Source organism: Oncorhynchus gorbuscha, linkage group LG12 (assembly GCF_021184085.1).
Source record: "Oncorhynchus gorbuscha isolate QuinsamMale2020 ecotype Even-year linkage group LG12, OgorEven_v1.0, whole genome shotgun sequence".
NCBI lineage: Eukaryota > Metazoa > Chordata > Actinopteri > Salmoniformes > Salmonidae > Oncorhynchus > Oncorhynchus gorbuscha.
The window spans coordinates 26,603,288-26,747,466 of NC_060184.1; the positions used below are offsets into that span (position 1 = coordinate 26,603,288).

At 44.0% G+C, this 144,179-nt stretch overlaps 6 protein-coding genes, 1 non-coding gene and 1 pseudogene across 14 annotated transcripts in view; 4 read left to right on the forward strand and 4 right to left on the reverse strand.

Moving 5' to 3' along the window:
• Positions 1–1,340: 1,340 nt before the first annotated feature.
• LOC123991633 (UI-like) lies at positions 1,341–3,988 on the forward strand. The gene is made up of 2 exons (XM_046293271.1): positions 1,341–1,630; positions 2,052–3,988. The coding sequence occupies exon 2, from the start codon at positions 2,081–2,083 to the stop codon at positions 2,573–2,575; it is 495 nt and encodes a 164-aa protein (XP_046149227.1). The 5' UTR covers positions 1,341–1,630; positions 2,052–2,080; the 3' UTR covers positions 2,576–3,988.
• A 555-nt stretch (positions 3,989–4,543) lies between these two features.
• LOC123991634 (tripartite motif-containing protein 54-like) lies at positions 4,544–32,726 on the reverse strand. Of its 2 annotated transcripts, XM_046293272.1 has the most exons (9): positions 32,383–32,726; positions 31,284–31,459; positions 24,308–24,485; positions 12,404–12,499; positions 11,939–12,172; positions 7,469–7,491; positions 6,985–7,121; positions 6,757–6,795; positions 4,544–5,104 (listed from the first exon to the last, which is right to left on the reverse strand). In XM_046293272.1, exons 1-9 carry the CDS (start codon positions 32,551–32,553, stop codon positions 5,076–5,078), a joined length of 1,083 nt encoding a protein of 360 aa, XP_046149228.1. In that variant the 5' UTR covers positions 32,554–32,726; the 3' UTR covers positions 4,544–5,075. The 2 variants fall into 2 exon arrangements, 1 of the variants encoding a protein (XP_046149228.1); XR_006830828.1 differs by lacking the exon at positions 7,469–7,491.
• A 2,155-nt stretch (positions 32,727–34,881) lies between these two features.
• Positions 34,882–51,394, reverse strand: LOC123990790 (dnaJ homolog subfamily C member 5-like). Of its 5 annotated transcripts, none has more exons than XM_046291665.1 (7): positions 51,203–51,394; positions 44,260–44,411; positions 43,816–44,029; positions 42,798–42,954; positions 41,039–41,244; positions 39,017–39,056; positions 34,882–38,150 (listed from the first exon to the last, which is right to left on the reverse strand). In XM_046291665.1, exons 2-5 carry the CDS (start codon positions 44,397–44,399, stop codon positions 41,042–41,044), a joined length of 714 nt encoding a protein of 237 aa, XP_046147621.1. In that variant the 5' UTR covers positions 44,400–44,411; positions 51,203–51,394; the 3' UTR covers positions 34,882–38,150; positions 39,017–39,056; positions 41,039–41,041. The 5 variants fall into 5 exon arrangements, with proteins under 5 accessions (XP_046147621.1, XP_046147617.1, XP_046147618.1 ...); XM_046291661.1 differs by having other exon boundaries at positions 44,260–44,408; positions 51,203–51,386; XM_046291662.1 differs by lacking the exon at positions 39,017–39,056 and having other exon boundaries at positions 44,260–44,408; positions 51,203–51,386.
• Positions 51,395–51,688: 294 nt separating this feature from the next.
• Positions 51,689–77,240, reverse strand: LOC123990792 (CAD protein-like). 3 transcript variants are annotated; one of them, XM_046291666.1, is made up of 44 exons: positions 76,812–77,240; positions 75,782–75,921; positions 75,526–75,655; positions 75,252–75,394; positions 74,895–75,036; positions 74,497–74,668; positions 73,806–73,991; positions 73,566–73,675; positions 73,336–73,478; positions 73,075–73,206; positions 72,644–72,877; positions 72,257–72,478; positions 69,213–69,401; positions 68,953–69,077; positions 68,719–68,852; positions 68,457–68,569; positions 68,124–68,374; positions 67,531–67,777; positions 67,349–67,447; positions 66,896–67,120; positions 66,369–66,551; positions 65,971–66,189; positions 65,633–65,800; positions 65,089–65,271; positions 64,891–64,995; positions 64,487–64,732; positions 64,008–64,089; positions 63,672–63,838; positions 63,338–63,502; positions 63,108–63,239; positions 62,531–62,732; positions 62,199–62,389; positions 61,803–62,036; positions 61,541–61,679; positions 61,334–61,375; positions 58,380–58,436; positions 57,752–57,939; positions 57,487–57,561; positions 53,450–53,662; positions 53,131–53,256; positions 52,797–52,952; positions 52,549–52,650; positions 52,376–52,470; positions 51,689–52,243 (listed from the first exon to the last, which is right to left on the reverse strand). In XM_046291666.1, exons 1-44 carry the CDS (start codon positions 76,891–76,893, stop codon positions 52,144–52,146), a joined length of 6,789 nt encoding a protein of 2,262 aa, XP_046147622.1. In that variant the 5' UTR covers positions 76,894–77,240; the 3' UTR covers positions 51,689–52,143. The 3 variants fall into 3 exon arrangements, with proteins under 3 accessions (XP_046147622.1, XP_046147624.1, XP_046147625.1); XM_046291668.1 differs by lacking the exon at positions 61,334–61,375; XM_046291669.1 differs by lacking the exons at positions 58,380–58,436; positions 61,334–61,375.
• Positions 77,241–77,400: 160 nt separating this feature from the next.
• On the reverse strand, positions 77,401–79,649 carry si:dkey-221h15.4 (uncharacterized protein LOC563950 homolog). Its single transcript, XM_046291670.1, has 6 exons — positions 79,112–79,649; positions 78,772–78,906; positions 78,556–78,655; positions 78,265–78,409; positions 78,044–78,169; positions 77,401–77,824 (listed from the first exon to the last, which is right to left on the reverse strand). The coding sequence occupies exons 1-6, from the start codon at positions 79,475–79,477 to the stop codon at positions 77,656–77,658; spliced, it is 1,041 nt and encodes a 346-aa protein (XP_046147626.1). The 5' UTR covers positions 79,478–79,649; the 3' UTR covers positions 77,401–77,655.
• Positions 79,650–80,074: 425 nt separating this feature from the next.
• trnaa-ugc lies at positions 80,075–80,146 on the forward strand. Its single transcript has one exon. It is a non-coding gene; the product is annotated as a tRNA-Ala (tRNA).
• A 10,678-nt stretch (positions 80,147–90,824) lies between these two features.
• LOC123990351 lies at positions 90,825–116,287 on the forward strand (annotated as a pseudogene).
• Positions 116,288–124,891: 8,604 nt separating this feature from the next.
• Positions 124,892–144,179, forward strand: part of LOC123990794 (mitochondrial peptide methionine sulfoxide reductase-like) — a 116,055-nt gene continuing 96,767 nt past the window's right edge. The window contains exon 1 of the mRNA XM_046291671.1: positions 124,892–125,078. Within this exon, the coding sequence (XP_046147627.1) occupies positions 124,943–125,078 (136 nt within the window). The 5' untranslated portion in view covers positions 124,892–124,942. The remainder of the gene's footprint in view (positions 125,079–144,179) is intronic.

Below are 144,179 nucleotides of genomic sequence, written 5' to 3' on the forward strand. Positions count from 1 at the left end.
CCGCCTGGTACGGCAACTGCTCCGCCCTCAACCGTAAGGCTCTCCAGAGGGTAGTGAGGACTGCACAACGCATCACCGGGGGCAAACTACCTGCCCTCCAGGACACCTACACCACCCGTTGTTACAGGAAGGCCATAAAGATCATCAAGGACATCAACCACCCGAACCACTGCCTGTTCACCCCGCTATCATCCAGAAGGCGAGGTCAGTACAGGTGCATCAAAGCTGGGACCGAGAGACTGAAAAACAGCTTCTATCTCAAGGCCATCAGACTGTTAAACAGCCACCACTAACATTGAGTGGCTGCTGCCAACACACTGTCATTGACACTGACCCAACTCCAGCCATTTTAATAATGGGAATTGATGGGAAATGATGTAAATATATCACTAGCCACTTTAAACAATGCTACCTTATATAATGTTACTTACCCTACATTATTCATCTCATATGCATATGTATATACTGTACTCTACATCATCGACTGCATCCTTATGTAACACATGTATCACTAGCCACTTTAACTATGCCACTTTGTTTACTTTGTCTACACACTCATCTCATATGTATATACTGTACTCGATACCATCTACTGTATGCTGCTCTGTACCATCACTCATTCATATATCCTTATGTACATGTTCCTTATCCCCTTACACTGTGTATAAGACAGTAGTTTTGGAATTGTTAGTTAGATTACTTGTTGGTTATCACTGCATTGTCGGAACTAGAAGCACAAGCATTTCGCTACACTCGCATTTAACATCTGCTAACCATGTGTATGTGACAAATAAAATTTGATTTTGATTTGATTTGAACATTTTATTTCTAGAGTGTACCGGACCATACCGCCTTACTTTCACCCCTGTATTCAGTGAAGTATATACATCTTGCGGGTTTTATCAGCTAAATATGACATATTCCTCTATTTTATATTTTCTGTCGTTTTAATTAAGAATTCACTTGCATCGCGTGCATTACAAGCGGAAATCTTTTCAGCACCATGGACAGGTTTCTCTGCGCCCTCTGCACGTTTCCCCACTGTGCGCTTCTGCTCTGCCTCGCCAATATGTTAAACCATGCATAAAGGCATCACGAAAACAGCTCATCGTTTCTAGACTACTTTATTCAGAGACCAGATTCATAGTAGCATTGTGCAGATTTACACCTTAACGAATCACTTAGTTTTAACTTCCACAATTGTTTTGTTTTTAGTAAGTATTCTTTTTTTTGCTGTGTTCTGTCATTCCAGTTTCATTAGAGGCATAGCAACACCTTGTGAAACAATAACTGGTTTTCCTTTGTGGACTTAATTAGGACTAATGTGACAGGTTGGGGTAGGTAACTTAAGAGTTCAATATCAGACACTGTCATGCCTTTTCTATCCAGTAGACCTTGATCAGCAGCATCAGCTGTGAGCTGTCCTCCAAAACACTTGCCTTTACTTAAAAAGGAGTCGCCTCATTTACAAGCAGTTTATGCACTTGCACTGACGTCAATTGAGCTATCTTGGATGTATATAACAGGTCAGACAGAGGCGGTCTACTACAATCGCCATTTAGCGGGACTTTTCGTACCGGGTTCTCCAGTGACACTTTTCTAGACTTTCTCGGCACCAGGAGGCGATCAAGTAAGTGGTTCATTTCTCTTTCTTTTGTTGCACATTTTTACTTTGAGAGCTCTGGTGCTGAGTTGAGATGATCAAGGACACAAGAATTAGTTGGTCATTTTTGTATCACGAAAACAATGATTAGGTTCATGTATTTATTTACAAAGCTAAAGAAACCTGTGCATGCTTGTTTCAGTAACGATTGATGTATATTGTGTGCCAATTAACCTCGTCTATGATCTACTTTGTGTATTGCAAGTTTCAATAGGCTACAACAGCCTACTGTTGTTTATTACTGTTTAAGATTGCCTTTAAGCATTTAGTAAGAATGAGCCTATTTGTATTTGCGTTAGACACAATAGCCACATAAGGGCAATTTGATGTTTTAGCGTACTGAGTTTAGTGCTTGTTCCTAATATTTCTACACCTCTCTCCATAACAGGGCACCGTTTTGTTTGTCTGTCCAGCACTATGAAGCCTGCCCCCGTGGTCCTGCTCCTTGCCACTGTTCTCCTCACCTCTCACATCCCCCCCAGTGTTAGTCGACCACAGGACCTAGCCATGTTCAACGGCCACGGCTACAAAAGTCAGCTGGACGAGGTGTTCCAGAAGGCTGGCGACGCAGTTTCCTACCTTATCGGAGAAAATATACTGCGTTATTTGCAGAGAAATCCCCGGTTGCAAACAGGTTTCCCGCCACAGTTTCCCTTTGAGGTGAAGCCCCTAGGCTCGAGGGGTCTTGGTCAGCTGGCGCGCAGTTTTCCGCCCTTTGAGCAGCAGCGCGCGCCTGAGGAGGTTAACAGCCTGGAAGACTTCGTGGAATTGACCAAGAGAAACGACGATCCACCGATCTCCATCGACCTCACTTTCCACCTGCTGAGAAATATGATCGAAATGGCGCGGATCGAGAGCCAGAAGGAGCAAGCAGAGTTGAACCGCAAGTATCTAGATGAAGTTGGAAAGTGATACCAAGTGTAATCTACGAGGGAGAAAATATCTCACGTAAAAAAAAGCCCCTGGTACTCTCCCACGAAATAGTTTCGATGTTTCTTTGCATTTAACCTTTGGTTTCTCTGTCATTCCTCATGCTTCAACCTGTGCGTAAAAGGAACTTAACCACCTATCCAAAAAGTATTTCAAAATCAACGGGCTATAAAACGATTGACTACCAGTCTACCAAGACCACAGCTACAGTGTACTCATAGTGGACGACTGGAATACTATTCTTTGAGATATGGCATAGAGTGTGAATACTTCGCATTTCACAACTCTATTCTCACCTTTGAATGTCCGGAACATTGTAGTAGGCCTAAAACAATAATATTGTCAGAATCAAATCGGGTTATAAGTTGCCCTAATGTGGAATAAGTGCAACATGTTTATTAGTCAAAAGTAGGGAGCCAACTAAGATTTGATGTCAACAGTAGCATAAATGGTTACTACAAAGTTAATAACAATCACAGATAGCCTAATCATTGAAGTTTCCAGAAATAAATATAACAATGTTGACAATCTCTATAGCCCTATAACACATTACCAAAGAAAAATGATGCTGTGTAAATTGTTATTGGCGATCCTCTTACGATCTTTAATGGTCAGTTGTTTGATGGCAGGTAGCCGAGTGGTTAAGAGGTCACTGGTTTGAATCCCTGAGCCGACTAGGTGAACAATCTGTCGATGTGCCCGTGAGCAAGGCACTTAACCCGAATTGCTCCTGTAAGTCGCTCAGAATAAGAGTCTGCTAAATGACTAAAATGTAAAATGTTGATCATTGCTACATTTACATTATGCCACATATTTTGTTTATGGTTATTTTCAATTTGCCCTTGTTTTGTTAGCTCACTTGGCAGACAGCCATCCAGCCAGGAGAAGAAGCCTTTTCACATTAATCCAGGTATGGCAGCGTTTCCCAAACCCGGTCCTGGGGATCTAAAGGGGTGTGCATTTTAGTTTTTGCCCTGCACTACAAAGCTGATTCAGATGATCAAAGCTTGATGATGAGTTCATTATTTAAATCAGCTGTGTGGTGTTAGGGCAAAAACCAAAACGTGCAAGCCCTGGGAAAAGTTTGGGAAATGCTGAGGTATGGGGTCTGCCAGTGCCCAAGCTTTTTTGTGATACAACTAATATCCAATTTAATCTGGGACTAGGTGAACATATCCTATACTTTACACCCCCCCCCCCCCTTTATTATATGTTTGTCTGAGTGAACTGTCCTCTGTAGTACAGCATGCTTACCTTAAATAATAAAACAAGAAAATGCTTAATTTTATGTAGACTGCTTTGTCAAACCCTAATCATCTGGACATATCTTATGATCCCATGGTTTAGCAGTAAAGAAAAGCTTTTTTGCCATTTATATTTTGTAATAAAAAAGTTCTGAAAAAAATTATATTGACTCTGTCATAGTCTCTCACAGTAGTGAATGTAGTAAAGGAAACTATTCTGCTGACTTGTAAGACATTATAGTCATGCTGCTGAGGTTCCTCTTGCCCATTCAAATACAAAACCTGAGTAGTAAACTCTGGCTGAACACTCATTGCAAAACCTCTATGGCCTAACAGTCATTGCAGTCTTCACCTTTAACTCTCATTAAACAGTTACCTTTACAGCAGTTGCCTGTCTTCTTTGTAAATGCTTAACGTGGAAGCCTACATAATAGTGTAATGCTTGCTGTGAACTTGTAAGAGGCCGTCAAAATGGCCCCCGACATGGTGTTTCTACTATACGGCTCAGCTCTGTCAGACAGCTCTGTCAGACTGTCAGTATGGTGGAATTCTGCTGCCTTGTTCCTTGTTGTGTTAACACCATAAAGATACATTCAATTACTGATCCCTCTGGAATCAAAGTAGCAGCCGTAGCTCTGGGTCAGGGTTGGCAGTGCAAACATTTCCTCCGAAAAGGAGACGGAAGATATCACAATGAAATGTATGTTTATTTCTATAAAATGATGTAAACAGACTAAAAAGTGCATATACTATACCATCGGAGCATTCAGTTCTCCTCATAACCTTTTAGAAGTGCAGCTTACAGTTGATTCGGTCTCTATAATATTAGTCCTACTTTTTTCTTCAAGGCACTTGTGGAACTCTTGTCAAAGTAAAGTCTGTTGAAGAGGAAGTAGCAGGATAATCACAAGCACTAGATGGAGTGTTAGGTGAGGAAAAACAACAATATTCTTCCTACTTCACAACATGCACAATTCAAACCAACAGTGGGATACATTTCAGTGGATTATACTTAGCTTATCAAATGTACACACAATACACAGGCTTTTGTACATATATCTGATGTGGGTGGCGAGGGAGGCCTTCAACTGTGTGATGTTTGAGCTTTATTCTCTATTGTAGATCTGTAATTCACTCAATGTAAATACTGTGGACAGCAAAACCAGTTGACAGCCGAATGGTAAAGGCAAACATCAATACTCTGGATGGATGTGCGCAGGGGATTACCATAAACCCTCTTAAGTAGTCCTTTCTTGACTGGAAAAACCTTGATTAAAACAAAAGAGGAGATTGATTAATGTGAGTTGAGCATGACAATCTCATACCATCACCACTGTCTTCATTTCCTGTTGGACTGGGTTTATTTTTGAAGTCAAAATTAAACGGGGGCACCAAGTGGGAGAAGAGAGGACACTGTGTTTTGTCTCTTGACATGAATATACTATGACTCTCCTCATTACATAGTGGAGGGAGATTCTCTGCTTCCGGCTGTTAGAGATTCCGTGTAATTGTGTTAATGTCCTTCGGAAATGTTAAATTTGCTCCACAGTTTTAAGCAATGTCTACTATAGTTTCCCCTTAGATTCTATGAGTCAGAGATATGAAAACCCCACTCAGTTAACCCCTTCCAGTACTGTACATATCATGGACATTCTGTTCTGTATCATCCCTAAAATAGTGTGAAGAATTATTGCTGGAACAGATTGTTGCCAGAAAACTGTGTCAACCTCAGATCACTGGTGGCCGACACGGATCAATCTCCATTCATAGTCAGGGAACTCTTGCTGTGGTGAGCGTGCACACACACACACCCCATCAATTACTCCCAGCTCTGTCTCGCCTCTCGTGTGTGTCCCCTCCCTCTCCACCCGTTCCCGCAATCAGAGGTCGACAGCCCCGGGGGCAACGTTAGCTCATGTGAGCACCCAGGCTCAGGGCCATATATCCACAACAACCCCATCACAAGCAGGGGCAATAGTTATTTATAACTATTATAAGTAATGACACAGGTTACAGAAACATGGCTCAGATCAGTGTTTTCACTATTTTCTACATTGGAGAATAATAGTGAAGACATCAAAACTATTAAATAACACATATTGAATCATGTAGTAACCAACAAAGTGTTCAACAAATCTAAATATATTTTATATTTGAGATTCTTCAAAGTAGCCACCCTTTGCCTTGATGACAGCTTTGCACTCTCTTGGCATTCTCTCAACTAGCTTCATCAGGTAGTCACCTGGAATGCATTTCAATTAATAGGTGTACCTTGTTAAAAGTTAAATAGTGGAATTTATTTCCTTAATGCATTTGAGCCAGAGGGTAAGTTCATTAGAGCTACCAGCCTCAGAAATTGCAGCCCAAATAAATGCTTCACAGAGTTCAAGTAACAGACACATCTCAACATCAACTGTTCAGAGGAGACTGCGTGAATCAGGCCTTCATGGTCAAATTGCTATTAAAGAAACTACTACTAATGGACACCAAAAATAAGAAGAGACTTGCTTTGATGTTAAAGTGACGCTGTGAGACCGAAAGGTCCCCTGGCCCTAGGATCGTTACACTATTGGAGGTAGCAATGGAAATATGGAATTACTTTATCACTGAGAGGAGAAAGAATGCCTGGTCTCTCCATTTGAAATGAGTTGGCTGTGGGGTAAACAAGACAAGTGATCCATCCATATTCTAAATATTAAACACTTGATTTCAGCCTTTACAGATATGTTTAAGACTGATGTCAGAAGGAACAATATAACTATATTTAACAGCCTTTGTGTTTGAAGCCTAAATGTTGTAAATGTGTGTAAGGGAATAAAGCACGGGAGCAGCATAGCATGGTTTTTCTTTCTTTGACCCTTTTCAACTAGTATCGCCCATAGTCTACATTCCCTGTTGCCAGGAATGCTAATTCCTCACCCAGATCATAACCATCCTCCCCGTCCTTTTCCTGGAAACCTGCAACCACACAGAGAGCACCACATTAAGACAGACCAGCAAAAACAAGGGAAATAGCCTTGAAAGTGCAATTGAAAATAGTTTTGGGTTAATGTTCGGAGCTGAACATGCATCAGTGCCCTGAGGCTAGAGTCATGTATAGAGAAACATTATTGACTAAACTCTCCATATATGGTCATATTGTACTACCTGAGGCCCTAACTGTGTTGAAGTCAATGGTCCTCAGCATGTCTGCCACATTTGCTGTGTTGATGACAAAATGGGCCATGCTCTCGTAGCCCGGCTCTGGACATTCCATACTGGACACCTTGGCAGTGGTGCTGATCCTTAAAAGGACACAGTGGTGAGGTCACAGTTCAGAGACAAACAAATAAGAGGTGACAGACAGCAACGTCCTCTGTACCCCTGTGGCTGGTAGTGACGCAGGCTGGTTGGGTCTGCTCGATAACTCTACAGGTGGAGAGCTCCATTATAATGTATTAGCTATCAGCAGCCAGCAATCAGACATAACTTCAAATCACACGCATCTTCTATGCAGTTACTTTAGCTTTACAGTCAATGCAATTGGTGTGTTTGTGTTAGTGAATGTAATGCAATTTGTGACTTTCCAGCTAAACACCCCATATGAAGCAGAATGGAACACTAAACAGACGAAAACAAGAATTTGACTTACTGTTTAAATATATCCTTGATGCTCTGTGGAGAAAATAAACGATGGGTAGGCTATTACATTTAGTTTAATTTCCAGCACTTCATTTCAGAGGTCAATTAGTGCTATATCTAAACCAGAATGAGTTTAAAACATGCTCCTGCCACCATCCTAACACTCGCTGCTAGCGCTACCTGTAAACTGGTTGACTAAACCAACGGCTTGCAAGCATGAACAATGAGGGAGGTGAATAAAGAGACACTTCAGTTACGAGCTTTACTCAATCTGTAGCTCTTTATAAAGCCAGGGACCTGAGTGGAGGAGAGGAGTAGAGCCAGGGACCTGAGTGGAGAGGAGTAGACCAAGGGACCTGAGTGGAGGAGAGGAGTAGAGCAGGGGCCTGAGTGGAGGAGAGGAGTAGAGCAGGGGCCTGAGTGGAGGAGAGGAGTAGAGCAGGGACCTGAGTGGAGAGGAGTAGACCAAGGGACCTGAGTGGAGGAGAGGAGTAGAGCAGGGGCCTGAGTGGAGGAGAGGAGTAGAGCAGGGGCCTGAGTGGAGGAGAGGAGTAGAGCAGGGACCTGAGTGGAGAGGAGTAGACCAAGTGACCTGAGTGGAGGAGAGGAGTAGAGCAGGGGCCTGAGTGGAGGAGAGGAGTAGGTCAGGGGCCTGAGTGGAGGAGAGGAGTAGAGCAGGGACCTGAGTGGAGAGGAGTAGACCAAGGGACCTGAGTGGAGGAGAGGAGTAGAGCAGGGGCCTGAGTGGAGGAGAGGAGTAGAGCAGGGGCCTGAGTGGAGGAGAGGAGTAGAGCAGGGGCCTGAGTGGAGGAGAGGAGTAGAGCCAGGGACCTGAGTGGAGAGGAGTAGACCAAGGGACCTGAGTGGAGGAGAGAAGTAGAGCAGGGGCCTGAGTGGAGGAGAGAAGTAGAGCAGGGGCCTGAGTGGAGGAGAGGAGTAGAGCAGGGGCCTGAGTGGAGGAGAGGACTGCTGGATGGATGGGGACATGAATGGTACCATCTATCTCTCCCCTAGCTGGGGTTTTAACTACCATCTGTCTGCAGCAGGAGCACGTCATCCAACCTGGCTCTGTTCCAAGGACAGTATTGATGGCCAGGGGGCCAGAGGTCAAAGAATGAGGCAGGTGTCAGTAAACGACAGCAAAAAAACAACAATGTTATTAATTTGTTGTCAGCAGTACAGTTACAGTCACGAACGGTCTGGATAACATAAAAACCGCCAAACCAACTCTGCTAGGGCAAGTAAATTCATAAATTATTCTGCACTCTGGCACACTCAGACAGGAGTGTTCTGAAATCAGAGTAGATAGCCAGAATTAACCATGTCCATTGAGAACGCACAACAACTATACAGCTAAAAATGATGTGAACAACCAAGTCAAAAGAAGTTGGGTAGTTAGATAGCATATAGTTAATATTCTGCTTGGCAAGTTCGATGTATTATTAGTAACCAACTAACGTTAGATAACTAGCTAACACACCAGTAAATACTGCTGTGTAACGCAAAACTGTTCGTAAGGATAGCGTAGCTAACTAACTGTCAGCCAACATAACATGTAACGTAACTTATTTGAAAAGTCATTACTTTTTTAATTAGTTAAAACAATGAATTTGTATGCACTCTCGTCAGACTTCGCCTGCATATTTTCCGGCATTTTTTCAATTCTGAAAACGTTGTGAAGCGAGGCCCATTTTCTGAAGAATTGCTTTATGGACCCCTAAGAGCACAGAAATAGTGTCCACTGCGTGTATACAGTACCAGTCAAAAGTTTGGACACCTACTCGTTCCAAGGTTTTTCTTTCTTTTCTTTTTTATTTACTGTTTTCCACATTGTAGAATTATAGTGAAGACATCAAAACTATGATATAACACATGGAATCATGTAGTAACCAAAAAAGTGTTAAATAAATGAAAACATATTCTTCAAAGTAGCCACCCTTTGGCCTTGATGACAGCTTTGCACACTCTTGGCATTCTCTCAACCAGCTTCACGAGGTAGTCACCTGTAAGGCATTTCAATTAACAGGTGTGCCTTGTTAAAAGTTCATTTGTTGAATTTCTTTCCTTCTTAATATATTTGAGCCAATCAGTTGTGTTGTGACATGGTAGGGTTGTTATACAGAAGATAGCCCTATTTGGTAAAAGACAAAGTCCATATTATGGCAAGTACAGCTCAAATAAGCAAATAAAAACGACAGTCCATCATTACTTTAAGAAATTTAGGTCAGTCAATACAGAAAATTTAAAGAACTTTGAAAGTTTCTTCAAGTGCAGTCGCAAAAACCATCAAGCGCTATGATGAAACTGGCTCTCATGAGGACCGTCACAGGACAGGAAGATCCTGAGTTACCTCTGGTGCATAGGATAAGTTTATTAGAGTTACCAGCCTCAGAAATTGCAGCCCAAATAAATGCTTCACAGAGTTCAAGTAACAGACACATCTCAACATCAACTGTGCAGAGGAGACTGCGTGAATTAGGCCTTCATGGTCGAATTGCTGCAAAAAAACTACTACTAAAGGACACCAATAAGAAGAAGAGTCTTGCTTGGGCCAAGAAACACGAGCAATGGACATTAGACCGGTGGAAATCTGTCCTTTGGTCTGATGAGTCCAAATTTGAGATTTTTGGTTCCAACCGCCGTCTCTTTGTGAGACGCAGAGTAGGTGAACGGATGATCTCCGCATATGTGGTTCCCACTGTGAAGCACGGAGGACGAGGTGTGATGGTGTGGGAGTGCTTTGCTGGTGACACTTGTCTGTGATTTATTTAGAATTCAAGGCACGTTTAACCAGCATGGCTACCACAGCATTCTGCATCCCATCTGGTTTGCGCTTATTGGGACTATCATTTGTTTTTCAACAGAACAATGACCCAACACAACTCTAGGCTGTGTATGGGATATTTGATTAAGAAGGAGAGTGATGGAGTGCTGCATCAGATGACCTGGCCTCCACAATCACCCGACCTCAACCCAATTGAGATGGTTTGGGATGAATTGGACCGCAGAGTGAGGGAAAAGCAGCCAACAAGTGCTCATCAACTCCTTCAAGACTGTTTGGAAAAGTATTCCAGGTGAAGCTAGTTGAGAGAATGCAAAGCTGCCATCAAGGCAAAGAATGGCTATTTTGAAGAATCTCAAATATAATATATACAGTCGGGCAAAAAAGTATTTAGTCAGCCACCAATTGTGCAAGTTCTCTCACTTAAAAAGATGAGAGGCCTGTAATTTTCATCATAGGTACACTTAAACTATGACAGACAAAATTATATTTAAAAAATCCAGAAAATCACATTGTAGGATTTTTAATGAATTTATTTGCAAATTATGGTGGAAAATAATTATTTGGTCAATAACAAAAGTTTATCTCAATACTTTGTTATATACCCTTTGTTGGCAATGACAGAGGTCAAATGTTTTCTGTAAGTCTTCACAACAGCATGACATTGAACCCATCTTTTTGATTTGGCTACTTTGAAGAATATATTTTCATTTATGTAACACTTTTTTGGTTACCACATGATTCCATATGTGTTATTTCATAGTTTTGAGGACTTCACTATTATTCTACATTATTCTAGATAATATTAAAAATAAAGAAAAAACCTGGAATGAGTAGGTGTGTCCAAACTTTTGACTGGTACTGTACTTCGTACTTTGGTGAATTTATTACGACATCCAGTAGCTTTTAGCATACTAACTCTATCTATACTATGACCAATAAGCATACTACATTTACGTCACAAATAGTATGGTTAGTGCGGTTAGTATGTGTATTCGAACACAGCTAACATATTTTCCTTTTCCTTTCTGTAACATGATTCTAATCTGTGCAAGGTTGATGGTCACAAGACTTGTATGCTTGACCAGAATGTTATGGACAGTTCTCCTATCTGCTGATAGTGCTGGTGCCAGTCTAAAGGTGTCTGTTCCGAGGACACACTGGTTATTATTCTGTGAGACTGTGTGATTCACTGCTTTGTGTTATGTCTTTAGTTATGCGTTTCCAGAACATATGATTAGGATATGAGGGCCTGCTTAGAGAGGCTCGTGAGACATCTGCTCTGCTTTCGTGCAGGAGGTATCTCCCTGTTGCAACTTGTATTAAACCACATATATTTTGGATTTACTTTACCAATGACTGCTCTCCCTTTCACCTGGAAATTCCTCTTTACAGTGTGTGATCAGAGAACCACAGGACCAGAGTTCCCATAGACATTGATCACACAACTGATCCTATTACACTACTTTGTTGAGGATCCCCTGACTCATAGGCTACCTGTAGGGCTACTGATCCTAAGACAGTGAAACATTACCTACCTGCAGGAACAACTTTTCTGCTCAATAATTTACATCTAAAGTTACATCTGACCATTATTCTATTCCATTACATGACATACTGGTACATAGCCTAGGTCCAGTTACTGAGGCCAGACAGTGTACCTAGGTTCAGTGCTAGTGTTCCATCCATAGTGCTTACCTGTAAGAACACGGCCATCTGTGGTTCCTCCATGGACTGGATGGCTGTCTCCACCAGCTTGACGGCTCCCTCCAGGTGGTCTCCGTGGCGACGCATGAGGGAGCGGATGTAGTCCAGCTTGTCATCCTGCTGGCGGCTGATCATACCCACCAACTCCTTCTTCCTCTCCTCCAGGATGGCATACAGCCCGTCAAACTTATCACACAGACTCTGCTTCTGACGACGGCCATTCTCCTGCACACATACACCCATTAGTAACACCTAATAATAACTTGAATAAGCCCTTATACATTTTTTCAATATATATATATTTATTAATAGTTTATAAATAATGTATTAATACTTATTGATGCTAGTTATTACAATACAACAGGTTGTTCACAGTGATGTGTGTGGTGACTCCACAGTGAGCTTTGTGACTGTGAGGTGAGAGGTCTGAGTGGTTGTAGTGGGTAACATTCTCACCTGGATGGACCTGCAGGTCTCCTCCATCTGAGAGAGGAGGGCCTGGATACGGTCGTTCCCAGCCACCAAGATGGCGATGCCGTCACTCAGCTCAGTCTGCAGCCAATCAACATAACATGATGGGTTAAAATCTGTACTCACTTCACCAGTGGTCACCAACCCCTAATCCTGGAGGGCTATAGGATATGAAGGCTTTTGTTCCATCCCTCAGCTGACACTTTAGGTAGTAGTTCACACAATTGTGATGATAGATTGAAGATTTAAATATCGAAAGTGTTGTTTTTTTAACAATGCATAAAACATTAGCTGAAGCTGAAGTTGCTCGTTAACCTTCCTCGTCTGTATTTGTAATGAATGATTCATAGTGAGCGAGTGAGCAATGAATGCAAGGCACATTTGTCACCAAAGCCACCTGATGTTATAGTCCATTCAAACATACTTATTTTAGCTTATGAAAGTAGATACAGCAAATATGTAACGTGTATGTATCATGTTTGTGTGGGTGGCTTCCCCTTCAGTATTACTCAGGCACATTATCCATCCTTAACAAGTGACCTTCACTTTGATATTAGTCACCGTTCACTTGGATCCTGTAGCGGTAAGTTGCAGTCTTAGAAAGAAAAGGTGCTATCTAGAACCTAAAAGGGTTATTTGGCTGTCCCCATAGGAGAACCCTTTGAATAACAATACTCAACAAAACTATAAATACAACATGCAACATTTTCAACAGTTTTACCGAGTTGCAGTTCAAATAAGAAAATCAGTCAATTTAAATAAATTCATTAGGTCTTAATCTATGGATTTCACATGACTGGGCAGGGGCGCATCCATGGGTAGGCCTGGGAGGGCATAGGCCCACCCACTTGGGATCCAGGCCAATCTGAATTAGTTTTTCCCCACAAAAGGGCTTTATTACAGACAGAAATACTCCTCAGTTTCATCAACTGTCCAGATGGCTGGTCTCAGACAATCCTGCAGGTGAAGAAGCCGGATGTGGAGCTCCTGGGCTGGCGTGGTTAGACGTGGTCTGTGGTTGTGAGGCTGTTTGCACGTACTTCCAAATTCTCTTAAATAACGTTGGAGGCAGCTTATGGTAGATGAATTAACATTAAATTATCTGGAAACAGCTCTGGTGAACATTTCCGCCATCTGCATGCCAATTGTATGCTTCTTCAAAACTTGAGACATCAGTGGCATTGCGTTGTGTGATATAACTGCACATTTTGGAGTGGACTTTTACTGTCCCCAGTACAAGGTTCACCTGTGTAATGCTTATGCTGTTTAATCAGCTTCTTGACTTGCCACACCTGTCAGGTGGATGGATTATCTTGGCAAAGGAGAAATGCTCAGTAACAGGGATGTCAACAAATTTGTGCACAGAATGTGAGAGAAATAAGCTTTTTGTGTGTGCGGAACATTTTGTCGATCTTTTATTTCAGCTTATGAAACATGTGACCAACACTTTGCATGTTGCATTCATATACAGTATGTTTTTGGTTCTTTTTCAGTTCCATATACAGTGCATTCATACAGTCTCACAGAATAATAACCAGTGTGTCCTCGGAACAGACACCTTTAGACTGGCACCAACACTATCAGCAAATAGGAGAACTGTCCATAACATTTATACCTGGATCTCGCAGCTAGCTAGCTGCTATTCGTGTGACTATTGGCTTACATCGATTCCGGAGCAAACATCAATTATTCCAGAGCTAGCCAGCTGAAGTTCCATCAGTCACTCCTGGGCTACAATCACCTATCCCGACCCGTTTTACTGCCAACGCGGAGCCCCACCGGGCCTTCACAACTGGACTACTGACGTTATCTGCCTGAGGGAGTTATCCAGCTGGCTTCTCCGTCACGACATTACCTGAAACCCATCTGCGGTCCGCTAATCGTTAGCTGTCTTATCGGCTGCTATCTGAATAGACCACTATAACTATATCAATTATTTTTGCGAATTGGATTGATCCCCTACCCCACGGAACCCCACTAATCCTACCGACGGAAACACACGAGGTGGCTAAAAACAGACCTCCATCCTATGCTAGCTTGCTACCGATGGCCCGGCTAGCTGTCTGAATCGCCGTGACCCCAACCAACCTCACTACTCACTGGACCCTTATGATCACTCGACTAAGCATGCCTCTCCTTAATGTCAAAATGCCTGGTCCATTACTGTTCTGGTTAGTGATTATTGGCTTATTTCATTGTAGAGCCTCTAGTCCTGCTCACTATACCTTATCCAAACTAATAGTTCCACCACCCACACATGCGATGACATCTCCTGGTTTCAATGATGTTTCTAGAGACAATATCTCTCTCATCATCACTCAATACCTAGGTTTACCTCCACTGTATTCACATCCTACCATACCTTTGTCTGTACATTATACCTTGAAGCTATTTTATCGCCCCCAGAAACCTCCTTTTACTCTCTGTTCCAGACCTTCTAGACGACATTACATAACATTTACATTTAAGTCATTTAGCAGACGCTCTTATCCAGAGCGACTTACAAATTGGTGCATTCACCTTATGACATCCAGTGGAACAGTCACTTTACAATAGTGCATCTAAATCTTAAAGGGGGGGGGGGGGGTGAGAGGGAATACTTATCCTATCCTAGGTATTCCTTAAAGAGGTGGGGTTTCAGGTGTCTCCGGAAGGTGGTGATTGACTCCGCTGTCCTGGCGTCGTGAGGGAGTTTGTTCCACCATTGGGGGGGCCAGAGCAGCGAACAGTTTTGACTGGGCTGAGCGGGAGCTGTACTTCCTCAGTGGTAGGGAGGCGAGCAGGCCAGAGGTGGATGAACGCAGTGCCCTTGTTTGGGTGTAGGGCCTGATCAGAGCCTGGAGGTACTGAGGTGCCGTTCCCCTCACAGCTCCGTAGGCAAGCACCATGGCCTTGTAGCGGATGCGAGCTTCAACTGGAAGCCAGTGGAGAGAACGGAGGAGCGGGGTGACGTGAGAGAACTTGGGAAGGTTGAACACCAGACGGGCTGCGGCGTTCTGGATGAGTTGAAGGGGTTTAATGGCACAGGCAGGGAGCCCAGCCAACAGCGAGTTGCAGTAATCCAGACGGGAGATGACAAGTGCCTGGATTAGGACCTGCGCCGCTTCCTGTGTGAGGCAGGGTCGTACTCTGCGGATGTTGTAGAGCATGAACCTACAGGAACGGGCCACCGCCTTGATGTTGGTTGAGAACGACAGGGTGTTGTCCAGGATCACGCCAAGGTTCTTAGCGCTCTGGGAGGAGGACACAATGGAGTTGTCAACCGTGATGGCGAGATCATGGAACGGGCAGTCCTTCCCTGGGAGGAAGAGCAGCTCCGTCTTGCCGAGGTTCAGCTTGAGGTGGTGATCCGTCATCCACACTGATATGTCTGCCAGACATGCAGAGATGCGATTCGCCACCTGGTCATCAGAAGGGGGAAAGGAGAAGATTAGTTGTGTGTCGTCTGCATAGCAATGATAGGAGAGACCATGTGAGGTTATGACAGAGCCAAGTGACTTGGTGTATAGCGAGAATAGGAGAGGGCCTAGAACAGAGCCCTGGGGGACACCAGTGGTGAGAGCGCGTGGTGAGGAGACAGATTCTCGCCACGCCACCTGGTAGGAGCGACCTGTCAGGTAGGACGCAATCCAAGCGTGGGCCGCGCCGGAGATGCCCAACTCGGAGAGGGTGGAGAGGAGGATCTGATGGTTCACAGTATCGAAGGCAGCCGATAGATCTAGAAGGATGAGAGCAGAGGAGAGAGAGTTAGCTTTAGCAGTGCGGAGCGCCTCCGTGATACAGAGGAGAGCAGTCTCAGTTGAATGACTAGTCTTGAAATCTGACTGATTTGGATCAAGAAGGTTATTCAGAGAGAGATAGCGGGAGAGCTGGCCAAGGACGGCACGTTCAAGAGTTTTGGAGAGAAAAGAAAGAAGGGATACTGGTCTGTAATTGTTGACATCGGAGGGATCGAGTGTAGGTTTTTTCAGAAGGGGTGCAACTCTCGCTCTCTTGAAGACGGAAGGGACGTAGCCAGCGGTCAGGGATGAGTTGATGAGCGAGGTGAGGTAAGGGAGAAGGTCTCCGGAAATGGTCTGGAGAAGAGAGGAGGGGATAGGGTCAAGCGGGCATGTTGTTGGGCGGCCGGCCGTCACAAGACGCGAGATTTCATCTGGAGAGAGAGGGAGAAAGAGGTCAGAGCACAGGGTAGGGCAGTGTGAGCAGAACCAGCGGTGTCGTTTGACTTAGCAAACGAGGATCGGATGTCGTCGACCTTCTTTTCAAAATGGTTGACGAAGTCGTCTGCAGAGAGGGAGGAGGGGGGGAGGAGGATTCAGGAGGGAGGAGAAGGTGGCAAAGAGCTTCCTAGGGTTAGAGGCAGATGCTTGGAATTTAGCGTGGTAGAAAGTGGCTTTAGCAGCAGAGACAGAGGAGGAAAATGTAGAGAGGAGGGAGTGAAAGGATGCCAGGTCCGCAGGGAGGCGAGTTTTCCTCCATTTCCGCTCGGCTGCCCGGAGCCCTGTTCTGTGAGCTCGCAATGAGTCATCGAGCCACGGAGCGGGAGGGGAGGACCGAGCCGGCCTGGAGGATAGGGGACATAGAGAGTCAAAGGATGCAGAGAGGGAGGAGAGGAGGGTTGAGGAGGCAGAATCAGGAAATAGGTTGGAGAAGGTTTGAGCGGAGGGAAGAGATGATAGGATGGAAGAGGAGAGAGTAGCGGGGGAGAGAGAGCGAAGGTTGGGACGGCGCGATACCATCCGAGTAGGGGCAGTGTGGGAGGTGTTGGATGAGAGCGAGAGGGAAAAGGATACAAGGTGGTGGTCGGAGACTTGGAGGGGAGTTGCAATGAGGCTAGTGGAAGAACAGCATCTAGTAAAGATGAGGTCGAGCGTATTGCCTGCCTTGTGAGTAGGGGGGGAAGGTGAGAGGGTGAGGTCAAAAGAGGAGAGGAGTGGAAAGAAGGAGGCAGAGAGGAATGAGTCAAAGGTAGACGTGGGGAGGTTAAAGTCGCCCAGAACTGTGAGAGGTGAGCCGTCCTCAGGAAAGGAGCTTATCAAGGCATCAAGCTCATTGATGAACTCTCCGAGGGAACCTGGAGGGCGATAAATGATAAGGATGTTAAGCTTGAAAGGGCTGGTAACTGTGACAGCATGGAATTCAAAGGAGGCGATAGACAGATGGGTAAGGGGAGAAAGAGAGAATGACCACTTGGGAGAGATGAGGATCCCGGTGCCACCACCCCGCTGACCAGAAGCTCTCGGGGTGTGCGAGAACACGTGGGCGGACGAAGAGAGAGCAGTAGGAGTAGCAGTGTTGTCTGTGGTGATCTATGTTTCTGTTAGTGCCAAGAAGTTGAGGGACTGGAGGGAGGCATAGGCTGAGATGAACTCTGCCTTGTTGACCGCAGATCGGCAGTTCCAGAGGCTACCGGAGACCTGGAACTCCACGTGGGTTGTGCGCGCTGGGACCACCAGATTAGGGTGGCCGCGGCCACGCGGTGTGGAGCGTTTGTATGGTCTGTGCAGAGAGGAGAGAACAGGGATAAACAGACACATAGTTGACAGGCTACAGAAGAGGCTACGCTAATGCAAAGGAGATTGGAATGACAAGTGGACTACACGTCTCGAATGTTCAGAAAGTTAAGCTACGTAGCAAGAATCTTATTGACTAAAATGATTAAAATGATACAGTACTGCTGAAGTAGGCTAGCTGGCAGTGGGTGCGTTGTTGACACTACACTAATCAAGTCGTTCCGTTGAGTGTAATAGCTTCTGCAGTGCTGCTATTCGGGGGCTAGCTGGCTAGCTAGTAGTGTTGTTTACGTTACGTTGCGTTAAAATAACGACAATAGCTGGCTAGCTAACCTAGAAAATCACTCTAGACTACACAATTATCTTTGATACAAAGACGGCTATGTAGCTAGCTATGTAGCTAGCTACGATCAAACAAATCAAACCGTTGTACTGTAATGAAATTAAATGAAAATGTGATACTACCTGTGAATGCGACCGGGTTGTGAGTCTATTCGGTAGACGTTGGCTAGCTGTCGGCTAGCTGTTGGCTAGCTGTCGGCTAGCTAGCAGAGTCTCCTACGTTCAGGACGACAAATAGCTGGCTAGCTAACCTCGGTAAATTAAGATAATCACTCTAAGACTACACACTCTAAACCTAAACAACACAATTATCTTGGAACGAAGATACGAAGACAGCAAAGACAGCTATGTAGCTAGCTAACACTACACTAATCAAGTCGTTCAGTTGAGTGTAATAGTTTCTCCAGTGCAGCTAATCAGTGGACGTTAGCTAGCTGGCTAGTGAAGACTACGTTAGGACGGCGAAATACGATAATTACGCAATTATCTTTGATACAAAGACGGCTATGTAGCTAGCTGAGAAGAAATTGCTAAGATTAGACAAATCAAACCGTTGTGCTATAATGAAATATAATGAAATGTAATGAAAAAGTTATACTACCTGCGGGAGCGAAGTGCCGATGGATGCGACCACTCGCTCCAAACCGGAAGCACTGGAAGCACGACCAATTCTCATTGCTTTTAGCCGTACCCTTATCCTACTCCTCCTCTTTTCCTCTGGTGATGTAGAGGTGAATCCAGGCCCTGCAGTGCCTAGCTCCACTCCTATTCCCCAGGGGCTCTCTTTTGATGACTTCTGTAACCGTAATAGCCTTGGTTTCATGCATGTTAACATTAGAAGCCTCCTCCCTAAGTTTGTTTTATTCACTGCTTTAGCACACTCTGCCAACCTGGATGTTCTAGCTGTGTCTGAATCCTGGCTTAGGAAGACCACCAAAGATTCTGAAATTTTCATCCTAAACTACAACATTTTCAGACAAGATAGAACTGCCAAAGGGGGTGATGTTGCAATCTACTGCAAAGGTAGCCTGCAGAGTTCTGTCCTACTATCCAGGTCTGTACCCAAACAATTTGAACTTCTACTTTTAAAAATCCACCTCTCTAAAAACAACTCTCTCACCGTTGCCGCCTGCTATAGACCACCCTCTGCCCCCAGCTGTGCTCTGGACACCATATGTGAACTGATTGCCCCCCATCTATCTTCAGAGCTCGTTCTGCTAGGCGACCTAAACTGGAACATGCTTAATACCCCAGCCATCCTACAATCTAAGCTTGATACCCTCAATCTCACACAAATTTTCAATGAACCTACCAGGTACCTCCCCAAAGCCGTAAACACGGGCATCCTCATAGATATCATCCTAACCAACTTGACCTCTAAATACACCTCTGCTGTCTGCAACCAAGGTCTCAGCGATCACTGCCTCATTGCCTGCATCCTAATGGGTCAGAGGTCAAACGACCTCCACTCATCACTGTCAAACGCTCCCTGAAACACTTCAGCGAGCAGGCCTTTCTAATCGACCTGGCCGGGGTATCCTGGAAGAATATTGATCTCATCCCGTCAGTAGAGGATGCCTGGTTATTTTTTTAAAATGCCTTCCTAACCATCTTAAATAAGCATGCCCCATTCAAGAAATTTAGAACCAGGAACAGATATAGCCCTTGGTTCTCCCCAGACCTGACTGCCCTTAACCAACACAAAAACATCATACGTCGTTCTGCATTAGCATCGAACAGCCCCCGTGATATGCAGCTTTTCAGGGAAGCTAGAAACCATTATACACAGGCAGTTAGAAAAGCCAAGGCTAGCTTTTTCAAGCAGAAATTTGATTCCTGCAACACTAACTCAAAAAGGTTCTGGGACACTGTAAAGCCCATGGAGAATAAGAACACCTCCTCCCAGCTGCCCACTGCACTGAAGATAGGAAACACTGTCACCACTGTTAAATCCACTATAATTGAGAATTTCAATAAGCATTTTTCTACGGCTGGCCATGTTTTCCACCTGGCTACCCCTACCCCGGTCAACAGAACTGCACCCCCCACAGCAACTCTCCCAAATCCAGTCAGCTGATGTTCTGAAAGAGCTGCAAAATCTGGACCCCTACAAATCAGCCGGGCTAGAGAATCTGGACCCTTTCTTTCTAAAATTATCTGCCAAAATTGTTGCCACCCCTATTACTAGCCTGTTCAACCTCTCTTTCATGTCATCTGAGATTCCCAGAGATTGGAAAGCAGCTGCGGTCATCCCCCTCTTCAAAGGGGGGAACACTCTTGACCCAAACTGCTACAGACCTATATCTATCCTACCCTCCCTTTCTAAGGTCTTCGAAAGCCAAGTCAACAAACAGATTACCGACCATTTCGAATCTCACCATACCCTCTCTGCTAAACGATATCTTAACCGCCATCGACAAGAAACATTACTGTGCAGCCGTATTCATTGATCTGTCCAAGGCTTTCGACTCTGTCAATCACCACATCCTCATCGGCAGACTCGACAGCCTTGGTTTCTCAAATGATTGCCTCGCCTGGTTCACCAACTACTTCTCTGATAGAGTTCAGTGCGTCAAATCGGAGGGTCTGCTGTCCGGACCTCTGGCAGTCTCTATAGGGGTGCCACAGGGTTCAATTATTGGACAGACTCTCTTCTCTGTATACATCAATGATGTCGCTCTTGCTGCTGGTGAGTCTCTGATCCACGCAGATGACACCATTCTGTATACTTCTGGCCCTTCTTTGGCCACTGTGTTAACAACCCTCCAGGCAAGCTTCAATGCCATACAACTCTCCTTCCGTGGCCTTCAATTGCTCTTAAATACAAGTAAAACTAAATGCATGCTCTTCAACCAATCGCTACCTGCACCTGCCCGCCTGTCCAACATCACTACTCTGGACGGCTCTGACTTAGAATACGTGGACAACTACAAATACCTAGGTGTCTGGTTAGACTGTAAACTCTCCTTCCAGATCCTCATCAAACATCTCCAATCCAAAGTTAAATCTAGAATTGTCTTCCTATTTCGCAATAAAGCATCCTTCACTCATGCTGCCAAACATACCCTTGTAAAACTGACCATCCTACCAATCCTCAACTTCGGCGATGTCATTTACAAAATAGCCTCCAATAACCTACTCAACAAATTGGATGCAGTCTATCACCGTGCCATCCGTTTTGTCACCAAAGCCCCATATACTACCCACCATTGCGACCTGTACGCTCTCGTTGGCTGGCCCTAGCTTCATACTCATAGCCAAACCCACTGGCTCCATGTCATCTACAAAACCCTGTTAGGTAAAGTCCCCCCTTATCTCAGCTCGCTGGTCACCATAGCATCACCCACCTGTAGCACGCGCTCCAGCAGGTATATCTCTCTGGTCACCCCCAAAACCAATTATTTCTTTGGCCGCCTCTCCTTCCAGTTCTCTGCTGCCAACGACTGGAACAAACTACAAAAATCTCTGAAACTGGAAACACTTATCTCCCTCGCTAGCTTTAAGCACCAGCTGTCAGAGCAGCTCACAGATTACTGCACCTGTACATAGCCCACCTATAATTTAGCTCAAACAACTACCTCTTTCCCTACTGTATTTATTTTGCTCCTTTGCACCCCATTATTTTTATTTCTACTTTGCACATTCTTCCACTGCAAATCTACCATTCCAGTGTTTTACTTACTATATTGTATTTACTTTGCCACCATGGCCTTTTTTTTTGCCTTTACCTCCCTTATCTCACCTCATTTGCTCACATCGCATATAGACTTGTTTCTATTGTATTATTGACTGTATGTTTTTTTTACTCCATGTGAAACTCTGTGTCGTTGTATGTGTCGAACTGCTTTGCTTTATCTTGGCAAGGTCGCAATTGTAAATGAGAACTTGTTTTCAACTTGCCTACCTGGTTAAATAAAGGTGAAATAAAAAAAATAAATACAAAATTAGAAAGTATTCAGATCCCTCGACTTTTTCACATTTTGTTATGTTACAGCCTTATTCTAAAATCGATTAAATAAAACAAATCTGCATCAATGTACACACAATATCCCCTAATGACAAAGCGAAAACAGGTTTTTAAAAATAAAAAACATAAAAACCTTATCTATACATAAGTATTCAGACCCTTTGCTATGAGACTCGAAATTGAGCTCAGGTGCATCCTGTTTCCATTGATGATCTTTGAGATGTTTTTACAACTTGATTGGAATCCACCTGTGGTAAATTCAATTGATTGGACATGATTTGGAAAGGCACATAGCTGTCTATATAAGGTCCTACAGTTGACAGTGCATGTCAGAGCAAAAACCTAGCCATGAGGTCGAAGGAATTGTCCGTAGAGCTCCGAGACAGGATTGTGTCGAGGCACAGATCTGGGGAAGGGTACCAAAAAATGTCTGCAGTATTGAAGGTCCCCAAGAACACAGTGGCCTCCATCATTCTTAAATGGAAGAAGTTTGGAACCACCAAGACTCTTCCTAGAGCTGGCCGCCTGGCCAAACTGAGCAATCGGGGGAGACGGGCCTTGGTCAGGGAGGTCCCCGAGATCCCAATGGTCACTCTGACAGAGCTCCAGAGTACCTCTGTGGAGATGGAAGAACCTTCAAAAAGGACAACCATCTATGCAGCACTCCACTAATCAGGTCTTTATGGTAGAGTGGCCAGACGGAAGCCACTACACAGTAAAAGGAACATGAAAGCCCGCTTGGAGTTTGCCAAAAGGCATCTAAATGACTCGCAGACTATGAGAAACAAGATTCTCTGGTCTGATAAAACAGAGATTGAACTATTTGGCCTGAATGCCAAGTGTCACGTCTGTAGGAAACCGACCACTACAGTGAAGCATGGTGGTAGCAGCATTATGCTATGGGGATGTTTTTCAGTGGCAGGGACTGGGAGACTGGGACTGGGACTGGGAGTCTAGTCAGAATTGAAAGATAAACGGAGCAAAGTATAGAGAGATCCTTGATCCAGGTTCACCTTCCAACAGGACAGCAATCCTAAACAAACAGCCAAGACAACGCAGGAGTGGCTTCGGGACAAGTCTCTGAATGTCCTTGAGGGGCCCAGCCAGAGCCTGGACTTGAACCCGATCGAACATCTCTGGACAGACCTGAAAATAGCTGTGCAGAGACAGAGCCAACCTGACAGAGCTTGACAGGATCTGCAGAGAAGAATGGGAGAAGAAGACTCGAGGTGCCACAGGTGCTTCAACAAAGTACTGAGTAAATGGTCTGAATACTTTTGTATATGTGATATTTAAGTTTTTTATTTTTAATAATTTTGCAAGAATGTTTAGAAACCTGTTTTTGATTTGTCATTATGGGGTATTGTGTGTAGATCGATGAGGGGAAAAAACTATTAATCCATTTTAGAATAAGACTGTAACGTAAGAAGATGTGGAAAAAGTCAAGGGGTCTGAATACTTTCCGAATGCACTGTGTACACAATCTTAGTTGTCGTCGTGCCAGCAGGTTGACAGGGTCATGTGTGTGTGTGTGTTTTTGTGTGTGCGGTGAGATGAAACCCTGCAGTGTAGCCACAACTCAACACATCTGTCTGCTGTCAATACACTTAGCACTCAAAGACAAACCACACACACACACACACACACACACACACACACACACACACACACACACACACACACACACACACACACACACACACACACACACACACACACACACACACACTCACTCACTCACTCACTCACTCACTCACTCACTCACTCACTCACTCACTCACTCACTCACTCACTCACTCACTCACTCACTCACTCACTCACTCTTTAGATAAGGCAGATCACATTTACACACTGGCTCTACACTTTAAATAACATTCAAATCTCTCTCTGGGGGACATAATGAATACAGACAGTGACTATACGTAAGGTGTTATATTGGATAATTACTTTTCAGTATAAGGATGATATAACAGACAGACACAGACTACCAGAAAGGAAGACAGACAATAGAGATATTGAGTGACATCACAATCAGACCCTTGGTCTTGACTCATGGTACTCCATTACCTTCTGTCTCTTGTAGACATTCTGCAGGGGGGCCACCTCACAGTCCTTGTGCTGGCCAAACACTTTACACATTGAGCAGGTGGGCGTCTCACAGCTCAGGCAGTAGATGTTGATCTTCTCCTCGTCATGCTCCTCACACATCAGCTGCTGCTGCTCCACCTTGGTGGGGTTCAGGGGCCTGCAGGGACACAGAAGTAAAGGGACAGCCTCTTAGAAACACACACACAAGCACACACCAATGTGCATATGCACACACACTTTATTTGGCTCTTCTGTCAATGGAACAGGAAATGGGAGCAGCTCTCAAGGCTTCAGATAACCCAGAAGGCATTGGGGGAATTGTACTACTATTGACCATTCATATTTTCTCTAGAGGAATAGCTGACACATAGATATAGAACAATTTACACATTTGCTAAAAGGCATCGAGGAATATCATGTTGAGGGAAACTAGAAAGATTGATCATATAGCTCAAATCGGTGTTAGAGAACCAAAAACACTTCCCTTGATGTAACAATATAATCTTTCATCTTTATTGTGTCAAGACAAGACCTGAACAAGCTGTGATATTGCTGCTACAGGTTTCTAAATGATATCAACACTGGAAAAGACTGCCACCCAGTGGCCTTCTATATAAAATGAGAATGATAAAAGTTCCTGGCCTTACGTTCAACCATAGCCTTACATTCAAACCTGGCCTTACGTTCAATCCTGGCCTTACATTCAACCCTGGCCTTACGTTCAATCCTGGCCTTACGTTCAATCCTGGCCTTACGTTCAATCCTGGCCTTACGTTCAACCCTGGCCTTACGTTCAACCATAGCCTTACATTCAACCCTGGCCTTACGTTCAACCCTGACCTTACGTTCAATCCTGGTCTTACGTTCAACCCTGGCTTAACTCTTACCCTAACCCCTCTAAATAGGGCTCCCCCACCTTCAAATTCCCAATTTAACCTGTGCACCACATGATATAGTGAAAAATATCAGATATTCACTAGGATAACCCAGTGCCACCGACACGGCCTGTTACCAGGGGCTGTGGGTTCTCCTTCTCCGTGGCCAATGTGATTAAGGTATTTAAGCGTGTTAATCCTCGCAAGGCTGCCGGCCCAGACGGCATCCCTAGCCACATCCTCAGAGCATGCGCAGACCAGCTGGCTGGTTTGTTTACGGACATATTAAATCTCTCCCTATCCCAGTCTGCTGTCCCCACATGCTTCAAGATGGCCACCATTGTTCCTGTACCCAAGAAAGGTAACTGAACTAAATGACTATCGCCCCGTAGCACTCACTTCTGTCATCATGAAGTGCTAGGAGAGACTAGTCAAGGATCATATCACCTCTACCTTACCTGTTACTCTAGACCCACTTCAATTTGCTTACCGCCCCAATAGATCCATAGACAATGCAATCGCCATCACACTGCCCTATCCCATCTAGACAATACATATGTAAGACTGCTGTTCATTGACTATAGCTCAGCATTCAACACCATAGAACCCTCCAAGCACATCATTAAGCTCGAGGCCCTGGGACTGAACCCCGCCCTGTGTAACTGGGTCCTGGACTTCCTAATGGGCCACCCCGAGGTGGTGAAGGTAGGAAACAACACCTCGCTGATCCTCAACACTGGGGCCCCACAAGGGTGCGTGCTCAGTCCCCTCCTGCACTCCCTGTTCACCCATGACTGTGTGGCCAAGCACGCCTCTAACTCAATCATCAAGTTTGCAGATGACACAACAGTAGTAGGCATGATTACCAACAATGACGAGACAGGCTACAGGGAGGAGGTGAGGGCTCTGGGAGTGTGGTGCCAGAAAAATAATCTCTACTCAACGTTAACAAAGCAAAGGAGATGATTGTGGACTTCAGGAAACGGCAGAGGGAGCACGCCTCTATCTACATCGACGGGACCACAGTGGAGAAGGTGGAAAGCTTCAAGTTCCTTGGTGTACACATCACTGAAAAACTGAAATGGTCCATTAACACAGACAGTGTGGTGAAGAAGGCGCAACAGCGTCTCTTCAACTTCAGGAGGCTGAAGAAATTTGGCTTGTCACCTAAAACCCTCATAAACTTCTACATATGCACAATCGAGAGCATGCTGTCGGGCTGTATCACCACTTGGTATGGCAACTGCACCACCCACAACCCCAGGGCCTTCCAGAGGGTGATACGATCTGCCCAACGCATCACCAGGGGCAAACTACCTGACCTCCAGGACACCTACAGCACCCGATGTCACAGGAAGGCCAAAAAGATCATCAAGGACAACAACCAACTGGGCCACTGCCTGTTCACTCCGCTATTATCCAAAAGGTGTGGTCAGTATTGATGCATCAAATCTCGGACAGAGAGACTGAAAAACAGCTTCTATCTCAAGTCCATCATACTGTTAAATAGCCATCAATAGCACATAGAGGCTGCTGCCTATATACATAGACTTGAAATCACTGGTCACTTCAATAAATGGAATACTAGTCCCTTTAATAATGTCTACATATCTTGCATTACCCATCTCATATGTATATACTGTATCCTATAGTCTTCTACTGTATCTTATTACAGTGGGGCAAAAAAGTATGTAGTCAGCCACCAATTGTGTAAGTTCTCCCACTTAAAAAGATGAGAGGCCTGTAATTTTCATCATAGTGTCACGCCTTGGTCATAGTATTTTGTGTTTTCGTTATATATTTGGTCAGGCCAGGGTGTGACATGGGTTTATTTTGTTGTGTTTCGTATTGGGGTTTTTGTAGGCATTGGGATTGCGGCTGAGTAGGGGGTAGCATAGGTTTGGCTGCCTGAGGCGGTTCTCAATCAGAGTCAGGTGATTCTCGTTGTCTCTGATTGGGAACCATATTTAGGTAGCCGGGGTTTCACTGTGTATTTCGTGGGTGATTGTTCCTGTCTCTGTGTAGTTGTTCACCAGACAGGCTGAATAGGTTCACGTTCCGTTTGTTGTTTTTTGTATATTTATAAGTTATTTCATGTATCGCGATTCTTCATTAAAGAACATGAGTAACCACCACGCTGCATTTTGGTCCACTTCTCCTTCAACAGACGAACGCCGTTACACATAGGTACACTTCAACTATGACAGACAAAATTAGAAGAAAAAAAATCCAGAAAAATCACATTGTAGGATTTTTTTATGAATTTATTTCCAAATTATGCTGGAAAATAAGTATTTGGTCAATAACAAAACTTTATCTCAATACTTTGTTGTATACCCTTTGTTGGCAATGACAGACGTCAAACGTTTTCTGTAAGTCTTCACAAGTTTTTCACACACTGTTACTGGTATTTTGGCCCATTCCTCCATGCAGATCTCCTCTAGAGCAGTGATGTTTTGGGGCTGTTGCTGGGCAACACGGACTTTCAACTCCCTCCAAAGATTTTCTATGGGGTTGAGATCTGGAGACTGGCTAGGCCACTTCAGGACCTTGAAATACACACAATACACACAAATCTACGCAGCCACTCCTTCGTTGCCCGGGCGGTGTGTTTGGGATCATTGTCATGCTGAAAGACCCAGCCACGTTTCATCTTCAATGCCCTTGATGATGGAAGGAGGTTTTCACTCAAAATCTCACGATACATGGCCCCATTTATTCTTTCCTTTACACGGATCAGTCGTCCTGGTCCCTTTGCAGAAAAACAGCCCCAATGCATGATGTTTCCACCCCCATGCTTCACAGTAGGTATGGTGTTCTTTGGATGCAACTCAGCATTATTTTTCCTCCAAACACGACGAGTTGAGTTTTTACCAAAAAGTTATATTTTGGTTTCATCTGACCATATGACATTCTCCCAATCTTCTTCTGGATCATCCAAATGCTCTCTAGCAAACTTCAGACGGGCCTGGACATGTACTTGCTTAGGCAGGGGGACACGTCTGGCACTGCAGGATTTGAGTCCCTGGCGGCGTAATGTGTTACTGATGGTAGGCTTTGTTACTTTGGTCCCAGCTCTCTGCAGGTCATTCACTAGGTCCCCCCGTGTGGTTCTGGGATTTTTGCTCACCGTTCTTGTGATCATTTTGACCCCACAGGGTGAGATCTTGCGTGGAGCCCCAGACCGAGGGAGATTGTCAGTGGCTTGTATGTCTTCCATTTCCTAATAATTGCACCCACAGTTGATTTCTTCAAACCAAGCTGCTTACCTATTGCAGATTCAGTCTTCCCAGCCTGGTGCAGGTCTACAATTTTGTTTCTGGTGTCCTTTGACAGCTCTTTGGTCTTGGCCATAGTGGAGTTTGGAGTGTGACTGTTTGAGGTTATGGACAGGTGTCTTTTATACTGATAACAAGTTCAAACAGGTGCCCTTAATACAGGTAACGAGTGGAGGACAGAGGTGCCTCTTAAAGAAGAAGTTACAGGTCTGTGAGAGCCAGAAATCTTGCTTGTTTGTAGGTGACCAAATACTTATTTTCCACCATAATTTGCAAATAAATTAATTAAAATTCCTACAATGTGATTTTCTGGATTTTCTTTCTCATTTTGTCTGTCATAGTTGAAGTGTACCTATGATGAAAATTACAGGCCTCTCTCATCTTTTTAAGTGGGAGAACTTGCACAATTGGTGGCTGACTAAATACTTTTTTGCCTCACTGTATATGCCTCTCTGACATTGCTCGTCCATATATTTTTAAATTATTAATTACATTCCTTTACTAGATTTGTGTGTATTGGGTATATGTTGTGTAATTGTTAGATATTACTTGTTAGATACAGTTGAAGTCGGAAGTTTACATACACCTTAGCCAAACACATTTAAACTCAGTTCTTCACAATTCCTGACATTCAATCCTAGTAAAAATTCCCTGTCTTAGGTCAGTTAGGATCACCACGTTTCTTTTAAGAATGTGAAATGTCAGAATAATAGTGAGAGAATGATTTATTTAAGCTTTTATTTCTTTCATCACATTCCCAGTGGGTCAGAAGTTTACATACACTCAATTAGTATTTGGTAGCATTGCCCTTAAATTGTTTAACTCGGGTCAAACGTTTCAGGTAGCCTTCCACAAGCTTCCCACAATAAGTTTGGTAATTTTGGCCCATTCCTCCTGACAGAGCTAGGGAAACAGAGTCAGGTTTGTAGGCCTCCCTGCTCGCACACATTTTTTCAGTTCTGCCCACAAATGTTCTATAGAATTGAGATCAGGGCTTTGTGTTGACCACTCCAATTCCTTGATTTTGTCCTTAAGCCATTTTGCCACAACTTTGGAAGTATGCTTGGGGTCGTTGTCCATTTGGAAGACCCATTTGCTGTAACTTCCTGACTGATGTCTTGAGATGTTGCTTCAATATATCCACATAATTTTCCTACATCATGTTGCCATCTATTTTGTGAAGTGCACAAGTCCCTCCTGCAGCAAAGAACCCCCACAACATGATGCTGCCACCCCAATGCTTCACGGTTGGGATGGTGTTCTTCGGCTTGCAAGCGTCCCCCTTTTTCCTCCAAACATAACGATGGTCATTATGGCCAACATTTCTATTTTTGTTTCATCAGACCAGAGGACATTTCTCCAAAAAGTACGATCTTTGTCCTCATGTGCAGTTGGAAACTGTAGTCTTACATTTTTATGGCAGTTTTGGAGCAGTGGCTTCTTCCTTGCTGAGGGGCCTTTCAGGTTATGTCGATACAGGACTTGTTTTACTGTGGATAAAGATACTTTTGTATCTGTTTCCTCCAGCATCTTCACAAGGTCCTTTGCTGTTGTTCTGGAATTGATTTGCATTTTTCACACAAAAGTATGTTTTTCTCTAGGAGACAGAACGCATCTCCTTCCTGAGTGGTATGACGGCTGAGTGGTCCCATGGTGTTTATACTTGCGTACTATTGTTTGTACAGATGAACGTGGTACTTTCAGTCGTTTGGAAATTGCTCCCAAGGATGAACCAGACTTGTGGTGGTCTACAGATTTTTTCTGAGGTCTTGGCTGATTTTTTAAAATTTTGCCATGATGTCAAGCAAAGAGGCACTGAGTTTGAAGGTAGGCCTTGAAATACATCCACAGGTATACCTCCAATTGACGTCAACTTGCCTATCAGAAGCTTGTAAAGCCAGGACATCATTTTCTGGAATTTTCCAAGCTGTTTAAAGGCACAGTCAATTTAGTGTATGTACACTTCTGACCCACTGGAATTGTGATACAGTGGATTATAAGCGAAATAATCTGTCTGTAAACAATTGTTGGAAAAATTACTTGTGTCATGCACAAAGTAGATGTCGCAACCGACTTGCCAAAACTATAGCTTGTTAACAAGAAATGTGTGGAGTGATTGAAAACGAGTTTTAATGACTCCAACCTAAGTGTATGTAAACTTCCGACTTCCAACTGTATTACTGCACTGTCGGAGCTAGAAGGACAAGCGTTTCACTACACCCGCAATAACATCTGCTAAAAACGTGTATGTGACCAATAAAATGTGATTTGATTTGATCTATGGTACTCACAACCAACCCCCAGATACACACGTCTGTATCTGTGTCAATGCCACAAGAGAATGGTTCTCCTGTTTACCGCTCCATCGAGGCAGGGATAAAGTGTGCTCGTTACAGCAACAATATGGAGGACACCGCCAGAGACTGATGTTTCTATATTCCTGGTTTGTTAACATGACGCAGCTGATGAACACACACAGATGCGCTAGTGACACCATTAGAGTAAAATCAGATGCCTCTGTCTTTGCACCACTGACTGCCTAGGGCCTGTTGCATGAGAGGTGAAACTGGAAGCAATATTTCATGGCTGAGTTCACATAGGGTTGTAGCAGTACTACACCCCTTGGCTTTTGTTGACATGCCATGTCCTTATGTCAACAGAGGTCAGCACCGCAGAAGTGTGTGTTCAATGGCAAAACTGTATGGATAACGTTGACATTTGGTGAGCATTCTGGTTCTAGTGGATGCTTACAGAAGCCAGTCACGTACCCCTCACAGACCCAGACACACACACACCACTGACCTGCTGGACTCTTCTTGTTTGTAGATGTCTATGATGTTCTCTACTAGCAGGTTCCTCTGTAGGCCATACACACCATGGCGGTCCAACACTGCCTCATGACGACATGATGGGCAGCGGAAACGACCCCTTGTGGACATGGACTTGGACCCCCGAGACTGCCACAGGGGGTTGGCAGCCTGGGAGGGGAGGGGGGGGGGAGGGATGAGGAGGAGAGGGGGTAGTGGAGTCAAATGGTAGAGCATCACTCTCACTGGGGGTGTTGAAGGGTTAAGGGAGGATATGGACAACAGCTGTTTGACACAAACATGTTGTCTACTCAAGAGGAAATCAAAATATGATACTGCACTGTGCAGTGCTTAAGACTGGGTACAGACCTAAACACTGAGTTACTACATACCTCTTAAAGGTCCTAAAGGTGACAAGATATCAAGAAGACTAACCTTGTTAGATACTTTAACCAGGATGGACCCAAAACAAATGTTCAAGTCAGTCAGTGTGAGGGACCTTTCACACAGAAACTAAAGTTGATCTACAGAGCCACTGATCCATCCACCCACCACTAAATATTGAGCCTCCACAGTCAAAACTTTATGATAAAGACCTCAACATAAAGGGAAGAAGGCTTGACACTATAGACTGCTATGAATATTGAGGAAGGCTAAATGGTTCACACCAACTTCCATAAATACATCTAATGTATCCTGTCATGCTCTGTGATAAGTAGACCATTGGAATACTGTTTCCACTCTCTACTAATGGCCTGGGCCTGAAAGGCAGACCATGTTACATCCTCTCCTAAAGGACTGAGGCAGCTGTTGGAGTCTCCCATATCTGAAAGGCTCCTCCAGATCAAACAGTGACCTGAGGGTTTCAACAGGACCAAAGATATATGCAGGGGTCCCCAATTACTTTCAGCAGCAGGCCAATTCTTTTCTTGAGAGGATGGTCGGAAGGCTGGCCCAATGATCTTAACTGCTAGCTACCTGCCACCCCATAAAACATGTACTCCTCTCAGCACCTGTAAAAACTTGAATCATGGCTCCAAAATCACAGATCAATGCTGGACCACTAACTGACCATACATGGCCTCCCCTCTTACCTGGAAGACGTCATTGGCACACTTCCTGCAGAGGTTGTGCTGGCAGGGCAGTATGACCACAGGCTTGGTGAACATCTCCAGGCAGATGGGGCAGATGAGCTGCTTCTCCAAGTTATCCATGGTGTTAGACTCCCCGAGTTGCCCAGGTTTGTAGCCCAGTGCAAAGTTCATCCCAAACACTGGTCTGAAACTGACACTGTGAAGGTCTCTGAAGGTCTGACGCTCTATGAAGCCTTCAAGAATAAAGGACTGGGAACCTTCCTGTGTCTCTCTTCTCGATCTTTCTGTCCCTCTATCACTCTATCCCTCGATCTCTCTGCCTGTCTCTCCTCCAGCGTAAAGACCCTCCCTGCCATGGAAATATATTTAGCCATTGTTTGTTATGGGTCAGGTTACTATCCAAATTGCATGCCACTCTGGACCATGGGATTCCTAACCCCAGACCCACAGCACAAACCAGGGGTGTGTTGGGAGAGAGATTCCTCTGTCCATTTTTATGTCTGCAGTAAACTGATTGGAGGACAGACAGGCAGGCCCGTGCAGGCACAAACACACACACTGTAATATTCAGTAGGGTGGGGGTGTATTAGAGGCCCCTGAGTCACTGGGCATGAGAGGGATAGCTGGTGCCGATGACGAGGCACTAAAAATGTAACATAACGTCAGTAACACAACACCAATCTAATCCCTGCTTAACGCAGGCAAGTCCGGAGGCGGTCACTCACTGCTATTGGCATCACAACAAACACGACTCCACTCCACACTACATGATGTTGTGCTACTAGTAAATTAGTCAAAACCATTACTTGAGCAATGGGCAACAACTATAAGGCATCCTACCGGTATGTTATTATCAATAGATACCCTAGGGAATAGCAGGCCCATGTGAATTATGGTCATCTGAAAATGTCCTACTTCAACCTGCTCAATGTGCATTATATGAAAAAGTATTATCAGTGATGGATATTCAAAAGATCTGAAGCTGGAATTGGAGCCCAGAAGAAAAGGGCTCAGCTGAGTAACCAATCAACCCAGAAATACTTTCTCTGACCCCCACCTTCTGACCAGTGGCCCATGACCCTCAATCCTCCACTTCCTGGTTACTTTTTTTACCACTTTTTCTCCCCAATTGGTAATTACAGTCTTGTCCCATCTCCGCAACCCCAGTATGGACTCGGGAGAGAGCCATGTGTCCTCAGAAACAGGACCCTGCCAAGCCGCACTGCTTTTTGACACACTGCTCGCTTAACCCGGAGCCAGCTGCACCAATGTGTCGGAGGAAACACTGTACACCTGGCGACCGCTGTTTGCTTGCAGTCACCCGGCCCGCCACAAGGAGTCACTAGAGTATGATGGGACAAGGACATCCCGGCCAGCCAAACCCTCCACTAACCCGGACGATGCTGGGCCAATTGTGCGCCAACTCATCGAATCCAGGTCTGTAGTGATGCCTCAAGCACTGAGATGCAGTGCCTTAGACCACTGCACCACTCAGGAGGCCCCAACTTCCTGGTTACTTAACAATTGAGGTCAATGCTGAGGTAAGGCTAAGCCATAGAGATAGAGGACTCATCTTTGTATCTGTGCCATTATTGTGTCTGTGACAGTATGCGCAGCTCCATTGAGGCTACACCCCATAGGAATCCCCACCCAGTTGACTTTGACTACTTTAAAATGGCAGAAGCATGATGGAAGCCCTCAACAGCGCTGCCCCATGCTAAAACGACCTTTTGACTGCTAGAGGCCTCTATCATTCTCTAGGCTATTCACTCATAGGAATCCCCACCCAGTTGACTACTTTAAAATGCTGGAAGCCCTCAATGAGGGGGGCGGCAGGGTAGCCTAGTGGTTAGAGCGTTGGGCTAGTAACAGAGCTGGCAAGGTACAAATCTGTCGTTCTGCCCCTGAACAGGCAGTTAACCCACTGTTCCTAGGCCGTCATTGAAAATAAGAATTTGTTCTTAACTGACTTGCCTAGTTAAATAAAGGTCAAATATATATTTTTTTTCAATGACAACGCTAAAACAGGTTATATCCATAATGAGTCCACTATCCATCTCTATGGGTCGAGCTGCTAATAAGCTTAAGGGGACTTTTATAGGACATGGAGGCTTTGTGCAGAGTAATCCAAACACACCATACCGTACCCATTCGCAGCCAAATCTCCATTCATACTTTACTCCACCTCTTGGTTGCATTTCTTTTACTGGAGTAGCCTACAGGCAGCCACCCGCTTACAATGTAGCTAGTGTCTACTGTGGCTAATGGCTACAATTGAGCTATTCCTGATAAAGACAGTTTGGTACTTTTTCTCATGGCAGCAGATCTTATCTTCACCAACGAGTGGTGTTCTTTTGCCAGAGAGAACAGAGAAAGAATAGCGTTCTTCTGTGAACAGATATACTTTGTTTGTTCATGGAGAACTGAGAGCCATTCCTTTGATATCACACAAACTATTCTCAGTGTTGTGAATTCAGAGTACACAATAAATCACAAACATTGTACAAAACCCCCTTTTAATTGTTTCAATTTCATTATATATAAATACACATTTACAGATAGTTTTGTCCATGAAAGACATCATGGTGAATAATTAATGACATAATGAAAGAATTGACAAAATTACAATCAATCATATTATTAGTGGCCGAGTCCCCATAGTCCCATGTTCTATAGGGGAGTGATGACATGGGGACAGCCCTGGCCTTACACTCAAAGCAGATATACACTTACTGTCTTGCCTGCCTGTTACTGTAGACCAGAGCTATGGTGGAGTAGCCAGTTAAGACATTGCCTAGTTCCTCTGTCAACCAGCTGAGACAGCCTAGCTTCTCTGTCAACCAGCTGTGACAGCCTAGCTACTCTGTCAACCAGTTGAGACAGCCTAGCTCCTCTGTCAACCAGCTGAGACAGCCTAGCTCCTCTGTCAACCCGCTGACACAGCCTAGCTCCTCTGTCAACCAGTTGAGACAGCCTAGCTCCTCTGTCAACCCGCTGACACAGCCTAGCTCCTCTGTCAACCAGCTGAGACAGCCTAGCTCCTCTGTCAACCCGCTGACACAGCCTAGCTCCTCTGTCAACCCACTGAGACAGCCTAGCTTCTCTGTCAACCAGTTGAGACAGCCTAGCTCCTCTGTCTCCAGTTGAGACAGCCTAGCTCCTCTGTCAACCCGCTGAGACAGCCTAGCTCCTCTGTCAACCAGCTGAGACAGCCTAGCTCCTCTGTCAACCAGTTAAAACATAGCCTAGTTCCTCTGTCAACCAGTTGCTGCTTGGTAAGGACCACGTTGGCTAGCCTAGGGTTCGCTCTTCCCAACTGTCTGTCAACATGTTTTATTAAAACAGCTCTTTCGGTTTAACATAAAAAAATAAATAAAGGACAATGTACATCATTTAAATGGGGTTGATTCTTAAAACATTTCCCATTCATAGGGATTCTCAAATAATGTTATTTGCATGTGACAAGTGGTTGTGATTATTATTATTTACAGCAGATAAGGATCACCAGAATAAATATATTCCTCCTCTCTGAGCCCTGGGGCCAGATACTGTACTGTTATGTTTATTATGGTTTGTGAAAACACAACCAACAGTCTGACATTTCAGATGGGTTTTAGCTGTTAACTTATTGATATGAAGAGGTGAGAAAAGGTGCAATAGTTGCAGTAACAAAATGATGCTGCTGATAGATCATTTCTATGTAAACACTCAGGAGAGAGCTACAAAAGATCAAATGGCTGCTTGACATCATTTGACATCATTATTTTAGTTTAGCTTATCTTCAGGGTGGTTCTTCAGCCAAAACACAAGGTGGTTAAAGGCCATATACTAGCCCCTCTTCAGGAAACACAGAACACCCTTTTCAAATTACAAACCACAAAAGAAAAAACTGGGAGCGGGATGAATGACTGACTGACCTCAGCACTACATGAACAAACCAATAACGATGTTGTACAATGCTACACACACACACACACACACACACACACACACACACACACACACACACACACACACACACACACACACACACACACACACACACACACACACACACACACACACACACACACACACACACACACACACACACACACACACACACACCTGGGACTGACTGACTCTCAATGACAATATGACATTCATTCACTTCACCGTTTTCACTATTCTGATTACACAACATTGAGAAACCTCTGACTGCACCCCAGGGTTATAAAGAGAGCTGTACTTAAGTACAGATAAACTGCTGGTTGGGCGATCTTTACAGATCCTAACCCTGCTATGGGACATTGTATCATCTCATCACTGAGACTAGTAGTTGTGCCTCTTCAGCCCATAAAACAATAAACATGGCAATCAGTCCACCAAAACCCCATGGAAAACAGCCTGTTGTGTTACTTCTCAAATATTCGGTGATGGGATATCTCTGTAGGCAGTACAATGAACAAAGCAGTCATCTAGGATGTGGCATAGCATGGTCTTTAGTGGCTAGGTCAAACAGACCCCTACAGTACATACCCACTCCCCTGTATCTCCATTATACATCAGACTATGAGGAGAATGCAAAGCAAAACCACCATTTGAGATGGGAAACGTTTGATAAGTCGTTTGGTTGCAGTTAGCTAGCTGTAGTCAGTTCCACCCAATACATACAGAGTGCATTGTACTGACTGTGGGTTTCAGTAAGCACTTGGCTGGACCCATGTTAGCCAACAGTCCATTGGAAATGATCATTTACCCACTTCACAGGTTTCAGAAGTGCATAATAGACCCAAATACATACATGCACCTCAATTAAACAATCCTCTCAGGTTGGCTCTAGTGGCATGAGGAGAAACGTCTCTTTGGGAGCTGACTGTTGAACACATGGAGTGAGTGGCATCTAGTTTGGCTTTGGTCGAACTAACATAATTATGACAGTTAGCAATGAAATTAAGCAATCAACACATTTTTCTTGTTTTATCCACCCGACATTTTCACTGTTCTTGAATCTCTACTCTATCCAGCCCCACTCTTGGGTCTCTTTCAGGTGGCGGTGGAGGGGAGATCCCTGGTTGTGTGGCATACTACTGTAGGTGCACCTGTAGCTGGAGGTATCACTGGCAGTGGTGGGGTGGTGGCTGTAGTACAGGGGTGTGGATGTATGGGGTATGTATTTGCCAGTGCTGTACAATAGGGGCATGCAGTTAAAATGAAGCACATGCAATCTGTTTGGGAGCCTTTACTCCCTCTGATCCATGCTTTAGTCTCAAGGGAGGTGGAATGCTTGGCTCAGGCCATTTAAAACGCCAACTGAACTTAACAAGAGAGTCTCCAATCCCACAGCGTTCTAACAGAGACAAGAAAGAGAAAGGGGGGATAGATGAGGGAGGATAGAAACGGAGGGATGAAATGGAGAGATAGAGTGTTCCAATCCTCAGTTTGGTGGATAGACAGATACATATCATGTCAGAAGGAGTCCTGGTCTCTTGGCAGCCTGCCGCTCATGTCCATTAAGTTAGATCTGTACCACAGTATGGGGGGTTGACTAGCTGGCTGGTTGACTGGCACTAGTGACGGTTGGCCTGGCTGGCTGCTGGGGGCTCCAGTGTGGGGCCACAGGGGCCTGGCCGTGCCCACCGTAGGGGAGTGCTCCAGCGGGTAGATGGGGCTGGGAGGGAAGGGTCACTGCTGGGGCTTGGAGGTGGGCTGGCTGGCTGCAGGCTGGGAGGTCTCTGAAACCTCGATGGCGATGGAATGTGGCTGGATCACAATAGGGTCACGAGGACCTGCAGGATGACATTGAACTGTGTCAGACTCACTGGGGAAAATAATAACCCTCAATAGAGAAAAGTTAGCCAAGTGTCCCATGCCATAATGAGTAGGTAAAGGACTAGGCTACATATAGGCTATGTGCTCTATGAATGAATTTAGCTTCTGCATTCTCTATGGTTTGTATGATACTGAAGGTCAAATTCTGAAGTCAAATGAACTAACAGGCATGTACAGACAGGTAACGGCATGTACAGACAGGTAACGGCATGTACAGACAGGTAACATTTCACACATCAATGGCAATGACTTTGTAAACATATCAGGGTTCTGTAGATATAGACTAATGATGACCTGATGCCAATGAGGAAGACAATGCGGAAACATCCCAATAGGAACATCAGTCCAGATTGAGGTTCATGAACACAGCACAAGCTGAGGCTACAAGGGCTAAGTCTGACTGCCAGGTACACACAGGGTATTTACAAGCTGGAAGCATGACAGTCTACACAACATCTCTGTAAACCCTGTTGACAGGAAGCTTCCAACTCTCATCTAGCTTTGTTGCAATAAATCCTGTTATCAAAAAAATCCAGCAAGTAATAGCCTGTTGTCTCAACTAGAAGCAATTCACATGGGAAGGTATTATTAGCAGGAGGCATGACCTAAAATTGGGCCCTTGTTTAACTGTTCTGAGGTGTAACCGGTCCTGAAATATTGAAAGCTCCACGAGGGTCATGTTCAGTAGGTGGAAAACGTTTTGAAACAAGGACGTGCTACCTGAGCGTGTTCCAGTAAGGATACAGATTTTTGTTTTCCGTCGCAAAACGTTTTGCTACGGTGTGCCCTACTGAACATGACCAAGTGTGTACCATGAACCTACCTGCCCTCCCCTGGCGATGCTCATCCACACTGTCACTTTCCTTATAGAGGACATCATCCATATGCAGCATAGAGGGAGAGCACAGAGCACTGCTTAGAAAGCACTTGTACTATTAGTTAGGCTACTACCCCTACTATATCAGATTACAATATAATGATAGTAATAATATAGGACTATCTCAACATCATTATATAGCCATAGTCTCTTGAAGCTTCCAGCTATTACTTTGGTAATTCTAAAGAGAGAATCATAGACTGACATGTCAACAGGCATCATGGTGTTGAACAAACAGAGCACCAACAGAGAGGATGGCGCTGAGGAAGTAGGTGTGAGGAGAGATGACAAACACATATGGCCGGATGTGACAGGACAGCAGTGGCTCGTCTTAGGGGTATTGGTCTCTAGATCAGTGACAGATCTCAAATTAATCGATTTTAAATGCAGGCTGTAAACACATGAAATGTGGATTAAGTCAAGGGGTATAAGTACTTTCTAAAGGTAATGTACCTCCACAAAAGGCCCCAGGGGGATCAAAGGGTTGTGTTAGCATGACAAACGGACTGTGGTTTTAGCACATATCCACAGGCTAGATTTTCAACTAACCAGCCTGACATTATATTGATGTTTTTAATATGAATAGACGGCTACTGTTTATTGAAGGCATCTAATGTCTTGTGGGTTGAGTGAGTACTTGGCTGCTGTGGGGCCCTGTTTTGTCTTGTGAAGTTAACTTGTTACATCCAATGCCTAAAGCCGGTAGTACACAACACAATTCGGGCACCGATTTAGCTTTTCCAGATGTGATTGGAGACAAAATCCTCAATGTTGCCTACTCGGGGCACTCGGCTGTCACAGACGCTCGTTTAATGTGAGCGGATCAGAGACGCAATCTGAGGGCTACCGATCTTGTCTTGGAGCAGCCCCAGACATCTCAATTTTTCCAAACATGTTGGATTTTATTGGCACAAAATCTGCAATGTTTTTGTAGTGTGCAACGACAAGTTTTGAGACCGGTGATCAGCAAAAGCCAATGAGCGCTCGCCAAAGAAACCAGTGAGATGATGACATTGTTTCGCGTCACCCAGAAGTTGTAGACTCTTTCGAGCAGGAGCCATGACTACTAGGATGCGTTTGTACTTGCCTTAAACCAAAGCGTCAACTCGTTTCAGCTCTGAAGTTCACAAGCAATAGAAATGTCAACTCTGTTTGTCATGCGTCAATGTCTAACAGAAAACGTTTGAGACTGCTTTGAGCCAGAGCTCGTTCTGGCTACGTTAACAATCTAATCACATCATTGTTTTCGCGAGACTACGTGGTGGTATGGAGAATCCTCACGACCAAGTGAAGACTCTTGTAGTGTGTGACCCCCTTGTCTGTACCAGATGGTTTATTCTGCGCACCACTATGTTGGCAAGACAAGAAACTACAGGAAAGACGTTGGTTTAACATGCGAGGCTCAGCGATGTTTGGATTTTGAAAGTCGTAGTGCACACCCGGCATAAGCGTCTCTGTGGTCTTACTGGTAAAGTAATGGGATACTGGGCATATATTAGGCCATAAACCATGCCTAATTAACAAAGAGATTACATCCACTTTATCACCAAGGCAGAAAATAGTTACTACAGATACATTCACGATGGACCAAACACAGACAAAATACTTAGTGATCAATTAACTGAAATGATTGTTATCGAGTTGCTCCATCCATAGCAAAATTAGGTCCACTACATTATAAATACACACAAGGCAAGCTCATACATGCAGCCATGCTCAAAACATTCTGAAGCAACAGCCATGACATCATGCAACTCAACACTGACAGGCAAACAGAATGGATGGTTAATGAGTCAGTCAAACAAACAGCTGAACATAGTACAAAGGCACCGTGTGTCACTATGAGCAAACACAGTCTGGTGAAACGGGTTGGTCTGGGGCGTGGCAACGTGCACAGGAAGCGGGACGGATGGACACGATGCAGCTGGGTTGAGTACAGCAAGTACATCAGGGAGACGGGGGGCTTACGAGTCATTTAGACTCCGGCAACGTTTCGCCTGGGTTCTCAGCAGCCACTGGCCTGGTCAGGTTGTCAACCACTGGATTGGCAGGGTCTAGGCTGTTGGCAGGGTCTAGGCAGTTGGCAGGGCCTAGGCTGATGCTCTCAGCCACAGGACTCGTTACAGCTATAGGTACCGCTACAGGTATGGGCTGCACAATGATTACCGTGTCACCTGGTGGATGAAAACACAAACGTACAGAAACACCTTTCTGTCAGAATGAGATAAACCAGGCCTACTCATTGGGCCAGAGTATACTGATATGTTATCCCCACACCCATACTGCCCTGAGGCTGTTAGCTTGTCATGTTTGGTTTGGTTTTCAGTTACTGTAAATGAAGCGCAGTTCCTGTTTTTGTGTGATACGGTGAGATTATTCATATCATCTAGGTATTCGCCTGAACATGTTGTGATTATCTCTGAAACCAATAGCATCGTCATTTTGCTTATAAAGCCTTATAGTGAAAGTTCAAATGGTGTGATAGTCACGAACCCTAGCCCAAGTGACTATGGGGTCACCATGGTCACTGATCACTCATCAGAACAAAAAACAAGACAATTAGGAGTATAGTCCTTGGGACTGTTTTCTATTGAGTGATCTGCTGTGTGAAGAGGCAACATGAGTGAAGGAGCTGAGAGTCCTGTCCTCAGACCAACCAGTTAAGGACACAACACAAGAGGCCGAGGCAGAGAGCATCCTCTGAGATCTGACAGGATTACATGCATCTTCCTCATCTCGCCTCTGTCCCAGCCCCTGTCCCTGTTCTGGGGACCACTGATGGGAGAGGATAAAACAAAGAGCTTCTTGTTGGGCTTGAAATGTTGGAAGAAAAGAAAAACTTGGCATCTCTACCTGTTAATGTCGACATGTTATTGCACACTGTTCTGACACTACATCCATAGCTTTTACACATCCAAAAATTCCAAACATTATATTATATTACCCATTCTGGTAAAGGAGCATTGTGATACAAGGCACATTTCTGCACTAGCAGATAATAAATTATCATCATCTAATTTACTAAGACTGAGGAGAGTGATAATTATCATTTCAAATTTCAACATGGTAGAAAAAATATTTAAATGTCAGAGCTAGGGCTATAACTGGATAATGTCCTCATGACATGAACCAGCAGTCTCTCAGTCAGAGTATGAGTAGCTATAAATACTTGCACATCAAGGTAATCTAAGGGCTAGCCTGCAGCCTCTACCTCCTGTGCAGGACCAGGTGCTGTAGACCCAGAGTCCTGCCTAGCTAGAGTAGACACTGGTGCCCCCCCCCATTCCCTCATCCCTTCCTCCCCGTTTGGCTGCTCTAGCCCCATCTGTGCTCTGCTGTTTCCCTGCCTCTCCTCCCTCTTCTTTCTCCCTCTGAAAGGAAGTGACAGCGTTAAGTCAGGCTGAAAAACCGACATCTGCGAGGCGGCCTGTCGCTGAGGTAGTGTGTAGGGACGCCAGGACCCAGGAGAAGGGCCAACACAGAAGGATTGGGGGGCACACTGTATTTATCCTGTTACCCTCCTCATGAGCTCTATCCCACCTATAGTAGTCTATTCTATACAATAGAAAAATGGCTATGTGCACTAGCATACTTAGTTTATTACCCAATGCCAAACAGTCCCCAGCCTACCTACTAGCACCCAAAACATTCTACCGCATACTACCTGCCACCAACCCAAAATACCCCCCCCCCATTTAAAAACTCCCCCCTCCCAGCGTGGGCTCACCTCTGTCCGTCTCAGCTTTGATCTGGGCTTCCAGGTCCTCTGGGTCCACGTACTGGTAGTGATCATCCTCCTCCGGCGGCTTGCACTTCCCACAGCAGAAACAGCAGCAGCAACAGCAGCAGCAGCAGGAGAAGACGGTGCAGCACACGGCCATGGTCTGCAGCACAAGGGCATAACACAAACACACAGCATTATCAGTATGGAGCTTCTCCCGATCACATATACCCAGCCGGGACAGTCACCCGCTGTCTTCCCTGCTCGCAGGAGAACTTATGTCTAGCCTCAGATCTACAGGGTGATCCAGTGAGAGAAGGGGGATATTAGCAGCAGAGACAGAGACAGAGACAGTGAAATACATGTGGATGCTCTCAATAATCCTACTGTACCAAGCATTTCTAGGGTATACATAAGTGGAGTGGTTTTGTTTCTCCCTGAAATGTTCCTTTGCTTTGTAGTTTTTTTGTAGGTAAAAGCAGAGTGAGGTTTGTGAGACAGTCGGTAGATTTTCACTGCATCTAGACCTCTCTACTTACTCTACTCAGCATCAATGACCACACATCTGAGTGACTGAACACAAAACACAATTCTAAATAAAGACTGCTTTGCACCTGGAGCCATCTGTCTGACTGAAACAGAAAGACACAGTACACTGACAGGTTCAGAGGGAGGTAACTATGAGACTTGTCAAAGCAATTATACACAAATACTTAAATACTGTCAATGTACTCCCAACAGGGATTTACAGTAGGCTGTCTAATGCATGGAGAAGACAGTACTAGACAGTGAATTCTATCCATAACAATGTCTAATAAAATCCCAGCACCTCTTAGTGTGATGAGTGATGTGGCTGTGAAAGAAGTCCAGTCAGTATGTCATCACTGAGACAGTCAGCTGGGAGAGTGGGGCTACTCACCCCCACTGTCAGAGGTTACAGCACTACTGACTACACCTAACCTAACCTAATTACCCTGTACGACTAAAGGTGGTTTGGAGGGTTATGAGGTACACTCCCTCTCACCTTAAACCACCACTTGGACATGAGGAAGTAGTATTTAACGCTCTCCTCTCCAAACTGCTCGGACACATAGAGGCCCATGGAGCCGTACTCGTCGTAGATCCTCCTCTTGCCGTCATCGTTCAGGATGGAGTTGGCGTTGTTGATCTCTTTAAACTTATCTGCAGCCTCCGGGTTGTCTGGGTTCTTGTCTGGGTGGTACTTCAACGCTAGTTTCCTGTAAATAGATGGATGGATGGATGGATGAATAAATTAATCTCAGTCCACACCACCACATACACATTTCACAAAACTCTAAATCCTATAAGGAGCTTATACCTCATTAAAAGTAATTGTTCTTTGTCTGATGGACCAACTCCTGAATAAAGCTGATCATTAACTTGCTCCGGGGAAATGGAGAAACAGGCTTACAGGTTATGTGGCTATAACGACCAGACAGGCTGTTACCTGTAGGCTCTCTTGACGTCCTCAGCGGAAGCTCCTTTCTCCAGGCCGAGCACCTTGTACAAGCTTTCCCCTGTGGTGGACATCTTCCTCTGGGGGCCTGGACGGTTTGGCTCAGTTGCGCCTGTGCCTGTCGTGGCCATGGCTGAAGTCTGCTAAGATATAGTCACACAGGAGGTTAGCACTTGACACATGAAGTGTGGAACTGAGTAGGCTGTCACTGTAGCAATAGAGACATACACCCTGCAGTATTTACCTGACCTGTTCTTAAATCTTGACATTATTTGTCCAAGTAGTAACTACATGTGTGTGTGTGTACTGTCTGTAGCCATAATCATCACAGACATGGTAGACAGACACAGATGTTGTCACATTGCTTTGCCTAGAACACCATAGGGAACTGGAACAGCTCTGCCTAGAATATCCCATCTCATAAACCCAATGTCAATACAAGGATACGAATAAATAAAAAGTATGAACCAGCAAAACACAAGGATACAGCATTCAGCACTGGCTGGGTTTATGTTTAAACCATTTCTGCACACATATGTAAGAACTGGGCCTACACACAACCCTTACAGATCCCTTTAAACCACAATACACTTAGCGCAGATGAATTTGGGATTAAGCTCCAAGACTGCGTGTAGTGAAGTGCAGTAGCATCACAACTCTGGAACCTACATCTAAAATCCCTGTGATTAAAACAAAGCAGAAGGCCAGCAGTGAGACTCCAACGCTCCACACAGCCCCACATTCTGCTGAACAGGACAATAGCCCTGCTGTGACACACACACACCACATCACACTCAGCCACGCACACTGTGACTAGTAATGCCCTGGGCAGGCCTGAGCTAAAGGCGATTACATTTTGCTGATCTTGCACAGATTACTCATACAAGTCAACACAGGGCAATCCTAGACTGGTCCTGGAGAGATGGGCCTGAACAGCCAGCACTGCACAGAAACAGGCTTAGGAGGCTTGGCTGGGGAAGAACCTGTAGTCTACAGGTTGTTGCAAGGGGGAACAGTAAATGGTGGCAAAAGGCTACAAGCAGTAGCAGACTAGCAGTAAACTACACTACCTGCCCATTTCCCTTTGATTCCCTTCAGGCTGGTGTTGTCCCAATACTGAGAAGGTGGTCTCTGTAATTACCTTAGTCTTACATTGGACCTGGTCAGCCTCCAAGTCAAGGATTTCTATCTGCTTAACAACCACCAAACCTTACTCACACACTTCCAAAGCTTGGACAAGCAGAAACATTTAGCCAGCGAAGCTTGTGTTCGACCATTAATTACCTCTGCTATCGGCCATTCACACAAACTGTTCACACCCCTCTTATTGGTGGAGAGAGTTTCGCAGGTTTAAAGGTCATTTTCTTGCAATTCTATACATTTTGCCAAGTCTAATGTGTATTCATGTGATATTAGAGTGACAATATGGATGGGTTAAAAAATTTTTTTTTTTAAATGGACTAGTAGATCTGGACATTTCTGACAAGTTATAAATAGTTCTCTTAGGTATACAATGGCTAACATGACAAGAGGAACTGATGATGCACTTCCCAATTTAGAAATTGCACCTTGTGCCTTCTACTACTACAACTTTCAAGAGTAAGTTTAAAGCTGGACTGAGTTCCTTTAAAAAAAAATAATAATAATAAGGGCCCCACAGTTTGGGAACCAATGTCCTAAGGGAGAAAAACTGAAGGCACCTTTTCAATAACATACAGATCCCTTGATTCCTGGAAGAGATGTGACATGAGGTGTGTTTATGATTATGCTTTGGTTATGGTCATTACACTGTTTCTGGGTTATAAAATGTAGGCAAGCAAGTAAGGCCAAGTGGTTTTTCCCTCTGTGTTCCACACTGGCACATGTCAAACGTTGTGACACTGAGTAAAATGTGTTCATCCAGGTAGGTTTGGGTGGTATCGAGATTTCCATATGGTCTTCTCTCGTACCGGGAATTACTGTATTACCGACATAGCACACAAGGGGGCACTAAAAATGCATAAAAAGCCCATTGGGCCTCTATTTTATTAATTTTTTATTTTACCTTTATTTAACCAGTCAAGTCAGTTAAGAACAAATTCTTATTTTCAATGACGGCCTAGGAACAGTGGGTTAACTGCCTGTTCAGGGGCAGAACGACAGATGTGTACCTTGTCAGCTCGGGGGTTTGAACTTGCAACCTTGCGGTTACTAGTCCAAAGCTCTAACCACTAGGCTACCCTATTACCAGAATGCTAACAGAATTAGAAAAAACGAATAGTGAAATCAGACATCGTTAGCTGAAAGCTAAAGAGAAAAAATGAATTGCAAAGACAAGCAAATCAAGCATCGCTAGTAACTGGAATGGAAGGAAGAGCAGCATGTGTACACAGAGCAGATAGGAGAAGAAAGGAGAAAGAAAAAAACACTAGTAGGAAGCATAGGGAAAAATAGCAGTTGTACAGATAACTCATCCAGAGCTCGTGGCCTTCTGGCAGAAAGCCATTATATGATGGCAAACATTTACTAGTGAATTGCATACGAGTGTAACTTCATCACCTTGCGCGCCGCAAAACAGAGACTCGTCAATAGATCTAGAACGCTATGGACTCACCTCACACGCTTTCTCCTGTTGTGCTGTTTACAAACACGTGGCTGGCTCAACTGTTCTGGAGAACTATGGTAAGTATCATACTTTTAAATAATGTGACAGGTGAAATAAAGAACGCAATCTGCTTGATCTCCTAAGGTATTGCACAAGTTGACTGCAGGTAATAACTTAAAAGTAGCTACAAATATTTAAATTATGTGAAAAACTTCAAATAAATAGTTTCGACAGTATTGAAAAACCATCCTGTGGCTTTTCCAAATAAAACGGTCTTCGGTAAACCGCAAGAGGCTTCTGTGGGTTAGCGAGAGTAGACATGGCCCAGCGCCTGTCAAAGCCACCATTTGACACTCCGGAAAAGACGGCAGCTCGGGAGCACTTCTAGCTTGGGTGTGAAACTGTCTGGTCACAGGCTCTGACAAGCACTACCTAATAGGCTAGTCCATCACACAGGCTCTGACAAGCTTTACCTAGTCGGCTAGTCCCTGGCCTGGCTACACCATCTCTTCTCTTACCTAGCTGAGACTGAGCCAAGGGAACCCCTGGCTAAGATGATACACAGGCAAGTCCGGGTGTGTGAGTTGGTCTTCATACTCAACATGTCATCAGGGTTCATGATCCCTGACAGGTCACTGCTGATGTGGAACTTTCTCACACTAATATGCAAAAATGCCTAAATAAAGCACAAAGACTGGATTAATGGAAGAAGAGTGATTTATCTAGGCTTAACTATTTAATTGACCCTACTTGCTAAATATATCAACAAGTCAGAGATGGAAAGATCAAACAAATTTGAAGAACAGCCACTGTGATCATGTGACAGCCAAATTATCTTAATGTGAAAGAGAAAACACAGAGAGGCAGCAGCACTCAAGCAGCCTACTGTCAGTGCTGGGCTTAGTCAAGGGTATTTTGCATTCTTTTGCAATCCTCTTGTTTCTCACAGAAGGCAATTTCTTTGTTGCCTTGTCAAGTGACTCAAGAGCCGAATGTTGTTCTTACCGAACTTTCATAAACATCCCAGGGATGAGAGCTGCTTCAGGACATTTAGAAACAACTACTTCCGTACCTTGTCAATGGAAAATGATCATATCCGATTTTATTTGGCACCATAAACTTTAACAACAGCAACCTCTGATTTAAGGTTGAAACCTGGGATATATAAAATACAAGTCTCTAGGCATAAAACATTGCTACAATGTTAAACATGCTTCAGTGGGGGGTAAGGACAACTCAATGACCAAGACAAGTAGTAGGACAGACTAGCATTTCAACATCTAACCTGCACCTCTGCTCATAACCAGAGTATAAACTAGGCCAAACCGACCCAAAAACTGGAACTGGGCTTGACTAACTTTTTTTTGCCACTTGTCCTTTGGACTTGTAAAACAGATATTTTTTCACTTGTCCCCAAAAAATGATATCATTGTATGGTGCAAGTAACCACTTATTTTACTATATTGAAAAATACAAAAATGTAGGCTACACTCTTCCTATTGGCTTCTTTGCATATTCAAACCGGTATTAAAATACAACACTGCCTCTTTAAGGCTCTCCTGGAGGATGGTTGGCCACCCTTTCAACATTACAACTAAATAAGTTTGTAAATTTGTATGTCTACCATTCAAAACAGACTCCGGGACGACAGATCCAAAATTCATACAACCACCGCACATAAACACATTCAAAAAAGCAATGAGGCTGATGCAACAGATCAGAACGTATATCATAAAATGTTGATAAAGTTGTATTTCTTCATATTATATGTTCAACAATACGCACACGGTTCTAAGCTATTATCGAACGTTCCAAATTCTATTAGGGGAAACATCACTCAAAAGCGCACAGCAATCGCGAGCGGTTTAACGTGATAGAGCAGCCCCAAAGGGCGGCAGATGGCGATATTGAGTTAATCTTACCGTCCAAACGCATTGTATGCAGCTGGCAATGGCAATACACTCATATCCCCGGCGGAACGGTTCATCCCTAAAACATTCTCCATTCCGGCTGCAAATGCTTTGATTTCCTCAAATGTATTCAATGCGTGAAGGTGTGATAAAAACCAGGAAAATATGCATACTTTCCTTACGTAACAATGATGTTTGCAGCAGTCGGTAGCAGTCCACTGAATGCGGGGTACAATATCAGGAAGTAGCATTCCTTGGCATTAGACACTAGCATGGTGGTAAAAAATGGTGTTTCAAAAGAAAATGTGATTATTTTTCCTGTATTTTTCCCCGCGTTCTTGCCATTAAATAAAGTTGAGGAAATCAAAACCTTTGCAGTCTGAAATGAGAATGTTTCAGGCACAAACCAGTCCACGGGGGATACAAGTGTATTGAAGGTTGCATACAGTACAATGTGTTTGGACGGTAAAATGAACTCTCAATATCGCCATCTGACGACCTTTGGGCTTGTGACGGAGTTGAAAATATACATTTGAAATTAAGAATGCGAAATCTAAAGATGCATCAACTAGCATGAGTTACTGATAGACTAGGATCATGTATTTGGATGCTGGAAAATAAAAGTTGATTTAAAAACCAACAGAACATGAGAAATGTGCTGGTTTCAATGGCATATTAAGTGTTTATAAAATAATTCCCTCAACATTTCTATGGACGTATTTGGCTAGGCTACTTTGAAACAAGGTCTCAAACAAATCTCATGTTTAGAAAATAACCCAAAAATTATAGGTTTTAAACTGCTGACCGCCTCTGCTCAAATTCAAAGTGGGTGATGTGCGGTGCATTTACTGGCATTTCGCCTCTATATGTCATTAAAAGTCTCATTAAAGTTGGCCTACATTTTCTGGCGCTTCATGTCAGCATTGGTTTGGACATGAGGATGTAGCCAATATGCATAGGCTATCACCTACACCAGGATTTCCCAAACTCTGTCCTGCCCCCCCCCCCTCTTTTGTATTTATGTACATAAAGAAATAGACTAATATTATTCCAATGTTGTCCTCTGATCGGTGTAATTGTTTGATATTGTAATGTGTGATTGTTTAGGTGTCACTTGTCCATTTGAACAATTTTAATCTATAGTCTTGTCGGATGGACAAAAGGACCAGCTTTAATGTCGAGCCCTGTGGGGATTTGTGTAATTGCTGGCTGCTACAAATACTTGATGCAAAATTGACATAATCCATGACTAATCTGTAAAATACCACACCAGGATTTTGCTACGACACCTCACATTTGACCTCACAACAGCTGGGCCAAAAGGGATTGGAAGACTTGACATCATGGCGGTAAAATATCTACATTAACCATCACCAACCTATACTAGGTATGTTGACCAAAGGCAAAACAGGAACCGTTTGAGCCATCTATTCTGTGACAGGAGATTGAAGAAACACACCGTATACATTATGCAATAGCTAGCTCACACGAGATGAAACCCGATAGCTGTAGCTACAGATTAGCGATTGCGATAGAAACAATTATGATTGCATGGATTATTTTTTCTTATATAGTAAGGAACGTAGAGTTTTTATAGTTTGTTGGGTGTCTTGTAACAACTGCTGTGTCCTTGGACAATATAACGTTATAAAGACATTCAATGGTCCTTGCACAACCATAATCCCTTGCTAATCTCCACATGGATAATTACTTTCCATTTTACATCGTCTTTTCCCCATGCAAGAAGAATCTAACATTGGCTAACTAGCTACATATGCAGTGCTAGGTAGAAAGCTACTGTAACGTTAACTAGTAACGAAATTGCAATTATCTTTGCACCTAGCTCTGTGGCGTTTGCTCGAGCTATGCAGATGCTAGTTAGCTAAAATAACCCAGGCACTGGCCAAAATGTTTTACTAACGAAACTAGTTGTCAATCAATGTTGTCAATAACATTTGGGGAGCCGCAATTGTACCGTTAGCTGGCTATTAGCCAACTATTTAAAAAATATGAACGCTTATAAGGTTTTTGGTTAGTAATGAGAAGCTGGTGGATATCAACTGATACTTCAAAATGTGTTTCAACTGCAAAAGTCGACGGGCTGCTCAGTTGACCGTCACGACCGCTAATTTAGCCAAATAACGTTAGCGACGCTGATGTCAGAATTCGTTAACCATGCATGTTCACTCTAATCATGTTCCCTGAAACAAGCGTGCGTCCAAAAAATTTATTTAACCAACCCAATATCAATCTGCAACCGCATGCCAGAGTAGTTTGTAACGTTACAGCCTAACGCAACGTCTGTGGGACTATGAACTGTCCTCGCGACCAGACCCCACACTTGCTCGCTGGCTCAGTAGCTAGCCAAAACCGACTGGTGTAGCTTGAAAAAAATAAGCTCTCGTGGCGCAGGTTAGGGCGACTTTACGACGTATCTTACCTTGTGCAAATTTGAAGAGGTATATTTCGCTGTGGCATAGAGGCATCCACTTTGTATGTCAAGATTGCCAGACAATGTGTCAATGTATCCGCCCCTCCTAAAAATGCTAGCTACTACCGTTTCAGTACCATTAGCCCCAGTGGACAAGGGACGTCTGATTGCTTCTGAGACGAGGGCTTCAACCAATGAACAGCGTCTTCATATCCTTACACAAATTTGGCGCGTGTGAAATTCACGTTAAAAAAAAAAAATATATATATACATCTTTTTTTCTACCTACTGTAATTCTGTGTTATATGAAAACTATACAATTGTAACCAACTATGATTGAGCCAGGTTTGTTGGTCGGTCTAGTGTTGGACCACCACTATTGTGCTGCCATCTAGTGTTTGAAGACAACTGGGTAGAAGCCCTAGGCAGAACCACATCCACATGAGAATAGCTTTATTTTCAGAGGTTCATGGAATAAACTCATGTACAAAACCCTTGAAAGTTGACATTTTATTATATTATTTATAAAGCACAATCAGCATAACAATTAGCATAAAAAGGATGTTCTGCAATGGTTCCACCTTCTGATGAGCAGTCTGTATTCCTTTTCCCCATACAATAAAACCAGATGACTCGTCAACAGTGACACAGAAATAAACTATTCTATAAACTACATATTGATATTGGTTCTATGAAACATGTTTCTCAAATTGTACTCAGAATGATGACAATACATGTAACAGTCAAAACTAATTGTTGTTAACTGACAATACAAATTCAATCTGGGAGGCAAAAAAAAAAACCATGGCAAAAAAACAGGGTTCAAGAGTACACACCAAACGTGACTGTATAGACTGTTGGAGCAATTAGATTATTATCGATTTCTCAAATGGTCCCGGTTGGTTTTGTGGTCCTAACAGTGGCGTGTCCACTCTACACACACACACCCCTCATCTACCCATCACTGTGGCCAGGAGGGCCATGCGGATGTACATGCCGTTCTCAGCCTGCCGGAAGTAGGCAGCACGAGGATCTGTGTCCACTTCCGCACTGCAAGAGAGAGAGAAAGTAAACATGACGCTAAATCATCCCACTTAATTCATTAACTAGAATTTGCAAACATTAGTGAATCAAAGGAGAAATAATGAAGAGCTGCATTGTAATCTCAGGGAACATCCGTACCTGATCTCATTGACTCTCGGTAGAGGATGCATCACCACCATCTTCCTCTTGGCTCCAGTCATGATGTGTGGGGTAAGGATGAACTGACCGAAGCACTGGATGAAAACACATGTCCTTTAGCACTGATCAAACACTAAGGCCAGCCTCACAGGTTAGTGAAACCCCATCCTTACCGCTTTGTACTCTTCCTCTGAGGAAAACCTCTCCTTCTGGATCCTGGTAATGTAGAGCACGTCAGTGTCAGGCAGTGCCTCCTCGATGCTCTCAAACTCTTCCTGCACAGCCACAAGGACACAGTTTAGTGCTTTATGTAGTGCATACCGTGCGAAAAGGACACCTACATACTAGAAGTCCGTGCCATTGACATTTTTGATTCAGAGACATCGGTTCTTCCCCAAAATGGCCCCTGTGATCCACCCACCTGCTTGATGCCTTTGGAGGCCACAAAGTCGATGATCTCGGAGGGCATGTGCAGGTTCTTTGGGGCAACGTAGCGCAGAGTGATCCTGTACTGGGTGAGCAGCCTGGCCAAGGAATGCACAGTGCGTCCGTGCTTCAGGTCTCCTACCATGGTGATCTACAGAGACAGAGACCAGTCGGGACATTGGCTATGTTAACTTACCAGGCAGGGGTGCTGTCACCAAGGAGCAGCTTATTAGAAATGAAAATACCCAGTCAGGTTCCAGATCTTAGTTCCGTTTCATATAAAAACACTGTCAGAACATAAAAAGCAGAGGTTTGAGGGCTCTTCTCACCGTCATGCCGTTGACCGTTCCCAGCTCCTCTCTGATGGTAAACACATCCAGCAGGGCCTGAGTGGGGTGCTCCCCGACCCCGTCCCCAGCGTTGATCACTGGCTTCCGGCAATGCCTCGCTGCAGACTACAGTTGGAGATAAACATGTCAGATACAGAAAGTGCAGCTTCTCACTCAATAACTGATACAAGAGATATGCTCAGTGTTTAGGTGGTACCACTGTGGTTTTAAAGTGTTTTCTCAGAACATCTTGCCTAATGAACATGACAGGGCAAGTTTAAGTGAAGTTGTAAAATGGCGAACAGACACCGCTGCTCACCTCTACAGCCCCTGGCGTGGGGTGTCGGAGCACCAGGACGTCAGCATAGCAGCTCATGGTCTGGACTGAGTCGGCCAGAGATTCACCCTTCTGCGACGAGGAGGTGGCCTCGCAGAAATGGACCACAGAGCCGCCCAGACGCTGCATGGCCGCCGCAAATGAGCTGCTGGTGCGCGTGCTGACCTCGTAGAACATGGACGCCATCACCTTACCCTGAGAGAGTAACACACACAGGGGTCTAAGACAAATAACAGACGCGTGTACAACATTTCTCTGAGCTCAGTATTCAGGCATTTCAGGGCACACAGAGCATTTTCATATTCTTACAACAGAGATTTACTGACCCAAGTGGAAAAACTAGTTCTATGTGATCTTTAGGCATAGACACAAACAGGTGGCAGGTGTTGCTTGTATTGTTGTCTGGATTTAATGATGTCAAGTACCATGTGATGTCATTTCGAATGGGACTGGTAGATTTATTTTTAAACAGCACACCTGCTCCTATGCGTTTCATCTGAAGGACAATGGCTCATCGCACTCCAAGGGCGAGAGAACCAAGAGAGAAATCAGAACTTAGTTTATGCTTCCTGTTGAGGTCCTGCTGATGATTCAAACCCTGGGTGACAAATGGGCTTTATGGAACGGCCCAACTGGCTACTCTGAAATGAGTTTCTCTCCTGCAATTTCTACTGTGACAAATCACAGCTCTTCTGAGTATTACTAGGAATGTACACATTTCCCTTTCAAGACGATTCAACAGCCATCTAGATACATGGTCTCCGATACGTTTTAGTGTGAAACGAGTTGGAGCGATTCGGATTGTGACAGTGAAACCTAAAACATTCCTTACCCCAGAATACTTCACCTGGTGATTATCCGAGAGAATAAAGAAAAAAGGAGCACCGTTGCTGCATGAATCCAATACATTTATTGACGGGACAAGCAAGCAAACAGGCTTACGTTTTTTGGGATGAATTGCCTTCAAGGCTCTGATTTTCAAGTCCCTCAGTCGAGCACCCGATTTTCCCTTTGTTTCAAGCTGGGCTGAAGTGCATCTCGTATACGTTGTTGACAGTAAATGATGATTATTTTTTATACGTTTGCTCATTTATTGAAAGTGAAATCTCTCACTTACACAAGTTCACACACCCCTGATGCAATACTTGTAGAAGCACCTTTGGCAGCAATTACAGCAGCGAGTCTTTCTGGATAAGTCTGTAAGCGCTTTCTCCACACATGGAGTGGCAAGCATTTGCCCATTATTCTTATCCAAATTCTTCAAGCTCTGTAAAATTGGTTGTTGATCATTGCTAGACAACCAGTTTCATGCAGATTCAAGTCCAAACTGTAACTTCCACTCAAGAACATTCACTTTCTTCTTGGTATACAACTCCAGTGTATATTTGGCCTTGTGTTGTAGGTTATTGTCCTGCTGAATGGTGAATTAAATCTCCCAGTGTTGGTTTGAAAGCCGATTTAACTTTAACGTTTCTTTATCCTAAAAAACTCCCTAGTCCTTAACGATTACAAGCATACCCATAACATGATGCAGCCACCATTATGCTTGAAAATATGGAGGGGTACTCAATGTGTAGTATTTGCCCCAAAATAACACTTTGTATTCTGGGTAAAAAGTACATTTTTGCCACAATTTTTTGCAGTATTACCTTTAGTGCCTTGTTGCAAACTGGATGCATGTTTTGGAATAGTTTTTATTCTGTACAGGTTTCCTTTTCATTCTGTCAATTGGGTTAGTGTTGTGGAAGGATATTCTATGCCTGCTTTCAAAAAAAATAAATAGGTACCCCTCTACCATTCTTTGCGAGGCATTGGAAAATCTCTCTTGTCTTTATGGCTGAATCCGTGTTTGAAATTCACTGCTCGACTGAGGGACCTTACAGATAATTGTATGTGTGGGGTACAGAGATGAGGTAGTCACGCAAAAATCACTTAATGCACATAGAACGAGTCCATGCAACTTATGACTAGTTAAGCACATTTTTACCCCTGAACTTGGTCTTGCCATAACAAAGGAGTTGAATACTTATGGAATCAAAACAGTTCAGTTGAATATTTAACTAATGTGTAAAAATGTTACAGAATATCATTCCACTTTGACATGGTGCATTGTGTGTAGGCCAGTAACAAACAAAACAAAAAATCTAAATGACTCCATTTTAAATTCCGGATTTAAACAACAAAATGTGGAACAAGTGGAGTGAATACTTTCTGAAGGCAACGTACATGCTTAGTTCGACACTGAAGGAGAGGACACACAAAAGACGAGGTATCTTCATGAAAGTAGAAAGAGATGAGTAGGGCTGTTGCAGTGACTGTGTTATGGCCACAATAAAATTCATGGTAATCTCCTTTTATGCACTCTGGACATGCTTTGGTAGTCCTCAAAATGCCTACGATCATCCGGTCCGAATGCTGGTACTCAGGGCTCTATTGTCCCTCTAAAAATGAAAATCAATCAGAACAGTAAGCCTATCGTAGTTTAAAAAAAAACTCAACTCACTGATCAATTTGGAGGTTGAAACAGTATAAAACATGGATGTTGTTTTAATTAAAGCCTAACAACGAAATGGACAGCAATTTCTAAGGTGATGATTAATTCAAACACACCCACATGCTTAGAGCTTCTGCATAGGCTTATGAGCCCAAACCCCGACCAAAAAACAGAATTAAAATGTTATACAATAAATAGCCTACCACATTAGGTATGGCAGATAATCAAAACAAAACTGATTTAAGAGGTCTTTGCTACATAATTGGTCTAGCCTATACTACAAAATTAAACAAATGTCAGTAATGACCATTGAGTGTGGACTGTGTAACCCATGCTCGACATACCGGTTACCTTATGCAAGACTCCAAATGTCTATCAATGAGTCTGGGAGAGAACGTAAAGCCCGAGGCGATGTGGTTGGTTCATCGATTGTGCAGGGTGGCTTACAGTTAGTCACTAATTGTAGGCTTTGTATTTTATTTGAAATATCCTAATACAGAGTTCGGGTGGAATATCACTTGTTGGGGCAGTGAGAGATTGTTCCTCAAAGGTAGTTGATGCGTAGAATGAATAAGTGCTCTAATATTTAGCACATGCTCCTATTTGAAAATGTGCCAATCTAAATCAAATTGTACATAGTACAGACCAGATTAAATTGAGAATAGTCTGATGAGTGAAAATATGATCCCCTGAGAGAACAGCTGGGCAGCCTGAAGCAAGAAACAGAGCGAAAGCTTTTTTTGCTACCTTCTCAGATCAATAGCCTACAGTCGCACCATGCAGCCCATGTGTGTTTTGATTTCTAAGACTTTAATGTTTGTATCATTCACAACTGAAGGTGCCAAATAACTCTAAATCTAGTATTTAGGACCCGTTTCAAATTATCACTTTCATGCTCAAGATAGCAACTGCACATATGAAGTTGTTCTCTAACAGGGAAAAATATCTATATCTTATTCAGTCAAATTAAATTGTTCTTACTATAAAAATCATGGCACAGGACTTCAGCTTATCTTGTCAGCTAAATGAACACGTCTAGCGCCTATAGCATGGAGCATCGGCCTACAGTAGGCCAACTCATATTCTGTTCTCCTGAAATACTTTTTCTTCGTCTCAATGTTTCTTTAGACCCGACTAACATAAATAATGGATTTATTGTGATGTTGAACAAGATTTTAATATACACTAAATAATGTAGTTCCAAAGGCAGGCAACGGCTTGCATGTGTGGAGGCTAAACATGTTCATGTAAATTAATGGCAGACTTTTGCATGACAATAACAGTCTGACAAAATTGCCACAGCACTAAATATGAGTAAAACTCAGCGATCAGCGATTCTGAATCAGTGTTTGAATTGACTTCCTGACCGATGCGTGCTACATTTGGATTGGTTTGGGGTCCGCAGACCAATGCAGTCGTATTCCCCCCAAATTTGAAACAAAAATGTGCACCAGTAAAATCGATACATCCCTAAGTATTACCGCACGGTCATTCTTTACATTAGAGTTTGAAAAAAAACTCTTACTTTCAGGATGTCCAGGGTTCTCTCTTTCTGAATCATCAGGCGAAGAGTATGGGCCACATTAAACAAGTGAGAAATCTGAAATAGATACAAATTTTAGATTTGTTTTCCCCATTCGCTGTATTAGGATCCCCATTAGCAACAGCTAGTCTTACTGGGGTCCACCATAATGAAAAATATATTAAGACAAAATATTTTACAATTTCCATAAACATAAAAGCACATATGTACTTCAGTAAATCTTTCCCTAGCCATTTATGTGGAGTACCTGTTCCTTGCTGAACTGCCTGACAGAGAGGACGTGTTGTCCCACTAGGGGGTGCAGTAGGGGGGAGGTCTGGAGGTGTGTCAGGGTCTGCCCTACCGCTACCCCCAACCCTGCCTCAGCCCGGGGGGACAGGACCCTGGCCAGGGGAGGGGGATGGCTGGAGCCATCCCCAGCTGCGGGGGCCATCTCTGGGAACAGAGAAACAGCAAACACTTCAAATACCACAGGAGAAATCTAACGTGTGTTAATATTAGTTAGTTCAGCAGCATCTCCTAAAAGGACTGCAGTCGTTTCCATTTCCTGATGCGTGACCAACATAAGCACTGATTATACCATATTTCAAAGCAAGTTTGTCCCTTTTTCCTTTCGAAATGGTCCAAGCGTTAGGAAAGCAGTCCGCTCCAAGCAAAGCGACATGATAGTGCAGCAACTAATTGGAAGGAATGTAAATGACAACCTCTACAACCAATCATGCAATGCAATACAAGTGTCCACCAAAGAAACTACCAGTATAACTCCATTGGAATGCATTGCCAGAATTACACTAAACAGCTGCAAAGATGGCACATCTAGACAAGAGGTTAGTATTAGGCATAACAGCAGAGCTGCACTAAAACAAGCTTCAAACCTTCTCTTAAATCTTCTTCAAATGCTCTTCTTAATGCTCTTTCCCTTGAATCTTCAGCTGTTTAGAATATTATGACAGAGTTAGAACACAAGTGTTAGAGAGACGATATAAAACTAGTCATTTAGACAATACTATAGCAATTAGCCAGTATACTGACATGAAACGCTAATATCATTTGGGTTATTAATACGTTTGAGATTGTGGCATTGAGCATAATTTCATCTGGCCATTGTTTCTTACAAAGACAGTGACATGAATCTAACGTAAATCAACAACTCATCATTAATTTCAAACTGAAATCATCCGATAGTGGCTGTGTGTGAAGTGTCTTGTTAATGGGTGAAGAAAGAGCATAGCAAATGGCCGAACTAAAAGATCTTAAGCATCAGAGAGCTGTAGGTGGACCAATATAAACTCAGCAAAAAAAGGTCCTCTCACTGTCAACTGCGTTAACGTTCAGCAAGCTCAACATGTGTAAATATTTGTATGAACATAAGAGTCAACAGACAAACTGAACAAGTTCCACAGTCGTGACTAACAGAAATGGAATAATGTGTCCCTGAACAAAGGGAGGGGGGTCAAAATCAAAAGTAACAGTCACTATCTAGTGTGGCCATCAGCTGCATTAAGTACTACAGTGCATCTCCTCCTCATGGACTACACCAGATTTGCCAGTTCTTGCTGTGAGATGTTACCCCAGTCTTCCACCAAGGCACCTGCAAGTTCCTGGACATTTCTGGAGGGAATGGCCCTAGCCCTCACCCTCCAATACAACAGGTCCCAGACGTGCTCAATGGGATTGAGATCCAGGCTCTTTGCTGGCCATGACAGAACACGGACATTCCTGTCTTGCAGGAAATCACGCACAGAATGAGCAGTATGGGTGGTGGCATTGTCATGCTGGAGGGTCATGTCAGGATGAGCCTGCAGGAAGGGTACCACATGAGGGAGGAGGATGTCTTTCCTGTAACACACAGCATTGAGATTCCCTGCAATGACAAGCTCAGTCCGATGATGCTGTGACACACCACCTCAATCCTGCTCTAGAGTACAGGCCTCTATGTGACGGTCATTTCCCTTGACGATAAACGCAAATCCGACCATCACCCCTGGTGAGACAAAACCATGAATCGTCAGTGAAGAGCACTTTTTGCCAGTCCTGTCTGGTCCAGCGAAGGTGGGTTTGTACCCACAGGCAACGTTGTTGCCGGAGATGTCTGGTGAGGACCTGCCTTACAACAGGCCTACAAGTCCTCAGTCCAGCCTCTCTCAGCCTATTGCAGACAGTCTGGGCACTGATGGAGGGATTGTACGTTCCTGGTGTAACTCGGGCAGTTGTTGCCATCCTGTACCTGTCCCGCAGGTGTGATGTTCAGATGTTAAGATCCTGTGCAGGTGTTACACGTGGTCTGCCATTGCGAGGACGATCAGCTGTCTGTCTTGTCTCAGGCATCTCACAGTACGGACATTGCAATTTATTGCCCTGGCCACATCTGCAATCCTCACGCCTCCTTGCAGCACGCTGATGAGCAGGGACCCTGGGCATCTTTGTGTTTTTCAGAGTCAGTAGAAACTAAACACTATAGAGGCCTAAGTTTTCATAACTGTAACCTTAATTGCGTACCATCTGTAAACTGTTAGTGTCGTAATGACTGTTCCACAGGTGCATGTTCATTACTTGTTTATGGGTCATTGAACAAGCATGGGAAACAGTGTTTAACCTTTTGCGTGTAGGGGGCAGTATGTTTGTTTTTGGCTAAAAAACAATCATTTGAAACTGCCTATTTCTCAGCCCCAGAAACTAGAATATGCATATACTTGTCAGATTAGCATAGAAAACACTAAAGTTTCCAAATCTGTCAAAATATTGTCTGAGTATAACATAACTGATATTGCAGGCGAAAGCAGAGGAAAATCCAATCAGGAAGTGCCTCTTATTTTGAAACCTCTGTCCCTATGCAAGCCTATCCTCTATTTAAAGGGAGACCAACCTGATTCCTTTTTCTATGGCTTCCCTAAGGTGTCAGTCTTTAGACATAGTTCCAGGCTTTTATTTTGAAAAATGAGTGTGAAGGATCACATTGCGTAAGTGGATAGGTGGGGGCTCTCAGAGTGAGTTTTTGGGCAACTGAGTAAAGCAGCCATTGTTCCTCCCACAGTTATTGAAAACCACTCTGTTGATATATTATCAAATATATATTTTAAAAACAACATGAGGATTGATTGTAAAAAATATTTGACATGTTTGTGGACATTATGGATATTATTTGGAATATACGTCTGCGTTGTCGTGATCGCTCATTCCTGTGGATTTCTGAACATAACGTGACAAACGGAGGTATTTTGGGTATAAAATCTTTATGGAACAAAAGGAACATTTGTTGTCTCGTGAGTGAAAACAACCGAAGGTCAAAGGTAAACGATTAATTTGATTGCTTTTCTGATTTGTGACCAAGCTTCCTGATGCTAGGTGTACATGTTATGCTATGCTATCAATAAACTTACAAACGCTTGGATTGCTTTCGCTGTAAAGCATAATTTCAAAATCTGAGACGACAGATGGATTAACAAAAGGCTAAGCTGCGTTTTGGAATATTGCACTTGTGATTTCATGAATATGATTTTTTTTAGTAATATTTTTGACTGTTGCGCTATGCTATTCAGCGGTTGCTGACAAAAATGATCCCGCTAACGGGATGGGTGAAGTCTGAAGTTATTTGGATTTTTACAAATTATCTTTGAAAGACAGGTTCCTGAAAAAGGGACGTTTATTTTTTTGCTGAGTTTATTTAGACCTCTCATTTAAAAATAAGCAAATGTACTCCTCTTAGTACTAATTGACCATGCTGCCTACAGTAGAGAAACGCAAATGATTTGCTTTATCATAAAACACTATATACAGTGCGCTTAATCACATGATCAGTAGGTTCGTAGATGCAGACTCAAAGGTTTACCAACGAAATCCAAGCGCCATTTTGTGTGTATTGTCCTAAAACCTGTAGATGGACACAGTGAATATCCAATTTATTGAAACAGACATTCACAAAGCACTTTGCCACAACAAGCAGGCGCTCAGCTGTGTAAGACAAACTATTGAGGCAACTTCAGTTAAGTGACAACCAGGCTCTGGGGGAGAGAAGGGGTTGTGGGAGTAGTAGTACCTGGTGTAACGCCCGGGTCAGACGACCTGTGGATACGGGGTGGGAGCATGTAGCGGCCATCCCCAGCGGAGCGGCGAGGGCTCGGTGCGCGGGTACGGATGCCCTCACACGGCGAGGTCAGCCGCGGGTGCTCTGGGGTCTACCACACAATAGCCAATGCCGGTCACGGCCAATGCCTGCTAGTATGCTACATCACATAACTGTAGGTTGAATATCAGCACACTTGTGTGAAAGGGCAGAACGGAAATGGGTGGGACTGTACCGGTTGGACTTCTTTCACCGGCTCAGGGGTCTGGGTGGGGATGGGTGCAGGCCATGTCTTCACATCCTCTCCATAACCAGGAGGGACCAGCACCTGTCCGTCGATGTAGGCCACCTCTCCTCTAAGAACCACTCTGCGGACCTTGCCCTTCACCTTCATGCCCTCGAAAGGCGTCCACTTGGACTTGGTGAACTGCATGTGTTTGGGGATGACCCACTCCTGCTCCAGGTCCACCTGGTGGGAGACAGCAGGTCTTTAGACATCAAGAATAGTCTTGAAAAGCCAGTCCCTTCAACCCCTCTTTGTATTTCAATGTGGTAACCCAAGGAGAATAAATCCTTGCCATGATGACCAATTTACATGGAAAAGCATCTATTGCCGTGTGTCTGTAGCTACCTCTACATAAGTGTTGTCCTGTGCGGGCAGGGAGAAGATCTTGCGGGGGTTGTCGTACAAGCGCTTGATGATATCGTCGACGGTGAGGCGCCCGTCGCTGACGGCGGTGAGGAGGAGAGGCAGCATGGTCTCCAGGCCAGGGTAGCCTGGGGGGGGCTTCTCGGAGTTCTTTTCCTCCACTGAATGGGGGGCTGTAAAACATACAGAAACATACAGAAATATTATCAAGGCTGTTGTATGCCAACATAGTTACAAGTTGAGTAATATAAAAAAATATCTAAAAAAACTGAAGCAGTATGTTGAAGGTAGGGGTTAATGGAGCCCTCCCTCACCGTGGTCGGTTGCGAAGCAGTCAATGATATCCATGTGTTCCCAGAGGGCCTCCATGTCCTCCCGGGTTCCCAGCATGGGGCGTACCTGCGCCCGGCCGTCCCCGATGTCCGCCACGTTCTCCTCACACAGGAAGAGGTGATGGGGCGCCACCTCACACGTCACCTGGATGCCTTTCTGCTTGGCCACGCGGATGATCAGAATCTGGGGAAGGATGGAATAGATGCCAACTATTACTCAGCAAATTAATTACATACTATCCTGTGTCTGTTCTGGTGTGTTTCTGGCTCATAATGAATAATTTCAAATGGCATAGATCACACTTCTGTAGGCAAAGTCTCATTTTAGAACATAAGAGCAGTGCTATATCCTTTGTCTTGTACTTACTACTGTGGGGTCTTGCAGTTGATCTTAAATGAAAGGAATCGGTGATGACTCCTTCCAAAAAACTACAACTAAAAAGGTTACTTACTGTATGCCTTGGTTGACACCTCATTCCCTCTGGAGACTATGAAGGGGCCACAAAGCCAAAGCAGTGCTTCATCTGTATGCATGTGATGTTCCAGGTGGCCATCTTACCTCCTCCTTCTTGGCCACATGGCAGATATGAACAGCTCTCTGGTAGAGCTGGGCCACCATCAAGATGGCTGCCACCGTCTGCTTCTCTGCGTGAGCCACGATTGGTAGGTTCTTGGGCCATTTCTCAAAGTGCTAGTTCACAGAAAGAGAAAGTACTGTTCAGATCAACAGAAACACTTGCGAATGATATCAATCAAAGACGTCATTCAGTCAGTTGACTAGTCTCCTACTTCCATCCAAACGGAGACATTGTCCATCTTCAGAGTGGAGTAGGTGTCGTTCAGATACATCTTCAGCCCAGCGACGGAGCTGGCAATGGATGGTAAGACAGCAGCATTGTCTGAAGCCGCCCCGACATAGAGGGCATAGTCACAGCGACACCCTGCCTTGGCAAGCTGAGCGGACAAAACATTGGATCAACAGTGAGTGAGTAAACCTTTAAGTACTGCATTGGTCGATAAAAAAAAACAAAAATAAAAAACAGGCATCATTTCATGTCTGAAACATACTTATTTGTAATATTCAATGGCGAATGTCTTAAATGACCATGTATGCTCTCATTACCTTCTGGACCATGGTGAGAGAGCTGAGGTCGATGATGGCGGGTGCCGTGTTGGGCATGGCACACACCATGGTGATGCCCCCTGCTAGGGCAGCCGCTGTGCCCGAGGAGAAGTCTTCCTTGTGAGTGGCACCCGGCTCCCGCAGGTGGACGTGCACATCTATCAGACCTGGCAGAGGAGACTCAATTAGAACTGTTTAGAAACCCTGCAGTTCCACAGCTTGACTGAAGTAGCCATCATGTATTTCCTGAATACAGGAAGAAAGCAGGGGGATTGTTTTTTAAGTTAACAGCCATTTTTTAGTCACAGCCCTAGCTTAAGGTGCTTTACTGCTTACCAGGCAGGCGAATCAACTTCTGTGACGTCATACAGTCCACGTGAGTCTTGACGGGCGGAAAGCCTCCAACCAGACGCAGCGCCTACAAATCACAGCAGCACACAATTCAATCAGGATAGTCAATCAATCATCGCAAGCGCAAAAAAAAGACTAACATCTCATCACACAAAATTACCTCATCCGCATATTGTTTCTCTTTTTCACTTCAGTATCTCTACTTGCACATCTGCACATCTATCACTCCAGTTTTAATGCTAAATAGTAATTATTTCGCCTCTATGGCCTATTGATTGCCTTAACTTTCTACTCTTCTACATTTGCACACTGTACATATATTTTCTATTGTGTTATTGACTGTGTATCTCTTTGTTTTTGTAGCACTGCTTTGCATTATCTAGGCCAGGTCGCAGTTGTAAATGAGAACTTGTTCTCAACTGGCCCACCTGGTTAAATATAGGTGAAATAAAAAACGAATCTACCTGGAAAAATAGCTTGGTGCACTTGATGTCAATGATGAGGGGGACTGAGTAGTCGATGGCCATGCGGCGGGTGCGGTAACCCTTGGTTACAAAGGAGGAGAGGCGTCGGCCTCCAGAGTTCCTCATGGAGAGGTTGATGACCATGTCAAAGTGGTGGTCCTCCAGGTATTCCAAGATGTTCCTCTGCTTGTCCTTGTTGGGGCAGTCGCTCTCCTCTTCCTCAAACGGCCAGTCCACTGCCATCACCTGAAGGGCGAGGGGCTTCAGTTTAATTCAGGAAGTAACTACAAAATGTAAACTGAAAATTGCTCAATCTTTCCTGGAAATTATGTAAAGGGTTTTTTTTTTTAAATGTACTTTGTTGAGAAGTGGATACGCTCCCATTTAGACTAGATGTGATGTACCTTGACTCCATGCTCAGTGTAGAAGTCAGCAGTCCCCAGACTGGCATACAGGTCATACCCTAGACTCTCCAGAGCCTGTACAGTAGGCAGTAGCTCACTCTTGTTCTACAAACAGACAAGGAACATTTATGTAGCGCTAGCCTCAAAATGAATTTCCATGAAAATTAGCAATAGATGCATACATGTCATTGTAGTCACCTTATAACTGCCGATGGAGAGCAAAATGTTCTTCTTGGGGATCTTGAAGCCTGTGCTGAGCATGGCCTTCAGGTAGGCCTCATATCTGTTCTCTCCAAAACAGGCCACCTCCCCAGTGCTGGTCATCTCTACCCCCAGAACCACATCAGCCCCAGCCAGACGAGAGAACGAGAACTGGGGGACCTGAGAGAGAGACAGCGTGCGAGAGACACAAAAGATTAAGCTGTGCAAGTAAAACAGACAGGAAAGTAGATGCAGGTCAACTGTTTTAAGTACAAATGTGTTCCATTATTTAAACAATTGTTTGCACTGAATTAGGCTAGTCTTAAAACACTTAAAATGAACTTACAGCAACATTTTAATAAAAGTGCTTTAAGATAATTGTGTTTGTGCATTATTTTTTATACTGGTTAAGAGAAAATGTCTAGCTCCCTGCAAATAACCTTCTGCAAATCTGGACCCCGTAAGACTATTGTTGAAAGTCACTAGTGGAGGTAATTAAAGCCTGGGTATTTAATGGTTGTAGACTTGTCTGCGCCTTTACCTTGACGCCCACGATGCCCACTCCTTTCATCAGGCCCACAGGCTCCACCTCTTCTCCCATGATGACACGTGTTGCCAGGGCGACCAGATCCACTCCCAGTGTCTTCGAGACAAACGGGAAGGAGCGGGAGACTCGGACGTTGCACTCGATCACCTTCAGCTGGTCATCCTGTCCAGAAAACACACTCGTTGCAATTTAAGGCAACAGGTGGCCAGCCATTGGAAATCCCGCAGGGACCAGAAAACTTGATTGACTCGTTGTGGTTGATTATCGGTTTGACTTGTTATTGATCGTCAACCTCTGATTTGAAACTCCAAAACATCCTTTAGAAAGACTACCTTAGCGATGAGTTGCAGGTTGAAGGGCCCGGTGACCTGCAGCTCCTGACCGATGGCGTGGACGATCATCTTGATGCGCTCCATGGTCTTCTGGTTGATATCCTGGGCGGGTGTGACCAGGGTGGCGTCCCCAGAGTGCACCCCAGCGTTTTCCACATGCTCTGACACGGCGATGGCCATCACCACACCGTCACATGCCACCGCATCCACGTCTATCTCCTGAAACACAGAGACACCAGTCAGGTCCAAACTAGAGGCTCACTGGATATTTAAAAAGGTTGTCTACTTTTTTTACACATTAAAAATAAAATGTCATTTATATTTAAGTGAATTATCATTTTAATGACAAAGCAGTAGGGCATTGCAATCTGTGTAGTCAAGCAATTACCGAGTCATACCTTGGCCTCCTGGATGAACTTGGAGATTACCACAGGGTATTCCTTGGACACGGCCACAGCGCTGCTCAGGTACTTCTCCAGGTCGCTGTCAGTGTACGCCACGTTCATGGCTGCTCCGCTCAGAACGTAGGAGGGACGCACCAGACACGGGTAGCCCACGGTCTCACAGAACTTCATGGCCGACTGGGAGGGGAGGATACAATATTACATCAAATTCACAATTTCCATCTAACTTGAGATCAAAACAATAGCATTGCTCAACAAACAAGGCATCTTCATGACTGGTTTGAAATTCAAACAGATGAGAAGCAGTGTTCTGTGTTAACTCGAAATGACACAACGACAAGGTTCCAGTTTCACAAAGTTTACTATACCGTATGAACACACTAACAGGTAGCCATTACACTCAAGGCTAGGTCCATCAACAACAAGACTCCCTGTGCAGGCGCACTCTTGACTGAGTGATAGCCCCACAATAACAGAAACACAGGGATACTTAAAACATGAACTTAACATTCTGTGCTTACCTCAATCGCTGTGAGTTCCTTCCACAGGGGCTGGCTGATGCCGATGGTGTCCAGCATACGGGAGAACTTGAACCTGTTCTCAGCAGAGTCGATGAACTCCGGGGAGGTGCCCAGGATGCGACACTGCTGCCTGTGGAGGGACATGGCGATGTTGTTGGGCAGCTGGCCCCCCATGGACAGGATTACTCCCTCTGGGTTCTCCATCTCATAGATGTCCATAACAACCTGGAGGAAGGGAGGAGACAATGGAGCTACATGTTCATGCATAATACCATGCATTAAATAGGGTATGGAGGTGTTGAGGTCCTTTGTTTATGAGATAAAAGCATTAGATCAAGTAAGTTAGGACCTTTGAATTTTGGAGATTGATATATATTGTATGAAGACATACTACAAAATAAAATGTTTGAAAGAAAGTGAGTTAGGACCATGCCATCAGTTGAGCATTCTTACCTCAAAGGAGATCTCATCGAAGTAGAGACGGTCACACATGTCGTAGTCTGTGCTGACAGTCTCTGGGTTATAGTTCACCATGATGGTTTTATAGCCCATCTTGGGGGGGACAGCAAATCATGTCATTATCAACATAATAATAATAATGAGAGCTCTTGCGTAAAAAGTATAAATAGTCATACCTTCCTGAGTTCCATGATGCAGCCCACAGCACACCAGTCAAACTCCACACTGCTGCCAATGCGGTAAACGCCGGAGCCGATCACCATTACATGGGGCTCGCTGAAGCCCAGGTCGCTCTCTGTTCCGTTATAGGTCAGGTACAGGTAGTTGGTCTGGGCCGGCCACTCTGCTGCCACAGTGTCGATCTGCTTCACCACCGGCAAGATGCACCAATCACGTCGCAGCTTCCTCATCGCCAGCTCCGTGCTGGAGAGAGTTGCAGGGTTAAAGGTCAGACAAGTTAATTTTAAAAACAGACATTTCAAATCAATCAAGCCCTTCTCAGACAAATGCCTTGATGTCGTCAACTGAAGAACACAATGCTTAAGGGAACTGAACCTAGACACACAGAACATGACCCCCAGAGACCAACTGCGTCCCGACTCGCCATTGTATCATCACTGAAAAATCAAGTCAAGTTTTGTCAACAGCAATCTTGATCCCACTTTTTATAGGTTATATATGAGATTTTCTTCATGTAACAGACTCCACTATTAATGTTTTGAAACGCGTGCGAATAGCAGGCTACCATTCTGACAACACAGTACCTTACCTCTGCACAGCCAGGGCGATCTGTTTGTCTGAGAAGCCCAGTTGCTTGGCTTTCCTCATCACCTCCAGAGGCATGGCGCTCTCGTCCTGGTTGTACGACTCCAGCACCTTCTCATGGTCCGCGATGTTCTTCATCTTGTGGAGAAACCAGCGGTCGATCTTGGTCAGGTCGTACAGGCGGTCCACTGTGTAGCCCGCCCTCAGAGCAGCCGCCAGCACAAAGATACGCTTGTCTGTCGGGGTCTGCAGCTCCTGTAAGACCAAAGGAACGTCATGTCTGAACAGTTCACATAAAAAGGAAGCCAAGAGGGAAAAATGTGCCGACTGAGCTTACCTCGTCAGACACTGGTTTGATGGTGTGGTCAAAGCCCACACAGTTCTCATCCACCATCCGTAGAGCCTTCTGGAAGGCTTCCTCAAAGCTGCGGCCGATTGCCATCACCTCTCCTGCAAGGTCAGACAAGTAGATTAAATCAACAAATTCCTTAGTGTAAACCTGCAATGCCACTAAGTGGTAGAATCATCTGCCTCTATAGATAAAACACTGTGCTGCTCCCAAATCAGATTAATAAACACATCAGTGCTCATCCTCTTACCCACGCTCTTCATGGAGCTGCCTATCTTGGTGCTGACACGGAGGAACTTGCTGAGATCCCAGCGAGGGACCTTCACCACACAGTAGTCCAGACTGGGCTCAAAGTTAGCCGTGGTCTGGTTGGTCACAGAGTTCCTGGACAAGAGCAGAATCATTACCATGACCAGTTAGAACCTTGGTATTAGTAGATAAATCCACAAATTAAATTCTTAACCCGACTTTAATCCAAACTCACTTGAGGACAGGTAGAGGGATGCCCAGTCCCAGCTTGGCAGCCACATAGGCCAGAGGATATCCTGTAGCTTTACTGGCCAGAGCTGAGCTCCGAGACAGACGGGCATTCACCTCAATGATGTAGTACTGGAGCACAGAAACACCCATTTAGATTGCTATACGGAATAAATATTATTGTAAAAATATCATAACATGCTTCAGAGGTTTAACACTAGTATAAACTCTCAGAAAATGATTCACAATGTCAGTATGGACTATTACCTGTTCAGACTCTGGGTTGAGGGCGTACTGGATGTTACACTCTCCCACGATGCCCAGGTGTCGGATGACCTTAATGGCGGTGTCCCTCAACATGTTGTACTCGTAGTCGTTGAGCGTCTGACTGGGCGCCACCACGATCGACTCCCCAGTGTGGATACCCAGAGGGTCAATGTTCTCCATGTTACATACCTACAGCACAAATGCACACACACACAACACTTTAATCACAATCGATCTTGCATCTCCATTGATAAGGAGGCTTCAAGGTCATCCCATAACAAGCATGTTATGATATTTTTACAATAATATTTATTCCGTATAGCAATCTAAATGGGTGTTTCTGTGCTCCAGTACTACATCATTGAGGTGAATGCCCATCTGTCTCGGCGCTCAGCTCTGGACACCCTCCTTTCGGAAAAGCTGACCTCGACTCCATTTTGTTGATCCCTGCCTACAGACAGAATCTAAAACAAGAAGCTCCCACGCTGAGGTCTGTCCAACGCTGGTCCGACCAATCTGATTCCACACTCCAAGAGTGCTTCCATCACGTGGACTGGGATATGTTTCGTATTGCGTCAGACAACATTGACGAATACGCTGATTCGGTGTGCGAGTTCATTAGAACGTGCTTTGAAGATGTCGTTCCCATAGCAACGATTAAAACATTCCCAAACCAGAAACCGTGGATTGATGGCAGCATTCGCGTGAAACTGAAAGCGCGAACCACTGCTTTTAATCAGGGCAAGGTGACCGGAAACATGACCGAATGCAAACAGTGTAGCTATTCCCTCCGCAAGGCAATCAAACAAGCTAAGCGTCAGTATAGACAAAGTAGAATCTCAATTCAACGGCTCAGAAACAAGAGGTATGTGGCAGGGTCTACAGTCAATCACGGATTACAAAAAGAAAACCAGCCCCATCACGGACCAGGAGGTTTTGCTCCCAGGCAGACTAAATAACTTTTTTGCACTCTTTGAGGACAATAGAGTGCCACTGACATGGCCTGCAACCAAAACATGCGGCCTCTCCTTCACTGCAGCCGAGGTGAGTAAAACATTTAAACGTGTTAACCCTCGCAAGGCTGCAGGCCCAGACGGCATCCCCAGCCGCGCCCTCAGAGCATGCGCAGACCAGCTGGTTGGTGTGTTTACGGACATATTCAATAAATCCCTATCCCAGTCGGTTGTTCCCACATGCTTCAAGAGGGCCACCATTGTTCCTGTTCCCAAGAAAGCTAAGGTAACTGAGCTAAACGACTACCTCCCGTAGCACTCACTTCCGTCATCATGAAGTGCTTTGAGAGACTAGTCAAGGACCATATCACCTCCACCCTACCTGACACCCTAAGACCCACTCCAATTTGCTTACCGCCCAAATAGGTCCACAGACGATGCAATCTCAACCACACTGCCCTAACCCATCTGGACAAGAGGAATACCTATGTGAGAATGCTGTTCATTGACTACAGATCGGCATTTAACACCATAGTACCCTCCAAGCTCGTCATCAAGCGCGAGACCCTGGGTCTCGACCCCGCCCTGTGCAACTGGGTACTGGACTTCCTGACGGGCCGCCCCCAGGTGGTGAGGGTAGGCAACAACATCTCCACCCCGCTGATCCTCAACACTGGGGCCCCACAAGGGTGCGTTCTGAGCCCTCTCGTGTACTCCCTGTTCACCCACGACTGCGTGGCCACGCACGCCTCCAACTCAATCATCAAGTTTGCGGACGACACAACAGTGGTAGGCTTACCAACAACGACGAGACGGCCTACAGGGAGGTGGTGAGGGCCCTCGGAGTGTGGTGTCAGGAAAATAACCTCACACTCAATGTCAACAAAACTAAGGAGATGATTGTGGACTTCAGGAAACAGCAGAGGGAACACCCCCCTATCCACATGGATGGAACAGTAGTGGAGAGGGTAGCAAGTTCTAAGTTCCTCGGCATACACATCACAGACAAACTGAATTGGTCCACCCACACAGACTACATCGTGAAGAAGGCGCAGCAGCGCCTCTTCAACCTCAGGAGGCTGAAGAAATTCAGCTTTTCACCAAAAGCACTCAAACTTCTACAGATGCACAATCGAGAGCATCCTGGCGGGCTGTATCACCGCCTGGTACGGCAACTGCTCCGCCCACAACCGTAAGGCTCTCCAGAGGGTAGGGAGGTCTGCACAACGCATCACCGGGGGCAAACTACCTGCCCTCCAGGACACCTACACCACCCGATGTTACAGGAAGGCCATAAAGATCATCAAGGACAACAACCACCCGAGCTACTGCCTGTTCACCCCGCTATCATCCAGAAGGCGAGGTCAGTACAGGTGCATCAAAGCTGGGACCGAGAGACTGAAAAACAGCTTCTATCTCAAGGCCATCAGACTGTTAAACAGCCACCACTAACATTGAGTGGCTGCTGCAAACACTGACTCAACTCCAACCACTTTAATAATGGGAACTGATGGGAAATTATGTAAAATATATCACTAGCCACTTTAAACAATGCTACCTAATATAATGTTTACATACCCTACATTATTCATCTCATATGTATCCATATATACTGTACTCTATATCATCTACTGCATCTTTATGCAATACATGCATCACTAGCCACTTTAACTATGCCACTTTGTTTACATACTCATCTCATATGTATATACTGTACTCGATACCATCTACTGTATCTTGCCTATGCCGCTCTGTACCATCACTCATTCATATATCTTTATGTACATATTCTTTATCCCCCTACACTTGTGTGTATAAGACAGTTTTGGAATTGTTAGTTAGATTACTTGTTGGTTATTACTGCATTGTCGGAACTAGAAGCACAAGCATTTCGCTACACTCGCAATTAACATCTGCTAACCATGTGTATGTGACAAATCAAATTTGATTTGATTTCACACAAACTACTATGTATAATCTATAGCTGTAATACAGTCAAATGCATAATAACATGGTACTTACATAGTAATATATGCTTTCTTAAAATGATCCTTAATACAGTCGAATGCATAGTATCGTCCCTCTACTTACGGTAATACAGTTGTCGTAGGAGTCTCTGACCACTTCATACTCGATCTCCTTCCAGCCCTTCAGGGACTTGTCCACTAGGACCTGGGAGGTGTGGGCGAAGGCAGAGGTCACCAGAGAGATCAACTCCTCACTGTTATTGGCGAAGCCAGAGCCCAGTCCGCCCAGGGCAAAGGCAGAGCGCACCAGGACAGGGTAGCCTAGACGCTCTGCAGCCACCACCGCCTACAACACAGAATAAAATACACAGCAAAAGCCCACAGTAGTCAAACATTAAGATAGTTCTAATCCACTAATAAAGTGACAATCAAGAAAATAATAGTATAGTTTCAGTATGGGTCAATGTGTGTGTGAGGGAGTGAGACATTTGTCCCAAGCCCCTCTCCTTACCTGCTCCACAGTCAGCGCAGCCTCGCTGGGTGCCACGTGTTCACTGATCTCCTCCATCTTCTCCACAAAGATCTTCCTGTCCTCAGTCATTTCGATGGAGGCCACTGGTGTCCCCAGCACACGCACTGCATACTTCTCCAGGACACCTCTTTTGGTCAGCTCCACCCCACAGTTCAGAGCAGTCTGCCCCCCGAAGGTCAGGAGGACCCCGTCTGGACGCTCATTCTTTATCACCTGGACAGAGGAAATTGGGCAGATGGTCAGTTCTCACTAATTGACTGAATGACCAAATATCAATGACAACTTGTGGGACAAACTGGCTCCTTCTCTACTATCAGTTCTGAGTATATGAGCGTTTTAATGCACACGCTCTGCTGAGCACTCATCTGAAATGACTGGATGGCAGCGCAGGGAGCAATGTCCTTCCTTACCTCAGTGACGTACTCCGGGGTGAGAGGTAGGAAGTAAACCTTGTCAGCCAGTCCCTTGGAGGTCTGAACCGTGGCGATGTTGGGGTTGATGAGCACAGTCTGAATGTTCTCCTCCTTCAATGCTTTTATGGCCTTGGAGGGGTGGACATAGACGACTGTCTGATTAGTTCAAGTACTGTTAAATTAGAGCGAGCCAACACTGAATTATACAGCTCATTGTATTAGCTGTTAGTCTTCACTGGTGTTGGCAGTTTGTCTCACCTGAGAGCCAGAGTAATCAAACTCCCCAGCCTGTCCGATGGATAGGCCCCCAGAGCCCAGGATCAGGACCTTGCGTGGCCGAACAAACTCTTCCGGCTTGGGAGACCCAGGGTAGGTCAGGCGCTCCGTCAGTCTCTGCTTCACTGCAGGGAGGGAGAAAGGGCCGTTACTATAGCCTATAACTGGAATACAGAGGTAAGGAGGGTTGAGGAGATGAACGCACATCTAACCTGGTTTGCCACTCCTGCCCTCCTTGTGGTCTCTAACCGTGTCCAGAAACACATCAAACAGACTGACCAGGTCAGTGGGGCCTGCCATGTGCTCTGGGTGGAACTGGACACTGAAATGACAGGTAAAAAAATATCTGGTTATCAACTTCCTGTATCATGGAGGGTCATTTAGTTGACTACCATTTTTTCCAATGAAACAAGTTGAAAGGCTGGAAGCAGCACAAGAGTTTGTAGTTGTACCTGAAAAGGTGTTTGGTGTTGTGCACAATGCCCTCACTGGTCTGGTCATTGGCGTTGGTGAAGAGCACATCCCAGCCCTGAGGCAGGGTGAGAGGGTCCACAGCAAAGCCATGGTTCTGAGATGTGATGAAACAGCGATCCGTGCCCTTGTGGATGCAGGGCTGGTTATGGCCACGATTTCCATACCTAAAAACAGTTGTTTTAGTCTAATTCTATTCTTTAATGGCCTATATTCTACAGAATCCTTACTTGACACATAAACACTGCAAAGGTCTTACTATTAACCCGGTGAACTGTTCTGTTCCCAACCACTGACTGTACAGCTGCATGGCCAAACATTCCAGAGGGACAAAAGGAAGCTGGCATCTCATCTGGCCTTGGACAAACAGAACGCTAACAAAGTAACAATCCCAGGAGTCTTACCAAAACAAACCAGGCCTTTCCAGCACCTCAGCAATGCACTAGGCTGCTGCGCTAAGCAGAAAAGCTCATTTCACACCAGAATGCTCCCAGATGAATAAAGAGGGGCCCTGGGAAGCACTGACATTGAGGTGGCCAAATAACAGCACCAATAGCCACCACCACTGGCTGTCCTCATTGAAGCAAAACAAAGAAAGTAAGCAGAACTTAAGAGCTGAGGCAGAGAGAGAGTGACACCAATCACAACTAAGATTTAGTACTCTGTACAAACTTCATTTTGTAGGTTTTTGCTCCGATGACAAGGGAGAGAAGCTGGTGGCCCAGGCAGATTCCAAACACAGGCTTGGGGTTATCCACACACACCACCTTCCTCACGTTGTTTATGGTCTCCTTACAGAACTGGGGGTCACCAGGGCCGTTGCTTATGAATAGCCCATCAAAATCTGAAAAGGACCACATCTTTGTCAGCATCGCCACAACAAATATTACAATACTAACTATTGCACATGCAATAGAATTTCATAATTGAATGGCTGAAACACAACTTTGCAGGTCAGAAGCTCCAAGGTAAAGATCAAGGCAGGTGAGAGAAGAGGGAAAACAAGGGAACAGGGAGTGATGGTACAGTGTCTCTGTGAATCATATATAAAACCCAGTGCTGTGACTAACCTGTGCTGTCCAGTGGGTGATCCCAGGGCACCACAGTGACACAGGCCCCTCTCTGACACAGGCAGCGGATCTGGTTGTACTTAATGCCACAGTCTACTGCTGTGATCCTGACAGTACCACTGGGGTTGAACACCAGGGGCTCCTGCTCAACACAGACAGGGCACGTATTAGTTCTGATAAGCCTCTGCTTATCTACTGTGGTGAGAGACAAAACATTCGACTTTTCACAGACTTGGAACGTGATCAGCGTTATGTAATCCACACAAAACCACTGGCATTCGATTGAGGACGTTTTAAGATCTAAACACACATACAAAAAAGTATGACGGGACCATACTTAAAACAGCACTGCCTTACCTTCATGGACACCTCCTTGACCAGGTTCCTCTGGTCAGGGTTGTCAAATGGAACGTTGGCCTCCGACGTTCCGTCCACAACAAGCTTCCCCAGCATGGTTCCCTTCTCACGGATCTTCTTGGTCAGACTGCGGGTGTCAACTCCTACAGTATCAAAGCAAGAGCATCAACTACAACCTCTATTGTAGACACTACTGCAAACAGCACCACATCAAAACAGATTCAGACAACATTTGATCCAGTACCAGGATGTACCGAATGATAACTCTACTGACCCTCTAGGCCGGGGATGCCCTGCTCTTTGAGCCACTGGTCCAGAGACATGGCTGAGCTCCAGTGGCTGGGGTTCTGGGAGACCTCTCCGACGATGAGAGCTGCAGCGTGGATCTTAGAAGACTCAAACCACTGAGGGGAAAACAGAATAGAACATTACAGTCAAACAGGCGCTTGGGGTCAATATATTTATTTTCTCCACCTATTATTTATGTTGGGACGCTTCTGTGAAGCATCCCAACAGCCAACTCCACCCACCTTGCTGAGTCCAAAGTCACCTTCCTCATCCTGGGGTATGCCATAGTTGCCCTGCAGAGGGTAGGTGAGGGTGAGAATCTGACACCTGTAGGACGGGTCAGTCAGGGCTTCTGGGTAGCCCACCATGCCTGTCTGGAACACTGCAAAACAAACAATCATCTGGAATCATCATGTCAACTTTCCAGTTTTCATAGCAAAGTGTACATCAGTGAAAAGTGCTACATTTCAGGATTGGCACATTTAGAAAGGTGATGAGAAAGGTGATGATACTGGAACTTTAGACATTTGCACTTCAGCAAAAGCCTTATTGGCTAAACTAAACTTAATTTGTAGGGGAGCATAACATCTAATTAACCAATTTTTCAGTAATTCTAATGAGAAATGGATCTTACAATCTAAATGGATGCTGAATACATAAGCATTACAATGTATGGGACATGGTACAGCAACAAATACTTTATAGGGCATAGGCGAAACATGTTCATAAATAGGTCAAACAGAGTTGCGCCACAGACCGAAATAGGGCTGAAGGAATAAGTCAATAGGTCATGGTAGGGCCCTGTGATTTTCGCAATCATGTGGAATGCATGGATTCTAACCCTTATTTAAACCTTCTTCATCTAACTGTCCCCTTTTCTTTTACGTCAGATGGTCCAGCACCATTCTCAGACAATTGCTTAAATGTTGGGTGTAATTCAAATTTCTGAATAAAGGTTTAAAATACAGGACACAATCTTAATGTCACATCATTGCGCAAAAAAAAAACAAGGACCACGTGACAACTCGTCAAATAGTATGTTCTGCATGGGAAGACACGCTGTAAAGACCGCACCAAAGGGGAAACTCGAACATTTCGCGCGGAACCGAAGACGGTTGGGTGAAGAGCTGCTTTTAGCTATACAATTTGACTTTGTGGGTAACATATAGCTATCAGTCAGAATATAAAAGATATCATTATATTAAACTGAGCTAGTTATACAGATGTTGCGAATCAATGGGCCAATTTGCCTTCTCATAAAATACGACTTACCAACTTCACCAGACACCGACGCATTTGCCCCGAAAAGACGTCCCTTGAAGGTGGTCCCATCTTCTAAAATCAGGGTTGCCATTTTTTTCAAATAAAAAAATGTCAATACTGTAATTGTGCAGAATGAACGCAATTTTTTATTCAATTATGGAAAGCAATAATCAGCTTTTTGGTCTGATGGATGCTTCAGTTCCGCAATGCTTGCCCACGTGAAACACGTTGGTCAGATGCTAATGAGGATGCAAGAGCAAAAAAAAAAGAATGATAATTAATGTTAAAACTAAGACAAATTATGTTATTTTCAAACAAAAGAAAGCGTTAAATGCGTCGAAATGTTGTATTTCGAAGGCTGAACGTTGGATCCACACTGCTCAGCACGCCGCCTTTGCAGTGTGGAACTTTTTCAGCGTCCTCGCCGTGGTTACATAGAGCGTAAAAACGAGCGTAAGCACGTTTAAGGAGGGGACAATCTCAAAGGGCTGGCTTTTGCGCCTTTGAAGACTGGCACCCAGAATCATGGCAATTAAGACATGCTGTTTGTTCAGTTGGCTCTGTTGATTCACTTCACACAATAGATCAAAGCATGGAATAATGTGAAGATATGTTTTTATTTAGCTCTGATAAACATTCTCAAAATAGGCTATTTGCATACAGTGCCATTGCCTGCCTGCCTCTGGTGATTTCAAGAAATGTGTGTAGGCTAGTCTAATGTACACTTTACTTACTTATGAATATCTGTATGTATGATGTATTGTTTGACAAATTACCTGACCCCCATTCAACACCTCCTTTACAAAGTCCTCTTAAAAGATGCAATACTGCAGTAGTTTTCTTCTTATATTAGCTAGTTGTGATAGACTATTGCATTCTGTGGTTCACCAATGCTGTCGTATCTTTGGCGCAGAGGCTTTTTGTATGGCAGAATGGGCACTGGGACTCCCCTGAATCGATCCATTAAATCCAATCCTCCAAAGAAATTCACCAAGATGATGCCCAACTTGGCTGGCATGAAGCTGAAACAAAAGAAAATGCACTTGAGATCAATAAGGTGACTATTATAAAGTAACTCAGTGGTAGAGACTTCAAAACTTTAAATTATCCCTCTGCGACAGGTGTCATTAGATGTGGCCTATCAATCCCTGGATTCAGTGACTGACCATTGAACTTCTGATACAAGAGAAAGGCCTTGGGAAAATGAAAAGAGACGACTGAGGTATGGAACTAATGTCTACCTTTTTAATGCCATGAGGAAGTACAGACTGGAGGGTAGCAGTAAATACATCTTCTCCCTCAGGATTGCATCCACAATCATCTTTGCTGCATCCCTCTTGTCCATGATGGGCAGAAAAGATGGCCACCTAAACAAGAAGGGAAAAGATAGAAATTACACTAGTATCATTATTGCCAGTTTTAGTTACTTGGGGGGGGGGGCAATCATATAGGGATAACTTACTTTGTCTGACATCCTCCAAACATGGTTGTGTTGATCAAGTAAGGACATACTATAGTAGTTTTGACCCCCTCCTTCTTGAGGACAAGCATCTCTAAGGCAATGGATTCAGCAAATCCAACAGCTGCAAACTTGCTGGCACAGTAGTCTGTCAACAAAAAATGTTTATGTTATAACAAAGTCAGTAAATTATTATTAAATTCTGTGGAGTAACACTATGGATAGAAGCTAATATTGTTGTGTTTCAGGGCTCACTCCAAATAGTGTAAATGACCCACATGAAGATTCACCCACCTGCTAATCCGTTCATAGCAAACAGTCCTCCATGACAGGCCACACACACAAGATGCCCATGGTTCCTGGACATCATAGCAGGGAGGAAAGCCTTGTATGTCTGTACAGATTCATGTCAGAGAGAAATGTATGGATCATCATACAGGATACAGATCAACTCTTAAATAAGGTTTGAATAGTTTTGTTTGCCTCTCCAGAAATTACAAGCTCAATTACCCAGAAGTGAGCAGCGACATTGACCCTCAGTGTTCTGTCCACCAGGTTGTCTGGGGCCTCTGTGAAGGTGTACTTTCCTGTCACTACTCCTGCATTATTCACCAAGATGGAAACATCCCCCACCTCCCTCTTTACCTGTTGAATCAGCAGGTGAGTCAAAGTGTACATCAAATCACACACAGTGCTTGGTGGATAAGGTACTTTTTTATCCTGTTAAACATAATATGACCAATTACACACTGTGTTCACATTATTATACACATTATTGTGCACATTTAAAAAGTTGACTGTCCTAAAAGTTATCTCAGCTTTCATTCAAACATAGAACAAACCACCTTACCATGTCTGCAACTTTATACACCTCAGTCCGTCTACTGCAGTCACAAGCATAGGCATAGACACGTATGTCCAGTATCTGGCGAAGTTCCTTGGCTGTCTCATCAAGAGCTTCCCAGTCGACGTCCCAAAGGACCAAGGTAGCCCCACGACGACCCAGCTCCTTGGCTATCAGTTTGCCAATACCATTGGCTGCCCCTGTTACCAACACTATTTCCCCTTCCACGTCCTTCCTGGGTGGCTGGATGAACAGACGCACAAGGGCTTCAAAAAGGTAAAAGATTGCTCCAATAATGAGCTCAAAAAAATCCTTTATGTAACACAAATTTAGTAGAAAGCCCTCGAAACACTGGATCAGTTGGTTGTGCATATTTGCTGGGCTGACCCTCTTACTACAATATTTTCTTCCCCTTTAAAAGGTCTCTAGGTGATATCTTCAAATTGCTCTAAGAATGTATTGATCCGTTTATTCAAAGTCTCGTAACATCATGTCCCTCTCTCTGATTAGACTCAGATATCCCTCCCCTGTCCTAATGTCAAAGGCTGTCATATGAGTGTTTTATTTTTGTTCTCTCATATCTGCTGTGTCACGTTGGTGTTTGACCTGTCACCTAGTAGTCAGTGGACATTTGTTATGAAGATCATTTTAGATTGGGTTAATGTTAGCAGGCCTATGACAGCCCTATTACTGTTCAGTAACGTTACTACCACTACCATTAGTATTTAGTTGTAGCTACTGCAGTCACTACCATTACCGGGAAATATATAGTATAGCCTTGTAGATCTAGTAGCAACTAAATACTTGGCCTACAGAGAAATAATTATGTTTACCCTAATTAAAACGTATTTAACGACCAGAAATCCGTCTGCGGGCAAATAAATATGCACTTAATTCATATTTTGTCATTCATTTCGTATTGTGGCATAACTGTAGTGTACTGGTTTATCCGCGTCACATCGCAAGGAAGGGGATGTAGCTCAGTGGTAGAGCGCATGCTTTGCATGTATGAGGCCCCGGGTTCAATCCCCGGCATCTCCAGGAAGGTTTTTTTTGCAATTCGATAACACTGGCATATGTTTTTTCATTTGATCCGTTTAGCTTTGCTATGTTTGACAAATATTTTACAAGTCCGAGCTCCGGATATTGTCGTGTGTTAGGAGTTACTGCAGGGTTTCCCAAGCTCGGTCCTCGAGACCCCAAGGTGTGCACGTTTTGGTTTTTGCCCCTAGCACTACTGAGCTGATTCAAATAATCAACTAATCATCAAGCATTGATCATTTGAATCAACTGTGAAGTGTTGGTGCAAAAAACGTGCAGCCCTTGGAGTCCCGAGGACCGAGCAAACTCTGCTGTAGTGGGTTATAGTCCGTGCTTCGTTGAATTTTAGCCGGATCATCTCCCCCCTGCCAGAATCCCCCCTCTAATTTCTTACATTTTGTGGCTAGAGTCAAATACTTTCTGTGGCACACATCAGAGTAAAATACTTTCTATAGAACAAACTTCACATAGACATCCGAAATTAATAATTAATGTATGTGTGTTATATTAAACAGAGGAGGGAGTAAAATGCTGGCAAGCAATAAACATTTCAGAACAACTATGGCTGAATTTTTATCCTTGCACTTTCAAAAATACTAGTCGAATAAGACATAGGAGATATTTATTTATAGACTAATACAAATCAGTAGCGGATTTAGGTACGGGCGACACGAGTGGCCGACCAGGTCGGCATCTTGCCGGGGTACGCACAGGGCGCCATACAAGCTAGAATCGCCACATACACTTGAAACAAATAGCAAAACCGAAAAATGCAGAGAAAAATGCTTTCTGCTACTAAGATCAGTGAAATGTAGGCTAACTAGATAAAGGAGTGAAAAGCAGACTCTCAACTATAGTAGCAAGCAAGTCGCAGCAAGGAACAACGCGAAGGGAGGGAGAATTTTGGCACAACACCAGCACCTCACCGTTTCGTTCCGGATCCTACTTGTCCGGATCCGGTACCGCTCATGGCATGAAATATAAGTTTTACTTTTTGTAATGTAAAAATGTTAATAAAAGCGATCAAAGTTAATTCATACATCTTTTTTGTAAGCATACCGTGAGAAAGTAGATTTTCAGCAGGGCCTGATAATCTAAGAGTCTATTCGGGTTGGTTATGGTTTGCTTAACATTGAACACATGTGCCCAGTATTCCGGATAGTAGTTAACTAGCTAGATGTTTACATATGAAACAGTTTAGCTTCCGTCCCACTCCTCGCCCCAATCCGGGCTCGAACCAGGGACCCTCTGCACACAACAGCACACGAAGCATCGTTATCCATCGCCCCACAAAAGCCGCGGCACGTACAGTGCAAGGGGAGCAACTACTTCAAGAGCTCAGAACGAACGACCCCGCTAACTGGCTAGCCATTTCACATCGGTTCACATCATGCACTTTTGATATCCCCCTCTGGAGTATCCCTGCAGGCATGAATAAACAGAATATTCCTCATTTAAATTCATATGGGTTAAATGGAATAGTAACTGAAATCTGGACACTGACTGTAGGCGTATAACCTCACGTGTAACACTGCGTAATAACCTATACTATTACCTCCTGCAGAATTGTGCATGTATTGCAGTAAAATGATACAATATTTATACACCAATGATATGCGAAAGTGAGCCCGTGCAGACCGCGAAAAACAACAGTAAACGGGATAAAATGTTACATGCCACAGTAGCGTATCCCATCTAAAATCAGCATATCCCAGGAATTTTATCCGGGTTTCTCATAACTGGGATCCATGCCTTTTCGGTTTATTATGAGATATGCTTACATGTGTTACAACATATGTCAACGACAAAAAATAATAATAATGGGATATCGGTGTGTATGTAAACGTGATCAGTTTAACCTGTTTGAGACCAATGCATGCTGTGTGAGAAGCGCGCCTGTATCTCTCACAGAACCAGTGGCGGGGCCCCACCTGTTTTGATCCCCACACTTTTAGGTAAAATATATTCTCTATATATGTATTTATTTTCATTGTAAGGGCTTGCCTGTTTTGCTTGTTATTTTGGCATTAATACGTGTAACATATCAGTTAGCAAACAATGTAAAAAATATAAAAAATAAGTGTAAATTAGTTAAAGCAGCATACAAACATGGTCTCTTTTTTGCTTTCTTGAGTAAGGCTCCTCCGAAAAGCAGGTGTTTGAGCCTAGCTCAGTGCTTTCTGTGGTGGTAGTGGGGCTAGCAAGCAGAAAATACAGAGCGTTGCACCGGATTGGCTAAGTTTTCTGTCACTCATGGGACAGTAGGTCATCCCCAATTCTAAGGTTAGAGCTAGAACGTTTTTGCCCCTTGGGTTCTGCCATAGAGTTATATTAGAAGTGCCCATCCAAGAAGCCTCAAGGTCATTGGCCACAGATAGAATGACATCAAATCACGTTATATATACAGTCGCTTTGTGTAACGAGTAAAACAAACAAAGAACACGAACCACAAACAATGCATCGACACGAAAACAGCATCAATAACACCAGAGGAATGAACCAAGAGGAGTGACAGATATAGGGAAGATAATCAAGGAGGTGTGGAGTCCAAGTGAGTGTCATGAGGCGCAAGTGCGCGAGGCGATGGTGACCGGTGTGCGGGATAATCAGCAGCCTGATGATCTAGAGTCCGGAGAGGGAGTACACTTGACACTTTGATTGGACTGATCATGTCAACATCGTACTTTCAAAATCTTAGCTGGCAAGCTAACAGTCGTCACCATGACTCAAATCGACAATCAAATCCTCGTCATATGAAGAGAAATTAGAGATAAGCGTCTCGGTGCTCATCGGCTATTGGACGTAAACATTACACAACAAGTTGGAAATCGCAAATTCAACAATGGGTGGTTTGGGAAGGAATTAGTGGCTAGCTGTGAGTTCAAGACAACTGAGAACTCCGGACAAACGAGCTTCGACCGGGAAAATACGATTTGAGCGGTCATTCAACTCATCATTCTCTTTGATGACAAAATGTGCCCAAGAAGGACCACCGCGCCACTTTCCTGTTTAAGCACATCACGATGTGAGTCCATAAATGTCTTATCCTGCTTCATAAATGTATATATGATGCCAGAGAGATATGTAACATTATACTGTAGCTAAAGTAATACTAAGTGTATGTTGTGTAGTAAGCTGTTAGTAGCCCGTGTGCCTCATCCATTAAATTGGTCTATTTTCACCAACGCGGTATTGTAAACACATTGTTCGTGGCCAGTATGTACTTGTTTGCCTATAACCTGTTGTAGAGAAAGGTAATCATCAAATATTGTAAGAGCTTTCATTGTCTGCTTATGTAAGAACGGCCCATGTTCTGAATTCTGTCGCTATACATTTTAAAAAAATCTACATTTTGAAACATTTGTGTAAAACCATGTGAGGTATAAATGGACAATCTAAAGGGTGTGCAATGTGTGTCTATGCCATCGGGTTAGCTACAACCAGTTTTGAAAGTGTTTGGAGTAATGGTTAAAGAGCTATTGAAATTTGAAAAATGTGAATTGTCACTGTTGACGGTCCCTAAATGCTGTTGGTGGACGTAAAGAAAACTACAGGCGAATATCCGTTGAATATCCAACCTGAAACTGTCTTTACATCTTAACAGTTTGTGGGCACCGTTTGTCACCGTTATAGTGCAAGTAATGTATTGTTTCGTGCTGTGTTGTTGCTTTGCTGGCACGCATCCCTCCAATTTTTGTTTGTTTGCCCCACCAAGATGTACATGCTAAAATTGCCACTGCACAAAACTAGAACAAGATTAACTTTTTATATGATCTCTCTCTGCTCCAATTCTGTAGATATGAGCCTGCACCTCATCTCTCCAGCGTTGTACTTTATCATTTCTTTCCGTAGAGTCATATCCGCGTGAAGTGGGCTACTAGGCTACCAGAATATTTGATCAACTTTAAAATAAAGTCAAATCAAATCAGTTTATTTGTCACTTGCGCCGACTACAACAGGTGTGTAGACCTTACAGTGACATGCTTACTTACAGGCTCTAACCAAAAGTGCAAAAAAGGTGTTAGGTGAACAATAGGTAAGTAAAGAAATAAAAAGAGTAAAAAGACAGGCTATACAGTAGCGAGGCTATATACAGACACTGGTTAGTCAGGCTGATTGTGGTAGTAGGTATATGGTTGAAGTGACTATGCATATATGATGAACAGAGAGTAGCAGTAGCGTAAAGGAGGGGTTGGTGGGTGGCGGGACACAATGCAGATAGCCCGGTTAGCCAATGTGCGGTAGCACCTGTTGGTTGGCCCAATTTAGGTAGTATGTACATGAATGTATAGTTAAAGTGACTATGCATATATGATAAACAGAGAGTAGTAGTAGTAGCAGCAGCGTAAAAAGAGGGGTGGGGGCACACAATGCAAATACCGGTTCAGGAGTCCTATGGCTTGGGGGTAAAAACTGTTGAAGTCTTTTTGTCCTAGACTTGGCACTCCAGTACCGCTTGCCATGCGTTAGCAGAGAGAACAGTCTATGACTGGGGTGGCTGGGGTCATTGACAATTTTTAGGGCCTTCGTCTGACACTGCCTGGTGTAGCAGTCCTGGATAGCAAGCAGCTTAGCACCAGTGATGTACTGGGCCGTACGCACTACCCTCTGTAGTGCTTTGCAGTCCGAGGCCGAGCAATTGCCGTTCCAGGCAGTGATGCTCTTGATGTTGCAGCTGGAGAGCCTTTTGAGGATCTCAGGACCCATGCCACATTTTTTTAGTTTTCTGAGGGGGAATAAGCTTTGTCGTGCCCTCTTCACGACTGTCTTGGTGTGTTTGGACCATTCTAGTTTGTTGTTGATGTGGACACCAAGTAACTTGAAGCTCTCAACCTGCTCCACTACAGCCCCGTCGATGAGAATGAGGGCGTGCTCAGTCCTCTTTTTCCTGTAGACCACAATCAGCTCCTTTGTCTTGGTTACGTTGAGGGATAGGTTGTTATTCTGGTACCACACGGCCAGGTCTCTGACCTCTTCCCTATAGGCTGTCTTGTCGATGATCAGGCCTACCACTGTTGTGTCGTCTGCAAACTTAATGATGATGTTGGAGTCGTGCCTGGCCATGCAGTCGTGGGTGAACAGGGAGTACATGAGGGGACTGAGCACGCACCCCTGTGGAGCTCCAGTGTTGAGGATCAGCATGGCAGATGTGTTGCTACCTTCCCTCACCACCTGGGGATGGCCCATCAGGAAGTCCAGGATCCAGTTGCAGTGGGAGGTGTAGTCCCAGGATCCTTAGCTTATTGATGAGCTTTGAGGGTACTATGGTGTTGAACGCTGAGCTGTAGTCAATGAATAGCATTCTCACGTAAGTGTTCCTTTTGTCCAGGTGGGAAAGGGCAGTGTGGAGTGCAATAGAGATTGCATCATCTGTGGATCTGTTTGGGAGGTATTCAAATTGGAGTGGGTCTAGGGTTTCTGGGATGATGGTGTTGATGTGAGCCATTACAAACCTTTCAAAGCACTTCATGGATGTGAATGCTATACTGGTCTGTATTCATTTAGGCAGGTTGCCTTTGTGTTCTTGGGCACAGGGACTATGGTGGTCTGCTTGAAACATGTTGGCATTACAGACTCAATCAGGGACATGTTGAAAATGTCAGTGAAGACACCTGCCAGTTGGTCAGCACATGCCCGGAGCACACGTCCTGGTAATCCGTCTGGCCCCGCAGCCTTGTGTATGTTGACCTGTTCAAAGGTCTTACTCACGTCGGCTACAGAGAGCGTGATCACACAGTCGTCCGTAACAGCTGATGCTCTCATGCATGGTGTCGGTGATGTATGATTCAATCTTAGCCTTGTATTGACTCTTTGCCTGTTTGATGGTTCGTCGCAGGGCATAGCAGGATTTCTTGTAAGCTTCCGGGTTAGAGTCCCGCATCTTTAAAGCAGCAGCTCTACCCTTTAGCGAATGTTGCCTGTTATCCATGGCTTCTGGTTGGGGTATGTACGTACAGTCACTGTGGGGACGATGTCCACAATGCACTTATTGATAAAGCCAGTGACTGATGTGGTGTACTCCTCAATGCCGTCGGAAGAATCCTGGAACATGTTCCAGTCTCTGAAAGCAAAACAGTCCAGTAGTTTAGCATCTGCTTCATTTGACCACTTTTTATATACCGTGTCACTGGTGCTTCCTGCTTTATTTTTGCTTGTAAGCAGGAATCACGAGGATATAGTTGTGGTCGGATTTACCAAATGGAGGGCGAGGGAGAGCTTTGTACACGTCTCTGTGTGTGGAGTACTGGTGATCTAGAATTTTTAGTAAAACAAGTGAGAGAGCTTGCTTTAGGCAAGAACACATCGGCCACCACCAGCAAGTGAACTACTTATCATTGGGTGAGTCAGTGACACAGAAAAATGTTTTTAGGACTAATTTCCCTCCTGGTATTGTAGCCTACAATATGTGCATCTCCACACACCTAGACCTAGGCACTCCATACTCAACCGGCGGATCGGATCCGTACCCAGGACATGGTAAAAAATACTTTACTTGCTTGGGCTTTGACCCCTGGTATCATATAAACACAAATTAAATATGGAAGAATGCAATGAACTCAAGGATATTAGCTTTAAAACAGGGGAAACAAACCTCTGTCCCATGCAAAATGTGCAGAATCTGCTTTAAAACTGCAACATTTTCTCTCTGCCAACTAGAATGGTGTGTACAGGTTGGGATTTGTTACTACGCTGATAAATTACATTATACATCTGGACCTTTGCCACCTATGAAATTTGTGACTGGACCTCAAATAGTAGCTGAGCACCCCAGGCCTAGGCTATTGGTGGATTTAATCTGTGCAGTATTAAAAAATATAGTCTCCAGTCATGGAAAATGTCTTTGAATTGCTTTTAAATTCCTTTATAAAATGCCAACATTTTCTGGGATCCTAGAGTACTAAAAATGTAACCCATTTGTGTCACTTGCTCTATGCCTGCTCTATGCCACTACTCAAATACGATGATGATGATATGCATTCAATGCTTTTCAATAAAGGCGATTTTTTTGTCTCATGCGCTCCTTGTACACCAGATCCCCCCCCCTCGTTCCCGAACCTCCGGATTTACAAATAGAAGCACTAGTTATAGTGGGTAGCGCACAAAAGTAAACCACGGTCGTCCGGTCTAATTTCTCGTGTTTTTTTCCTACCTTATATTATTTTTGTGTGCAATATTGATTACAGCATGTTGGGTTTGAACGGAGTTAGCAAGAAAGGGATTTCACTGTACTTGTGCACGTGAGATTAAAAACGTAAAATTTGAACACGCCCACGTACGTGTCAGACAACGGTAACCAGGGAGGACGGATGTTTACCAAAATGTCTGCCTCCCTTGTCACTCAGTCTACTTAACGTCAACAGCAATAATTTAGGGATCATATTTAATTTTCTAACGATTTCACATTACAGTAGTTACACAGATTATTCTAGATTTTAACCATGCGACTAAAACATCTGAATACCCTTTTAACGGCCGCAAACTTGACCGTTACTAGCTAACATTAGCCACCAGGTCTAGCTAAAGTTAACGTTAGCAAACGTTACTGTACGTAACGTTAATGCTTTGATGACTAACGTTAGCTTGCTGCTAGTTAGCTCTGTCTAGTATCTAGCTAGACTTAGTATGTGTCCTTAACTAGCTAGCTAACTACCTTTTTTTTAGTAGTTAACATGTCAATTTTATTCAACGGATGACCCAGGGACAGTGTCTGTGTGTAACGACGTTAGGCTTTTTGGTGTTGCTCCAGAGACCGTATTGAAGCACACTGTCAAATCTAAGTTTATTTGTCGCGTACACAGATTGGAAGATGTTAAAGCGGGTGTATCGAAATGCTTAACAGTATGTTTCTAGCTTCAGCAGTGCGTTATGTGCCGGGTTCACTGAGGGTACAGCTAGCGTCGTGTGAAGTATACTGACATGTTATCCAAATTGTGGTCCATTTACCACAGGAGGGAGCGAGCTACCAAAGTGACTTGTATGATATGGGCACCGAATTATATCAAATGTGCTGTATGCACTGTGGACAGAGGTGTAAAGGGATAAGTTCTCTACTAAGCCTGCTGACTCTAAGGTAAGTTATCACCACCATTGTCGTTTGACTATCACATGTTATACTCACATCAATTACATACACACCACTTTGTCAGGTCAGTTTGATACCGGAAGCTTTTCCCTGAAATACTCAACTGAAGCTGTGTCTGATCGAGTGATAATGTTGTGATGTTTATTTTATTTAACTAGGCAAATCAATTAACAAATTCTTATTTACAATGACTGCCTACACTGGCCAAACCCGGAGGATGCTGTGCCAATTGTTCGCCGCCCTATGGTACTCCCAATCACGGCCGGTTGTGATACAGTCTGGATTAAAACCAGGGTTTCTGTAGTGACGCCTCAAGCACTGAGATGCAGTGCCTTAGACCGCTGCGCCACTCGGGAGCCCAACCTTCTTGCAGTCCAATTTGTAAGTCGCTCTGGATAAGAGCGTCTGCTAAATGACTTAAATGTAAATGTAAATGTATGGAACGAAGAGCTATGTTGTCTCAAGACAAAGGAGATGATTGTGGACTACAGGAAAAGGAGGACCGAGCATGCCCCCATTCTCATCGACAGGGCTGCAGTGGAGCAGGTTGAGAGCTTCAAGTTCCTTGGTGTCCACGTCACCAACAAACTAACATGGTCCAAAGACACCAAGACAGTCGTGAAGAGGGCACAACAAAGCCTATTCCCCCTCAGGAGACTGAAAATATTTGGCATTGGTCCTCAGATCCTCAAAAGGTTCTACAGCTGCACCATCGACAGCATCCTGACTGGTTGCATCACTGCCTTGTATGGCAACTGCTCGGCTTCCGACCGTAAAGCACTACAGAGGGTAGGGCGAACGGCCCAGTTCATCACTGGGGCCAAGCTTCCTGCCGTCCAGGACCTCCATACCAGGTGGTGTCCGAGGAAGGCCCTATAAAATGACCCCAGCTACCCTAGTCATAGAATGTTCTCTCTGCTACTGCACGGCAAGTGGTACCGGAGCGCCAGGTCTAGGTCCAAGAGGCTTCTAAACAGCTTTTACTCCCAAGCAATAAGACTCCTGAACATCGAATCAAATGGCTACCCAGACTATTTGTATTGCCCCCCCCCCCTTACACCACTACTACTCTCTGTTGTCATCTATGCATAGTCACTTTAATAACTCTACCTACATGTCGCCAGCAGCATACCACCTTGCACACAACTGCTGGCTAGCTTCTGAAGCTAAGCAGGGTTGGTCCTGGTCAGTTCCTGAATGGGAGACCAGATGCTGCTGGAAGTGGTGTTGGAGGGCCAGTAGGAGGAGGGTGCCGTCTTTCGGATGGGACGTTAAACGGGTGTCCTGACTCTCTGAGGTCATTAAAGATCCCATGGCACTTATCGTAAGAGTAAGGGTGTTAACCCTGGTGTCCTGGCTAAATTCCCAATCTGGCCCTCAAACCATCACGGTCACCTAATAATCCCCAGTTTACAATTGGCTCATTCATCCCCCTCCTCTCCCCTGTAACTATTCCCCAGGTCGTTGCTGCAAACTTACCTGGTAAAATAAAGGATAAATTAAAAAATAAACATGTACATACTACCTCAACTAACCGGTGCCCCCGCACATTGACTCTGTGTCGGTACCCTCCCTGTATGTAGTCTTGCTATTGTTATTTTATTGCTGCTCTTTAATTACTTGTTACTTTTAACTCTTATTCTTATCCATATTTTTTTGAAACTGCATTGTTGGTTAGGGGCTCGTAAGTAAGCATTTCACTGTAAGCTCTACACCTGTTGTATTCGGCACATGTGACTAATACAATTAGATTTGTCAAGGCCATGGCATTTTCTCCCGACTCAACAAAAATTGCCATTGCCCAAACTGATAAATTATGTTGTCTACCAAATCTGAGAGGAATGGTAAGCATAACTTCATACTTCTCATAGTTGTATTTTGGCTGGGTTTTAATTCACAGTTGACCGACCTGTAGCCTCTCCTTGTATCAATTGTGATGCATCCTTCTTATCCCTCACACAGGGGTGAGAAGGTAATCTGCAACAAATTTGTAAAGACGGTAAATTATCTTATTTTAATCAACAACATTCAAATTAAACACATTTCATCCTGTTTCAGAGTGCTTTGACATGTTTGTTATGGCCGGCAGAACACGCAATCGTTTTTGGTTTAACTGAGGGAAAGGTGTGTAAACATTTACACAATCTTTAAAAAATTTATTGACAGACTTTTTTTTTTATTAACAAAGTTCAATGATTTTTCTTAACATTGTATTGGGTCTTGACATGTTTTGTTTGCTTCCTCTTAGGTTCACCTTGCAAACACAAAAACAAACAAGTCATCTACAGTCTACGGAGAAGATTCCTACGTTGTCTCGTTGACAACAATGTGCTCTTGTTCTTTATTTCAACCTTTTCACTCAAAGTTGTAATCTGGTGGTGATCACAATAATAGTGAACTCCTCTCTGTATACTGTCTCTGGATCACAGTTGAAATCGTATCAGGTAGATGTGCATTGATGCATGTTGTGTATTGATCTGCATGTCTCATCTTTTTGCAGGGTAAATTGTTGACCCACCCTTGCCAAACCATATGCCCTGGGATGGGGAGCCAACAGCGTCATAGTGGCTGGATGTGACAAGAAAATAGTGGCCTATGGCAGGGAAGGTCACATTCAGCAGACTTTTGACTACAGCCGAGGACACGCTGAGAAAGAGTTCACTGTGGCCACCAGCCCCGGTGGACAGTCTGTGGTCATCGGTAGCTATTACCGGTCAGTCTTCATTTTGATACATCATTATTCAGGTAATAAGCATGATAATACAACCTCATACAGTATCTTACATTGCTGGGAAGTTCTTCTGGGTGATAAATGGTTTTGTTCAAAGTCTTCAACTGGGGTCCTCTGAAAGGAGCATGGGACGAAGCATCCCCCAAAGAGATTTCAAACCTGTACACCATCACTGCCTTGGCCTGGAAGAAGGACGGCTCACGCCTCTGTGCAGTTAGTAACCATACACGTACGAACACACCTGTTACGCACACCCCATGCCATAATTGATTTTGCTCTGAAAGTACTGTAGAAAGGAGGCTACACGTTGCCTTTCACAGCTTTTTGTAAATTAAACTTAATGAACGTGTTTTTGTCAATCCCTGTGTTCAGAGTACACTGTGTGGAACAGTTTTTCTGCTGCCTTTGGAGGAGCATCTACAAGAACAAATTTGAGATGACTTATGAGGGACTGAGTCAGGTACATTTTGATATTCACCGCCTTCACCGCTTTTCACATCACCCTCTGTGGACTCAACAGTTCTTAGCCATGTCACAAAATTCCTTGCGGGTGTCACACCAGTCTTCGCTTTGGCTCCCCCTCCTGTCCAACTCAGGCGTTCGGCGTTGCAGGCCTTCTTGCTGCTGGCAAATGCCCTTCACTCATCAACCCCGGTCTCGTCATCATTACACACACCTGGTTCCAATCCCCACGCTATCACTGTGTGTGTGTGTGTGTGTGTGTGTGTGTGTGTGTGTGTGTGTGTGTGTGTGTGTGTGTGTGTGTGTGTGTGTGTGTGTGTGTGTGTGTGTGTGTGTGTGTGTGTGTGTGTGTGTGTGTGTGTGTGTGTGTGTGTGTGTGTGTGTGTGTGTGTGTGTGTATATACTCCCTCTGTCATTTGTCTTGTCAGTCATTGTAAATATTGCTTGTTTTCCTGAGAGGAATCTCTCTTATTTCCTGAACTTTATTTTGCACTTTAGGTCTCGTTCCGCATTTATTTAGATAGAGAGAGAGAGCTTTAATAAACTCAGTAGTTCTAAACCTGCGACTGCCAATTCCTCTCTACGCCTTTGTCAGTTGGTTTGTGACTCAGTCTATCTAACTGAACATTGTCTCTCCAGGTGATTGTAAAGAACCTGTCCACAGGGATTGCAGGTTGTGCTGAAATCCCACTACGGCCATGAGATAGACGAGGTGAAGATCATGAGGAAGGACCGCTACCTGGTGGCCCACACCTCTGATACCCTGCTGCTGGGAGACTTGTCCTCCAACAACCTGAGTGAGGTATGACAGTCTGGCCATTCACTGGCAGATGGATATGGGGTTATTTTATATTGGAATTGATGCTAATCTTTCACTATAGTTATTTATTTACTTGCCTCCACTCGTGTGGTATTGCAGACCTAGAATTTGAAGTGAGCAGTTGGAAGATTTAACTTGTTATGGCTGCAATCCCGATATCGGGATAAGTGTCATCAACAACCGCTGAATAGCATTGTGCTACATTCAATAAATATTACTACAAATATTTATATTCATGAAATCACAAGTGCAGTATAGGAAAACACAGTTTAGCCTTTTGTCAATCCACCTGACGGGTCAGATTTTGAAATTATGCTTTTCAATGAAAGCAATCCAAGCGTTTCTAAGTTTATCGATCGCACGACAAAACATTAAGTACACTTAGCATCAGGAAGCTTGGTCACGAAAATCAGAAAAGCAATCAAATGAATCATTTACCTTTGATCTTCGGATGTTTTCACTCACGAAACTCCCAGTTACACAACAAATGTTCCGTTTGTTCCATAAAGATGATTTTTATATCTAAAATACCTCCGTTTGTTTGTCGCGTTATGTTCAGAAATCCACAGGAAAGAGCAATCAAAACAACGCAGACAAATTCCAAATCGTTTCCATAATGTCCACAGAAACATGTCAAATGTTTTTTATAATCAATCCTTGGGTAATAATCGATAATATATCAACCGCAAATGTCTTTCACAGTAGGAGAGGGGAAAACAATGGCTGTCCAAATTCTGTTGCGCGAGCAAAACTCAAGTGACCATTTGACGCGATGTTATCGTTCTGGTTCATTTTTTCAAAATAAAAGCCTGAAACTGTCGAAGACTGACACCTTGAGGAAGCGATAGGAAAAGGAATCTGGTTCATATCCCTTTAAATCCAGCAAAGGGAGGCTATGGAACATGGAGTTTTCAAAATAGAAGCCACTTCCTGTTTTGATTTTCCTCAGGGTTTAACCTGCCATATCAGTTCTGTTATACTCACACACAATATTTTGACAGTTTTGGAAACTTTAGTGTTTTCTATCCAATACTAATAATAATATGCATATATTAGCAACTGAGACTGAGGAGCTGGCCGTTTACAATGGGCACCTTTTCATCCAAGCTACTCAATACTGCCCCTGCAGCCATAAAAAGCTAAAACACTAAGTACTATAAAATACATTTAATTGCCCTCGCTGACTGGTGTCTATTGTAGGCCACCGTCCCCTCTATGCGAAGTCTCAACATTACAGCTGGAACAATAACCGTGTAACCAATGGTTATGGATGAAGTTCCAAGGACCTGTTTTAAAATGTTATAATAACAAGTTTGAGGGCTGTCAGGATTCAGTTTGTTAATATCTGGTTAATTGTGAGTTTAAGGAGCCTTCCTATGCTGGAGTGCTGATGTTGAAGATGGCAGGGCTCCAGGGGGAATGAGAAATTCTTCTTTGAAAATGAAATGGTACAATTCCCAGTTTTAGCTTTGTCTGCAGTTTTTATGTGCTATTGTGAGGAGTTTTCAGCCACTGCTATCCCAACTTATGAATAAGAAAATACCTGTCATGCACCTGTTAACTGCCTGTCATTGCTTCTTCAACATGGGAATTCTGAATTGTCTCAGAGTAGGGAGTCAGCTGCTGACTGTGATGTGTTGTCAGCTGTGTATGATTTGCAACACTGGGGCACTGATGCTGGTGGAGTACGGCAGCAACAACATCCTGGGATCAGTGAGAACTGAGTTCATGAACCCACATCTCATCTGGTTGGTGTTCACCCATTTTTCTTCTAATGCATATTATATAATAGAAAGCAGTTTATGAATTTTCTAATCACTTACTAGCACAGCCATATACCTTTTTTCCAATCTACTACAGTAATGTTAAAAATGGTCACTAGGTTGTAGTGTTGAGCTTTGGTTGTACATGACAGTAAGGCATACTTAGTTTGAATGAATAAGAAGGATAAGTCTTTTGCATAGAGCTGTCAAGACAGTTTTCAGTGGACAAAGTTAGTCATTACAAATCCATCCTACTGTATTTAGGCTGTCAAGATTGTCAGATTGGAGTTACTTCTGTGCTAATGTTTGGAGGTTCAGGCTGGTATTAACATTCTTCCTGAGCTCCCTGATCTTTCTGCCTCACACTGTCTGCATCTCTAGTGTGTGTCTCAATGAGCGCAAACAGAATGGAGTTGAAGACAGCAACAAGTTAGCCTACCTGATTGACATCAAGACCATTGCCATTGGTAAGTGTGTTTGTGGAAGGTGATGCTATGAATATGTATGATGCAGAGAGTATGCTCCCTGAGACCGAGGACATAAAATCATGACTTCTGTGCTGCAGAAATATATTTTTTCAGGTTAAGCCAAGGTTGACTGGGGTGCTTGTTGACTAACTTTAATTCTCAGGCCAAAAATACATGGACTTTTGTATTTCCAGAAGTGTAAAATAGATTATTTTATCTCTGCTATTACTATCTATTGAAGTGATTTGCAGCCAACTTGCCCGTGTGAAGTAACTGCTAAACTTGCAACCTTCACTATCAGCCCCAGTTCCAGCCCAGCCCGCCACTCCACTCTTATTGTAGATAGTGTCTAACACACAAAGACGCTGACTTGCCCCTTTTTGTGATGAATGATCCCCATTCATGTGGAGGCAGGCAGGTGCTGCTTCGAGCAACCTGGCCCCCACGTTGCTTTAGGTATTGATTAGGTAAACGACCGTTTGATTGTAGCGTGCCAACACCCCTCCCCCTCTTCCCTCTCTTCCCTGGAGCAGCCTGAGACGCCGGGCCCTGTGAGGTCCAGTACAGAGAGATACTGAAACAAACGGGCATATGCCACTTTCTGAGAACGATGCCTTTCAATTAGGTGTTGACCCCACGGCGGTCCGGACATGCGAGGTGGCGAGCGGCTGTGTTAAGTCTGAATCACCGCCCAAGCAGCGCTGAGCTGAGCACCATCTGCCCGGTCCACTTCCTGTGCTAATTAAGTCCAGGGATGTCCTTCTGTCGGCTGCCGAGCTGTTTTTTATTTTTAGGTGGTGAAAATGAGAAGCAACCTCCATGCAATTTATTTCTCCCCCTTGAATGACAGGCGCAGTTATTTATTTTTCCCTCCCTCGCATTGTCGGTTGTGTACTTAACCTGCTCTGAAAGTGTAAATTGGAAAATGCTTTTTTAGCCATGTTTCTCGGAAGCTTAATTACAGAATAAAAGGAGAGGCAATGCCAGGCCTCTGTCAAATGATTTATGAGAGAATCATAGATGTGTTTGTTCGAGTGGATGGATGCTGACTGTGAACATTGCCGTATTCATATTTCATTATGTCTTTGTTCTGTTAGCCCATCAGTCACAACATATCTTTCATTTATCTCTTGTCTCTAGCAGATGGATAGATATATAATGTGGCTTTAAACGTGATACACCACCTCTCCCCTTAGTTCAATCACTCTGGAGTTGAATGTTTTCTCTCTCCCTCAGCCGCCCGTCATTGATTGATACTATGCCCTACAGGCACAGCTCAGGTAATCTTCTCCTTCCCACTCACAGTGGATTTGGCTGGCGGTTACAACCTGGGAACCATCAGCCATGACTCCAAGACTGACTTGTTGGAGCACAGCTAGATGGGGCGCAAGCTGCTTTACAGGTACAAGAAGCTGCGGGTGAGGCCGCAGCTCAAAGTAACGGGCTGCCTAGAGCTATGCCTGTTTGATGTGCTCTCTCTTGGGCAAAGGATGACAACCATTTTAATTGGGAATCCCTTTGGGAGCTTCTGACTGAGAAGTGACAAATTCTACTCATACATGGTGTAAAAAAAACTATTAAGAACACCTTCCTAATATTGAGTTTCCCTCAGAACAGCCCAAGTCGTTGGTGTATGGACTCTACAAGGTGTCGAAAGCGTTTCACAGAGATGCTTGCCCATGTTGACTCCAATGCTTCCCACAGTCGTGTCAAGTTGGCTGGATGTCCTTTGGATAGTGAACTATGATACACATGGGAAACTGTTGAACGTGAAAAACCCAGCACCATTGCAGTTCTTGACGCAAACGTATGCACCTGGCACCAACTACCGTACCCTGTTCAAAGGCAAATATTTTGTCTTGCCCATTCACTCTCTGAATGGCACACAAACACAATCCATGTCTCAAGGCTTAAAAATCCTTCTTTGACCTGTCTCCCCTTCATCTACGCTGATAGAAGTGGATTTAACAAGTGACATCAATACTGGATCATAGACTGACCAGGTGAATCCAGGAGAAAGCTGTCTTGGAAAGGTGTTCACAATGTTTTGTACACTCAAGGGATGTTTTGCTATGGTTTAGAATTTGTTGTAAAGGACCCAGTAGACCTTGATTTCTAGTTTTGAAAGGTGCATTACTGCTGATTTGAGTTTCTTTGATTCCTTGCATCACTGTCCTCTCCCCCTCCCTCAGCTCCACCTGTATGACGCTGAGAGCAGCATTAAAACCCCAGTGTTGAGTTTCTGCTCCTACTTGCAGTGGGTTCCTGGCAGTGACGTAGTGGTGGGCAAGAACAGAGGTGACCTGTGTGTGTGTTACAACATCGACAGCCCAGAGAAAGCCACCATGTCCCCCCTCAGGGTGAGAGAGGGAGGTCCTGGCCAACTCATGTGCTACTGTTCCCTCACAGTAGGCCAGCTGGCAAGGCCTAGCGTCACCTCATGGGCTGGGCTGACTCCACTACTTTCTATTTATAGACCAGACTGTGAAGTTTAGTACCCACTTCAACCCAATGTGACCGACTGTGAGCTGGTCTTCTTTTTACCCCCCCCAGCCATTCAGAAACATTCATTCCTTTAACAACAAAAAAATGTTTACCCCTTTTTCTCCCTAGTTTTGTGGTATCCAATTGGTAGTTAGTCTTGTCTCATCCAGTTCGGACTCGGCGAAGGTTGAGACCCGTGTGTCCTCCGAAACACAACCCAACCAAGCCACACCGCTTCTTGACACAATGCCCACTTAACCCGGAAGCCAGCCGTGTCTGCGAAAACATTATACACCTGACAACCGTGTCAGCGTGCACTGTGCCCTGTCCGCCACAGGAGTCGCTAGTGCATGATGTGACAAGGACATCCCTGCCTGCCAAACCCTTCCCTAACTCAGACGACGCTGGGCCAATTGTGCGCTGCCCCATGGGTCTCCTGGACTCGAGCCAGGATCTCTAGTGGCACAGCTAGCATTGCGTTGCAGTGCCTTAGACCACTGCACCACTCAGGAGGCCTATTCCTAATGCCTGTGTTCTCATTGTCCTCCACAGAGTGGCGCGGAGGTCTAAGGCACTGTATCTCAGTGCTAGAGGCGTCACTACAGAACCTGGTTAGATTTCCAGGCTATCGCAACCGTCCGTGATTGGGAGTCCCATAGGGCAACGCACAGTTGGCCCAGCGTCGTCCTGTTTCGGGTTTATCCGGGGTAGGCCTAAATAAGAATTTGTTCTTGACTGACTTGCCTAGTTAAATAAAGGTTAAATATTTGATTAGGCCTCGGAATGCAGAGCTATAAGGGCTGAGAATAGGGCTAATTTAGCATCTCGGATCACTACTGGCTGTAAGCGAACGAGTGTTGCGCGTTTTGAGAAATACTGGCTGCTGTATCCAAGGCTCAGCCAATCGTTCACATAGCAACAGAACGCAGCCAGCGTAGTACGCAACTGAAGGAAGTAGATACAACCAATTTACTAGTTACTGCATCAGCGCGCCTCTGGAAATGCAGCTTGTCAGTTAAACCAGCGCGTCCCCTGAACGACAACGAAGAGGTAACGTGAGAAGCCTGACCACCGGGACGGGGGTGAGAAGGTGATGAAGCGTACTCATGCATGAGCTGTAGCCGAAAAACTACTGGCATTTGGAAAGTTTGAGGTGAGGGAGAAAGTGTGATTAAACAAGTATTCCCATAGTTAAGTATCTTGCAAGCTGGATCGAATTCACCGTAGCCAGAGAAATGTTGAGCAATGTTAGCCAATTTATCTGATCAAATAATTGAGTTTATGGTGTAAAAATTAGCTTGCTAATAAAGTCAGACAGATAACGTTACAACATCAGATGAGCTAACATTAGTGACCTAACCAATTCGCTATAGTATTGGAATGAAACAGCAGGTCTGGAACCCTCGACCTTCTAGCCCGAGGTCCAGCGCGCTCTCGACTGTGCCCCAAAAGCATGTTCAAGCGGCAGAGTCGTCGATATCCGCGTTTATAAACCCAGGGTCGTTACATTATTAACTGGTATACGACTCCTTGCCTTTCCTCATATTATAACACATTAGTTGCTTACTGGACCCTGGCAATCTGTGTGAATTTTAACTAGTTAACGAACTAACCACTATCTGTTAACACATGTTTTCCCTCTACAGTAGTGGTTAATTTTCAGAATGAAATTAGGTGAAAATGCTTGTTAAACAAGTGGATTCAGGGATCAGATGGAGCTGGGCCTGTTTTAATCTGGGTGCCACTTGGTGAATGGAACACCACACACTTTCCATTTTTCTCACTTTTTCTGGCACATTATAGAACAGATGTCCACAGGCAGAAAGTGTTCAATGTAATAATGTGCAGTGTAGCCCAAATATATTGTTTTTGTTGTGTTGAACTTGACAGTAAGACATGTGAGTGAGGGGGTAGTTATACTTTTTTTATACTCTGTGTAAGTTATTTTTGCACACATGTAGCCATGTGCACTTGATCAATGTCCATACTGGCCACTATAATAGAGCAAAAATACAATGCCTCTGATTATATTTCTACTTTAAGATGTTTTTTCCCAGAGTGCAGTATTTATGTGTGGTCACACGCATTCTATTATTAAGGCTGTCATGGTTAACTGCAATATTAGTGTATTGTTTATTTTCTCAAGACTTGAGTGCCATTTGCAGTAAAGTCTTGGCAACAAATAACATTGGATTGCTCTCTTTTCATTTTTATGCTGTGTGTTCGGTTCACGTGAACCTCTTTTACGCACAGAGACTGATCATGTAGATACATTCTTTGTTTAAAACCTGCATTTCCTCCTAGCAGGGATTTATTTTTTGCACGTTTCAGTGAAGAAGAAAGTCACCTTTTTGGCCCCTTACAAGTTTGCATCCCTGAAGAAGGCAGTGGGTTTTTTGCAGTGCATGAAAATGGCAGCTAGTGTCAAGAGATTATTACTATACTTGTTTCTGAATTGGTTTTGATTAGATCCCACATTGTGCAACATCCATGTGAGGGTGGAATTTGTGGGTTTAATATGCAACTATTTCAGTGTGCATTCCACCCATTTGGAAATAAATACCATGTCCCCTATTTGAAGTGTATGAAGTCTATTTCAACAACCAGCATATTTTTTTCATTTTTTTTTTTTCATTTTTTTGGGGGGTTGGTCGAACTGTCACCGTATAGCTTCAAAAAATAATGTGATTCTGTTGAATTTGTTTTTACTTGTATTCTTTGTGGCTCTCTCCTGCTGTGTGTTATCACTGGGGATCGTCCTGCTGTGTGACTCACGTGTGTGTGTCTTCCTCAGAGCCACAGCGTTCCTGGAGACTCTGGAGATGTCCTCAGTGGAAGACTCTGAGCAAACTGTCCCTGGAGGCCCGCCAGCTCCACATCGCAGAGAGGTCAGCACAGTTGGGGGCCCCACACACACGCACACTCTCCATACATGCCATTGTGTGTCCCCCAAGGGTACTCAGCAACACTAGGCTTATCTTCTAATGCAGTCTTTTCTATACCTCTCCCCCGTTTTAAGTTGTGAAAAGTGACTTGTCTCCTGTGAAGATGTTTAGCTTAGAGCAGCCCCTCCCCTCAGTGGTTTTCTGAGCTGTGTGTGTGACTGGGGGCAGAAATAGTAAAAAGCCAAGCAGCTCATCCAGAGCTGAGTTGACTCTGTAATACTCATGTAGAGAAGTCTCTCTCTTAATAGGACATTTTGCTTAAGCAAGCACCACTAGAGCAAGTTTTTGTAATTTTCCCCTTTTTTTATAGGCATTTTCCTTCTATTTTTGGGGGGTGAACGTTAGATTTCACCGTAGCATGGCATCAATAATGCGGCGAGATTTCGTTATGTATGTAGTTTGATTTGCATAATTGCAGGAAAAAGTTTTGTCCGGAGAGGAGAATGTAAATGGAGTGTGGTTTGCTAATAAGATGGCGAGCGCAGCTTTTTAGCGTGATGCAACTTCTCTGAAAGAGCTGGTAATACAGCCGGCCCAGGTTAAAGCCATTGAAACGTTCTTGTGTTTAGCCATGCTCCAGCGCCAGGGTTAAGGCTGTTGTTTTAGAGGTTTAAACGTTTATCTGTAAACATTTGATTTAGCTGAACCCTCATTGTCCCTTAAGCCATTTTTGTGTTTCTTTTAGGTGCTTTGCTGCCTTGGGGGATGTCTCAAGTTCGCTTTCTGAACGAGACTAACAATATCGTTGACCAATATGTACGTATTGTGGTGTGTGTTGGTCTCTCCCCTTAGTAGTGTTGGAGGCTCTAGTTTGGGTCCACTTGAATGCTCTGTTGGAGGAAACCCAATCCAGGTGTTCCATCTGGGGGCTACAAGGCTGAGCCCTGGGTGTCAGTTGGGGCCCCTGTGTGGGTCTCTCTGGCCCCTGGAGTGTGGGCAGCAGCCACACTAGCACCCCCCCTCCCAGCCTGGCACCCCTGTCTGCTCAGCTGCTCCCTGGCTGGCCAGGCCTTTCATTCAATCCATTACGTCACTCAACTCCGCTGAGTTACTAAACCCCAGTAATGCTTATCACACACACACACCTGTTAGCCATTTTTGCAGTGGTCTGCTTGCTAATGCATAAGTCTGCACCAGTCTGCTAGAAAGGACATTCCATTTAGTTGATATTTAGTTGATATTACCTGTATGTGACACTAGTCTAATCTCCAGGGTGGTGATGGTACAGAGTTCTACCAAGTCAAAGCACGCCTTGCCATGCTGGATAAGAACTACAAGCTGGCAGAGTTGTACTATATGGAGCCGGTAAGAGAACATGAATCTGGAGAGTTTGGTCTGAGACTTTCAGAGACTCCCAGCATCATGTATAGTTAAGTGTGGTGTGCTCTGTACAATGCCATTGAGGAGGTGCTGGAGATGTATCAGGAGCTTCACATGTGGGACGACTGCATCGCTGAAGTCAAGGTAAACCAGTACTAAGAGACTGTGGAGTAGCCAGTCCTCAGGACATAGTCTCTGTCTTCCCAGAGCTGAACAACCTGCGTCACAGCTACTACCAGTGGCTGATGGAGACCAACCAGTATGAGAAGGTTGGCGAGGTCAAAGAGGGGGAGGAGGACTTCATGGGCGTCGTCAACCTCTACCTCAAGGTGGGCCTACCAGTCAAGGCCGCCCAATTTGGCCGTGAGGAGCTGGTCTCCAACAGTGACATCCTCAGTAGAATCGCTGCTGCCCTCATCAAGGGAGAGTTCTATGAGAGGGTGGGTGTCATGACCACTGCAAAGTCACACAGCAAACTCAATGGCTGCCGTTAACATTACACTAGGCCTCTTCAAGACAACATGGCAACAGAGGAGAAGTTCATGAGATGAGATTAGTGGTTGTTTAGATCCCTTCTCCGGTGTTCCTGATGGAGAAGTTCTGAGGGACTCGGCTTGATTGTCTAGCAATGTGATTTGTGTGTGATGGATAAGTGGGCTTGTCTTTTGTGAGGCAGCAGAAGTTGGTGCAGAGAGAGACAGATGTGCAGTGTTCTAGCTCTGTGTACACCCTGAGTCTCAGTGCTGATTAAGATCTTACTCTGGGCCATGGGTGACTCCTCAGAACAGATGTCAGGGAAGGTGTCTCTGTGGGTCTTAATAAAGGATGTGCTGGGAGGGATGTTAGTCAGCCCTCTGTTTTCTGTTTCTCTCCTCAATCTTTCTCTCTCGCTCTGTCCACTTTTCTGAGTTTCTCTCTGTTTCTGTGTCTCTCTCTCTCTGCTCTTGAACCATCTGGTTATGGACCAGAGGTCCTGAGATGCTCTAAGTGATTAAATGAGAGGGAGGAAGTTGAACTGAAACTAATGAACTTTTCTCTCCCCTATCATCAGGGAGGAGATCTGTTTGAGAAGATCAGGAACCACCAGAGGGTTCTGGACTGCTACCACAAGGACCACACCTTCCGGAAAGGTTGGCCTGACACAGCAGGTGGAGGTTAACATATTCATTAACATCACCTATTGGGTAGTGTTATGTATTAGCTCTTTAGTAAATGGACCAATCTTGATGGTGGGTTTTATACTGGTTTAGAGAGTTAATTGCAAACTATATTGATGTGAATGTAACTGGGACGTCTTTCCCTGAGGGTAGTTGTGGAGCTGGCTTCGTGTTTCCTTCCCAACTGACGTGGTAAAGCTGGAGGAGGACTGGGTAGACTACCTGGTCCAGCAGAAACAAATGGACGCTGCAATCAACCATTACATCGAGGCTGGGTGAGTCAGCTCTGCTGTCTTCCCATAAGTTAATCCAACCAGGGAGGGAGTGATATAGAGAGAAGGAAAGAGATGAAAGGAGTGGGAAACAGGAGGAGCTGGCGTGAGGGGTTTGTTTATAAAGTGAAGTGAATGATTAATTTCCTCTAATCAAATGGAGGTATTGTTCATTAGGCAGTGCCAGGACTTCAGTCCCCAGGGTAGGCTGCTGTAGATAGAACACTGGATGCTAATTGGATGGCTGGCCCTCTGTTAATACTGTGGTGGTCTGACTGACTGGCAAAATGGGCCTCAGTAAAGCTCCATCTCCTACTAATCACATACTGCTGGGATTCAACGCATAGGAATCAAATAAAGAAATTACCAGTAAAAGTGGATCTGTGGAGTACTTTGACAGGATCCTGACATAGGGTAGAGCCACCTAGTCTTAATTGCTCCTTGGCTGGGCGTAGCCTATTAGTTTCTCCATGGGGATGAATAAGGTTGCTTTGTATTGTATTTGATTAGTTCAATGTCCTTCATTGGTGCAAACGCTTCATCGACCCCATTGCTCTCCCCCCTCCTCTCCTACCCCTTTGTTATCTCTCTATCATAGTTGTTCCTCGAAGACCATTGAGGCAGCTGTAGGCGCTCGCCAGTGGAAGGCGGTCCATATCCTGGAGTTACAGGAAGACCGGTCAGGAGGGAAGTACTACCTGAAGATAGCCCAGTACTACGCCTCCAGCCAGGAGTGTGAGATTAGAGGGCAGAGTGATGGAGAGAGCGGGAGGGGAGGAGATGACCGCAGCCTCATTCCAACTGTTCTGATGAGTCAGGGGCCTAGCAACCTGGCAGCTGGCGATGTCTGCTTTTTTCCAGACCAGGCTCCATGCTGCCTCTGTGCTACGTGAGCAGCGTGTTTGCTGAATTTAATTAAAGTATCGATGCAGTGCTTTGAGAGCTGGAATCCACAGAAATTCACCCATCTCTCTCTCTGTGGGAACCCAGGTTGCAGAGCCCCTGTTTGTGAAGAGAGACCACATCAAAGATGCCATTGACATGTTCACGGTGGGTGGGAGCAGGCTCATAAGGTATGTGTCCTCCTCAATGACCCATCTCGTCATCTGGCTCGCCCAGTTTCAAATGCCAGGGGGTTGATTGAAATGGGAAACACTGCTGTGCTTTCTATGTTTAGTTGTAGCAGGCCTGTGTGTTCTTTTAAAGTGGGATTCAGAGTGAATTATGGTGGGAATTAAAGTGAGTTAGTGATCTGGCTAGACACACAAATTGTCACCCACTTTGTAAACAACAGGTGTGGATTAACAGTGAAATGCTTACTTACAGGCCCTTCCCAGTAACGCAGAGATACAAAAAATATAAAAGCTTATATCAATTAATCAAAATTATTTATAAAGCCCTATTTACATCAGTCAATGTCACAAAGTGCTATACAGAAACCCAGCCTAAAACCCCAAACAGCAAGCAATGCAGATGTAGAAGCACGGTGGCTAGGAAAAACTCCCTAGAAACGCAGCAACCTAGGAATAAACCTAGAGAGGAACCAGGCTCTGAGGGTTGGCCAGTCTTCTTCTGGCTGTGCCGGGTGGAGATTATAACAGTACATGGCCAAGATGTTCAAAAGTTCATAAATGACCAGCAGGGTCAAATAATAATCACAGTGGTTGTAGATGGTGCAACAGGTCAGCACCTCAGGAGTAAATGTCAGTTAGCTTTCCATAGCGGAGTTAGACAGCAGGTGGGGTAGGAGAGAGTTAGAAAACAGCAGGTCCGGAACAAGGTACCACATCCGGTGAACAGGTCAAGGTTCCATAGCCACAGGCAGAACAGTTGAAACTGGAACAGCAGCACGACCAGGTGGACTGGGGACAGCAAGGAGTCATTAGGCCAGGTAGTCCTGAGGCATGGTCCCTGTGTTCCGTTCTTCCGAGAGCGAGAATAAGAGGGAGCATACTTGAATTCACACAAGAAGCAGGATAAGACTGGAGAAATACTCCAGCGATATAAATATAATAACACAATGCATACATCTAATGGGCTATGTACACGGGGAACCAGTACTCGCACACACTCATTGTGTCCTAGCTGGCAGCGAAATGTATGACCCGGAGGACGTGTCGGCTCTGTACGTCAGCCGAGCCCAGGACCTGGGGAGAGAGGGGAAATACAAGGAGACAGACAGGTAACCTCTCTCATGACCCTGTAGAACAACACATTTCACTGCACCTATCCTGTGTATGTGACAATGAAAAATATTTTAAGTAATTTCCACTCCCTCTCTTTTTCCTCTCTCCCTCCCTATCATTCATTACCCTCTGTTTTACACCCGTATCGACCACAACCCTGCTGCCAAATTCATCAAAGGCAAAGTTTTCCAACATTGGGTTATAGTGCCCTGCTTATATTTCACTCACATCCAGAAAATTGTCAGTTGCAGTTCAGGTCAAGGTTCGACTACAACAGATTGACAAACAAAAGTGTTAATTTGCCGTGCACTGATAGCAAATTGGACTTTAATAAGGTCTATGCTGTGTTGTGTCGACCTCCAGTTTATCTGCCTCAAAAGGAGCCTGTGTCTTTCCATATTAGACAGAGTAATGTCCCTCACACTGCAAGCCTGCCACAAAGTCAATATGTCACCATGTGCCCCCAACTCTGTGTCATCTCAATACTTGCCTCGCTTATTGATCTCGCCTGTGAGAAATGTGCAACAACATTCATCATTTTCATGATTTTCATTCATCATTTTTTTGAGGTGAAATTCTATTTTCTTCTGATACCTAATTTGCAGTTTATGTATTCAGAGATTGAGTAATTCTTAATCTCCATGCACAGCAATGCAATTGTGTGTGTGCCTAGAATATCGGCAGGCTGTTTGCGACAGTGGAGAAGCCGGACCTGGCCATCGCTATGTATAAGAAGAATAAAATGTTGACGACGTGATTCGCCTGGTGGCCAAACATCTCCCAGACCTACTGGCTGACACTCACCTGGCCAAGGTCAGCGATAGGGGGCGCTGCCCAAAGAGAAAATATAAACATCTTATGGGTATTCTGAAAAATTCTTATGAGAAAGGCTCAAGGTGATTTAGATTAATCAGGTTAAGCCTGAGTTCCCTATCCCAAGAGTTGGGGACAGAGTCCAGGTTTTCAGAAGCAGAGTACCACTATATGGAGGGCCAGGAGTGGAAGGCTGCAGTCAACATGTAGTGTCAACGACATGTGGGAGGAGGCCTACAAGGTACGTGTCCACACCACTAACAAAGTTGACCTGAGAGTCCATGATTACGGTGAGTGTTTGTCAACAGCAGGATGGTGTGACTGTAACATCCCTGGCTTGGCCTGTATCAAAGACAGTGGTCTGTGCTAACAGACAGAGCAGCAGTAGCACAGGGTGGATGTGTTACGCTGCAAGAGCTCTCCTCACACTCTAACACATCCTCACCTGGCTGCAACTGTGTTACTTCTGCTCCCTCCTTTCTGGCCCACCATTGGTCCAATATAGAGGCACATAAATGCACATCCTCTTCATTTAACACTTAATTGTACAGTAATTTATTAAGAGCTCCAGTATCCAATTCTCTGTATGTAGCTGTTTCACTCTCTCTTGCTCTTCTCTGTGCTGTGAAGTGATTTGATGGTGGGAGCTTCTGGCATATTAATCAGTTCCTGCTCCTCTTCCGTGCGTGGTAGGGGGTGAGCAGCCAGTGCCCATAAGCAGGTGGCCTACCTGTGGGCCAAGAGTCTGGGAGGGGAGGCTGCCGTCAAACTGCTCAACAAGTTTGGTCTGCTGGAGACCTCCATCGGCTTTGCAGCAGACGACTGGTGAGTAGACCAATGCACTGGACTACACTTTACTGTACTGCCTGGAACCTCAAGCTCTTCAATATCGTTGACAAAGTGATGAAGAATCTCCCTGCAGTTAAATTCTGATCACTGGGAGGTACTTGACGAAGTATCTGATGTTTCTGTTCTGTGATTGACACAATACCAAGCCTGCTTTATATTGCCCAACAAGTTAGAATTTCAAAACATTTATTTCATCGTCTGAAGCATTCAACAGGACACAAGCTGTTAAGACCTTCCCCATTCATTCCTATGCGAGGAGTCTGTTGGTGCTGTACAGTAGAATGTGGTCATGATTCTTCTCTTGTCCCCTCTCAGCTCCTTTGACTTTGCCTGTGAACTGGCTCGTCTATCTACCAAGAACACGATCCCTGAGAGCCACCTGAAAAACGCCTTAATGTTGGAGGATCAGGTATAATACCACAGTTTATACAAACACACTCACAACTCCTCCTCATCCTAACAATCACACACTCAAGGTTACTCTGCAGCTTGCATCATCTCCGAGATTAATACAAAAAATTCTCCTTTGACGGCCCAAATTTGTGTCTGAGCGCTGTTTCCGCAGGCATTAAATGTCACGCATGCATTAGTAATCCCTCCAACGCCGAGCACTGAGCTGTGATAATGTTTCATTTTTCAAGGGCAAGTTCACCGAAGCCGAGACAGAGTTCATCAAAGCGGGGAAGCCAGAAAGAGGCGGTGCTGATGTAAGTATATCAGGAGGAGTTCTTCGCCAGCTAGCAAGAGGTGCTGGCATGTGTCCCCCACAGAAGTCTGAGCTTCAAGCCTTCCTTAGTAGACTTCAAACGGAGCGCCGGTGCCAGCACAGCCCTTTCAGAACTTCCACTTCTCTGTACATTGGTTATAATAAGTGTGTGAGATGTGGTGCAGGCAGGTTTGGTTGGAGGGGAGCTCAGCTCTCACTAACATGTAGCTGAGGCACGTTCAGCCCCGTTCACTTGTATCGAGGCGGAGTTGACTTTTGATAACTGGTCGTGTGGTTTGCTTTGTTTGTCCTTCCGCGCGTGGGGTGCTGAAATTCATACTTTTGATAAAAACTTTGTGAATACAATCACCGACGTCTTCCGCGTTGCTCGTACTACGTAAACTGAGATTCAATTGGGCCTGTGCAAATCAAGATCCTTGGGACGTCCCTATCCTAAACCCTAACCATAATCCTTACCTAGTGAGGTAAGCGTATTCAGAGAACGGAGTTGCGCATTCTTCAGCTAGTAGAGGAACTGGAGCCCTGAGCCTATTTGATCTCTGCTGTAGAGAGTGTAGGGTGAGACCTACATTATTAGTGCTACTGGAAGATAACATCATGAGTCATGTTGTCTAGTTGATATCAGCTGGAGTGCATTAATCTGTTAATATCAAGTATTTTAGAGAGTGTTTGCTGTCTTCAATTTGATCAATGAAACAGTTGAACTTGACGCTATAACAAAATGAAGAGGGAGGTTAAGTCCTAGCCGGGTGTGTCCCTTACAGGTACGTCCATAACCAGGACTGGGTTAGAGCCCAGAGGGTGGCGGGGGCCAACGACCCAGGCACTGTGTCAGATGAGCTGGTAGGCCAGGCAAATTTCGGTTTTGAACAGAAGGACTTTCACAAGGCTGAGGCCAGAGCTGGCCATTTAAGTAACACAAAGTAAGGGACTGTCTTTGTTTGAACTGGTTAGAACTGACACTCCAGACTCTTAATTGACAGTCGAGTTGACGGGGTTGGTTTGAAAGAGGACGTTGGAGATGTGAATGAATCAAACCATTTGACTCAGATTGTCCTCAGTGGGGTTTAAATCAGGAATTATGTCTGTCATTTTTTTTAAAAAGGGTAAAATTTATGCAAGAAGCCACAGTGATTTATATATATTATATAGTGATCCTTCATTCTTAATCAGAGGGATCATATTCTAGTCAATTCATTATTCCCTGTGTTCTAGAAGTCTGGGGGTAGCTTTACAGAGAACACTACAGGTTCAACAGAATGTAATGCTCCGTAATGTTTTCATTCCATTATTCACACTTCGTTTGGCTGGATATGCTTCAGAGTTGGATGCCCCCTGGTACTGAGTGCTGCTGTTGTTGGTGTTTTTTTGTCTTAGGACGCGGAGATGTGGAGTGATGCCGTGCGGATCTGTAAAGGGTACCTTCCCAACAAGCTGAGCGTCCTTCAAGAGGAGTACGAGAAGGAGGCTGCCAAGAAGGGCTCCCGGTGAGCAAGACTCACTCCAACAACATCTGTTTTTACCGTCCTTTTTCCTGGTTATTATCCCATTTTTAATATGTTTGTTTGTGGCTTTGGAGAGGCAGAGAAAACGTTTCTCAACGTTGCACATTAACAGAGAAGGAGAAACTCATGTACACACACAGTTTGTGTCGTGGTCTGTTATTAATCTAGATGTGCTTTGGGATGATTCGTTATTAAACATTGGCAGATTTTTATCCTGAATTAAATCCATAATGAGCAGCTCATTAAAGTGCAGACACGCAGGGCCTCCGTTAGTCTCCAACCATCAGCTCCCTGCTTTTAATGACTTGTGGGAAAAGATCAAAGCCTCCGTCATAAAGAAAGGGGGGGTAAGGAAGAGACATTTATTTTGCAGTCTTTAGTTCAGTTCCTAATTGAGAGTAATTCAGCCCTCTGATACTGTCAATCATGCTCAATTGAGAGCCAGAACACTCTAACACATGTTGCCATTCACTTTGTCTCTTGTCTCTGTCTTATAACATCACAAGGGTTGAGTTTGTAACGCATGGGAGAAGAGGGAGAGAGATGGGATTTTAATGAGAGAAGTGTGCGTTGTGTATTCTTGTATTTGCCTTCGAAGCCTGAATCCTTAATCGCAGACAGACATGTACTGTATTCTGTCTGTTCTTAGAATGGGCTTCCAAGTCTTATGTTCTAGTTCTGTTATTCCTTTCACTTCCATCTGGTCCGTTAATCACCAATGCGTCTTAGTTATATCTAATTCATAATGCCAAGGAGGACATGTAAATGTCTTACTGACGTGTGTTCTGTCTGTGTACGGAGGGGCGGAGCAGTCTGGGGAATGGGAGCAGTCTGGGGAGTACGCCCGGTTAAGGTTAACGACCCCCCCCTCGTGGAGAAGTGCTGGATGAAGGTACACAATGGAGCCCCAGGACTGACAATGAATGTCACTATAACACAACCCACACATGCTGTCCTTACAAAACCGACTGGTGTAGAGTCACTTGTGTTTTTGGTTATGAGACAAGCCTCTATCTGTGGCCCTGGATGGACAGTCGTGCCATTTCATATTTCCTGTGTATTTCTGTGCCACTGTCTGTGGCCGTGAGTGTAGCGACTCAATGTTTCCTGTGTGTGTGACTTCCCCCAGGCTGCTAAGTTGGCCATCAAGTTCCTGACCCAGGAGAGGGCTGTGGATGTGATCCACGCTGTGGGCCCTCGCCTCACCCAGCTCAGGAAGTACAGTGCTGTGAGTCACCGCACACTTCCTGCTGTGGCTCCCTCAATACTAACGGCCTCTTGATATTGATAATTCAGTGCTATTTTGTACAGGCATGGTTTCAGGCTACTGTATGTCAACTGATATGTGGAAATTCTATTGAAGTAATTACAGCAATTTCATGCTTTTTAGAAAGTTTATTAATATTGATTTGACATGGGGTGTGGAAGACAGTTGTCCAGTCAATGATTGCCTCGACGGGACCATTATGTGCCTATTCATAGCTAGTCTTGAACAAATACAGTATGAATGTTCATCTTTCAGTCCTTCAAAATGTGTGAGGTCAAATAATCTCTTTTAGAAAAATTATGTGAAAAAGATTTAGGGGACGTAACTACATTCTGCAACAGGTTTCATCAATCTAAAGGTGTGGAGGCCGCTCTGCCAACGGAAAGCGAGTGTGTTGATAGAAAAAGACAAGGCATCCCATGTTTTATGCCTTATTCTCTGGCGTCCTTCAAACATTATTTTTTGATGCCAAATGTTTTATTTTCCTCAGGCGGCTGAGCTGTACCTCAGCCTGGACCTAATTAAGGAAGCCATAGATGCATTCACCGAGGGAGAAGAATGGAACAAAGCCAAGAGAGTGGCCAAGGAGCTGGATCCAAGGTGAGCCTGTCTACAACGCTGCCTGGTCGCCCCTGACAACAAGCCTATCCGGTTAGAATACCACCTCTGTCATTAGGCTACAGCTAGGGGAAATCAGTGTGTCAGTCAGAGGCCTCACAGACATCAGTCAGCTGCTGCTGCTCCTAAAAACCAGAGAGACGGAGGGAGACTGAGTGAATGTGATTGGATTCCTTTCATCTATTCTGCATGTTGCATTAGTCATTTAGGATCTCATCCAGAGTGAACGACAGTAGCTAACTAGTTGTTTATTTTGTCAGTCGATTTTATTAGACATTGTTTGTCAAATGTACATGTTTTGACTTAGCTTTTTCTCAGCATCCCTGTTTGTTTCAGAGCCTTTATAAAGTGTATATAATCAACGGCTGTCTGTAGGGAGAACAGAACTAACTCCTTCAGACAATGAGAGCTGCTGATGCTCCATAGGCTCCCACTTATTACTGTCGTCCTTTTAGTACAGTACTGTGATTTGTGCTGTGATTTATCTATCTGGGGAGTATTACATGGTTCCATCGCTTTCTTATACTCCAGCTCCTGAACACAGTCATTATAGTACACAATAGAGGACAATGAAGGCCATTTAACTTTTCTTCTGCATTGTGTGTCTGTCTTATCCATCCATGTAGGTTTGAAGATTATGTGGACCAGCGATAGAAATAACATTTTGAGAAACTAAGGCAAAGAGGATTCGGTGAGTAGCTCCAATTTAACGCAACTACGTATTGCAAATAATAAGCCTATTTTTAAGTAATACTTACTCAGCAAGTACCAAATAACTTGTAATATTATGTGTATCCAATGATATAAAAATATATATATATATTTTCAGTAGAAAATCAGGAAGGGAAGTATCATTGTGTGGTGGTGTGCTGTAAGATATCTTTCATGTCAGTGTGCCCACCTCTAATTCCTCAACTCTCTCTGCCTCCTCCTCACCTCTTTCTCTGCTCTCCTACTATTGGGAGGAGACCATTGAAATGGTGGCCTAGGTTCCATCCACTCAGAAATAAGAGCGAAATAACAAAATGGATCCATATTCCCAGTCCTTGCTCTCTTTGTTATGCCACATTAGACTGGCTCAGTGGCTCTGACTTCTCTAGTTGAATGATGATGGAAAAAGTCCTGCCTGTGAAACGTGAATGGCAGATTTCGAAGGACGTGTCACTCTGTGTGTATTGTCTGCATAATGCACCAAAGACTTCATAATGTGGGTGTTTGTAACCGTCAGGCTAGTTTTAAAAGCATGTTTCAAAGTTTCTGGATGCTAGCTATTACGAGGCTTCCATTGCCTTGTAAAACCTGCTGAAAGGCTTCCATAGTTTAAAAAAATAATAATAATAATCTGTAAGTGTATACCATATTAGTAATTTGTGATATTCTCTAATCCTAGCTGGTAGGAGTGGATGTCATGGCAGCTCTGGACATGTATGCTGAGAGAGGCCAATGGGCGAAGTGCATAGAGATCGCCTCAACAGGTAGTGATTCTACCATCAACACTCCTGCTTTAGTTTCATTGTTTTTCATCCTTATTTTTGTGTTTTCAGTTTTATTCCATTACTGTTTTTCATTTTAATATTTGTAGAATTACAAGATTCTTGATAAGTGTGTGTGAACTTGTACGCCGCCCACCTGATCAAGGAGGGAGATGCGGAGAAGGTGCCCCAGCCAACCCCCAGAACTACAAGATGATGTTCCTGGACCTGCTGAGCCTGTTAGGTAGAGACGGCGCTGAGTCCTTCCGCATGTGGGCCGACCTGAGAGACATAATGCTGCTGCTGATGAGTACAGGTCCAGAGGGAGACGGGAGACGATCGTGACCGGTCACAACGTACTGTATAGCAACCACATGTATAGGCCCAATGCATAGTCTCTGTGTGTAGTTGCTATGTAGTGACAGTTTTAAAGTAGTGAGCTTATTTTTTTAATAGTCTCGTCGTCTCTGTTGTTTGCCGTGTGAGAAGCTGACCAACTCTTTGAGCAGATGCTGCTGATCTCTCACTAATGTGCCACGCGCTGCCAAGGGGTTGACCAACTCTTATATACACTGAAATGAACAATCGTTAGGAACACCTGCTCTTTCCCTGACATAGACCGAACAGGTGAATCCAGACCTATCATCTCTTACTGATGTCTCTGGTGACATAAGTGGTTTATGTGAGAAGTACAGGCCTGGAACGTTTTACTCACTTACCCTGACAGGTAGGCAGTTGTTTTTATGCAACTTTTTTTGGGACATAAAATTCATCAATAGGATAATAACTAGTTAAAAGATGACATTTGGGATCTGGCTAATGATTAGGCCAATAGGGTAAATGCAGATAGGCAACCCCATGCTTCAGCCTATTTATTAGCTTTTTTCTGCATCAGTTGCATACCTGATAATATGGACCATGCATAGGCTATAAACATGGCCCAATATGTTAACATAATTTAACACATTTTTACCAATGTGTTAATGGGCTCATTTCTGGAAGTGTAATTTATATTTTAGATAGTGGCAGCATACTTTTATTTTCATTCATTTTTGAGTAGAATGTCCTTCTGCATTGTGTGTCTGTCTATTCATGTAGGTTTGAAGATTGTGGACCAGCGATACAAACAACACTTGAGAAACCAAGGCAAAGCGGTTTTGATGAGTAGCAACAGTTTTGAGTGTCAAGAACTGTAATGCTGCTGGGTTTTTCACGCTCAACAGTTTCCTGTGTGTATCAAGAATGTTCCTCCAGCTAACTTGACAACTCGGAAGCATGTTTTTTGTATAGTGTTGGCTGTGGTACACACTCACTTCCGATCTCTCTCCTCTCCACCCATCTCCCTATCTTTCTGTAGGTCAGTGTGGCTGCCAAGCTGTCTATCTCCCTGCTGCGCCACACAGAGTTTATCCCAGCTGACAAGGCCTTCTACAAGGCGGGCATGGCTGCCAGGGTATGAGAACTGCTCGTATGAGCTTCGGCCAATCACGGGAGGCGGGGGGGTTGTTGTTGCTGGAGCCCCCTGGGAACTACTCTGATCAGAGTCTGTGCTCCTGGTAGGGCCGCTGGAGGTGTTATGAATAATGTTGTGCTCAAGCAGCAGTATGAAGTAGCTCATCGCATCGTCCATGTTCAGAATTACATTTTTGGGGGAAATGAACAAAAATGAAATAATTTAGGAGAATGGCAATCTCTCCCAACTCGCTGAACAATTGATTCTCTCTACAGGCTGTGGGCTAGGAGAACATGTCCTTTATCTTCCTCAACCACTTCCTGGATCGGTCTAATGTGAGTCCCCACTCAGCTTTACCTTGGGGTTTCACCTCAACTTGACCGAAATCTGCAGACTTTTTCAGTCAGCATAAAAACTTCACACGTAGCTTATATGAGTGATGACAATCTATATTTCATCATATAAACAGTGAGTAACTGTAAACATTTTCTGTATCCATTGTTTTAATTTGAATGTTTGAAGATGAGATAATGAGTGAATGTTGTCTTGATACCTGTTGTGGTATTTCCAGGGGATAGATGAAGGGAATCTGGACCACTCTGATTTCCAGGACACGGACATCTCCGAGGTTCCTGTCCCTGCTAAGCTACACATCACTGTAAGGCACAAGTCGATATTGTTTGCTTTGCTGTGTCATTATGTCTTATGACAGGTCTGAAATGTTGCTGTGTTATAACTGTCCTGTGACAGTGTCAGCTTGATAGCTCTATATCATGACGTTGTTGGCTTAGCTCCAGCATATTACTATTTAAGAGGTGCGTAATGTTGCTGTTGTGTGACTTTCCTGTTATGGTCTTATGATGACACTAGGCTGTGATCTTGTTGATGTTGTCATATCCCAGGATGCCCAGCGTGAGGAGATCCGTGACTGGGTGTTGACGGTGTCCATAGACCAGCGGGTGGAGCAGGTGCTGCCCAACAACGAGAGGGACACCTACGATGCCTCTCTACTGGCAGCCAACACCGGCATCCACTACCTGCCTTGCGTTATCACAGGTGGGTGGGAGAAACCCCCTACAGAGCACCTTACCCTCTCCCATCTCTATGGAATTAGCCCAGTGTCTAGGACTGTACCATCTACTCCAGGGGTGTGAAAAGTCTTGGGTGTGTCTGTGTGAGGGGGCTTATTGTTGGAGAGTCTTTGACCTTAGTTAAATATTTTATAATTGCCATGTTGTTCTTGTAATTGGCATAGATTCACAAAAGTACATATGAACCCCATTTTGTTCTTCAACCTAAACTAGTTGATGGCATACATGTGTATACTGTACTGGTAAGCAAAGCAGAGGTGCTGACTCCTGCTTTCTCAGAGGCCTGCACCAGTCATAACATTACTGACAAGACACGGGTGCATATAACCTGGTATATAGTACGTAAAGATGCAGTGCTATCCAGAGATGCAGGGACTGACTGGCCTCCCACAACACCCAGAGGACTGTTTTGTGTTCAGGGAGGCAGTTAGCAGACCCACGTATGATGGCAGACCTGTTAATTGGTTGACTAAACATATGACTGTAATGAAAGCTCTCGCGCTCTCTCTCTCTCTCTCTCGCTCTCTCGCGGAATAAGATTGAGTTCAAAGAACCTGGCAAGGCAGCTAACAAGGATGACTGGAATACATTCGTAATGGCCACAAGGGTAAGAAGGGGGTTTGTTATGTTCGACCTGGAGACTACATCACTGTGCTTATGACTTCCTCTGCTGATTTAGCTGCTAGTCCATCAGCCCTCACCCACATGAAACACTGGGTTTGAGTTAGAATTTAACCACACTTTTGATCACAGGCACTCATGCAGGTTTAGAATGTATAACATGTAAGGTTGCGTCTTAGAGAAGGGCCCATTTTCCTTTGTGTTTCATCCTTCCTGATTGGGATTACAGTGTGATTTAAGTAAATGGACTAATGTCCACAGAGATTTAAAGACTGGCTTATTACACGTGTGTGTCAAATATATAAATATATGTCTATATCTCACAGCCTGGAGTGCCAGGATTTGCTGAAGTTTGTGAGTCTGTGGCGTGGTGGATTCCCCACCTCCGGCTTCTTCTTCCACTGACAGGACCAAGATGCTGAAAACTCAATCTTCGTCCAGTGTACCGCATACCCATAACTACAGTAATTTACCATACCGTACTCTGCTTAGAGCCTCTGCCTACTTCTGAGTTATTTCATCCATCCTCCATCTCTGGTTTGGTGTTAGTGTTGAACAGTTCACATCATTCCATAACAATAGACTGTTGAGAAGACCTGCTGTGTTACTGCGCCATACATTTCTGCAGCGCTGACATCAGCACAGTCCTTACTGGCATCCCATTGGCCACTTAGTCCCTGATGTCAGGATTCTGTGTCACCATGGGGATGTCTGTAAAGTTCAGCAGAACATTCCTTTTCTCCTCTGTGTCTGTCCTGTTTTACCTTTTGAATGTGTGTTCATTCCCATTTTCACCTATGTTCCTGGTACTGCTGAAGGACTGGAGTAGGCTACAACCAAAGTGGGTTTTTATTTAGTTGAGGGACTTGAAAGATGCCTTTACACTTCAGGTGCTGTATCTTCATAGTCAAAGTGCTGTTATCTGTAATGCGTGTGCTGTGTCCTAAAAGCAAAGTTCCTGTGTGATAGGAGAATTTGATTTGAATGTATTTCATATGAAGGAAATATGGTTAAATAAAAAATATTCTGCATCAATTTCTTCTAATACAAGTAAATACAAGGCCATTTAGAAAATGGGAGAGCTGTTAGGCCCCATTATTTTTATTGTGTGTTCAACCAAAATGACATTTAGTTGCTGAACAGAAAAGGTAGACCACACAGCTCAGTGCATGTATTATCTTATAGCTATTAGTAGACTACCTGATATTAAATTGGGTTCTAGGTCTATAAAAATGTTATGAATCATCGCACCCTTACCCACTCAGGTGGAGTGATTCCCAGCTGAAGAATACCCCTTGTGGACAAAGGTTATCAGCCACCAAAATACCCATTCATGGACATCATTAGAAAGGCCCACCCAAATACATATCATTCTGATTTTTTTAGGTAAAAGGTAAAATAACTTGTCTCTTGTAGAGCAAAATGGAACATCATAGATTATAGGACTGTATCTTCATGACGATATTTATTTTAAGCGGGGGTATACAGAAATGAGGTCAGCACAGGTATCAGTTATCTCCTCAGCAAGGTATCACTGAGAGATCATCTTTGTGGTAACCCACTCTATTTTGTCTCCATACCTGACAATATATATCTTTTTTTTTACCTCATTTTCAATATAAATGTTGATTATTTGTTTAGGCCACCTATAGGGTACACTTATGTTATCCATACAAATTCTACAGAAAATCCTAAATGCTATCTTTTTTTATCCAAAATTATCTCATGTTATAATTATACCACAAACACCCGCGACTAAAGGTTTGGCCTTTTAAATGCAGGACCCTATTGCACAGACTTTTACGCACCATAAAACTTGTCATATATGTATGCGTTTTTCTGACTGCTTCTTCAGTTCTACTTCCAAAGAGAGAGAGAGAAGCAGGAATTTCACCATCCAGTAGACCTACTGCTCAAAGTTATCTATTGGGAGCTCGAGGCCTAAAACATTCAGAAAAGCGTTTATGAAACAGAGGCATGTTCAATTATTCCACATAGGCCTAATTTTCCGTTTGTCCGAATTTTTTAATTGAAACCAACGTCAAATCCAAAACGGTATTACGTCAAATACTAATTAGAAATTAGTGCATTGAAATAACGTTTTTTACCAATATATTAAAATTGCGTTATGCATATAGGCATGTCAGGCCTCTTTTCGCTTGTCCATCAGCCTACCTGTACTATATTATCCAACTGACATCGGGAATTGTGACAATTTGATACAACAGAACAGCATTCTCGGTAAGGATGTAAAATCAGGAATCCTGTGTTATAATGTCCATGAATTACCATTGCAAAGAAACAAACTAGCCTATATAAACCAATTTAAGATGAAGATGCAAGTGCCTGAACGGACACCCCAACAGTCTTCATGCTGTCTCAAAATTATTGTACAACTGCCTTCATTTGTCTAGACCGATTTTGATAGTTAAATCATAAAGATTCATTTTTATACCAAACATACTCATTACTTTGAAATACATAGTTACTATCTCAAACTACAATAAGCACAACGTTTTACCTTTTTAGGTATTGTCGTAATCACTCTGTGGGTCTATTTATAAATGCAAAGGTCCTAGAGGGAAAACATAAGCTAAACTAAGTCTTAAAAATATATATATATTTTAAAGAATGAACATTTTCGTGCTGTTCAAGTCGTTTTCAGAGTGCATGATATGTAAATGTATTATCGATCATATTCAGGCTAACGTTCACACCGTATGAAAATTATTGTGAGGAACAGTGGTACATTTGCAAATTGAAGTTATGCTCTTTCGTTCGATTTGGCTGCAAAAAAAGATACCAATCTTAAACATTACATTTCTTAATGAAGAACCTGTCGAACCGAAAACTTCTGGTTTACTATGACAAGCTTTGACATGATTTCCGTTTGTGATTAATGCACTTTACCACCAGATACAGTTCAGGAATGTTATCTGAAATATAGAAAATCATTATGAAAGTTTTACATGCATTCTGCATTGCAGTTTGACAAGCCATGTTATTAATTTCACATTTGTGGATTGTCTGAACATAGCGCACCAAAGAAACAAAACCGATGCATAATTTCTGGTTTCAAAAAATACATTAACATTATTTTGTGCATTGTGAGATTTTATTGCAAAGAATTGGTTACAACAATCATAATTGCAGAATATTACAAAATGCATGCAAAACGTAATCGACATAATCCACAAACCTTTTGTTAATCCCTGCTGATATGAGATGGCTGAAAATATCAATCGTATCACATTCCTTTTACCCTGACCCGAAACATGTAGGCCTATAACGACACTGTATTCCTTGAGTAATTTGACATGCGCTGCTAGGCGGGACAAACTAATCCTGCCACACGGATTATGTCACTGATGTCCGGATTTGGACTGCGAATTTTATTTTGCGCATCTCTTGTTGACCATACACATCACTGTGTAACAAAACGCGTTGTGCGCATCAGTGTTTGCCTTTCGTTCCATTATAGGAAGCTATGCAATCCATTTCACAGGCCTTCACTTAATATTGTCATACAACAAACACGTTGATTTAATAGTCTATTAATTTCCATTTGTCGTCATCCAGATTCCCCTCTTCTAGGTATATGTTCTAAGTGTCCCAGTTAAGAATTTACAAAGATCTAAATTCCACAAAACGCAGCGTGTGTATTTATATGGATGAGATTTCACCTCGACCTTACAGCAATTAACCGCGCAGGCTATAGCAGAGAATGGAATGGCGCGCTCCAGTCGCTTCCTTACAGAAATGCTAGCACAAAGCACAGTACAGAACCTCCAAAGAAATACCTTTCACCTTTTGAGGTAGAGGCTTATCTGACGACCTATGACACATGACACATGAACAAACACCGTACATGTTGATGATGTTTACCCTCTCTCTTGGCATTCACCGCGTGCCTTAATTGTATGGACATTTAAATCAAGGTCCGCTGTGAACACGAGGAGAGACAGGGCCCCTTTAGTCTTTCTCTGTATCACTGTAACAGCTACTGTAATGGCAACTGCATGACGAGCTGCAGTGCGCGTAATGAGGGCAACCTCATTGAAAGCAACTGTCTTGCACCAAAATGTACGACTACGTATTCCACCAGCTGGCTAGGCACCGTTATCCAATACAGTAGCGCCTAATGCGTATACATTGTTAGTCACCATTGCATTATTGGAGGTCGACATGGCATATAGACTAATAATAATAAACACCACTGAAAATCTAAAAAGACACAAAAAAGCTAACCGTTGTGTTAGGCCTACGTTACCTATATCCTGGCAGTGTCAGTCTTCCGAGCGCATGAGATGTATTCTCTATTATTATTTCCTTGGATTTAGATATAGCCCGATCCTTGGTGGTGCAACGAACGCCAGGCCCGAGTGACAGCAGCGAAAATACAGGGCTTGCTGCAATCGGTCCTTTTGCTCAACTCCCATGATACCAAAAAAAATAGAAGAGGGCCCATCTGGCTTCTCATCAGCTTTGTCAAATCTTGCACACGCTAAAATGCGAATGACCTAGATACCTCTGCTGCATTTTGCATGAGCTAAGAAAGAGTGGGGAAAAGCTGTTGGGCTGAATAGAGTCGTCCCTGCCTTTTGTGGGGGTCGAGCAGGGTGGGTTAGGAGGTGGAGGCACTGAACGCACCTGCATCATACAGATGTTAGCTCAATATTGGAGAAAAAGAGTGGGAGGTACAATTTGGCAAAGCTGTGACCAACACATTGGTTTTGGGGATAAACAGAAGCCATATTGACAGAATCAAGAATATTTAACGGATAATAGGCCTTGTAATAGAACCTATTGAGAAGGTGCCAAAAGTTTTAGCCTATATATATATATATATATATATATATATATATATATATATATATATATGCTAACAATCCCATATTTAGAAATAGCACTTTATTTACAATGAACTAAAACATGCATATCTACATAAGGTTTATACGTATTTGAATTAGTCCCTCCCCCTTTAGAAACAGAATATTGTGTCAAAATGCTGAGGCAAAAAAATGTATACTTAACTTTGCAACATGTTATTCAGCGGAACAACTTACAGAAATGCGTTGTTGCGATACCTTTACAATCAACTCTCATTTTCCTCGAAACATCGAAACAGTCCGTACATCCGGTTGGGTACCAAGGATGGTCTCCTCCGTTGATGATGCTGAACAGAAATGTCCTTCCAGTGACATCAATTCTGCCATATTGTCTGCGCGCTGCGAAAGATGGAAATTGGTGCCGTGATGAAAACACCCATATTCCACTGATTGTGCATTAAAATACCCTGACCTCTTCAAAGGATGCGGGAAATGCTAAAAGCCTAGGCTACATCTAAGCAGCACACTGAGAGGAGACAGCTTTGGTGCAGTCTGGAGGCAGAGCCAGCCGAGACTGTCACGTAAAAGGGTCTGATGCAAAGAGCCATCTGACAGAGAGGAGAGTAGCCCAGTTTATCATCGCCGTGCGCAGCTTAAAGCGTGGTCGCCCTGCTCCTCTCCCTTGTGCTGTTCCTCCACTTCTCTTCTCTTCTGAGAATTATTCAGAAGGGAAGAGGTAGCATCTGCAGGTTTACTAAACAAATCGGAGGGGTTTCGAAATGGGACGCTCCAACTCCCCTTTTCTCTCATGTAATTGACTTACCGAGATTAGCCTACCTATAAGCCTTGCAATGACAACAGACGTGGTAACAGAAAATACACACGATGGCCATAATCATGAGCCCACTTTTTGCATTGACATCATTTTTCAAATAAAAAAAAACGTAGTCCTATCGACGCGTGAAACAAATATGTGAATGTCTGATGCATTTTATTAGGTTACATTTTCAATTAGCACAATATAAATAGATAGGGCCCTAATATTATAGCTATGTGTATAGGCTGATGTGGCAAAAGAAGACTATAGGCACCTTTTTTATAGGCGTCTTGAAAAATGGAGACACCATGCCTATTCACTTTATCCCTGCTCATGTGGAATGCAGAATTATCAAACTGCACGTGCCTGGCATAATTCATTATTGATAATTCTCAAGAGCTGTGTCCATGTAGCCTACACTGCTGTGTTTTCATACTCGGCCAATCGTAAATATTTTGCAAACATGGCGAGAAACCTTTCATGAAGTATTGGGAATTAAGATATTCTTACCCCAAATGGGCCGTCTCCATATGGCCTGTCATCTGTGCGTTCTCTCCCCCAACCCACATCCCTGTCGTGTCCCATACAAAGCCCATTGATTTATTGGGATTCTTTCGTTATTCATTCGAACCCTGAATTAAGTTACACAGAGATCCAATATGAAAAAATAATAATAAATCGTGCTCGCTAAAAATAGCATCATATAAGGCCTAGAATATGATATATGTATGGATAATTAGGCCTACGTTTATACGAGTTGATAATCCTTATGGTACAAATAATGCACATTGCAATGTTAAATGTTCAACTATTTTCAATAATTTCTGTAATAGGCTACATCGGTGGCGCAGTCTACATCTTGCGTAAAATGTGGTAGTACTGCAGAACAAAGGCGACGTTGTATGTAGTCTATAGCTGCCCCATAACCCCAGACCTATAGCTGCCCCATAACCCCAGACCTATAGCTGCACCATAACCCCAGACCTATAGCTGCCCCATAACCCCAGACCTATAGCTGCCCCATAACCCCAGACCTATAGCTGCCCCATAACCCCAGACCTATAGCTGCCCCATAACCCCAGACCTATAGCTGCCCCATAACCCCAGACCTATAGCTGCCCCATAACCCCAGACCTATAGCTGCCCCATAACCCCACACCTATAGCTGCCCCATAACCCCAGACCTATAGCTGCCCCATAACCCCAGACCTATAGCTGCCCCATAACCCCAGACCTTTTCTATTGTTCAAAGTGAACACCCGTTCGTATGCATGGATTTGGTTGAGGTCCCCTTATCCCCCTCTCGTGCCGCAGTAAAACGCAGTGTCATCTGCCGAGCAGCCGGACGCGTGCCTCCCGTGAGCAAATTCGACGCGCAGTGAACTCCAGATGGCTTGTATGGTAAGCCAAGCTCTGCAATCCACCCCTTTATGCTGACCTATATTATACAGTAATGAATAAAGCCTATCTGATTTAGAGGCCTTCTATGCGGCAAAGAAGCCATCGCGCCCCGCAGTGAAAGGGTGCAATGGCGTTAATGTAGGCTTGCAGGCTGCAGGTGACCACAGTGTACATCTAGAATGTGTAGTATATTGGTGTTGAATGGAAGACGACAAAACACAGCATTTCCCATCTATTTTATCATCAAGTCTCAAACGCTATGGACAATAGGCGATGCACTGTGAACGTGACGCATTGCTGTTCCGTTTTATAGGGCCTATGCAGCTATTAAAGTTAATTGATTTCACAAATGAAAGACAGTGGTCTCAGCTCGTGCATCAACATCGATCAGTCTCTAGCCAATCCTTTTAACAAACCCAAGTATCTATAACCAACTATATGTCTTCCGTAAACAAATTGTTCTCACGTGATTGTGTTGGATATAACTTGTATGTTTTAATGCAATTTTTTAAAATGTATTATTTGTGTATTTCCACATAAGATCATTTTCCTGAGTGTATCGTACTATAGATGTAGGCCTATAGGAATTAACAACACACCAGTCTCCCAATAACTAGGCCACGTCATCAAGGACCTCAGCCACACGAACCACGGCTTGCTAACATCTAAGCTTGGACCTTAGAGACTGAAAAACAGCTTCTATCTCAAGTCCATCACTGTTAAATAGTCACCACAAGCCGGCCCCCAGTACCCTGGACTGAACTTTAATCACTGTTACTTTACCATGCACCTTAAAGGTTGCTGCCCTATGTACATAGTCATAATGGAACTTTAAATTATGTTTAGGTACAGTTTTATCCACTTCATATATGTAAACTGTATTCTAGTCTAGGCCCATCCTATTTACACATATACATGTATATACATACACACACCGGACTCCGACCTAATGTTTCTTAATTCCATTGTTTCACCTTTTATATTCGTGTGTATTGTTAGATATTACTGCGCTGTTGAAGCTAGGAACACAATCATTTATCTACACCCGCAATAACATCTGATAAGAATGTACACGCCAATACAATTTGACGTGTATTTTTATTTTATTGATTTAACTAGGCAAGTAAGATAAGAACATATTCTTATTTTCAATGACGGCCGAGGAACAGTGGGTTAACTGCCTGTTCAGGGGCAGAACGAAAGATTTGTACCTTGGCAGCACGGGGGTTTGAACTTGCAACCTTCCAGTTACTAGTCCAACGCTCTAACCACTAGGCTACCCTCCCTATGCCTTTAACATTCGAGTCAGTTGCAGAGAAATCTTGTACAAAATAATGCAGATTTTCGAAAAAGGCCAACAATAAATTCAAAATACAATTGAAGTTTATACATGATCTAAACTCATTCACAGCTGTTTGCTTTAACTCCAGATTATTGCACATTTATCTGCTGAAAACTAGTTTACACAAATATTTTTAAATGGAATTGTTAGATGCCTGCTCAGGCAGGGTACCCAAAGCCCCTCGGAACAGTGCTGTGTGCAAGGGCCTTGAACCAAAAGCTAGATTCGAGTTTCTCCACACTTGAAGAGGCAAATCCTTTTTAATTCAAACTTGCGTAAACCTCTTTCATATTCATTTGAGTAACTTTGTTAATGACTTGACAGACTTATTTTTTTATCAGCAAATGTTGCCTGAGAAATGAACAGATAGGACATTTTCCCCAATGTATTCCATTCTTTATTTATTAATAATAACTATTTTAAAACTATTTAATAATAGAACAAGCTATAAAAAATGCAATGGTTCAACTCTGGCAACATTCTTATTTCATAAAATGGACCATGACAAAATAGTCAAAGCCTAATTCAGAAAATAACAGAATGGAGGGCAAATGTTTTTTTTGTTTTTGGAATGGCTATATTTTGTCAGGTCATGCATTTCGTTATTCTAATTCACCGAAACTACCAGAACCCGACTTGTGTCTCAAAATATGGTTACAATGCGTTGGTTTACTAATGTTACAATGTATCAAGGCTGAAATATGATTGGCTACACAAATTATTGTTTCCATTATAAACTGAGTGGTTCGAGCCCTGAATGCTGATTGGCTGACAGCCGTGGTATATCAGACCATACACCACCAGTATGACAAAACATGTAATTTTACTGCTCTAATTACGTTGGTAACCAGTTTATAATAGCAATAAGGCACCCCAGTGGTATATGGTACTCAGTGGTATATGGCCAATATACCACGGCTAAGGGCTGTATCCAGGGACTCCTGGATGGCTGTGGTATATTGGCCATATACCACAACTCATTGTGCCTTATTGCTTAATTGTATCCTGATAATGACAATTTACCTCAACATTTCATATAGGCGAAGGTTTTGGCATTCATAGGTCTTTCAGCCTATAGCCCTATATATTTGTTAATGCAAAATACATTTAATCATTATTACATTTGCTTTAATTACTTAGGCCTATAGCTAAATCAAATATATAATTTTGTGCAGGTTTGGTAATAGGCTGTGCTCAGCCAATTGTAGACTATAAACATGAAAAGGTTACACAAGTTGTTATGTAGGAAATTAAGAAGGCTCGGCTAGTTTGTGTCCGCCCCACTGCAACCGCTGAGCTCAATGGTCGTAACGACTCGACTCCGTTTGATTTGGCGTCATTTTACCCACAGTAGAATGGGAGATATATCTTCCAAAACACAGATGCCGACTCCAGAGAACGCTCTACCCGGGAGAAGTGAAAGTTTAAAAGTATCAGGTAGGACGATTTTCCCTGTGTGGGTCTGTGTCGCATGGTGTCCTAGGCTCGGTAGCTTTAGCCTATAACGTTAGTAGCTAGCCGACATATCTAGTTGCTTAGCAAAACACCCGTAGGAACTGTAAGTTGGCCTAATTATGTAAACATTGACAACACAAAGCCTGTGTAGCCGACATACTTATGTGTTGCACGAATTGACTACACTTCTGCCCTGCTATGATTTTGAAGCGCTGCAGAGAATTTGTTTTGTCACTGAAACCTCCATATTGCGCATGCGTATTATTCACTTCTCGCGGCTATTAAACTGTTCAAGAAAGGTCCGTGCAATCCGGGTTCCTTGGGACGTTCCTACCCCATTGAAGTTGACATTTAAAATGGTTAGGGTTTAGGGTAGGGACGACTAATGTAGACTAGACTATTTCTCCCTCACTCTGCACAGTACACACACACACACACACACACACACACACACACACACACACACACACACACACACACACACACACACACACACACACACACACACACACACACACACACACACACACACACCTCTGATTAAGGTAACCTGTTCCATAGATTATAATTTGTGAGAAAAAAAATATTTAAAAAATACAAATAATAATAAGGCTGGAAAATTATAGTGCATATTACTGTTAATCCTGCAACTATGTAGGCCTTACACCAAGGATATTTCTATTGGATCTCAATGCCCTTAAAGTGATTGAATATGCATTCTATCCTACTGGCAAGAACTTGACTCGCCTGGGGAAATTTGTGCTAGTTTAAAGTCAGTGGTGCAAAACATAATGTTTTCATGGGCTCCCGAGTGGCGCAGCGGTCTAAGGCACTATCTCGGTGCAAGAGGTGTTACTACAGTTCCTGGTTAGAATCCAGGCTGTATCACATCCGGCCGTGATTGGGAGTCCCATAGGGCGGTGCACATTTGGCCCGGGCTTGGCCGGGGTAGGCCGTCATTGTAAATAAGAATTTGTTCTTAACTGGCTTAATTTATTTATGTAACCTTTATTTAACGATGTCTAAAGAAAGATGCTATCTCCAACACTCCATTTAGATTAAAAATTAATTGTATTTCCTGTCTGACTCTCAGAGGATGGAAAAAGGCAAAACTTTCAGTTTGAGGGGAATGGCTGACACAAGTTGAGTTACATAACATTTGAAGGGTAGAGGGGTGCGGTCTGCAGTGATGAGAATGAAAACATGTAGCCTACTAGCGTTTGCACTGTAGGCAAAGAGAGAGAGAGCACTAGGAGCTCGCCGCATGACATCAAACATCGATCGCAAGGAAAAGGCAAGAGAAAAAACAATTGCAGTACCTTGTGTTGCTTGGTTCCTGTCACCATAGGATGGGAAAATCGTAACAGTAATTGTCTGGGGTCCTACGGTTTTCTCAGAACAGGCCCCATCTGAGTGGATGTCTAACAACACCTAGTTATACTGACATCGTAAACTGCATTTCAATTTTCTTCAGAATTGCCCCAAATAAGTGTGTGTGTAAGAGAGAGGGCAAGTAAAAAGGTAAAAGGCCTGGCGGGAGCAGCTGAAGGCTGCTTGAGATGCGGCTCACATGGGAACTGTGTGCAATGGCATGAAGCGTGACCGTGCAGGAAAGGGATCCACCCTGCAGGACTGCAGTGGTCTGATTACCAGCCCCATACAGCCCTGGCCTCCCTCCCCAGTCCCAGCCCTATGGCAACATCACTGCACCACGGGGCTGGCAGGTTGCCAGGAGACGCACGCACAGCTCCACAGACAGGCACCACACCACTGCACGTGGCTCTGTTAAGGCATCCTGATGTTGCTGCTAGCCCGCTGAAGGTCACACATGACGGGGCGTTGAAACAGTGAGGAAAGAGGAATGAAGGGTCAGAGACGGAATGAAGTGGATTCATTTATAGCCCTTCAGGATTATGATGTTCTGGATAAGAGAGTAGCCATGGTATCTGTTATGCATTTTATGGTTATTTACTTATGAACATGGTGAAATTCATCCAAATCCCAGTAGATGCTGACAGGCATGTGACTGCCTATTTTATATTTTGCAGATCACAGATGGCTCTAGTTCTGTGTAGAGCAGCTTCCAGTGAAAGATAATAGGGGCCAGTCCTGATTTATGTGGTCATTCCAAATGATGTGATTATGTAAGGTGTATGTTGTACCATCCATCCACAGTCCTCTTCTAGAATAGATAGGGATACTGATGGACTTGGACTGTTTGTTGTAGATTGTGTTTTCAGTTTTCTTTCATAATCAGAAATAATCAGTTGCATTGTTGGAAAGTGTAAGTCAGCGAATATATATTACCTCCACCTCACTAAATAAAAAACCTGCTGCATCACCTCTAGTCAGTTAATGGATATAAGGAGAACATACAAGGGATTTTACCTTATGTGAACATTTATTGTAGTCTACGAGCTACATGGTTTAAAATCCATTTTAATCTAATATCCCAAACTGTCGGGGGAAAATTATGAATTAATAAAGTAGCAAAATGGCTTTAAGAGAAATTGACAGCCAATCAACAGCCTCTGTTTTGCTGTGTGTCTTATTTATTCCCTATAGGATCACTCCTGCATCTGCCAGTCTAAATTCCACCATGCTAGGCTGTTGCGTGGCATGGGGGTTGTGGCTATGTGCTACTGGATGGTGTGAACATGGAGGCAGGCAGTGGTGAGTTGGCACCAGCGATGTGGGCACTGAGGTGCCCCCTCAGAATGGCGGGAGATGCTGTGCCTTGGCACATGGTGAATAGACTACCCCGGCATTGAAAAAGCGAAGCTGCTTCAGGTCTTGTAAAGACATCCCAGAGACATTTTTGGGGAGTCTCATCGAGAGAGACATGGAGGAACTCCCTGCGTGACTTGCTTGGGTGAGGGTGGGAAGGAGAGGGGAATGTGCTGTGGTGGGGGTATGGAGAGGTTAAGGGGGTGTGTGGGTAGGCATTGGGAGGTATTGGCTGGCATGGATTCCAAGTACCACACGTGTCTGTGTGCATCTGGGTGGGGGGCGGGAGAGGGGAGATGCCAGAGATGAAGGAAGTGGTCGAATGGTGTAGCTCAGAAATTTATCTGAGATTCGTTTTGATAAATTTGCCCAAATCAATGGTTTTATTTCGGGGGAAGTGTGTGTGTTTGGGGGGTACTCAGACAGACATGTTGGAACCCCGCCAAGGCATCTCGGGAAGGTTGCCATGTCGAGAGAGAGGGAGAGGAGGGGAAGAGAGAAAATCCAGACGAGACTTGGCAGGGTTCTATCGCAGCTCCCTTTGTCTGTTTGCTCAGCTTTGCGCTAAGGAAATCAAAAATACCCAGGGTGTAGGAGCTCTGCTTCAACGCGAAAAAACTAAACCAAACAAGAAATCAATTCGAGAAAACTACTTTGAAAAATTTGAGGACGCCGAGGGTGAATGGGGCACAAGCATAGTCACCAAAAATATGTTCTAATTCCAGCAGAGTTACACAATGCTTATTTGCGTGACTGGAGGAGGTTACTTGAGTCAAGAGATGACCATGTCATTTCAACTCAATCTTTCTTTGTAATTTCCAAGCGAATGAAGCTGCCTCTTCTGTCTTTTCTGGCTATGTTTTGAACACAAAAGGACTCTCAAAAGTGGACCTGGATTTTATCCATGAAGGACTGACTGAACTGTTGTGGCCAAGCAACTGTCAAGAAAAAGTTTTTTGCCTTTCCATAGATCAAACCTTAAGTCGCTATCTGTACATCACTGGGAGTAGATTTCACCTTCCAAAGTTTTGTGATTGTAAAAATCACTGACTTCAATGCACTTCTAGGGTCAGAATGGAGATAACTGGCCTCAAAAATATATTGGATCACCTCCCTAACTGCCTCTGTTGTCACTAAGTTGTCCTCTTTGTGAGAGGGGTTTACAGCGGAACAACAGCAACTGGTTACTCAGGCCAAGTGCTCTTTGACCAAGCTTTAGAGTTCCATTGTGTCTCGCAGTTGGACGAACTGAAGAACATTAGAAGATATCTCGCCTGCAGAGGACTGAGATTCCCCAGCATTTGGATATTGGAGATCTGAGGCCAGTGGATCTACAGTAGTCTGTGAGGCACTGAACCTGTAGTGCAGTTTCTCCAAGCTGCCTACTCTCAGTTGAAAGAGAGTTCTACAGGCCTGACTGGTTTTCTTCTAATATCTAAGGTTTCAATTCATTCTCAGCTTCACAATGGGAGTGTGGTACTGTGTAAGGTAAGTTATATGTTATATCTGGTTTCTACAGATTAAGACGTCTACTTTCTTTCCCGTTATACCATAAAGAAACCATAGGTGTTCCTTACTTACCAGCTGTGTTGTTGTCCCCGGGACACTTCAGAAGTCTAGCATTTGTTTTCCTGCTATATGAAAAAGGAAGGCACTTAAAGGAGGCTGGGGAATGTCAGGGATGACTTAAAATGTCTCCTGAAGGATCGTCCATCCCTCCCCAGAGGACCCAGTGTGCCTACCATTCTACCGCTTTCCCACGATCAACGTCCTCGCTACTGATTTTCATACTGGCCAAACACAGCCCCTGCAGAGGGAGTGGTCTCCCAGTCTCCGAATCCCCCGGAACCAGTGGCTTTTCTCATCTCCACCGTGTGGCTCATCCCCCCCGTTGTCTGTCACAGGCACAGCAGTGCCATCTCCCCCTCGGTCATCCTTAGGAAGCACTGTGCATGATGGTTTCTGATTTGTGTCTGGCACTTGATTAATAACTGCAGGGAAAGGCTAATAGAAAAGTAAGAAATGTTCCCCTAAAGGTTTATATTGAATCGCTGCCAAGGCAAATTACACTCTGCCAGATGTGTTTGCACTGATAGCAGGTGGAGTTAGCAGGTGTACTGTGATGGCTCTCATAATTATGAACGTTTGTTGTGGAAACATCATATTTTGCCTCTCTCTGTCGTGTTGGTGATTTCATCATTACTTGTCCTTATATTTAGCTTCAAATTATGGACAACAGAAAGCAGGCCGGAGTGTTGAGTTTTTATAGTCCATTTTCATTCAAGTTAATGAAAATGAATAGCCAGCTCATTTAGCTGTGGCTATTACGGTACAGATGACACATTAATGAATCACAATTATCCAAATTCTAGTATCACAGAATCAAGATAATGGCGATTAAGAAGTCCCCCATTGTCCTTTTAGATTTTGAGTCTGTAAACGGGGTTGGAATTAAAGGTTGAAGGAAATTCTGTTTAGTGTTGGAGTGCTGCTGTTCTCTATTCCTGATCAGTCCAGGATCATGCAGGGGTGAGGGCCTCAGTCTCCAGCTCTGAGAGTATGAGGAGGGATTTGAGGGGAAGATGTAGACCTGCTGATGCATTTACATACGGCTCTCTGCTCCCGAGAGTCTTCCTTTTGGACCCAAGTAACGTGAAACACGATGTCAGTCTTTTAAAAGAGGTTCAGGTGTAGGAAGTTAGGCCTGAAGCTGTGGGCCTTGTCTACAAGCACTACTAGCATTTGGCGTTGGCTTTTAGCTTGGCCAGCTAGCTACTCCCCCTGCTTAGCAGAGATATGACTACTTTTCTATTTAACGCTTCCCGTTTGAAAGAGAATGTAAGACAATAGCTACATGATTCTGTTCTGTCTCAAGTCTCGACCATTATGAAAGTGTCAACACAAGTAACTGAAGAAGGGCAGTGAACTTGAGAAAAGTTTGACGTCTTAGAAGAATCTGAAGTCTCCAGATAGCGGGACTGATTGTTGGGGTTGCGAGTGACGCGTCTGATGGTCATGGTTGGACTGAGGCTCTGCTCCAGCCTCCACTGCCCACTCATGTGGAGGGCAATGGCGTAGTGGAGGAGGAAGCTCTCCGATTTCTCCAAGGTTGGTTTTACCCAAGTCCACCCGTGCATGCATGGCCGACTTCGCCTGTCTATGAATTATTCACAAAGCTCTCATCTTCACAGGTCACTGTCATCCAGCAGTGTCTCTCTCTCTCTCTCTGCCCTTTGACTTTAATCCAGAGAAACTTCCCCGGCAAACACAGCACAAATCTTCAACCCAGGGCCTCCAGTGACAGAGAATGAGTACTTGGGTTGCCCGTGAGCAATATTGCAGGGTTTATCATGCCTGTTAAGTGAGTTTTAAAGGCTTTATCAGCCTCTGTTGTGCCAAGATATGTCTTCATTTGTCACATGCTGAGTAATGATCCTGGCTAATGCCAGCGTAGACTCTGGTGACATGCATGGGATTTCACCATGAGTGTCCCTTGTTTACACTGACACTGATAACCTCACGGACAAAATTGGCACGGCTTGCACCTCAGAGAACTTAGATTACCTGTCATTCGCTGAGGTTTATCTCTCTCAACCACAGTTTGCCATCCTCTGAGTATAAACTCAGTTTAAGATGTCTCTTAGTTATTGTTATCTTGTCTTTCAGTCTAGATCCAGTTGTTTAAATGCTTAGAAACACATTTTTATGATTCCAAACTGTGACTTATTCTGCTCTTAATGGCATACCATACACTGTTGTGGTGTACCGGTAGCATGTTGGGTCAAACCCATCTGGGACCAATTTCTGTACATTTTCTGTCTGACTGGATTGGAGTTAAAGTGACTGTCTGTCTAAACTCCTACAAAATAGACATGTTGTAATCGCTTAACACCAAGCAAAAAAGGGTAAATCCATGAATAATTTAGTGAGTCCGGTTGCCTACCCCATGTATCTGAAACCGAGGTGGAAGTGTTATAGGAGAACAATTCATTAGCTTGTCACGCTATGACTACCCCGATCTGAAAACAGTTGATGGTAATCAAGAATCGTTATATTAGCCCTGGGCACACAACTTTAATTAAATGGAAGATTAGATGTAACAAATTAAAGATTCATTCATTAACCTCAAACCCACCAGGTGGGGGTTATTAATCAGATTAATTATGTCATGATAATGCTAATGATGTTCTACGATTCTCATAAATCTTTAAAAAGTCTCTTAAAAACAAATTGGAGGAAGGATATTCTGAGGGCCACAGCTCTGTATTCATTAGTGTGTTACGGTGAGAGATATTTATGTGACCTGGCTCATCTCATTACTGAGTGAGATTACACAGAAATGTGGTTCTTACTTATCATATTTGCCCTGTATTAATTGGCTGAACCTCAGCCAGCTAAGGAAACTGATCTGAAATGAAATTGTTTTGCTGGAGGTTTCAATTTTTTCTACATTAGCATTTTAGTCATGCTCTTATCCAGAACGACTTACAGTAATGAGTACATACATTTTCATACTTTTTTTTTCTCTTGTACTGGTCCCCCAGGGAGTCAAACCCACAACCTTGGTGTTGCAAATGCCATGCTCTACCAACTGAGCTCAGCATCTTTTCCCAAGAGACTATCTAGTTGGGTAAAGAACAAATCTAGCAAATCAGCACCACTTCCTGGTCCTTTGTTTATTTACATTTGAGTCATTCAGCAGACTCTTATCTAGAGCAATTTACAGTAGTGAGTGCATAAATGGTCCCCTGTGGGTATCGAACCCACAACCTTTGTGTTGCAAGCGCTATGCTCTAATTTGTCATATAACTGTCCTCACACCTCAACACAATGTGATATTGTTTAGCTCTTACATTATAGCTCAGTGCCCCCCCCCTCTCTCAAATCCTCTCCTCATTCTTTCTCTATTTTTCTCCTTTATCCCTCTCTATCTCTACACCCCTCTTTCTCTGTCTCTCTCGTGATAGTTATTTGCATAACGTACCTGACATCTCCTCTGGTTGTTAGTGGGCGTGAGTGCTGGAGGTTTCAGTGAGCTTAGCCCACTGTTGGTGAGATGCCATTAGGCTGGCCTGTGTTAAAACCCTCATACACACACACACACACACCTCTCTCCCCTTCTCAGCCCATGCACTCATTCCAGGGCTCTGATAGCAACGGATGCTGTGCTGTTGCCATGTGTGGAGGCATTTCTGTGACATTGCTTGGTGGAGTGGCATGATGGCTGATTAACCCTTCGTTACCCTTGTTGCGTAACTTCTCTTGATTGCATAATGGATTGCCATTACACATACGGTTGGTGGCTTCCTGTGTAACCTCACTACTCTGTTTTGTATCCTCTTAGAACAGAGCGACGCTTTGATGCAATGGCGCGGAAGCTGGTTGAATATGTGGCTGTTGACCTGTGACCCAGACCTCCTCTATTGCTGTAGTTCTGCTGTTGCTGCTGAACGTGAAGGGTTTCCCATTAAGCAGTTAGATTATTGCTGGAAGCCAGGCTCTTAAATCCTGTGTTTTGTCATATATTCTGAGGTACGGAGTCAGATGAAGCTGATGTTACAGTATGTGGGTGTTCATGTTATGGTAACTAACCTACATTTCCCCATTTGAAATTGATATTGCGATAACTCTTAACTGGTTATCTCATTACAAGAGGGGATATACAGTGGTTGCTATTGGTCCGAATGTTGTGATCTTTGTCACAAAAGATGCATATATTTGTTATTCACATTTTTGAAGTATTGTCACGTCTCCGAAAGCACACGTTCCTTGAGGTTTATCAAAATGTTCTCTTTCATTGATTTCTATAATCTAGTATAGTGGAGCGTTGCTCTTAAATGTATTTGGATAGTCAGTTCACACCCCTGGGGAGGAGTTTCAGAAGGTTAGAATAACACAAAATACAAAAGATTGGATTTGCCCTTCGCAGACAGAGAGGATCACTACAACTAGGATACACAGGAAGGAGAGAGCTCCCTCTCCTCTCCCCACCCCACCCTTTGGAAGAAATACACAACACTTGAACAAAGAACTGACAGAATTAAAGATGTATTGTGTCCTGAGTCCTGCACTGTTTTTGTTTCCAGTGTTTGTACCTCTGGGGTTGAGAAACTTCCTTTTATGTGTGAGCTCAATCCGCCCATAGACCTAGGTAGGGAGCTGGAGAGAGACCATATTTGATGTTGACACATAAGTGGGAGAAGAAGGAGCAGAGCAGCCCTCCTTGCTATCACTATGAAACACACACAACAGGCCATCATTGTAACTCACAATTTGTTCTTAATTAGTATGTGGTGAATGTTCAACTCTTAGTTCAAAACTTCAAACTGGTAACACTTGTAACGCAGCCAGTCTTCAGTGTTGGAGTAGTGAACTACATATCGTGTATTGTACTTTACAGTATTGAAACTTCTGTATAAAACAGTTCCTCTGGACCTCCTCGGAGTCTGAGTTTGCCCCCCCCCAAAAAATCTCAGAATGCATCAGCCACTCAAAGTACAGTTGAAGTTTACATACACTCCACAAATTTATTGTCAACAAACTATAGTTTTGACAAGTCTGTTAGAACATCTACCTTGTGCATGACACAAGTAATTTTTCCAATAATTGTTTACAGACAGATTATTTCACTTATCACTTTATCACAATTCCAGTGGGTCAGAAGTGTACATACACTAAGTTGACTGTGTCTTTAAACAGCTTGGAAAATTCCAGAAAATAATGTCATGGCTTTAGAAGCTTCTGATCATTTGAGTCAATCGGAGGTGTATCTGTGGATGTATTTCAAGGACATTACATTTTTGCATCTGAGCTCTTAGTGTGCGGCTCTTCTTTATTGTCAAGTTTTCCACTCCGCTAGCCAGCACCTCGCCAGAATAGGTGTGCCTTTCTTTTTCATCTAGAGTGTATTTCATTTGCTTGACATCATGGGAAAATCTAAATATATCAGCCAAGACCTCAAAAAACTAAATTGTAGACCTCCACAAGTCTGGTTCATCCTTGAGAGCAATTCCCAAACGCCTGAAGGTATCAAGTTCATCTGTACAAACAATAGTATGCAAGTATAAACACCATGGGACCACGCAGCCGTCATACCGCTCAGGAAGGAGACACGTTCTGTCTCCTAGAGATGAACGTTCTTTGGTGCAAATAGTGCAAATCAATCCCGGAACAACAGCAAAGGACCTTGTGAAGATGCTGGAGAAAACAGGTACAAAAGTATCTATATCTACAGTAAAACAAGTCTTATATCGACATAACCTGAAAGGCCACTCAGCAAGGAAGAAGCCACTGTTCCAAAACCACCATAAAAAAGCCAGACTATGGTTTGCAACTGCACATGAGGACAAAGATCATACTTATTGGATAAATGTCCTCTGGTCTGATGAAACAGAACTGTTTGGCCATAATGACCATCATTATGTTTGGAGGAAAAAGGGGGAGGCTTGCAAGTCGAAGAACACCATCCCAACCGTGAAGAACGGGGATGGCAGCATCATGTTGTGAGGGTGCTTTGCTGCAGGAGGGACTGGTGCACTTCACAAAATAGATGGCATCATGAGGGAAGGAAAATTATGTGGATATATTGAAGCAACATCTTAAGACATCAGTCAGGAAGTTAAAGCTTGGTTGCAAATGGGCCTTCCAAATGGACAATGACCCCAAGCATACTTACAAAGTTGTGGCAAAATGGCTTAAGGACAACAAAGTGAAGGTATTGGAGTGGCCATCACAAAGCCCTGACCTCAATCCTATAGAAAATTTGTGGGCAGAACTGAAAAGGCGTGTGCGAGCAAGGAGGCCTACAAACCTGACTCAGTTACACCAGCTCTGTCAGGAGGAGTGGACCAAAATTCACCCAACTTATTGTGGGAAGCTTGTGGAAGGCTACCCAAAACGTTTGATCGAATTTAAACAATTCAAAGGCAATGCTACCAAATACTAATTGAGTGTATGTAAACTTCTGACACACTGGGAATGTGATGAAAGAAATAAAAGCTGAAAGAAATCATTCTCTCTACTATTATTCTAACATTTCACATTCTTAAAATAACGTTGTGATCCTAACTGACCTAAGACAGGGAATTTTTACTAGGATTAAGTGTCAGGAATTGTGAAAAACTGAGTTTAAATGTATTTGGCTAAAGTGTATGTAAACTTCTGACTTCAACTGTATATACTACCGATCGCTGTTCATGGTTCTGAAATTGCGACGTCTACGTTGCTACCTATCGATAGGCTGTCAGATGATGTGGTGCTGATGCTGCAGTAGCCTATAGCTTTGCTTTAATGGATGCATTATTATTTTTATTTGGTTGTCATTTTCTCATGTTAAGCCTAATGTTTCCAAATATGTTTTGGATGAAAAAATTCATACTAATTATCAAAAACACTAACCAAATTCACACTGCTTCTCTGAATTTCAAACAAAAACAAACCCCCCAAAATACAATAGTTTGACTAGTGCAATTTATCACTTGTAGTATAAACACATCAACGTCCACCTTCTTCACTGTTAGTGTGTGGGAATCCTTCTCCTGCACGGCATTCACTGCAGACTGTGGGACATCCACTACCATCTCATCTCTACTTAGTACTTCAGCTATTTTAACTTCCTCTACATGGGAGACCTGCTGGAGAGCCCTGATCCTAGCTACTGTGACCTCCTTCATCCTTACAGGGCATTCTGGGAACTTGAGAACGTGATTCCCATCACAAATACTACAACATGCTTCATCTGACTCTTCAACTGCTACATGTTTGTCGAAGGAATAAATACTTGCCACGTGTCCAAACTTTTTACAATTGTAACACTACAGTGGCTTCTGTACATATGGTCTCATTGCACATCTCACATATCCAAGTTAAACGTCATTTGGGAGAACCACTTCCTCACACGACAGTAAAACCTATCATTCGATTCAAGCGACATGCCTCTACCACTCCTGGAATGTTATCCCTAAACCACACAGCCTCTGTGTCCAACGAGACACCAGAGATGTCTAGACAACGAGACACCAGAGATGTCGAGACACCAGAGATGTCGAGACACCAGAGATGTCGAGACACCAGAGATGTCGAGACACCAGAGATGTCGAGACACCAGAGATGTCGAGACACCAGAGATGTCGAGACACCAGAGATGTCGAGACACCAGAGATGTCGAGACACCAGAGATGTCGAGACACCAGAGATGTCGAGACAACCAGAGATGTCGAGACAACGAGATGTCGAGACAACGAGATGTCGAGACACCAGAGATGTCGAGATGTCGAGACACCAGAGATGTCGAGATGTCGAGACACCAGAGATGTCGAGATGTCGAGACATTTACATTTACATTTAAGTCATTTAGCAGACGCTCTTATCCAGAGCGACTTACAAATGAGACACCAGAGATGTCGAGACACCAGAGATGTCGAGATGTCGAGACACCAGAGACAACAGAGACGACAGAGACGTCGAGACGACAGAGACGTCGAGACGACAGAGACGTCGAGACGACAGAGACGTCGAGACGACAGAGACCACGAGACCACGAGACGACAGAGACGACAGAGACCACAGAGACGACAGAGACGACAGAGACGACAGAGACGACAGAGACGACAGAGACGACAGAGACGACAGAGACGACAGAGACGACGAGACAACGAGATGTCGAGACACCAGAGATGTCGAGATGTCGAGACACCAGAGATGTCGAGATGTCGAGACACCAGAGATGTCGAGATGTCGAGACACCAGAGATGTCGAGATGTCGAGACACCAGAGATGTCGAGATGTCGAGACACCAGAGATGTCGAGATGTCGAGACACCAGAGATGTCGAGATGTCGAGACACCAGAGATGTCGAGATGTCGAGACACCAGAGATGTCGAGACGACAGAGACGTCGAGACCAGAGACGAGACGACAGAGACGAGACCAGAGACGACAGAGACGACAGAGACGTCGAGACGACAGAGACGCCGAGACGACAGAGACCACGAGACCACGAGACGACAGAGACGTCGAGACGACAGAGACGACAGAGACGACAGAGACAGAGACGACAGAGACGACAGAGACGACAGAGACGACGAGACGACAGAGACGACAGAGACGACAGAGACGACAGAGACGACAGAGATGTCGAGACAACGAGACAACAGAGATGTCGAGACAACGAGACAACAGAGATGTCGAGACAACGAGACAACAGATGTCGAGACAACGAGACAACAGATGTCGAGACAACGAGACAACAGATGTCGAGACAACGAGACAACAGATGTCGAGACAACGAGACAACAGATGTCGAGACAACGAGACAACAGATGTCGAGACAACGAGACAACAGATGTCGAGACAACGAGACAACAGATGTCGAGACGTCGAGACAACAGATGTCGAGACAACGAGACAACAGATGTCGAGACGTCGAGACAACGAGACAACAGAGATGTCGAGACAACGAGACAACAGAGATGTCGAGACAACAGAGATGTCGAGACAACGAGACAACAGAGATGTCGAGACAACGAGACAACAGAGATGTCGAGACAACGAGACAACAGAGATGTCGAGACAACGAGACAACAGAGATGTCGAGACAACGAGACAACAGAGATGTCGAGACGACAGAGACAACAGAGATGTCGAGACGACAGAGACAACAGAGATGTCGAGACGACAGAGACAACAGAGATGTCGAGACGACAGAGACAACAGAGATGTCGAGACAACGAGACAACAGAGATGTCGAGACAACGAGACAACAGAGATGTCGAGACGACAGAGACAACAGAGATGTCGAGACGACAGAGACAACAGAGATGTCGAGACGACAGAGACAACAGAGATGTCGAGACGACAGAGACAACAGAGATGTCGAGACGACAGAGACAACAGAGATGTCGAGACGACAGAGACAACAGAGATGTCGAGACAACGAGACAACAGAGATGTCGAGACAACGAGACAACAGAGATGTCGAGACGACAGAGACAACAGAGATGTCGAGACGACAGAGACAACAGAGATGTCGAGACGACAGAGACAACAGAGATGTCGAGACAACAGAGACAACAGAGATGTCGAGACGACAGAGACAACAGAGATGTCGAGACGACAGAGACAACAGAGATGTCGAGACAACGAGACAACAGAGATGTCGAGACAACGAGACAACAGAGATGTCGAGACAACGAGACAACAGATGTCGAGACAACAGAGATGTCGAGACAACAGAGATGTCGAGACGACAGAGACAACAGAGATGTCGAGACGACAGAGACAACAGAGATGTCGAGACGACAGAGACAACAGAGATGTCGAGACGACAGAGACAACAGAGATGTCGAGACGACAGAGACAACAGAGATGTCGAGACAACGAGACAACAGAGATGTCGAGACAACGAGACAACAGATGTCGAGACAACAGAGATGTCGAGACAACGAGACAACAGAGATGTCGAGACAACAGAGATGTCGAGACAACAGAGATGTCGAGACAACGAGACAACAGAGATGTCGAGATGTCGTGACAACGAGACAACAGAGATGTCGAGACAACAGAGATGTCGAGACAACAGAGATGTCGAGACAACGAGACAACAGAGATGTCGAGACAACAGAGATGTCGAGACCACGAGACAACAGAGATGTCGAGACAACAGAGATGTCGAGACAACAGAGATGTCGAGACAACAGAGATGTCGAGACAAGAGAGATGTCGAGACAAGAGAGATGTCGAGACAAGAGTGATGTCGAGACAACGAGACAACAGAGATGTCGAGACAACAGAGATGACGAGACAACAGAGATGTCGAGACAACAGAGATGACGAGACAACAGAGATGTCGAGACAACAGAGATGTCGAGACAACGAGACAACAGAGATGTCGAGACAACAGAGATGTCGAGACAACGAGACAACAGAGATGTCGAGACAACAGAGATGTCAGACAACGAGACACCAGAGATGTCGCGACAACGAGACACCAGAGATGACACCTTTAACCGGTGCCCTACTCTGAAAATCATAGCTTTCCATATAATTTGTCGACATCTTGTAGAGCCACAGAGCTTTCTCATTTTGACACACATGAAAAGAACATCAAACTGCCCCACGTCACTCTAACAGATGCCGATTTACCCAATTCGTCCATCGCTATCTTCGAGACTGCAAACGGGTCCCCCCCAAAAAAATCATTGCTCGTGAATCGCTCTCCAACCATAAACTGCTGTTAATTTTCAACTTTAGCCCTTTCTGCTCCACTGTTGTTCACCATCGTCATTCTCACCAACTGAACTCGCGCCACAATGCTTCTGCTTCCACCATTGGTCCGGCAGGCCATCACACTCACTCTCCATCTGAGTCCGACCTGATTCACCTACCTTTTTTCAACCTGATAGTCAATTAAGTAAAGAGGCCGAGGCGGGCTGCCATCGCCCCGTTAGAAATAGGCTAATAATAAAAATAGGCTAATTGCGTATCGTTTTCACCACTTCCGAATTCGTCAGACAAAGTTCCGCCCCCATTCATTTTCAACAGGGGCACGCGGAGCAATGCACAGGGGATTGTGGGAAGGTGAGCGGTAAGAAACCTACTGGCGGAGCTGTAGAAAAAGTTTAGCTCTACTCTACTTTATGCAAATTTCACTTGGCCACCACTGCCGTTAACCAATCAGAGGAGGAGCAGATGTTTGCTGGAAAATCTTCCCTTCATGAAACTGTCATTAGTTCCCGGGCTAGAACCCCCCCCCCAAATTGCTGTGTCTGGTTTTCCAATTCCATATCATGTTGCTTTGCTAGAATACAGAGACAAATCAGAAGGTCAATGGCATGAAGGAGGATTGTAGAGATTGTGTTGATGGTGGCTGAAGAGAGATTTGGACAACAATGTTTACATATGCTGCTACCTAGCCATGAACCTCAATCTAAACCTCAAAACTGTGATCAAAGCCACCATTTGTGAATGTGTTGACTAAATTAAATTGTAAATTTGCCCACCAAAGGATATAAATCACCAGGAACACACATTATTACATTGTAAATGAAACACTACGCTTGACTTTCACATGTGATATGCTACCAATTGGATTATGGTATCTTCACGTAATGATTGGCATATTTTATGGCTCTTTCATTATACCGGTGTCATGACATTGAGGATTATAGCTCACTTCCTGTAAAACACATAGGCCTACAGGTCAAATGAATGGGTACTTTGTGTAAAGGAAATTGTGGCTTTGAGTTGTAAACCATTGTTGCGCAAATCTCTCTTCACCCACCATCAATACAATCTCTGCAATCCTCCTCCATACCTTCTGATTTTGTCTCTGTATTCTAAAATCATTCTCAGCAAATGAACAAGGTAGAATTACAACGCTCCCATGCCCCATTACTTTCCTTTTTGACATTTCTAATTAACCTACAAATTGTCAGCTCCTTATTTTAATATGCGGTACTGTACCTAGAATACAAGGGTTGGATTTGCACTAAACTATTTCACATGTCAGAAAATGTATGTAGAAAATCTGGTTTATGGATAGCGTCATTTACATGATCTACCTTTTTATTATGTTAAGTTGAGAACATATAGCAAGCTCAACAACATGTAAATGATGTATGAGTTTAGCTATTTTCTGCTTCAGGTGTACAATGACAAGGGACGCATCGCACATCCCCATAAGGCCACTAATGCCATCGTACAGTAGGACTGTGGCTGCACTTGTGACGCATGACATTATGATGAGCTGCTACATGGATCCACATGGCTGATATCCCGAGATGGTGACAATCAATTAAAACAGATTGGAGAGCTCACAACTAGACAAAAAGGTCATGTTCATTTGAGAAAGCAACACAAAAACTCAGACAAGTTCGAGACAGATCCTCTTCACGCCTTTTTTTAGTGCAGAATTGTGATCTGTGATTCATGAACATTGGCACGAGTTAATCTTGAAACACATTTATAACCACTTCAATGAATCAGCATTTCATTTCAAATGTACAAACAAACTAACTCGTTTGTAAATGTTACCCGTTTTAGTAATAAGGCTATTATTACTAAAGCTTAATTGCGGGTGAACAAAAAAAGTCCATTCCAGAGGTGGCCAACCTTGCTCTACACCCAGATCTACTGGGTGAGCAGACTTCTATTCCAGCCCAGCAATAATACACATTACTATCAACTCATTAGGTTTGATACATTGAATCAGCTGTGTTAGTGCTGGGCTGGAACAGAAGCCTGCAAACCCAGCAGACCTCCAGGAGAATGATTTACCTGCTACAGTTGTAATACGTTTGTAGCCTACATTGTGTGTGACTTTAAACTCTATTGTTGTATACAAGTACACATACAACCCATTCCATACAAGGATGTGCCAGCAACCCCTTTGAACATTCACTGGGACCTCTTCGTCTGCAGACAGGCTTTCACAGCTCTCCATATCCGAGGACAGACAACACAAAGAAACGTGCTTCATTTTACTACAATTAGACAGTCCTGACTAGGTGAGTTAATATCAAGGCTCAGGCTAAGAACCAGATGCAGACACAGGAGGCGTATAGTACGAGTCTCAGAGTTTATTATAGTACAAGTGGCAGGCAAAAGGTAAGTCAAGGCAGGCAAAGGGTCATAATCCAAATCAGAGTCAGGCAGGTACAGGAAGGCAGGCAGGATCAGGACAGGTAGAAAGGTCAGAACTGGGAAAAACAAAAACTAGAGCACGGGAACACGCTGGTAGGACTTGACAGGACAAGACGAACTGGCAACAGACAAACAGAAAACGCACGTATAAATACACAGGGGATAATGGAGGGAGATGTGAGACACCTGGAAGGGGGTGGAGCGCCCCCCCCCCCCGCTTTGCAGGAGTTTCAGCTACGCCAGTATGTATTGGTCCTGTACGTGGCTCAGTTCATTAGCAACATCGAAGTTGTAGTTCTGAGGTGCAGTTAATTGCTGATTATTGAGGCTGTTAACTCTCTCCTTGTATATTATGGGAGAATATAATATACAAGGAAATTCTCAATGCTGCTAATGAGAATCTTGATGACCTTGTACCTAGCCGGTGGGGATTCCGGTGGGGTGCCCCCACCCAGGCAGTGGCGTCATTATATACTGATGAAGACAGCTTGTCTGTCGAAACGTTGGATATTAGGTTATTCAATTATTGCATCTGAGCTCCAAGAGTTTGCGGCTCTCCTTTTCTTTTCAAGTGGTAGTGCTGGCAACGCTAGCTGCAGTAACCCATGGGGAGGGGGTCACACTCGGACATTCAGAGAGGGGGCATATTATTGTGGCCCTGGTGTCACAAAATAATCAAAGGTCTGACTGCACCGAGATGCTTGGTAGTATGGTCGCAACGGGGGACCAGCGTGTGTGTGTTTCAGGGGAAAGGGGGTGTATCTGATCTCCCATCACCTAGGACTTGACAATGGTTAATCAAATCTCCCCATTTTTGCCAGTTTTTGCTCAATTTCTTATACAGCTTCAACTGTATATGAACTCGTAAAGCAAGTCCTTTCTTGAGTTGGGCTCTGGGCTCTGGGATGGTACAACTGTTGAGCATCTGAGCTTATGGTTGTTTGTGGGGGAAAGGGGTTTTTGTGTGTGTGTGTGTGTGTGTGTGTGTGTGTGTGTGTGTGTGTGTGTGTGTGTGTGTGTGTGTGTGTGTGTGTGTGTGTGTGTGTGTGTGTGTGTGTGTGTGTGTGTGTGTATCCCACAAATATACCTCTCCCATGGGCAAAGAAGGTGTGGTGATATTAATTAACAGTCATTTTGATCCAAATGTGCAAATTGTCCAAACAGATCCTCAAGGTAGATGGATGATGTTGAATATGTTTATTGGTCCATAAACAGGTATGGCTCATTAACCTATAAGGTCCATATAATGATGATCCACACTTCTTTGAACATTTGAAAACTCTTATTATGGTGGGAGATTATAATCCGGTTTCTTAATCTAATCTTCAACATAGAAATGCTACCTATTTTTCACTCATGTCACTCATGATTCACCAAACTATATTTTGAAAGAGGATGTTAAGTACTTTAAGCATATGTTTCATTTCAATCTCACTCCAATACATTTTTATAGAAAGTTAGAAAAAATAGATAAGATCTTGCTACCATGGAAAGGAAAATACCCGTCTATTTGTGGAACAATCACCCTGATTAACTATTTTTAGTCATATCACAGTTGACTTATTTGCTCATGGTTTTGAAAACACCTAGCAACCTTTTTTTTCAATTGTATGAGCAAAAATATTTCATTTTATTTGGAACGGCAAGCCAGACAGAATGAAATGGGCCTATTAATATAGTGAATATGAAATCGGAGGGCAGAAATGATTAAATATTA

Excerpts from the sequence above, each read along its gene's own strand:
- LOC123991633 (XM_046293271.1), top strand. The coding sequence starts at position 2,081 with ATGAAGCCTGCCCCCGTGGTCCTGCTCCTTGCCACTGTTCTCCTCACC.
- si:dkey-221h15.4 (XM_046291670.1), bottom strand. The coding sequence starts at position 79,477 with ATGCACAACCAACTGATCCAGTGTTTCGAGGGCTTTCTACTAAATTTG. Across the intron at positions 78,907-79,111 it reads TGTATAAAGTTGCAGACATG|GTAAAGAGGGAGGTGGGGGA; the intron begins GTAAGGTGGTTT and ends CTGATTCAACAG. Across the intron at positions 78,656-78,771 it reads ATGTCGCTGCTCACTTCTGG|ACATACAAGGCTTTCCTCCC; the intron begins GTAATTGAGCTT and ends GAATCTGTACAG.
- LOC123990790 (XM_046291665.1), bottom strand. The coding sequence starts at position 44,399 with ATGGCCACGACAGGCACAGGCGCAACTGAGCCAAACCGTCCAGGCCCC. Across the intron at positions 44,030-44,259 it reads GACGTCAAGAGAGCCTACAG|GAAACTAGCGTTGAAGTACC; the intron begins GTAACAGCCTGT and ends ATCTATTTACAG. Across the intron at positions 42,955-43,815 it reads TGTCCAAGTGGTGGTTTAAG|ACCATGGCCGTGTGCTGCAC; the intron begins GTGAGAGGGAGT and ends CTTGTGCTGCAG.
- LOC123990792 (XM_046291666.1), bottom strand. The coding sequence starts at position 76,893 with ATGGCAACCCTGATTTTAGAAGATGGGACCACCTTCAAGGGACGTCTT. Across the intron at positions 75,395-75,525 it reads GGGCATCCCCGGCCTAGAGG|GAGTTGACACCCGCAGTCTG; the intron begins GTCAGTAGAGTT and ends TTGATACTGTAG. Across the intron at positions 58,437-61,333 it reads ATGGCGCTTGGATTTCGTTG|CTGAAGATTCAAGGGAAAGA; the intron begins GTAAACCTTTGA and ends TATTCTAAACAG.
- LOC123991634 (XM_046293272.1), bottom strand. The coding sequence starts at position 32,553 with ATGAACTTTGCACTGGGCTACAAACCTGGGCAACTCGGGGAGTCTAAC. Across the intron at positions 7,492-11,938 it reads AGATGGCCGTGTTCTTACAG|AGCATCAAGGATATATTTAA; the intron begins GTAAGCACTATG and ends TTTTCTCCACAG. Across the intron at positions 7,122-7,468 it reads ATCAAGGATATATTTAAACA|GATCAGCACCACTGCCAAGG; the intron begins GTAAGTCAAATT and ends TGTCCTTTTAAG.